General features: G+C 35.2%; 1 protein-coding gene across 2 annotated transcripts; it reads right to left on the bottom strand.

The window, feature by feature from the left end:
- Nucleotides 1-4,059: 4,059 nt before the first annotated feature.
- On the bottom strand, nt 4,060-111,059 carry LOC136026396 (GRAM domain-containing protein 4-like). Of its 2 annotated transcripts, XM_065702950.1 has the most exons (9): nt 110,831-111,059; nt 82,874-82,986; nt 70,034-70,320; nt 54,390-54,484; nt 44,557-44,712; nt 33,426-33,672; nt 26,462-26,634; nt 8,706-8,856; nt 4,060-4,252 (listed from the first exon to the last, which is right to left on the bottom strand). In XM_065702950.1, the coding sequence occupies exons 1-9, from the start codon at nt 110,920-110,922 to the stop codon at nt 4,109-4,111; spliced, it is 1,458 nt and encodes a 485-aa protein (XP_065559022.1). In that variant the 5' UTR covers nt 110,923-111,059; the 3' UTR covers nt 4,060-4,108. The 2 variants fall into 2 exon arrangements, with proteins under 2 accessions (XP_065559022.1, XP_065559023.1); XM_065702951.1 differs by lacking the exon at nt 8,706-8,856.
- Nucleotides 111,060-123,820: the final 12,761 nt, after the last annotated feature.

Below are 123,820 nucleotides of genomic sequence, written 5' to 3'. Positions count from 1 at the left end.
TTGAGAACTTCTTTGGAATGCGTTTTCCTTAAATATGCCTGTAGCATTTCCTTTTCCCAACGCCGTGTATATGGGAAGTGGTGTTGCAGTCAAGTAGTGCATGGCAGATAGGTCGGAAATTGCAGAGTTCAATTCCTAAACTAGTTTTCATCATGTGTATATCAACACTTATACCCCCTTGTTTGACTTCTGAAGAATAATATGTCTCGTTGGAACCGCAAATGGCATGAAAAAAAAAAGAACGAATAAGTCAGTATCAACTACCAAAGTATGAAGAATACTAGACTTCTCAACAGCAGTTGAGAGTCAACTGCTGTCTGTCTGTTGAGTCCTCAACAGACAGGAAAGTCAACTCTCCATGAATGACTTCGATCCACCTTTTCACATAACCTTTTACAGAGCTTTTGGATGAGCCTCGTTTTATTTTGTTGTTGGGTAGAAATTCGTCTTTGGGCATTTAAAGATAAATATCTGCAGTAAACAATCTTTCGTTAAATTTCGCACGTGTACTTTTTGTCTGAACTTTTGTTGCAGGTTCTCCATCGCATCCGCCAAAAACTACTTTAGGGTATGGGTCTCGAGTTTCACAAATGCCAACAAACGCTTCTAATGCTATTGAAAAGCTGCTTCTAATGAAGTCTATGAAGAAGATTTCCGCCATCCGAAACGTGAAGGTGGGACCCTAGCAGTTCTTTTTTATTTGAGCTCATGCAATCTACCTCTCAACAAGCTTCAAATAAAACTTTTGCAAGATAATGCTTTTTTGGTCTCCTCGTTAACCACTCTTCATCGAAGAGTGACGAAGTAAGAGCGTATAATTTGTGTTTGAAGCAGTCTCTTTCTGGTATGATTGAGCGTTTTGCAATAGCCAAGAGCCTCTGGAAGATTAGGCTGAAATATATGTGCTTCATATCCGGCGAGCCAGTTCTCTTGACTGTCATAAGGGTTACTTGTGATTTCTTTCTGAAAACACAGTCCTTCACTGACTTGTCGACCATACTATTAAGTAGACTAGGATTTGCCACTAATTCTAGACTTAGGGGCGCGAAATGCCTAGGGGTGCAATAAATATTCCTCTGTAAGATCTTTATCTCACCAAAAACCGGACTGGCGTGCCTCTGGAAGATTAGGCTAGTTTATATATGCTTCATGTCCGGTGAGTCAGTTCTCTTGGCTGTCATAAGGGTTACTTGTGATTATCTTCTGAAAACACAATCATTATTTTCTTGCCAAAAACTGGACTGGTGTGATTCATCGTCAAAGTGCCAGGTTCACTCCGTCGGCACGCTGCCCATTCAAAAAAAGTGATTTTAAAACAACACAGGAATTACGCATTCGATCCAGCCCTGCCATTAAGAATCGCTGTTTAGAGACTCTTCCGTGTTTGATTCCAAGAGAGCCGTTATTCCATTTACTAAATTCTCATTCCTTCACAATGTTTGAATAAGTTTGACTTTGAAGCATTTTTATGACACGGAATGTGTCTTCATGGTCCTTTTTTTGCCTTCAGAGCCCTGTCACCTCTTGTTCGCTAGTCCAGTTTTTTTTTTTTTTTTTTTTTTTTTTTTTTTTGTAAGTACCTTAATAAGATAATTCACTTGAAATGCAAGCAGCACACGACGCAACTCAAAGATTTCGCTGAAATTCTGTCGTTCCGCCAACATTAGTAAGGACTCTGGATATTTTAAGACTCCTCATAAATTTCTGTTCTGTGACCAGGTCAGCTGACAACCCAGCCCACCTTCTGAACGCTTTATCGTGTGAAGGCCATCATCATAAAATATCTGTATATTTCAGGGTGACTAGCGAAAAGCTTGTCCATTTTTTGAAGGAATCTTCTCACAGTCTTTGTATACTGGTTACGACCTGCTGTTGCGAGATAGGGAAGCAAGCTTTTTACTGGTATTGGCTGACATGATTTCAAAGGTCAGGAACCAATTACTGAGTTCAGTTGATACTGATAGAACATTATTTTTTTTATTCTTTATTTATTTTTTTGTACGCCACCAATAGCACCATAATTATTATTTCTTCCGACAAATTCTTATTATTTATAGTTTTCCACCCTCCACCTCGCACTTTGAGGGCAGACTTTACAAGTATGGCAAAAAAATCTGATACCTGTTACCAATCCTGGTACTCACAGAGAAGACGTTTTTTTTTAATTATTACGATTTCCAGTTTTTGCTTTTGCCACTCAATAGCATAGGTGTCAATTTGTGTCAATCTGTTGTCAATTTATCTTTTTTTTTGTTATCCAAGACCAAGAAAACTTTAGAAAGGATAGCTTACTCGCTAAAATAGGACATGTCATTGATTTTTGGAGATAACCACTGGAATTTCTGAAAATATCACTATTATACTGGTGATGGACCATTTTTAATTCCATTTCCTCATGCTACGACCCCGTTAACCCTATAGAAGACATCTTTTCCAATGTGTTATTGTGTAATGAACTTTGAGCCTTTTCCCCTCTCATCGGCACTTTAAGGGCAAATTTGACTCATTTTGCCTAGGAGCAGCGATGCCTATCTTGGATAACCTAATAAGCGTGTTTTTGTCTATCAAATGCTAAAAAAACCATTTTGCTGCAATTTGTTCAAGGTTCTCCCCTTTTTCTGTCGTATCTTCATTGCAGTAATATATTTCGCGTCGTTTTATTCAAACAAGAACTATATTTTCATTCACCGAATCTTCATTTACTATACAGAGAAAACAAAAAGATCTTGCAGAATTTTAAATTTTGTTAAGTCACACATCAACTACGAAGAATGATTTTACTAAGGTTAGGAAGATATATGATTTAAAAGATGCAAAAAAGAAAAAAACATAACAAATGCATATAAACTAATTGTTCATACATTTTAACAAAATTTTGGTACCCCCATCCCCCGAGCAGGAACTCTGGCTACGGCCTTGTTCACAGGCCTTAGAAATTCATAGTGGAATCACTGCTCTTCAGCAGTCATGATGGTTGTCTTAACCGCAAAGGATGTTATGTAGAACCGAGGGAATATTAGAACCGCAATGTGTCGACGCAAATCAGTAATAAAATCGGAAGAACCTTGTCATTTAGTGAACGGACTGTAATACATAAGCGCTGTAATTATATCTAAGATAAGTTTTTTTAGATATAATTATATTAGATATAATTAGATATAATAACCCCTTTTCTCAACGTGCTGTTATAAAAAATTTAAATGTAAAATGTAGGTGATCGTGGGATAAGCCTTATTTTTGTTATCGCCTTGAACATAGTATTTGAAATGAAAGTAAAGAACGACCGCAACAAAAAACTTGATTAACTTAATACCAATTGAAATTGGACCTTCCAAGAGTTTTACTGATGCTACAAACCCTACCTTTATGTAACTGGTACTAATTCTGTCAAGCGAATCGTAGACCTTTAGTTTAAAGAGCAAGTATTTTTTTTCATTTCGCCATAACATGAATGTCCCTGAAATAATAATTACTATGATAGTATTCCAAAGTTATGCCTTCCGCTTTGTGTGAACTTCCTGGTGATTCATATTTCCATCGAAAATATTCTATTGAGTATAAAGCCAGTACTCTCGCTTAATCTAAAATGTTGTTTAAAATTTTGTGCGAAATCTTCCCGATCAGTTACTGATCAATTGGAATTGCGTATCTTTAATCCTAATTTCCTTCATTCAAAGCCATGTGATTTGGCCTCAGCCATGATCGGTTGTTTTTTTTTTTCAGTCAAACTGCGATGGTTTGATCATCTCTTACGCTGCTACCTAGTTTTGCTGCAATAATACTATGCGGTTTTGATCCATCATTCACTGAGTGAAAGAGACAACTTTTTACTGTTAGTAGGTCTGGAGACAGATTCTTATAGAAAAGGTTAATGACCTCCCTCCTCTGCCAGCCAGCTGGCACAAGCATAAGTAAGTGGTTTTAATGGACTAGTGTCCTCCTGTGTCGCAAACCCAAATCATAAAGTGACTTTGCAGTATATAGATGCTATGAAGAACATTTAAATTATGATTAGGCTTATGCACTTTTTCCTTAGACAAGTAGTCTTTTAATTAAATGTAGCTAAATTTGTTTTTTTATTCTAAAACTGTCTATAAAATTGAGGATATTAAATAGTCTTCTTTGTCACTTTTACTGTGTGACCTTGATCTTTACCGACATTGGTTCCAGGTATTTCACCACTCTTGGATGTAGCTTTTTCGAGTTCTTGGTAGACTTCATCTCGATTTGAAATGCCACCGAATGTCAGTACCTGAAAATAATTAAATAAATTTTTGATCGAGGAGTAAGCTTGACACTTGCTCGTCAATAAAAAAATATACCCAGAATTTTTTTAGGGGGTGAGAGGTGGAGTTTACAGAACAAAGCTTAAAAAAACAGAAAAATTGTTTACAATCATTTTTCTATTTTACGAGTAGGATGAAACTTTGGAGTGTTAAAACCCCCATAAAAAACCCCCTCTTGGATACGACCTTAGTACGCGCAGAAAATTTTTCTGGTGGAATGTGCTCGGATAGGCGAAATTTTTCCAGGAGAGGGTATAAACGATTGTTGTTTGCAACTATGTTATATTTAAATCAGCATTTTGTTTGAAATGTTAATTCAGCTATTTGATCATAATTTTAGGCTTTCCTTTTCATGTGGATACCTTTAAAATTGCAATGGCCAATAGAATTTCAGCCAAATTTTTTAGGAAATTCTTGAAAATTTTGTTATGGAAATAACATTATTAATGCAAGGATACAAAAATTTTGCTTGTTTTGATTATCTAACAATTTCTGCCAATACTTTCTTCTCATTGGTTTCTGACAAATGCAAAAACCGAGGCGAAGAAGAAATAACTGGGAAATTCGAAGCGCGTAATACGAATTCTCACTTGAATTCACATACATCTACCACTATCAGCGGAACTGAAGTTATATACAGGTGCATCGACACTCAAAGACTTTAAGCTCTATAACTTCGAGTTGAATTTGCTCAATATATGCCAAAAGACAAAGTCATGGCACATGAGCTAGAAGTCACGTAATCTAATCGTTTAGGTTGTGAAACATCCTGTAATCTTGCCTCGGTATACTACGCAGCATGCACGAATTGATGTCTAAGCTTTATGTTTTCTTTATGCTCTATTCTTTGCGTAAGGGAGGGAGCAACTCGATTTTCTCCATGCATTTATTGGATCTTCAAAACGTTTCAACTGCACTTGAGATGGTATTTCTAGATGGTTAATTTTTAGCTGAAAGTATTGTGCTAAGAATGTATGTTGCTCTCAAAGGGCTTAAAAGTAAGTGACGTAAGGAGAGAAATAATTCATGGAAAACGAGATAAAAGCAACGAAAAGTTGTATGAAAAGGAATTCAATAATATTAATCTTTATCCCCTTTTTTCGGGTTTTATTTTTGAAAAGTACTTTGAGAAAAAGGGAACATTATCTAAGAAAAGACAAGGTAATTTGTCCTGGCTTTATATTCTCTGTCTTTATACTTTTATTCTTCTTATATTTTTAATGCATGTGATGGCAAGGAAACAAGCATTTATAATTTGTAAAAATTGAAAATAGTTTTTTGAAGGTTTGGTGACTGAACAATGAAAGAATAGAAAAATCAAGTGGTCAAGATGAACAACAACATGGACCTTAATGGATGTGTTTGTTTGTTTTTTTTCCTATAGAGGAACAGGAGTGTATATATTTCCCAGAGCATAATGGTCTCAAGGCGTTTTATTTGCCCCTTGTCCTCTCCTATGGGCACTCTTGGAGAGCAAAGAACATTGTTCAAAACAGTGCTCTGGCGGAAAATAAGATCGAAAATTGGATTAATGCTCCATTTTCTTTCTTTCTTTTTTCTCTCAGGCCGTGGATCCTTTTCACACTTCCTAAGGTATTGTATCCAATGATCTGTTTTTGTCGTGAAGATTTTCTTCACTTAGGAACATAGTTTCTATCCACGCTAAAGAGCAATTTAATGAGATGCTGTGAAAGCTTTATCAATTGCTAAGGGTTTTTTCTACTCTCAAACCAAAATGCTTCGTTTATATTTTCATTCTAACAGGTGTTATTGACTGACGTTGCATTTTTTCGAGCAGAAATTCATTCCATATATACAAAAATGAGCTTACAAAAGTGAGATAAGCTTAATTTTCTTGCGAAAAACAGTGATCAAACTGAAGGTCACAAACATTATTCTGGAAATCCTTATGTTCGCCCTTCAATTGGGGAATAAGGTGTACATTCCAAGTCCCCGTGACAGAAGGAACACATTTATGAAATATTGAATTTGATCAGTTCAGCTGTTCTTGAGATAGCCTCTTTAGCCCTATTGAAAGGGCAATATTTTTCGTTTTAATGCTTTGCTTTATCCTTTTTTTGCTAATGATAGCGAATACTTTCTTATGAAAAAGAGAAAAAAAATAGCTATCTGTGTTTTAGTTGTTGGAAAACAGTTGACTTACAAATATATTAAAAACCATATCTGCTAGGGAGTTTTTCCTTGAGAGTCTATGGATCTTTCGCATCTTGTGGAAGACGAGTAGTTTAGGGTTACATGCTTGTCATATTTTATTGTTTTACTGCAAAAAACTGCAAGCATTATATTTCCAGTTTTTTTATCTACCTTATTGTATCTAAAGCTAAAACAAAGAGACAGAGAAAGAAAAAAGGAAAACCTACTGCTGTTCGTATTAAGTGACAGAAATAGATGGCAGTAACGTGAAAGTGTTGTTGAAATTAATTAGAGGAATCATTGTTTTTTTTATCGCTGAATCCGTTTTATAAGTCATACCCTCTGTAGATCACCAGTTATCGTACAAACAGCATACGTCCTTGGGCATGGGAGTGCCAGTCTAGGAGAATTGTTTCTGTTAAAGGATGAAAAAATTCGCTTTTTTTGCAACTTCGACATAGATTATCCTTTCGTTTTCTTTTCGTATTTGCCAAACTTTACAATCCGTTTGTTCGAGAATTCATTGGCAATTTAAGTTTACTTGAGAATAATTATGGTTTCAAAAAGTGCGGTTGAAAAATAATAGTGCATAGAAGTGTTTCATTTAGGCCTATTTTTTTTTTCATAAAATTGTAACTCGATAACTATTTACATAAAGCAAAGTTTTCGTTATATTGAAATTATTGAAGTATTCTTAGACTCATAGCTTAGAATGTAGACATTATAAACTATATGAATGTCTATTAGAATGTATAAACATGGCTACTATAGAAATGGCACCAGCAATCAACTTAAATTCAGGCGTGCTTGAACATTTGGGGTATCCTTAAAGCATAATATTATGTTCAGTAGCAATTCTGCTTATTGCTATACTGCTGCCAGATCATAATTAATCCTGTTTTATATTTTGTTTGTTACTTATCGGTTATATAATAGACACTATAAAATTTCGACACAAGAAACTATAGCAATGGTTAGTTTACGCATATAATATATGCTATGCTTTACCCCCATCCCCCCGGCCCCTAGTGTGCCAATATATAGCCCAAATTTGTTTCTAAACTATTATAAATTCATCATATTTTATTTCATTTCATTAGCATTAATCGAACTTCACTTCCCGAGTGTCTATTATATAACCGATAAGTACCGTTTTATTTTTTGAATTTCAGAAAAAGAATGCTGCTTTCGAAGTTCTCAAAATGTCCTATTATATAGCTAAAAAAGAACCAGCTTAACTCTCTGTCGTACATTAGTCAGCAACAAGCGTTCACTTTTAGAACAGTTCACTTTTTCGCTTTTATACCCACTTTTATTAAGTATATGAACATATTAAGATTTAATCTTATATTATTAAAGGAGCAATAATTTTAAATATGTATATTTATCTTCATATTTTTTCTCAGAGACGGCACTATGATTTTTCTGAAAAAGGCATACAAACATTTTCTGTTGCAAAAGAATGATCTAGATAGGCCACAATTTTGGGATTTTTTTTTCTTTCTCTTAGCCCCCTAATATTTTCATAAATCGTCTGTTGACTGAAACTAGAAACCCCCTGAAGGTGGAGGGCCTTGAGAGTAGAAGGATTTTCAAGACGCAATTTGTTTTGCCGACAAATGAGTTGATTCCGAGCTTTTAGAGAAAGACATTGCTCGTTATTGTAAGATCGTTCGTTTTCTGGATTGAAAAAAAACAAACAAACAATTTAGATAGGTCACAACCTTAGGAAAATCTCTTTATGGACTTAATTCATTTTGGAAAAAGATTATTTCATAAGAATGATCATTAAAATACCCGGACGCCAATGCCGTAATGGTTTTACTTCCCATATTGAATAAAACAAAATGAAGTTAAGGTGTTTTATGAAAAATATTAAATAAAACTATCTTTCTTTTCACTGGGCAAAGTTTGGTTTCCTAAAACTAATAGCCAAAACACTTTGTTGTTTCTTATATTCAGGAAAATCAAATTACGTTACACTTGAAATAGTTATTGAACCGTGAATTGTAAAATATCATTAATCCTTTTTTGTATAACCCTGAATTTGCTAAGCCCCACTTTGGTATGAAAGTAAGCAAGATACTTTAATCAGTAACCAAAAGCCTCTGTTAGACTGAGTGACTTTTTAATTTAGCTAATGCTTCATTTGACATAAGAGTAAGATAACGCTAAACTACTACGTTATATTCTGACAGTTTGTTGTTGCGTAACCGTTTCGTTATCAATCCCACTTGCCACATATTCACCGATCAAGTTTCTTACTTTATTTGGTTCCTTTGTTGAAATTTCAATGACCATCCCTCCTCCAGGAATCCAAGGATACTGATTACCTTTCTCGAGTTGAAATATGGAAGATAATGGAATCACAATGTTCTTTTCAGGGTGAGATTTGCTTTTCTCGAAACAAAGATGCCTGGAAATAATCCATTAGGGAAAATTGAAAACACAATTACTTCTACACCAATATTACTTCTAAATCAAACGTTGAACTAACTGCCCACATTCAGCCCATATGCATATTTATTTTCGCTTCACACGTATATATATATATATATATATATATATATATATATATATATATATATAATATACTAGCTGTTGGGGTGGCGCTTCGCGCCACCCCAACACCTAGTTGGTGGGGGCGCTTCGCGCCCCCCCCCAAGCCCCCCCGCGCGCGTAAGTCGTTACGCGCCATAATAGTTACGCGCCATTGTAGTTGTGTCCCTATGTCCCACCTGTGAATATAGATATATATATATATATATATATATATATATATATATATATATATATATATATATATATATATATATATATATATATATATATATATATATATATATATATATATATATATATATATATATATATATATATATATATATATATATATATATGGTTTTAACTACGTAAAACTTGCGAATATACAACATTCTTTGCTGTCCCATTGTCTTTGCATATAAATAGATTGTCAGGTTTACCGACTCTTGAACATGCAACATATAATGGTCCATGGGAAAACAATCTGTATTCAGATCTATACCTCATGATTCTAATGATTGCCCTTGAGCTTTGTTGATGGTGATTGCTAATCGACCATTCCCTGTCCCGGTGTCCCGGTCGTCATTTATATCCCCCTGTTTCCCCCGGTGTCCCCGTTGTAGTTGTGTCCCTGTGTCCCGGTCGTCATTTATATTCCCTGTGTCCCGGTCGTCATTTGTATCCCGGTGTACCGGTCTGTATATACATTCGTTTTTTAATTTTGTTTTTCTCCTTTATTTTTTTCCTTTTTTTCTTTTTTAGTTTATTTAGATTTTTAGATTTTTTAGTTTTTTTATTAGTTTTTAGTTTTTTTTTCTTTTTTTTGTAGTTTTTACCTTCTTTTTAGTTTTGTTAGTTTTTTTTATTACTTATGTCCTGGTCGTCATTTATACTCCCTGTGTCCCGGTGCTTTGTTGATTGCTAATCGAACATTCCTTTTGTCCTGGTCGCTTTCTCTTTGAGTGTCGTCATTTATTTTTTTCTTTTTTAGTTCTTTTAGTTTTTACCTTTTTTAGTTTTTTTTAGTTTTTTCCTTTTTTTCTTTTTAGTTTTTTATTGGTTTTTACCTTTATTTTAGCTTATTTTTCAGTTTTTTCCTTTTTTTTAGTTTTTTTTTATTTTTTATTTTTTTTAGTTTTTTACCTTTTTTTAGTTTTTTTAGTTTTTTTAGTTTTTTTAGTTTTTTAGCTTTTTTACTTTTTTTATTATTTTTTAGTTTTTTTTTGTAGTTTTTGCCTTTTTTTAGTTTTTTCAGTTTTTTTTTTAGTTTTTTATTGGTTTTTACCTTTATTTTAGCTTATTTTTCAGTTTTTTCCTTTTTTTTAGTTTTTTTTTTAGTTTTTAGTTTTTTTAGCTTTTTACCTTTTTTTAGTTTTTTTAGTTTTTTTAGTTTTTTAGCTTTTTTATTTTTTTTATTAGTTTTTAGTTTTTTTGTAGTTTTTGCCTTTTTTTAGTTTTTTTAGTTTTTTAGCTTTTTTATTAGTTTTTAGTTTTTTTGTAGTTTTTGCCTTTTTTTAGTTTTTTTCTTTTTAGTTTTTTTGTAGTTTTTACCTTCTTTTTAGTTTTGTTAGTTTTTTTTTTTTACTTATGTCCTGGTCGTCATTTATACTCCCTGTGTCCCGGTGCTTTGTTGATTGCTAATCGAACATTCCTTTTGTCCTGGTCGCTTTCTCTTTGAGTGTCGTCATTTATTTTTTTCTTTTTTAGTTCTTTTAGTTTTCACCTTTTTTAGTTTTTTTTAGTTTTTTAGATGAAAATTTTTTTTAGTTTTTTCTTTTTTTCTTTTTAGTTTTTTATTGGTTTTTACCTTTATTTTAGCTTATTTTTCAGTTTTTTCCTTTTTTTTATTTTTTTTTTATTTTTTATTTTTTTTTAGTTTTTTACCTTTTTTTAGTTTTTTTAGTTTTTTTAGTTTTTTAGCTTTTTTACTTTTTTTATTAGTTTTCAGTTTTTTTTTGTAGTTTTTGCCTTTTTTTTAGTTTTTTCAGTTTTTTTTTTTAGTTTTTTATTGGTTTTTACCTTTATTTTAGCTTATTTTTCAGTTTTTCCTTTTTTTTAGTTTTTTTTAGTTTTTAGTTTTTTTAGTTTTTTACCTTTTTTTAGTTTTTTTAGTTTTTTTAGTTTTTTAGCTTTTTTATTTTTTTTATTAGTTTTTAGTTTTTTTGTAGTTTTTGCCTTTTTTTTATATATATATATATATATATATATATATATATATATATATATATATATATATATATATATATATATATATACATAGGACCCCTCAAAACGGTCCATTTTGGCCCACATCTATTCATTTCGATCTTACAGGAGAATGTTTATGGGTTTTCTACTTATTTAACCTTATACTAGAAGCATAAGAGCCTTAGAATTATTTCACAGACAGAATTGTTTCACAGACAGAATTTCTTGCAATAGGCAATATTCGTAAATTGCAGCACTGAGCAAACGGTCCAAAATGGACCGTTTTTGAGGGGTACTTTTTGTCTTGAATAAAATTTCAAAAACACAATAAGCTGCATTTTTAGTCCAATATATGTTAAATATATACATAAGTATTATACGTTATATATATATATATATATATATATATATATATATATATATATATATATATATATATATATATATATATATATATATATATATATATATATATATATATATATATATATATATATATATATATATATATATATATATATATATATATATATATATATATATATATATATATATATATATATATGTATATATATGTAACGTATAATACTTATGTATATATTTAACATATATTGGACTAAAAATGCAGCTTATTGTGTTTTTGAAATTTTATTCAAGACAAAAAGTAACACTCGAAGTGAAATTTGTGTAAAAAATAAGGATGCATGGTTTTATACTTAAGGAAGTTTAATGAAGTGGTCATAAAGGAAGTTGGCAATTTTTTCTTCCTCAGAGTTTAACTTGAGTATGCAGTGTTTAATGCTTTAGGAATTTTATCCAAAATAATAATCAATATTTGGTAAGAATTGTGCAAAAACGCAATTATATATAATGCAGTATTTCATAGTTTCAGGGGGATTCGTTCTATTTCTTGGATGGTGTCCAAATGCTTAACATCTCCCTACTAGAATATTGATTTTTATTGACCTCTGGGAATGTTTGCTAAGATGAATGAAACCCTTAGGAATGGAATCTACTTCTCAAATATGTGCCGAAAAAGATATTTCAGTCACATACTTCAACTTTCTCAACATATACTTGTAGAACATCATAAGATAACATGTCTCTGCATAACAAAAGCTCAAATTCGGTTTATAATCCCTTGCTCAAATTGTAGGAACATCCTTACTAGGACCAACTTTGTAAGTAAAGCACGGCCAAGTTGACATACATCAATTGTTTCGAAAATAAGACAGTTTTCACTTTAAAGCCTTACTAATAGGGAAGAAGTGCAGTTAAGAACTAGAAAATATCTTTCAAGACTATGGTTTTACCTCTCAAAGTTTCTTTAGCCTAATTTAACTACTTTTCAAAATAGGAAAAAAACAACTTCAAATAGAATTTTTTCGAATATCTCACTGAAGTTCTCACGTGAAAGAGAACTATTCGGGCTCCGAGGTGCACCACCATGGGCGTAACTCCAGTATTTTCCTAGGGGGTGGGGTAAGGGAGGTAGCTATTGAAGTAGGTGCTATTCAAGCAGTAGTGAAGAAAAGAAAGAATTTAACAAACACGCTAATTGGTGAATTTAAAAATCTTATGCAATACATTGAAAAAACTAACATACATTAAACAATCATAAATATAAGTGCTAGTGCTTGGCTTTTACTAAAATTGTCAGCAATAAGCTGCTGCAGATGGCAGTTGTATAGCTTAAACAAGCTTTCGGGTGGGCAAAGGTGAATGTCGTATACGCTCTGCTTTTTTCAGCCTGATTCGCCACTAATACTGCAGTACATATCCCACCTCGAGTTCCCACAACCTCACGCTCAGCACAGGACGCTCAAACGCATAATTGAACCAAGTTCTATACAAATAGCCTCGGGTATCACGTTATTCATTTGCTCGTAATTTTGAATGGATTGTTACTCTAACAGATTTAATTTGTTATCCTAAACTTTTAATATACTTGATTTCTTTAAATATAATTTATAATCTTTTACTAAATTGATTTGTTTAGGGGTTCCCTGATTTATATTAATAAACACCATTGACATCAGCGGGCCACATAAAGCTGAAATAAAAATCATAGGCAGAACAATAGTGCTGTCTTAGTAATAATACAGGAGATAAGTCGAACTATTACCACATATTATATAACAATATATTGTGGCATATTCCCCACATTTGAAATAGCGACCGTATTTCAATTTGAAAGTATTCGAAAAATAAAGTTATTAACTTAACCGTCGGGCATTGTTTGACAAAGAACATCAGAAAATGTCAACAATTCTTGGCATTATTGTGGCAGAAATCTTAATTGAATTAAAAATTGACAGGGATGCCAATTGAAATGGAAAATTGACCCATAGAATTTGAAAATCACCTTCCCTTTGTATCTTTGTTTAAAAAACCAAATTTTATAAAAATTACACAAAAGTTTTCTTCTGTAAATCAGGGTATGGGGGGCCTAAGTTTCCGTAGGGGGGTTATAATAGACATCGTTTTTATGTATATAATTCCCATCACAAGCAAACTCTCCTAGATCTGCGTGATAAAACTGATAACAATAGAAAAAGATAATATACTGGTACCGCTTATACGTGCACACAAACATTTCAAATTGTGAGAAAAATATACATATTTTGTTTAAATTTACTTTAATGTACTCTCATCAGAGATTTCTCGGCAGCATGCTGATGCAGAGATAATGCAGAGATGTCACAGAAATAATGCTGGCGTTGCATGAAATGCGACTAATTTCAGTCAAAATTCCTAGCACATTTATGGCAATTCTTTTTTTGGAGCTGGCTAAAGGAAATATTTATAAAAACGAAAATAGCAAGAAGTCAGCATGGTTTTATGCATATAGGCAGATTTTCATTTATGGCTTAGAAGGTGAGTCTGAAACGTAAGGAGTAGGACGTTATGAGCGCTAATTAGACATTTCAGTGACAAATAAGAAACACGAAATTTCAATTAAATCTGAAAATAAGAATTAAAACAATCAAATGATTCATAGAGTGGATCCCCCTCTACCAATCCTTGAACAAACTGCAACCGATTTGACGTGTCTAGTTATAGTGCGAATATCATTATAAAATTTACTAAGTCTTATTTTCTTCTTCAATGATTTCTTTTCCATTGACGAAATTTTATTCACTGTAAGTCTATCTTTTTATTCTTGAATGACGCTATTTCTGTCCTATTTTTAGAAGAATAGGGTGCATTCATTTCCATTTTTGGAAGTTTTAAAACAAGAGAATCTAATCTTGAACTGATAGATTTTAGGAAGTAAAAGCACATTAAATATCAAGGGAAAAAATTGACAAAAGTAAATGTGATGAAACACGAAGCGTATAACATTTTTCAACTTTGATATTAACTAGGCTCAAATTTTTAGTTGGTGATAAGGCTTCAAAGATAGTGTATTTGGAAAAATATTAATGTGGGATATATTATGAAGTGTAATGGATCCCTATTTTTCTTGTTTTTTTTAATGTTAAAAACAAGCAAGAACTAATTAAGAAAAAATTATCTGTTTAAAGTGAAGATCAAAACTTAACACCTTAAACAAGCAACAGTTTCAAACTTACTTAATAAAGTATAGTTTTTTTTCCAAATTATTGGAGGGTAGCAACTCCCCCGCTCTCAACGACTCCACTATGCAACGACAGTGATGGAAAGGCTGGAGAGAGGAAGATAGTGGGAACTTATCTTTGAGGCCTATGTCCCTTTGTCCTCAGATCTATTTCAAAACAAAAAAAGTTCATTTTATGAAATCCTTTCTGTCTTTGTCGAGCGCCGATGGTGTTGTGCTTGTCTTTTGATCTAACTCTAACAAAACTCTAAAAACGGAATTTTGACGCTAATAGATACATCAAACAAAATCAGATTTATGCTGATTTTAAATACATAAGTTTTATTGAATTTAGTCTTTACCATCAAAAGTTACGAGCCTAAGAAAATTTGCCTTATCTTGGAAAATAGGGCGAAACACTCCCTAAAAATCATAGAATCTTAACGAAAATCACATCGTTGTATTCAGCGTATCATAAAACCCCACTGTAGAAGTTTGAAGCTCCTATCTACAAAAATATAAATTTCGTATTTTTGCTAGAAAACCGATCTTGGGTGCGTGTTTATTTTTTTCTTTTCCCCAGGGGTGATCGTACCGACCCAGTGTTCCTAGACTGTCGGTTCTAGTGCCCTTTTCAAGTGACCAAAAAAATTGAAGGGCACCTAGGCCCCCGCCCACGCTCATTTTTTCCCAAAATCCACGGATCAAAATTTCGAGATAGCCATTTTGTTCAACATAGTCGAAAAACCTAATAGCTATGTCTTTGGGGACAACTTACTCCCTCACAGTCCTCGGAAAAGGGGCCACGAGTTACAAAGTTTAACCATTGTTTACACATAGTAGGCCTAATGGTTATTGGGAAGTGTACAGACATTTTCAGGGGGATTTTTTTGGTTGAGGGGGGGGGGGGTTGATGGGAGGGGCTTACGTTGGAGGATCGGTCCATGGAAGAATTTCTCATGGGGGAAGAAAATGTCCATGAAGGGAACACGGGATTTTCTAATATTAATTAAAACAAAAAACAATGAAAAAATAAATATGAAAAAGTTTTTTCAATTGAAAGTGAGGAGAAAAATTAAAACTTAAAACGAACAGAAATTATTAAGCATATAAGGGGTTCACCTCCTCTTAAATACCTCGGTCTTTACGCTAAAGTATTTTTAGTAATTTCAACTATTTATTCTGCGGCCTTTGTGATTCAGGGGTCATACTTAAAGAATTGGGATAAAATTTAAGCTATTGTGTAAAGAGTGAGGTATTAACAAGGGAGGAAACCCCCCTGATACACGTAATAATGGTATACGAATATAAAAGTTTGTTACGTAAGTTAACTCGTAAGTTACGTGTATTTTTGACTAATAAAAGCGTTCGTAAGAAATTATAAGTTCTAGCTACCTTTTTAAGTGACCAAACGATTGGAGGGCAACTAGGTCTCGTCCCCCACCTCATTTTTCTCAAAATCGTCCGATAAAACCAAGAGAGAGCCATTTAGCCAAAAAAAATATGCAAATTTCATTTTAATTATTCATGTGCGGAGGGCCAAAATAAAAATTAAATAAAATTCCTCGGCACGCTTTCTTTTCTTACTTTCTCTATTAGCCGCAAGCCTTTTGGCACTAGCTCTCTGAGCAGCTTCCTCGGCTGTTTCTTCTTAATGACGTCATATACAGTTGACAAACTTTGACGTCAGTCGACAAACAAATATGACGTCAGTCGACAGTCGACAAAAATGACGTCAGTACACAAACAACTTATATATATATATATATATATATATATATATATATATATATATATATATATATATATATATATATATATATATATATATATATATATATATATATATATATGTATATATATGTATATATATATATAGATATTTTCTTTTCCTGTTATTGCAGCATTGAAAATGACAATAAAATTACAGTGAAATAAAATCTTGAACTGATGATCTTTCAACAATTCATCAAACATTCAGTTTGATTTTAATTGTACTTTTTAAGACTGTTCAAGACACATGTAGTTTTCAGTAAAGCGCCAATGTCGCAGTAAGTTTTAGACTTTTACAGTGAAAGAAGGAGGCAAAACCCAAACTCTTCTTTGTAGAGATTTTTGTTCGTTTCAAGCTGGATTTGCATATTCAATTTAAGTTTCACTCGTTTTAAGATTTATTTACTCATTTATATTAGTAACTATTGTTTGTTTGTTTGCTATGACTGTTTATTGATTTTCTGTTCATTTTGGTTTCATTTTTCCTCAATAGCAAATATTTTTGTCCGTTTTAAGCTTGATTTGCATATGCAACATTTGCATATCAAGCTTTACTCGTTTTGAGAATTATTTATTAATTTATGTTAGTACCTGTTGAATGTTTTTCTGCTATGATTGTTTATTCAATTTCTGTTCATTTTGGGTTTCATATATTCTTTAATAGTAATTTCTGTTTGTTTTGAATTTGAGTTATTGTAGGTTTCTATTTCTTCTGATATTAAGTTTAATATGGCCTTTACTTTTCTGTAGGAAACTTCTTTTTAGGCAGTTTTTTTTTCAAAATTAATGTATTAAAAGGAGGGCACTTTGGTCTAAGAAATTATTAACCTTGGCTGGAAGACTGCCAATCCCAACATAGTTGAAAAAAAAACAAAGGAAGGTAAGAGAATTCCGTCCATAACAACTTTTTTCATCTTAGCCTCCTAGCCTTCCTCACTAGAGTTAATTTATGGATAGGCCCACTTCTTTTTACTGGCTTAATGCGGTACAAAGGTGGTAAGCGAAATAAACCAGGTCTGATGACTTCACTAAATACAAGAGCAAAATCATACATATTTATAATATACTAGCTGGGTCGCCGCCGAGCCCCAGCACGGCACGTGGCAGGCTTCTATATGTGGATTCTCATTGTCCCTTGTGTTCTATTGCAGTTTTTTCAAAGATAGTTGATTATTAAAGCAAGTCCAATTTCTAACAATTACATCTACTAAGCTTCATATCTTCATACTAGCTGGGTCGCCGCCGGGCCCCAGCACGGCACGTGGCAGGCTTCTATATGTGGATTCTCATTGTTCCTTGTGTTCTATTGCAGTTTTTTCAAAGATAGTTGATTATTAAAGCAAGTCCAATTTCTAACAATTATATCTACTAAGCTTCAAAGTTTTGGTTTTCTTATTTAAGGTTTTTGAATTCTTGTAATCCCTTGTTTTTTAGTTTAAATTTTTTTTTATTATTATTTTTCTTTTTTAGTTTTTTCTTTTTTTAGTTTTTTTAGTTTTTTTTCTTATTATTCTTACCTTATTAGTCTGTACCTTTTTTAGTTTTTATTTTTAGTTTTATCTTCTTTTTTTTTGTATTTTATTTTTCTTCTTTATTTTTTAGTTTTTTTTCGGAACGTACCCCAGCAACACATGTGCAAGGTGCTAATTTTTAACTTCGTAAAACTTGCGGATATACAACTGGTAATTCCTCTGGTATATTGTGGTAATTTCTCGACACGCTTTCTTTTTTTACTTTCTCTTTCAGCCGCAAGCCAGGTTTCGCTTTGCTCTTGTAATACATCGACACGCTTTCTTTTGGTAATTTATCTCTGAGTCGCAAGCCTACCCCTCCCCCCTAAAGCAACACGTATGCAAGGTGCTAATTTTCAACTGCTTAAGACTTGTGGATATTTACAACATTCTTCTCAGTCCCATTGTCTGTGCATATAAATAGATTATCCGGTTTACCGACTCTAGAACATGCAACATATAAGGGTGCATGGGAAAAACAACCGGTATTAAGATCTATACCGCTTTTTCTAATGATTACCCTTGAGCTTTGTTAATGGGGATTGCAAATCCTAATCGAATTGGGAATTGCAATCTTTTAAATTGAAAAGGCAGATCCGTTGGAATCATGGGAATGCGAGGAATAAGAACAGCCTCACCCTCAAAAGGCCCTTTCAAGATTGTTGCCTCTATTACGTTTTCCATTGTTGTTTTTACGGCAAGTCACGTGCCATTGCAAAGCTTTGGTGGTTTGATTTTTCGTAACAGTATTATTGGTACGCCTATTTTTAGTTGTAGCACGTGTGGTGGAAACCCTGGGAGATCCAGGGAATTTGAAAATTCAGATGGATAATTAACCGCTAAAATTTGGTTCCAGAACTGTGTCGACTGACTTGTAAACGACTGGCTGGTCTCGAATCTTGGTCAGAATAATATTGTTGATTTCGTGGATGTCTTTATTCTTGGCTGCCAGAATCGCTCGCTCACTTAGCCATTTATGATTTTTATAATTGGTTAGACTATTCAGAGATACCTTGTTAACCAAATAATTTTTTGACGTCACTAGATTACAGAATTCAGAAGGCAGTTGTATACGTCCTGAAATTGAGTCAACTGGGAACATTCCGTTTCCAATTGCCAGCCATTGATTCGAAAATGTTTTATCAGAGTGATCGTTTTGCAATCGGACACGCATATTTATAGTTAATTTTGATGTATTTTCGTGTGCTCATAAATAAGAATTTTCAGGCAAGCATTAATTTCATTCGCAGGTGTCGATCTAGAGGTAATGTTTGCCTGAAATCTCCCGCAAGCAATATTAATGTGCTGCCAAAGGGTTTAGAATTTCCTCGCAAATCTTGCAATGATCACTTGAGAGCCTCGAGCGATTTTTTTGCGCCATCGTGGACTCGTACCAAACAATAAGTTTGCATTGCCGCAATGCTTCACCCATCCCAGGTGATTAGGAAATTTTGCTCGTGAGAGTTTCTGTAGATTGCATATTCAGAGGCGATTTCAAAGAAGAATGAACAGTCCTCCCACCAGGCAGCAACGTTGCGGCTATTCTGGACGACGCAAGGGCCAGCGCTATGTCATTTTTGGATCGAATTGATGCCAGAAGCCATCTAATTAGAAACGTTTTGAGCCCTGTCGCGAAATTCTAGGACCACTGGGTCGGTACGATCACCCATGGAAAAAAAAACAAAAACAAATTAACACGCATCCGTGATTTGTCTTCTGGCAAAAATACAAATTCCACATTTTTGTAGATAGGAGCTTGAAACTTCTATACAGTAGGGTTCTCTGATACGCTAAAACTGATCGTGTGATTTTAATTAAGATTCTATAACTTTTAAAGGGTGTTTCCCCTATTTTCTAAAATAAGGCAAGTTTTCTCAGGTAACTCGTAACTTTTAATGGGTAAGACTAAATCTGGGTAAGAATTACTCCGTAAATGAAAGGGGCTGTTCCCTCCTAAACGCCCCGCTTTTTACACTAAAGTTTGGCCCTTTATCACAACTTTACTTTTTAAAACAATAAAAAACTTTAGCGTAAAGAGCGAGGCGTTAAGGAGGGAACAGCCCCTTTCATATACGTAGTAATTTTTGTTCATTTTAAGTTTTAATCTCGCTCCTTACTTTCAGTTGAAAAAACTGTTTTTGTATTTGATTTCTGAACGTTTTTGAATTAAGATATGGATTGGTTTTGGTTCTCCGCACATGAATAATTAAAACAAATTTGCATATTAATTTTTTTGTGGCTAAATGACTTTCTCATAGTTTTGATCGGACGATTTTGAGAAAAAGGGGTGGGGTAGGAGGCCTATTTTCCCTCCAATTTTTTGGTTACTTAAAAAAGGCAACTAGAACTTTTAATTTTTTACGAACGTTTTTCTTGGTAATAAATATACGTAACTTACGAATTAACTTACGTAACGAGCTTCTATATTTGTATATTTTTATTTCGTATATGAGAGGGTTCGCCCCTCGTCAATACTTTGCTCTTTACACTAAAGCTGAAATTTTATCCCAATTCTTTAAGAATGACCCCTGAATCACAAAGGTCGTAGAATAGATAGTTGAAATTACAAAAAAATACTTCAGTGTAAAGAGCGAGGTATTTAGGAGGAGATGAACCTCCTAATATGTGTAACAAACTTCAAGCGTTTTGCAAGATTTTAGGTCCCCCCCAACTCCCCCATACATCACCGGATCCAGAGCGGATCCGTTCCGTTTATATCAGTCACGTATCTTGGACTTGTTTTTATTCTTCCCACCAAGTTTCACCCTGATCTCTCCGCTTTAAGCGTTTTCCAAGATTTCCACCCCACCCCCACCCCCCAACCCCCCCTTAATGACTCTGGTTCCGGTCGGGATTTAAAGTAAGAGATCTGAGTTACGATGTCCTTCTAAATATGAAATTTCATTAAGATCTGATCAGTTACAAATACCTCATTTTTTCTGATTTTTCCGAATTACTCCCTCCCCCCACAACTCCACCAAAGAGGGTGGATCCAGTCCGGTTATGTCAGTCACGTATCTTGGACATGTTTTTATTCCTCCCACCAAGTTTCATCCTAATCTCTCCGCTTTAAGTGTTTTCCAGGATTTCTTGTCCCCCCCCCCAATGACGCTGGATCCGGTCGGAATTTAAAATGAGAGATCTGAGTTACGAAGTCCTTCTAAATAGGAAATTTCATAAAGATACGATCACTCCTTCGTAAATTAAAATACCTTATTTTTCCTAATTTTTCGTAATTAACCCTCGCCCCACTCCCTCAAATAGAGCGGATCTGTTCCGGTTTTGTCAATCACTTATCCAAGACTTTTGATTATTTTCCCCATCAATTGTCATCCCGATCCCTCCACTCTAAGCGTTTCCCAATATTTTAGGTCCCCTTCCCCCATCTCCCCCATATGTCACCGGATCCAGAGCGGATCCGTTCCGGTTATATCAGTCACGTATCTTGGACTTATTTTTATTCCTCCCACCAAGTTTTATCCTGACCTTTCCGCTTTAAGTGTTTTCCAAGATTTCTAGTTCCTCCCAACACCCCCACCCCCCTAATGACTCTGGATCAAGTCGGGATTTAAAGTAAGAGATCCGAGTTACGAGGTCCTTCTAAATGTGAAATTTCATTAAGTTCCGATCAGTTACAAATACCTCATTTTTTCTGATTTTTCCGAATTACTCCCTCCCCCCAACTCCACCAAAGAGGGTGGATCCAGTCTGGTTATGTCAGTCACGTATCTTGGACATGTTTTTATTCCTCCCACCAAGTTTCATCCTAATCTCTCCGCTTTAAGTGTTTTCCAAGATTTCTTGTCCCCCCCCCCAATGACACTGGATCCGGTCGGAATTTAAAATGAGAGATCTGAGTTACGAGGTCCTTCTAAATATGAAATTTTATTAAGATCCGATCACTCCTTCGTAAGTTAAAAATACCTCATTTTTTCTAATTTTTCAGAATTATATAAATAGAATTATATAAATATTTAGTTTGATTTTAGCAGTCCTTTCCAAAGCTGTTCAAGACAAATATAAGACATAGACAAATATAAGTTTGTTAGTGTAAAGAGTGAGGCGTTGAGGAGCAAACAGCCCCTTTCATATACGGAGTAATTTCTGTTCGTTTTAAGTTTTACTGTCACTCCTTACTTTAAGTTAAAAAAACTTGTTTTTTTATTTATTCCTTAGCAAGACCAACGGCTTAAGTAAACCAAACATGGTTTAAGTAGGCCAAATCAACCTGAAAGGTTTTTGTTTTTGTCAAAAATTAAGACAATTTTCCCTTTAAAGGCTTATTAATAGGGAAGGAGTGCAGTTAACAACAAGAAAATTCGGAAACCAAGAAAAAAGGTCATAGTGTAGTTGTATCATAGCGTATGGTGGATGTGTGCAGCATGATTTTTGTCTCGTGACCTTCGTTCGATTCCAAGTTGGTGCATTTTTTTTACATTTCTCTGCTGCCCTCCTATATATAATCAAGTGACTTTGAATAAGACGAAAGAAAAACACACGATAACAAACCTAATAGAATCTAAATTAACACCCATTTAAGTGTTTTTTTGTTTTTTTTTGCAGTTTCATTAGATACTTCTTTATTTTAAGGATTTTATCCATAAAAAAATCAATATCTGGAAATAATTCTGCAAAACTGCAATCGTGTATAAAGCATTTTTTCATAGTTTCAGGGGGATCAGTTCTATTTCTGGGAACCAAACCTAACCTAACGTGTCATCATCAAATCTGGCATTAAATTGAAAAAGTTTACTGGCAACGCTGACTAAATCTAAAGAGAAAAAAAGGTATTGTAGACATTCCCCGGTGAATATCCGAAATATCTTTTTTTTTCTCCTTGAATTTAGTCCGCGCTGCCAGGCAACTTTTTCAATTTAATGCAAGGTTTGATGATGACAGGCTAGGTTAGATTGAGTTTGGTTAGGCTGGTTTAGCTTAGGTTTTCAATCCATTTATGATATTTATAACCAAATTCAACCTAATCTAACCTAAAATAATCTAACTTAACCTACCTTTAACTTATACTATCATAGCTTGCACAAGACTGAAAAACCTGACTCGCAAAGTTAATTGAATCCAAGCAGAGAAAGAGGAAATTTGGACATTCACCGATGAATGTCGACATTAACCAGATTTAGGATATTCACGGTTACACACACACACATATATATATATATATATATATATATATATATATATATATATATATATATATATATATATATATATATATATATATATATATATATATATATATATATATATATATATATATCTATATATATAAAAATAAGTTGTCTGTGTGTGGATCTGTGGATGGATCAAACTAAAAAGAAAAAAAAAATAAAAAAGCTAAAAAACTAAAAAAAACTAAAAAAAGGTAAAAATCTAATAACTAAAAAAAAACTGAAAAAAATAAAAAAAGGCAAAAACTACAAAAAAATAAAAACTAATAAAAAAACTAAAAAAGCTAAAAAACTAAAAAAACTAAAAAAAACTAAAAAAAGGTAAAAAACTAAAAAAAACTAAAAACTAAAAAAGAAAAAAACTAAAAAAAAGGAAAAAACTGAAAAATAAAAGAGAAAAAGAAAACTAAAAAAATATGAATAAATATATATAAAAATAAGTTGTTTGTGGGTTATGTCTGTCTGTCTGTCTGTCGAGTGACGTCGTGTTTGTCCGCATATGACGTCTGAATTATTTCACACTAATACAAAAGAAGAAAAAAAACTAAAAAAGGTAAAAACTACAAAAAAAACTAAAAAGAAAAAAAACTAAAAAAGCTAAAAAACTAAAAAAACTAAAAAAAGGTAAAAAACTAAAAACTAAAAAAAACTGAAAAAACTAAAAAAAGGCAAAAACTAAAAAAAAACTAAAAACTAATAAAAAAACTAAAAAAGCTAAAAAACTAAAAAACTAAAAAAACTAAAAAAAGGTAAAAAACAAAAAAAAACTAAAAACTAAAAAAGAAAAAACTAAAAAAAGGAAAAAACTGAAAAATAAGAGAAAAAGAAAACTAAAAAAATATTAATAAATATAAAAAATTCTATATATATAAAAATAAGTTGTCTGTGTGTGGATCTGTGGATGGATCAGGTGACGTCATGTTTGTTCGCATATGACGTCTGAATTATTTCACACTAATACAAAAGAAGAAAAAAACTAAAAAAGGTAAAAACTACAAAAAAAACTAAAAAGAAAAAAAAACTAAAAAAGCTAAAAAACTAAAAAAAACTAAAAAAAGGTAAAAATCTAATAACTAAAAAAAACTGAAAAAAATAACAAAAGGCAAAAACTACAAAAAAATAAAAACTAATAAAAAAACTAAAAAAGCTAAAAAACTAAAAAAACTAAAAAAAACTAAAAAAAGGTAAAAAACTAAAAAAAACTAAAAACTAAAAAAGAAAAAAAAACTAAAAAAAAGGAAAAAACTGAAAAATAAAAGAGAAAAAGAAAACTAAAAAAATATGAATAAATATATATAAAAATAAGTTGTTTGTGGGATATGTCTGTCTGTCTGTCTGTCTGTCGAGTGACGTCGTGTTTGTCCGCATATGACGTCTGAATTATTTCACACTAATACAAAAGAAGAAAAAAAACTAAAAAAGGTAAAAACTACAAAAAAAACTAAAAAGAAAAAAAACTAAAAAAGCTAAAAAACTAAAAAAACTAAAAAAAGGTAAAAAACTAAAAACTAAAAAAAAACTGAAAAAACTAAAAAAAGGCAAAAACTAAAAAAAAACTAAAAACTAATAAAAAAACTAAAAAAGCTAAAAAACTAAAAAAACTAAAAAAACTAAAAAAAGGTAAAAAACAAAAAAAAACTAAAAACTAAAAAAGAAAAAACTAAAAAAAAGGAAAAAACTGAAAAATAAGAGAAAAAGAAAACTAAAAAAATATTAATAAATATAAAAAATATAAATATAAATATAATATAAATTAGCAATCAACAAAGCACCGAGACACAAATGACGACCGGGACACAGGGAGTATAAATGACGACCAGGACATAAGTAAAAAAAAAAACTAAAAAAACTAAAAAAATGGTAAAAACTACAAAAAAACTAAAAACTAATAAAAAAACTAAAAAATCTAAAAATCTAAATAAACTAAAAAAGAAAAAAAAGAAAAAAGGAAAAAAATAAAGAAGAAAAACAAAACTAAAAAACGAATGTATATACAGACCGGGACACCGGGATACAAATGACGACCGGGACACAGGGAATATAAATGACGACCGGGACACAGGGACACAACTACAATGGGGACGCCGGGGGGCACAGGGGGATATAAATGACGACCGGGACACAAGGAATATAAATGACACCCGGGACACTCAAAGAGAAATCACAGACTGGAACACCGGGACTCAAATGACGACCGGGACACAGGGAATATAAATGACGACCGGGACACAGGGACATAACTACAAAGGGGACGCCGGGGTGCACAGGGGGATATATAAATGACGATGGCGACTCAGGGAATGGTCGATTAGCAATCACCATCAACAAAGCTCAAGGGCAATCATTAGAATCATGAGGTATAGATCTGAATACGGATTGTTTTTCCCATGGACAATTATATGTTGCATGTTCAAGAGTCGGTAAACCTGACAATCTATTTATATGCACAGACAATGGGACAGCGAAGAATGTTGTATATTCGCAAGTTTTACGTAGTTAAAACATATATATATATATATATATATATATATATATATATATATATATATATATATATATATATATATATATATATATATATATATCTATACTCACAGGTGGGACACAGGGACATGGGACAGGTGGGACATCACAGGTGGGACATGGGACAGGGACACTCAAAGAGAGATTACAGACTGGGATACCGGGACACAAATGACGACCGGGACACAGGGAATATAAATGACGACCAGGACACAGGGACACAACTACAACGGGGACGCCGGGGGGCACAGGGGGATATATAAATGACGACAGGAACACAGGGAATGTTCGATTAGCAGTCACCATCAACAAAGCTCAAGGGCAATCGTTAGAAAAATGCTATATATATATATATATATATATATATATATATATATATATATATATATATATATATATATATATATATATATATATATATATATATCTATATTCACAGGTGGGACATAGGGACACAACTACAATGGCGCGTAACTAATATGGCGCGTAACGACTTACGCGCGCGGGGGGGCTTGGGGGGGGGGGGGCGCGAAGCGCCCCCACCAACTAGGTGTTGGGGTGGCGCGAAGCGCCACCCCAACAGCTAGTATATATATATATATATATACAGTACAATTTGGTGATAAATATCACTATAAAAATCAATGGTTCCCCTGGACACGGAGAAAATGTGTCGTGGCAAAAACATTTGGCAGAAGGTTTCTGAAGTCCGGTGACGTTATTACATGTCTTACTTACTGATTTGTGACGAACATACGGCCAGTTTTGAATGCGGACGTGACTGATCGATCTCTTCGAAGAAGACTACATCGAACTCCATTAGTCCAGTATTCCAGTGGCTTTTCGCATGGAGGTAATTTGAAAATTTGCCAAAATGTTCGGCTGCTCATTTCATTATTGTTCTGAGGACCCTTAAAAAATTCATTTCTATTTTAGAAAAAGTATGATTTTTAAATTAGATCTGAAGCTTTTTATATTTGGGCCATGAACGCCAAATAATGTAGATTTTTTTTGTGCTAGGGATTTCGCGCAAATTTGGAGTAAATAATCTGTTTATTCTGTCAACAAAAAGAGCCCGGTTTATTGGCTTCGTCCCTCGCAAACAAGGTTTTTGCTCCATTCCAATTTCGAAAATAAATTCCTTCTGCGATTGGTTACGTATCCAAGTTTTTCAACCTTGTAAATAGATGAATTGTAAATTGCCAAACATGCAGCTTTTACCGACATTTCTGATAACCAACCAAATACTCCAGTTCAAAAGCACGAACACGGACTAGAAGACAAACTTTAAATGACCTTGTACAAACGGTTGAATTGTGTATCATGAAAGTAAATGCAGCGCTGACCTGTACAAACAAATGTTAACACAAATTGTTTGATCGTGCGTGGGCCACATGCAATAAATTGTACGTGACCTGATTCCACTCAGCAACTCTACTAGTTAGATATTTTGGGGACAACAGCATACCTTTCCCATGTTGATCTTCTCGCTTTAAACATAGTTCTATTTGCTCGTATAGTCAAGATATTTTGGAGAAAGCGTGACGGAATAAGTTTCATTTAGTTTCGAAATCTATGAATGAGGGTTAGAAAAGGTTAGAGCAAGCTTGGGAAGGAATGCTTAATACCTGAAAAGATATCTAAGCGACACATTAACCTTGAACTTGCAAAATTGAAAAAAAAGCTATGCATAATATACGGAACTAAAAAGCTGCTCAAAATTGGATTTCGTTCGTGACCTCAAACTTCAGATAGATTAAAGACTGGCGATTTTTTGCTAACTTTTAGGAGCTGTTGCGCTATACGACTCAAACTTCAACCGTTGGATCTACACTCCAAATTTAGAAAAAAAAACTTCGAACAAATAAAAATTATGGCCACTGGCTGTGAATTGCTTCATTTTTTATTGTAAAGCTTCGAGGATTCTTTTTTTCATGTTGCTGTTTGCGCTGTACTGAAAACTACAATGCAACAAATACTCAGTTGATTTACCGACAAAATGCTTTTTCAATTTTCTAAAACATTTACGGCTTTTACTCACCTCACTATTGAAAATTAACACTACCTCCCTCCATTCACTTTGCTCATTACCATCGGAAGCTAGGGTTTTCAGCCGTCGCACCTTTACCATCATGGCCTTACATTTCCAGTTTTCTGACCGGCCGTCTCTGGCCTCATGCTGCTTGTCCACTCCCATTTATGGAGAATTCTATCCGGACTAACCTCTTGCTTGAGTTAATTTCTTTCTTTTTTTTAGGTTTTAATATCACTATTTGTAAACTTTGTTTTTAAAAACTAATTTCTCAAAGAATTTACGTTTAACGTTCGTTGTTGTAATATATCAAGATGCTGCATTATCTTAGAAGGGCGGGATTTCATCAGTAGGAGGCAAATACATAAAGTGCAAGGAATCTTTGCAGAGGGAACGTAATTAGCACTTCATGGCGGCCTGGTGGCCTAAGACCACATTTCATGGCGGCCTGAAATATATAAATGATGGTCCTGCACTGCCAGAAAAAAAGTAATTCTTTGTAATTGCGTTGTTTGCGTTTTTCATGTGTTGCGCTGTTTTAGGCCAATGTTACTTTTTAAGAGTTTTTTGATAGCATTGTAGTTACTAAATTTCAATTTCTTATTAGACTTCCTTTTTGTGCTTGATGGCGGATCTAAAGGCCATTTTGTATAGCGTCATGCCAGCGTGCATTGACAAGGTGATATCACAGCTAAAGCTCTTTCCAAAAATTGTTTATGCGAGGAGCTGTAAATACCCTAGATGTGTGACTTGCTAACAAATAAACAAAAAACAATGTTGTGATAATCAAAGCAATATAAAAAATGGAACTGTATTGACGGTAACTTGTAACTTTCCTTGGTTAGTAGAATTACTAAATTTTCCAAAAAAGACGGACATGTCAACTTTAGACATGTCGGAATTTATTTTTACTGCTACGAAATAATAACAACTTTAAGCCATATGAAGCTAATACTGCTAAGGACGCTCTTCCTCCGCCCACAATTCAGAATCATCTTCTCTCATACCTATTGCGTAGCTTCTGCTTCTTTAAAGCTTTTATTAAAGCTTTTTCCAGCCTCGCTCATGGATGTCCTGTATTTTTTTTTCCCAGCTGGATATACCTTCCTTCATCCACAAACCGCAGACTCTTGATTTTTTTAAAATTATAGAATAAGACTTTGAGATCGAGCGACACTCTAAAACAACCTTTTCTTATATGAAATGGCTCTAATCAGTGTATAAAATTATCTTCTAGACCTGTGGTTGGCATCCTGTGGCTTGCGAGGTGTATGCGGCTCTATTGCCATTTAAGTTTGGCTATTAAGATATTGTTTGTCATTCTGATTATGCGTGTTCTACAGCCAACATGAGCTGCAAAAACAGTATAAACATGTTAAAAGCTCTGTTCCGTAACCTATCAACTTAAATTTGGAAATTATATGGTATTGTAAAAAGGTATAAGGTATGAGTATTTGAAATATAAACTAATTTGGAATTCGAAAGGTGTCTCTCTTTTAGAGTGTTTTTCGTAAGAAGTTTGGTCTACGTAGTAAATACTGCATAAGTTTTCATTAATAATATTTTATACGTCATCTGCGGAAGTTTAATAGACTTGTTTAAGTCATAAAAAGGTTATTTGGATCTTTGTCAAACAGTTCGTGGTAACGAACTGTAATAAGGAGTGACCCGGCTCAATAGTAACCAAAACTCTAAAAAACGGAATGTTGATACCAATAGTTACATCAAAAGAATTGAATTTTAATGCTGATTTCAAATATATAAGTTTCATCAAGTTTAGTCCTACCCATCAGAAGTTACGAGCCTGAGAAAATTTGCCCTATTTTAGAAAATAGGGGGAAACACCCCCTAAAAGTCATAGAATCTTAACGAAAATCACACCATCAGAGGGAAAAGCCCCTCAAAAGGCCTTTCCTCTTCGACGCCCCGCTCTTTACGCTAAAGGTTTTTACTGGTTTAAGAGGTAGAGTTAAGAGAAAGAGTCAAACTTTAGCGTAAAGAGCGGGGCGTTGAAGAGGAAAAGCCCCTTTCATATACGGAGTAATCTAAATATATAAAAATAATCTATATATATATAAATAAGTTGTTTGTGTGTGTCTGCTGACTGACGTCATGTTTGTCGACTGTCAACTGACGTCATGTTTGTCGACTGACGTCATTATAAGGATTGAGGATTATGCCTTCGTGAAGTTGTTCGTCGACTGACAACATATTTATCGACTGACGAAATTACAGACCGGGACACCGGGACACATATGATGACCGGGACACCGGGACACAGGGAATATAAATGACGACCGGGACACTCAAAGAGAAATTACAGACTGGGACACCGGGACACAAATAACAACCGGGACACAGGGAATATAAATGACGACCGGGACAGAGGGACACAACTACAACGGGGACGCCGGGGGGCATAGGGAGGATATATAAATGACGACCGGGATGTTTAAGAGTCGGTAAACCTGACAATCCCGGGACACAAATGAAGACCGGGACACAGGGAATATAAATGACAACCGGGACACTCAAGGAGAAATTACAGACTGGGACACAGGGACACAAATGACGACCGGGACACAGGGAATATAAATGACAACCGGGAAACTCAAAGAAAAATTACAGACTGGGACACCGGGACACAAATGAAGACTGGGACACAGGGAATATAAATGATATAAATGACGACCGGGACACAAGGACAAAACTACAACGGGGACGCCGGGGGGCACAGGGGGGATATATAAATGACGACAGGGACACAGGGAATGTTCGATTAACAATCACCATCAACAAAGCTCAAGGGCAATCATTAGAATAATGAGGTATAGATCTGAATACGGATTGTTTTTCCCATGGACAATTATATGTTGCATGTTCAAGAGTCGGTAAACCTGACAATCTATTTATATGCACAGACAATGGGGCAGCGAAGAATGTTGTATATTCGCAAGTTTTACGTAGTTAAAAACATATATATATATATATATATACTAGCTGTTGGGGTGGCGCTTAGTTTTTACCTTTTTTAGTTTTTTTTCTTCTTTTGTATTAGTGTGAAATAATTCAGACGTCATATGCGGACAAACACGACGTCACTCGACAGACAGACAGACAGACATAACCCACAAACAACTTATTTTTATATATATTTATTCATATTTTTTAGTTTTCGCTTTCTCTTTTATTTTTCAGTTTTTTCCTTTTTTTTAGTTTTTTTCTTTTTTAGTTTTTAGTTTTTTTTAGTTTTTTACCTTTTTTTAGTTTTTTTTAGTTTTTTTAGTTTTTTAGCTTTTTTAGTTTTTTTATTAGTTTTTATTTTTTTTGTAGTTTTTGCCTTTTTTTTATTTTTTTCAGTTTTTTTGTAGTTATTAGATTTTTACCTTTTTTTAGTTTTTTTTAGTTTTTTAGCTTTTTTAGTTTTTTTTTCTTTTTAGTTTTTTTTGTAGTTTTTACCTTTTTTAGTTTTTTTCTTCTTTTGTATTAGTGTGAAATAATTCAGACGTCATATGCGAACAAACATGACGTCACCTGATCCATCCACAGATCCACAGACAACTTATTTTTATATATATATATATATATATATATATATATATATATATATATATATATATATATATATATATATATATATATATATATATATATATATATATATATATATATATATCTATACTCACAGGTGGGACACAGGGACATGGGACACGTGGGACATCACAGGTGGGACATGGGACAGGGACACTCAAAGAGAGATTACAGACTGGGATACCGGGACACAAATGACGACCGGGACACAGGGAATATAAATGACGACCAGGACACAGGGATACAACTACAACGGGGACGCCGGGGGCACAGGGGGATATATAAATGACGACGGGAACACAGGGAATGTTCGATTAGCAGTCACCATCAACAAAGCTCAAGGGCAATCGTTAGAAAAATGCAGTATAGATCTGAATACGGATTGTTTTCCCATGGACAATTATTATGAAACCTGACAATCTATTTATGTGAACAGACAATGGGACAGCAAAGAATGTTGTATATTTGCATGTTTTACGTAGTTAAATATATATATATATATATATATATATATATATATATATATATATATATATATATATATATATATATATATATATATATATATATATATATATATATATATATATATATATATATATATATATATACATATATATATATGAAACCTGACAATCTATTTATGTGGACAGACAATGGGACAGCAAAGAATGTTGTATATTTGCATGTTTTACGTAGTTAAATATATATATATATATATATATATATATATATATATATATATATATATATATATATATATATATATATATATATATATATATATATTCAAAGGTGGGACACAGGGACACAACTACAATGGCGTGTAACTAATATGGCGCGTAACGACTTAAGCGCGCGGGGGGCCTGGGGGGGGCGTGAAGCGCCCCCACCAACTAGGTGTTTCATATAAGGAGGTATGCGCATATTGCCTTTTCGTCACTTGTACATCCCCCTCATCAAGTCCTGAAAGGTTCCACTTAATATTCTTAAGCCATTCATAAAATTAAAAATCTTTATTTCGATCTGAATGTTTCTATTTCTCATAATATCAGAAAAAAAAACTTTATAACCCAGATTACCGAAAAAAATGAATTTAATTCAAAGAAGATGCCTACAGTATACTGAAATGCTGCAGTATTGAACTAGCTGTCAAAGGGATTACACCTGTTTGAACTTTTGAAATGTTTGAACTTGATTCCTTAGCCATGAATTAATTCAGTGACTACAGAAATTGTGCAATCTGATACTTGGATTTATCACACAACCAGATTTTTGGAGTTTTGAATTGAGAAAATTAGATACGATGGCCAAGTGTGGTGTGTATAGAAAATTGGATATAATTTGCCTGCGCGTTAATTACACTTTTTAGTGTAGAGAAGGATTAGCAGTTGGGCCGACCTCGCACAGTTTGGACTGATTGTTCACTTGGATACATTAGTGAGGCTCGGCCCTCACGGAAAGATAAGTTTCTTTCACTTTATAATCTTTCATTTACTAGGCATGAATCCTGCGAACATTAAAATCGGTGATTTATTCCTAGCCAAATTTGCGGGCTATCCCCTCTGGCCAATTCGAATCCTAGAGGTAATGACGACGAATACCGGAGACTGCAAATTTGCTGTTTTTTGCTACGGCAAAAAAAGAGACTGTTCCCTCTTCAACGCCCTGCTCCTTGTGCTAAAGTTTGACTCTTTCTCTCAACTCTAATTTTTAAAACATTAAAAACTTTAGCGTAAAGAGTAGGACGTTGAAGAGGGAACAGCCCCTTTCATATACGGGGTAATTTCTGTTAGTTTTAAGTTTTAATGTTGCTTCTTACTTTCAGTTAAAAAAACTTGTTTTTTTATTTAATAACGACAAGGCTACGAATCAGTGTTTTAAACAGTTTCGCAAAAAATTTGGCATATAAGCATATGCCAAAAAAACTTTTCAGTTATGGATATAATGAAAAATTGGCTTATTTTTTCTCAATTAGTCTAGCAGTTATTGTTTAAAAACGAATATTGCTTTTGAGTAAGACATGTGGCATTTTAATGATTAAATAAATATGATGAGATTTCTTTTCCTCCGTCTTACCTCCTTGCGCTCCTTTGACAAGTCAGCATCAGTTGGCAAGGAATTCCAAAATTGGTTGGATGTATCAAATCTAGCTCTCAGTTTGGGGAAGCGTGTAAACAAATAATCCACTAGGAACACTTTTAAACTGACGCACACTGCTAATGACTTGAGAATAAATATTGATGAAATCATGGAACTTAACACAAGGATACCGAGGGATGTTAAAAAGACTTGCTTTGTTGATGAATGGTTCCAAAGTAACAAACTGAAAAAAAAAGTTGTAAATAGCTTATTACAAGGAAATTATTGTAAAATATTTGGAAACACTAAAATTTCCAACGAAAATTTTCTAAAAATTTTAAAATAGATTATTTTAGACTATTGTAAAAAAGAAACGGTACTTATGTATTATTCAGAACACACTCAGTAAGTGAAGTTAGGCTCTTGGGTGAAACAAACAACAGCCAGTGTAACAATAGGCACTGTTTGAAAAAAGTCAATTTGCGTTTAAATACGTAGTTTGCTGATAGTAGATTACTATTTATATGGTAATTTTACAATTTTCCAAACAAATTATTATATTTTCATTATATTTTGTTTTATTTCATTAGCTTTATCAAAAGTTTGGCCTATGTATTTAGACATTAGGTGTGGTGGTGGTGTGCGTTATATCAAATACCTAACTTAACCTAACCTAACCACCTCTGTGTATAAAATATTTAATTGAAATGTACCTGCATCGTAGTTCGTTTAACAAAAGAACCTAACTTCACTTATTGAGTGTGTTCTGAATAATACACAAGTACCAAAGAAACACTCGAAAATATTTTTGCTGACAGTTTTTGTAAACTGCTATTTTTATCAGTAGTCGGTCGAATATTATGACTTTTGGTTGGGAAAAATCCTAAGATGTTCTATGCTCTATCACCCCATCCTTGTAGCATAGGGATAAGTGATCAAAAATTAAATAAGGTATTTAATTTCATGCATTTTACGAATCACATATTCGCAAAATCTAAGATATATTATTAATTGTCAATCATTATTTAATCAATGCATATAATTCACAAAAAGTTTGAGAGGAGAAGGGCAAAAATTTATTTTTAAAATATAGGAAAGGGGAAATTTGTCATATTTTTCAATTCATCCAATGAAAATGTCAAAAATAGCATTCTTAAGTAAAAAAAACCCAAAGATATATTTTTTTCAAAATCTAAGGGTATATGCCCGCTGTTTTTCCTCCGATTCACACCACTGTGTATCTCCTGTCTTTTGCTAGTTTTTATTTTCATTTTATTAACGTATCGCAATGACCTTTAGAAAAAGAATTTTGAACTCTTTTAAACTCATGCTGATGCTCATTATGAACGTAATTAAAAATAAGTACACAATTTTTCTTTCTCACACTCTTGTAAAACTTTATAAATTTGCCCCTATTGCAAATAAGCTGCAATACCATTTTTGGTTAAAAGAAAAAAAGCTTTGAAGTTGAAAATAATACTAAATAACACAATACACAGTATTTCAAGGGTCTATTGAAAAAGAAAGGCAGAACATAACCCTAAGTTTCTCTCTAAGTAACAAAAAAAAAAAAATCTTTTCTGTCTCAAATTACTTGTGTTTGCATTTTATCAAAACGTGTTAAGTTAAAAAGTAAAATTCTACACGAGAAGAAGGAGAAACAAGCTCAGAAACAAGAAAACATGGCATTTAGGCTATTTGAAAGCTGACATCAACCCATTTTTCTTCTTTTTGTGGTTTTCTAGGAAGGAATTCCTTGAGGATATTATAAACCAGGTAATGCTTCATATTGCAAACATTTTTTGATCCAAGGAAAGAAATAAAAATCAGAGGCGGTGCTTTAGCCTTGCCCGTAGAAAAGATCTAGAAGCCTTCAATGAATTGTTCACTTCCCCCCCACACCCCACCCGCAGATCCACGTTGTATAGAATATGGAAAGGATGGTCTTGAAAACATCGGAGGGGGGCTCATTCAATTGGAAATTGAATATTCTAGTGTATTTTTTAAGAGTCAAAAGTGATTCGAAAGTCGTCTGATCAAATTTTGAAATGGCAATTTTTTCAAGATAGTTTTAAGGCCAAACAACTAAACCTCAGGGGATTCCATGACCCTGGAAGCCCCTAGGGTAAGGGCTGTAAGTTATGCAAGTTACATTGATTTACACATCACTTCCCATTGATCAAACAGTTCGTGGTAACGAACTGTAGTAAGGAGCGACCCGGCTCAATAGTAACCAAAACTCTAAAAAATGGAATTTTGATACCAATAGCTACATCAAAAGAATCGCATTTTAATGCTGGTTTTAAATATATAAGTTTCATCAAGTTTAGTCTTACCCATCAAAAGTTACGAGCCTGAGAAAATTTGCGTTATTTTAGAAAATAGGGGGAAACGCCCCCTAAAAGTCATAGAATCTTAACGAAAATCACACCATCTGATTCAGCGTATCAGAGAACCCTACTGTAGAAGTTTCGAGCTCCTATCTACAAAAATGTGGAATTTTGCATTTTTTGCCAGAAGGCAGATCACGGATGCGTGTTTATTTGTTTTTTTGTTTTTTTGTTTTTTTGTTTTTTTTTTCTTTTCCCCAGGGGTGATCGTATCGACCCAGTTGTCCTAGAATGTTGCAAGAGGGCTCATTCTAACGGAAATGAAAAGTTCTAGTGCCCTTTTTAAGTGACCAAAAAAATTGGAGGGCACCTAGGCCCCCTCCCACGCTAATTATTTTCCCAAAGTCAACGGATCAAAATTCTGAGATAGCCATTTTATTCAGCGGAGTCAAAAAACCTTATAACTATGTCTTTGGGGACGACTTACTCCCCCACAGTCCCCGTGGGAGGGGCAACAAGTTACAAACTTTGACCTGTGCTTACATATAGTAATGGTTATTGGGAAGTATACAGGCGTTTTCAGGAGGATTTTTTTGGTTTGGGGGAGGGGTTGAGAAGAGGGGGATATGCTGGGGGAACTTTCCTTCGAGAATTTGTAATGGGAGAAGAAAATTTCCATGAAGGGAGAGCAGGATTTACTAGCATTATTAAAAAAAAAACAATTAAAAAATAAAAGTGAAAAAGCTTTTTCAGCTGGAAGTAAGGAACAGCAATAAAACTTAAAACAAACAGAAATTATTACCCATATGAGGGGCTCACCTCCTTCTAATACCTCGCTCTTTACGCTAAAGTATTTTCGGTAATTTCAACTACTTATTCTACGGCTTTTGTGATTCAGGGGGTCATTCTTAATGAATTGGGATAAAATTTAAGCTTTCGTGTAAAGAGCGAGGTACTGACGATGGGGCGAATCCCCTCATATATGTAATAAAAACATGAGAATACAAAAGTTCTTTACGTAAGCTAATTTATAAGTTACGTAAATCTTTTACCAATAAAAAGATTCGTAAAAAATTAAAAGTTCTAGTTGCCTTTTTAATTAACCAAAAAATCGGGGGGCAACTAGGCTTCGTCCCCCGCTCTTTTTTTCTCAAAATCATTCGATCAAAATTATGAGAAAGCCATTGAGCCAAAAAAAAAATATGCAAATTTCGTTTTGATCATTCCTCTGCGGAGAGCCAAAATCAAAACATGCATTGATTCAAAAACGTTCAGAAATTAAATAAAAAAAACAAGTTTTTTCAACTGAAAGTAAGGAGTGACATCAAAACTTAAAACGCACAGAAATTACTTCGTATATGAAAGAGGCTGCTTCCTCATCAACGCTTCGCTCTTTACGCTAAAGTTTTTTACTGTTTTAGAAAGAAGAATTGAGAGAAAGAGTCAAACTTTAGCGTAAAGAGCGGGGCGTTGATGAGGAAGCAGCCTCTTTCATATACGAAGTAATTTCTGTGCGTTTTAAGTTTTGATGTCACTCCTTACTTTCAGTTGAAAAAACTTGTTTTTTTTATTTAATTACATATAGGATTTATCATCGGGAAAGGAGAGAAGTCTGATCCTGGGTTTCCAAAAATGGTGAAGGTATTAAAGTGTACCTTCAGAAACTTTTGAGGGGATGTTTGACTAAATCAAAAGACACAACCTGTATTAAGGCTATCAAAAGGGCGTATCTGGAATATCATAGGAACGGCTAACGGTATTAACTTAAAATCCTCAGGACGGCTTATACCGTTCCGACTATTTGCAGCCGAGAATGTTTACGACTGCAAATGCTTGTGACTGGGACTGCCTATGACTACTGCTCCTTGAGTCTGAGACTGTAACTCCTTGCGACTATCATTACAACAGCCACTGCGAATGATGCACTCCTCCGATTGTGACTACGACTTCTTTTGTTAGTTCTAACGCTACTACTTCTACTACTACTACTACTACAACTACTACTCCTGTTACTGCTTCTACTATTACTACTGCTACTACTGCTACTACAACAACCCAAAGGTTTCTTTTTTTGTTCTGCACGCTGTTGGTAGGCAAAGCTCAATATCTTACAAACTAAACTTTGAATTTGAAAATTGGAAAGATGCGAGGGAAGTTTTCCGACACGATGAAAAGAAAAAATACTATACTGATTCCATGCAAAGGGCAAGTATATTTGTGGCCACATGCACTCAGAAGAGATTACAAGCGTTGATAAGCTTTTCGATAGAGGATACGTGCTTCAAGTCAATGAAAGCACCAGCTTCTTCAAAGTGCAATCGAAAATTTGACTCTCTAGTGAGTATGTTTGTAATCGAGTATGCCTTTTCCCTGACTTTGTCATTAAATCTCTACTTGCAGAGAAAAATTTTAACCTGACACCGTAAAGTATGCAGTAATTGTAAAATGAAGCTAAAAGAGTGCAGAAATGAGTCAGATGTCAGATTTACACAACATTCCAGCCGTCTCTGTTGAGGAATACTTCAGGAGGTCCTCTCCTCGAAACTATTTAATCCTCTTTGAGCTTTTCCTTTAACTGTTTAATCTATTTAATCCTCTCCTCGAAAACACTATTTAGACTTTTGTAACGAGCCATTCTAGAAGAAAGTGAGAATCAAAATAATTCTCGAATTACCAATCTTACGCAATTTTACGATCTTGAGGCTTGAGAGGCTATTCTGTTGCAAACAAAATTGAATGAAAAAGAAAAAAAAATCGATGCCATTGAAACTTTGCAGCTTCTCAATGCTGACTTCTTACCCATGGTAAATGCATCACTTTGTACTTTATCAGCAATCCCAGTCTCAAGTTTTACGCTTGAAATGTCACTTTCTTCGTTGAAACTGTTAAAGACCTACTTGAGAATCACAACTGAATTTGAAATTGGTCTGACAATTGCATGCACACATGAACGGATCCAGGCCACTAATGAAGCAGTACTCGACGAAATTTCTAAGAAGTTATGATTTTTTTGATTCAACGTTTAGTTTGTAAAAAAAAAAAAAATACCTAGAAACTACCCTTTCCCAATTTGTTGCACATTGAAATTACATGCAAAATTCAAGCTTCTTCTACTTTTGAATATGGCGTAGAGTCCAAATAATACCTCTGTTGAGCAAAAGACATTCGTTGAGCAATACACACACATTAAGCCCAGGCAGGTTGTCTCTGCCCACACTAAAAATAGTCTGGCTGCAACCCTGATAAACTACTGGTACTATCACTACTATTACTGCAACTACTACTACTAAGGCTAAGGTTATAAGTGTGAAACTTTCAGGAAATGTGGAAGAGGACATTGAAAAAAAATCAAAACACACTATGTGCATCCAGGTTACCAAAAAGCAGTATCATCAGTAGTTCAGGAGATGGCTAGGGTATTAAGTTTAAACTTTCAGCGCATATTCAGGGGAATATTGAACTAAGCCAAAGACACTATATGGTTACAAAAACTGCTGCTACAACAACTACTACTACTACTTCTATTACTGCTTCTATTACTGCAACTGCTACTAGTACTGCTACTCATACTGCTACTGCTAATTATAAAGCTAAATGTAGTAACGTGAAACTTATGTGAAATTCGGGGGGGGGGGGAGTTGAAATAAATTAAAACACTATATTGCTGAAGGTTTTCAAAAGATTGCAACATAAATATTTCAGGACGGCTTACAACGATAGCTTGAAACTTTTAGAACATGTTGTCCTACTTCCAGAGCTTCAATTATTACTTGACTTTGTTTTCGGTCTTAGATTTAATGTTGACAGGAAAAGTAATGTTGACAGGTTAGGTGACTGGTGGAAGGTAAATAAAAATTTAAAAGTATGAATCTGATGATGTATGTTGTCTTTTACAGCTCCCCCTTCCCTACCCCCCCACGAGCAGCAATATGCTAACTAAGCGTGCATAATATAGCCAAAAATTGACAATACTATTTGATAAAGGGGTGCTGACAAGGCTGTTAGAAAATCATAATATATACACCCTTTGTTTGGGTTTGTTTTGTATATTTTTGATCTAACAGGAGGGTATTGACATCAGAAGACTGTATTAAGTACAGAAGGCCGCTGATGGATTTACGAGTGTTACCCTAGGTTTAAACAAAAAATTGCTTTGCTACGCATTATTCGTGATTTATATCAATGAGGGGTTTTAATTACTATAATTTTCACACACGATTTTTACTTCATCCGAGACTTTACCCTTAACACTCTTCTATGATTGACGCTGTTCATTAGAAAAAAAACAAGCAAATATTTGCAAAACACTAATTTTTGTGTCTAAATGAATTAGGAAAAATTGCAGTTTTGCCTAATAAAATTTGATTTTTTCCAGCTTAATTAAATATTCCACCAAGTAACTAAAACTCACCAATTAATTTGTCAAGATTATCAAAAATTGCTCCTGTGTCCATCGAGAATTACAAGTTTTAAATTAATCAGACTGCATTTCATGTAACTCAAAATTGAATTTTACCCCCTAATTGTGACGAGCATTTTGGAATATTCAAATATAAGCCAAGTATTAATTCAGCACAGTGAGATTTAATTAAATTCAGTTTTATAAAGATTAATGCTGCCCATCTTAAATGATTGCCTCTTAAAGTCTACGTGCAGACATTTAACGACTTTTGGATAGTTCTTTTGGGTCTTCAAAAATTTAAGGCATGGGGCTCGTAATTATTGAACAAAGCAGAAAAATATAGAAATGTTCTTTGTTTTAGTGCTTTAAAGCTTGAAAAGAGTTCGTATTTATTTTTATTATGCTCTGAATGTTAGACGCTTGCAAGCAATAAAGTTTATTACATACTTCACAGCAAAGATGATATTTTGTTTCAGCGAAAAAAATTTTACACGAACTAAGGAAGAGGTTAAGGTTGAAAACAAAAACGTCGAATCGTTTGGATAAAAAATATAAACAAAAATTCACATGGATGTTACATAGATTTATTAACTGTATAGATAGTGTCAAACATAAAAAAAAACACAAGTAGACCTAACGAATCTTCTTCTTACCTTATACTGTCTTTCGGTCTGTAGGGGGAGGTTGATAATATGGGAAACGCATAGCTTCTCAATAAGTCAATGATAGCCTCTGATTGGTGCACTAACGGACATCTAGCTCCTTTATTTAATTGGGGTAACGTGATTTGGAATTAAATACTCGAACAAATTTTATTCCCCCTTCTAATAACATATTTTAGTTTTCTGGTAAAGCTATGGTATAAAAAACTACATTTTCTTCGATGAAGGTATTACCAAATAAATAAACCGTATTACAACAATTTTAAGTAGTCTCGGGATGCAAGCAAGGAGAGACTTGTGTTAATAGCAACCAAAACTGTAAAAGGATTTCTGACAACAGCATTCAACTTAAAACAATATGGTTTTTCATGCCACTGCCATTTATATAAAATTCACTAAGTTTAAAACTGCTAACCAAAGTAAACCCCCTGAAAAAATTTACCAAATTGCAAAGAAAAGGGGAAAACACCCCCAAGAAGGAGAGGGATATTGGTGAAAAAAACTTTAAATTCAGCATATCGGAGGCCGTGTGAATAGTTTTGCATCTATGGAAAATACGAAATTTTATATTTTTCTGAGAAAGTAAATCATGGACACGTATTTATTTGTTTCCAGGGCCGATCCCATCGAAACAGGGATCCTAGAATACTGGCCAAGGGCTCAACTGAAAGTAAATCGAAAGTTCTAGCGCATTTCTTAAATAACAGCATAGAACACGCCGCAGGAAAGTATTATTGTCTGCCATTTCGTGGAGCAAAACAATAATTGTGGCCCTAAAGCTCCAATATGCAGTTCAAAGAAAATTATGAAACTAACAATCGATTCAAAATTATAGACACACTATATGTTTCAGCTTATCAGCTTGTGAAGTCGTAAATCCATACTCTGGCGCATCTGTTCCTAGAGCTACACACAGTCTATACAAAAAAAAACAGTCAATGTAAAAAATTATTTTTTAGTTTCATTTAACTGATTATTTTCAAATAAGATTTAATGAAATTTGGTTAAAGTGTTGTGTAGTCTTGCGTCAGCAACAGGAGAGGATGGTCGATGGACCTTACTTTGAGTGGAGGGAGAGGCGTCTGAAGCCTCAAAAGGCTTATTTTAGACCCAAAACATTTAACGTATATTGAGTATTCAGATAAATAGAGAAAAGTAGGGCGGAAATATCATCATTTCCACCTTGTCTCTCTACATTCTGAGGTTTATTTTTCGATTAAGCCTGTAATAGGGATGATATAGCCTATTGTGAAAGCCTGACTATAATTTCAGGATTATTTCAGTTATAACATAGAAGATTACATACCTAAAAGGAAGGGGAAGGGTAGGGGGCTCCGCTTTTTTAGAGGCATCCCCTTGATATCTATAGAAATGATGAAATAACAGTTCTTTTTTTAAATTTGATTGCCCCCTCCCCTCCGAAAAGATTTAAAAAAATGCACTTTTTGGGAATGATCATTATTCAGGGAATATCTAAGCATTATTTTTACAAATGTGAAACTGACATAGCAAAAACAGAATTTGAGTAGGGGTAGAGGAGTGCAGCCCTCCTCAAATTTAGAGAGTCCTTGATCAGACAAATTTTAATGAAAAAATAGTGCTTGTCAATCAGAACCAGAATTCCAATAAAAAGAAAGCTTCGGCCACAGTATTTGTTTCAACAAAATCCATTATGCATGGCTATTTTCAGCTTGTAAAGTTTCTTCATTTAAATCTCCTCATCAATAGCTGTTAGTGCATGAAACTTTGCATGGTTTTGTAAAAGAGGCTGAAGCAATCCCAAAAGTAAAACATTTTGATGCAAATTATAGTGCTTTCAAAATCTATGAAAATCCCAAAGCTACTATCCCAAAGTAAAACTTTGCACCACGTTTACTTTCAAAATTACTCAAGTTTTGAACCGTGTTTATGAGAATATTGGTGAAGCGAGAAGTTTTAGTTCCCTACCACACTTGCTTACTGGATGTTAAAGTCACTGGACGTGAGAAGAAGCTTGTGATTGGGTATTTACAGAGTTAATCAAGATAAACTCTTCATCGAAATCAAACAGCTCACGGTATTCATCATCGAAGAACTAAAATGTCTTCCCATTGCATATATTACAAGCCGATTTTTTTACTCTAAACAAGATTAAAAGGCGTCACAATAGTTTGTACAAGTATATTTTATGTGCAGTGTTTTGCGCTGCTATGCATATAACGTTCAATTGCAGTCAACAGAGGTGATGAAGTTGATAGAGCCCTTGAATCTATCTTTTAACAAGATTGTTATAGGAAAATTCACACAGATCGAGGTGGTGATTTGTTAATCCACATACAAAAAAAGGTTTTATTAAAATATAATTTAATACTGTATCACATGTCATAGTCCAATAAAGGTGACATTGACTGAACTATCTACAAAAATGCGAAAAAAAGCAAATTCGACCTGCATAGTGCCAAAATACTACGAAGCACAAATTTGAAAGGGTGTTGTGGTAGCCTACGATTCTCAGAATCCATACTGACACTCGATAGAAGGTCTATTTATAATTTTATATGTAGTCTATACAAGAGTATACCATTATTATAGGTCGTATATCAGAGGAAAAAGGGACAAAGGAGGCTACCCCGACGTGGCCAATTCACGAAAAGAAATTAAATTCAAATATTTTTTTAAATGAAAGTAAAGAGCGATACTGATACTTCTACATACAGAAATGATTCTATATATGGGGAGGCTCCTCCCCCTCCCCTTTCTTAACCTCCCACTCTACACCGTTAGATTTGATTTGTTTCTTTTGCGCTTCAATAGCAAATGCTGTAAAAGAATAGTAATGAGTATGACATAAAGTCTAACTATCTCAAGAATGGAGGGGGTTCTTGATGCACATTTACTTTTAACAATAAGACTTTCACTTGAAATGTTGTGAAAGTCTGACGGTAAATATAAGACTTCCAAATACTGGCTTTCTACATTAGTCACACTTAAATTTTTTCAGAAAACTTCAGCCTACGAAGTGGAATTTGAGGAAAGAAATACCCTACAATTTGTATTCGTTTTACTTTCTAATATTGCATTTTACTTTTAGCTGGAAAAAATCATATTTTTAAGGATTGAATGGGCCTCTTATCAAATTGCTTACTTGATTGCTAGCCAATTAAATCTAAGAAAGAACTTGATTTAGTTTCAAAGATGAGATTTGGTTGTTTTTTTTCTTAAATCGTCATTGCCAATGGACAATCCTGATTGTTATGGGACTGTTATTTGCACACAGGAAAAAAAATGAAAGTATGATATGGCTACTTTTTTAGCTTAAGTTTAAGGCATAATTTGACTTGTGTATATTTAGTGGGTGGAGGGAAAAGGGTTAGAGCATAAGCGTAAAAACAGAAAAGCCATTGAAAGTATTAGAATTTATGCTACATTTATGAAAAAATTGATCTATGAGGGTTGTAGACTTCGGTAAGGAAGTCGGTTTTGCGTTCGAAAAAATGCACACAATAGGTGTATTGAATGAAAAAAAATATTATTTCAAAAATAATTGAATGAAAAAAATCCCTCCATTTCTCCATGTCTATTTGATGAGACAGTGAATCTGTCTAGGAGGTAAATTTACAATAAAAAATAAGTCTATCATATAAGAAAGCTCTGAGGCACCACTCAGCTGTCCACTCCTGTAATGATAATGTTCAATTCCACTATATCTATTCTAGGAAAAATATATTGGCAGTAAAGCTAATAGAAATACTTACTTCTTTATTTTTTCTAATGTATCACAAATCGAGCCAAGTGCATTCTGAACTTTTCTTGCGATGTTGATAATAACAGTAACTTTATCAGTAACTTTTTGACTCTTATCCCGATCCTTCTCCTCATAAGTCTGACTGTAGCTTTTTTGACATAATTTCCTAAACATAGAGAATATTTTGAGGTAGATGCTTATAAGCTCTAATTTAACATAAAACAATATCAAATCCCATAAAAAGCATAATTGACCGAAAAATCATTATTATTGCCTTGTCAGCTTTACAGTTGCTTGACAGACAAAATTATGGCATAAAAAATGTAAAAGAATTCCGTAATTTATTTAATAGGTAATAGTCAAAAATAAATAGTTTACTTTTAATTAAAAAATACTGAAAAGCTTGTTAATAGTTATAAGCAATGTGGATTCGACAGGTAGAGTGTCCCCTGACTACTATCCAGACTTTCCAGATTGTTATAAGATGTAACAAGACTGTTTTTCAATCAATTAGGAAAATCCCACTACATGTTTCCATCTTATTGGAATTCCAGGAAAAATCTATAGTATTTATGCCTACTATGAAGTATTAAGTGAGTAGTGGTGGCCCAATTACTCTGGCCGCAGCCTTATCCCTTCCAATCTTGGTCCCGGCATATTTTTTTAACTTCATCAAGACGCAGGTACACATTATGTAATAGGAGTTGCTTGTTACGTAATAAGAGACGTTTTTCTATTGTCATTATGTTAATTCTTTAAAACCTAAGGATGTAGAAAAAAAACCCAGGGTCCACCATTCAAGTGGGACCTCCAGTTGTAAATATTGTTCTTAGTCTAATATTTACATGTTTTTTTATGGTTTACACCCTGGCATTTACTATTTTCTTTGTTGGTAAGAGACAAAGGGGTTCTGGTTATGTATTGATTTTCAACAAGAACACAGGTCAGCTGCTATTATGGTCTAGACATCTATTGATTTTCCAGTTTGAACAAGATATTCCCGTTATGGAACAATCAGTATTATGCAAGAGAATTTTATTCTCGTAGCAGGTAATCAGCAATGGAGAAGAAACAGAACACAGAAGAAGGTGGACCGGGGGGTTTAAGTGCGGGGATGAACCCTATTAATGCAGTTCCCCCCATTTTTGATCTAGACGCGTTTATGGTCGATCTCGGCCTCGACAAAGACTCTGAATAGGTAGATAATGAGCTACCACCCAGTGAAGCCGAGAAAGGGCCCACTCCACTCACTGACCTTGAAGAAGGGGGGAGCTGGACAAAGTGAAGGTGGTTCTCCCCATGCATTGCCTGAATTTCATTTATGCGATTCTACTTTGCGCAATCTTAATGTTTTTAGAGCTGAGTTTGGGGACGACTTCAACACTCTTATAGGTGGTAGCATTCATTCGGATCCAATTGATATAGTCAACTCATATGCAAGCGAAGATTCGAGCATTACATACAAAGGGAGATGCAGATACTTTATCCAGAATTACAGAATTATGAGGATGTTTTTCAGAATGGGTGGGCAGTATTTTCAATCAAGTAAATAATTACAATAACAAGAATGCGGTTAAGTCGAATTATTTATAGAAAGATTAGAATTAAAAGCAACAAATTTAAAAAGAAATTCGTTTTAAGAGGAGGGGAAGTCTAAAATTTGAAATATACTTCAGATTTGAGGAGTTGTCAAGGTGTTCTACAAATTCATTTTGAGACGGGTTTATAGTGCTTCAAGTTCTTTTTGCAGCTCATAAACCTTCCAAAAGGATGTCAGTAAGAGACTATTGGACGATTTAGCAATAAAGGTGGGTGGAGAGAGGGCAGAGTTCCTTAAAATAGATTTTAACTGTTAAAGATGCAATATCCTGTAACACATAAGGGGATAAACATTTTTGAGAGGGATAATAAACGTTTCAAGATTGGTGTTCAAATTTTACAATATGATATGAAATTGGAGGAGGTTATCTTAAAGATAAAAGGGGTAACATATTCAGTGAGGATTCCACCCATTGAATTGGTAAAATGTTGGGTATGACTTCTCTGCGAGCATGCCAAAGATCCCAACTCAAATGGAAATGTCTGAGCAACTACAGATATCAGTAGGGTTTTAAGTGACGGTCAAAAGGTGCGTTAGGGTACTTGCTTTTATTGTCTAATGTGTCTTTCTAGATTTTGTACCAAATTAAAATTAAAGCCTCACCGGAGGCCCTCTAAGCTTCTTGAGTACGGCTTCGGGTGACAATGGCATCTTGCGCTTCAAAAATTTCCAGAATTCACTCTTACAGAGTGACAAGATGGCTCAGATATCGAAGGTTAAAATCACTGACGTGTACGATCCATTGAATTCGAATCTTGTTAAAGATCATGAAGCCATTGCAATCTCTTATGCCCATGCGCAGAGAAATGCTAGTAATACGATGCGATTTTTAGAGGTATTTGAGACACTGGGTGGAGAAGATTGTGTAGGGATGGCTATGGTTGTACTTAATAAAAGTACCAATACGTCAATTTCATGGCTGTGCACTACAAATTACCCAATTACTTTCATCAGAGGTGGGGTTGGCAATTAAAAATAAATAAATTTGTTAGTTATGTAAGAGAAAATTCGTTGAGTGTAGTGGGTAAGCGTCAGTTTGCGACCACGACCCTTTAAGTAATCCTATATAATCGGGGGGGGGGGCGGGGGGGAAGGCCCAAAAATCATGTAATTTGAATCTTAAGCAGCAATACTTTCTACCGGTTTACATTCAAAATTCCAACTATGATTTGAAATCTATGTTACCAGCGTTAGCAAGTTTGCAGAAAGGTGAGGTTGTAGATGACGCATGGATAGATGGTTCTTTTTCATATTTATCTAATACACATCATATTCATCATACCCAAATCATCCAAGAAGCGGCTGCTTTTAGAATTCAAATGAAAATCAATTGAAAATGGTAACACATACTTGAACAAAATCCATTTGTTAGATTCGTCTAATTCTGTCCCAAATTATTAAGCAATTAATTCAAGTGCAAAAAAGTGACAATTTTAATAGTTTCCCTCTCCTATAACAGTGCTTCCCAGATGGTGAAATTTTAAGATTTATTAACGTTTAAGGAAATATGCCAGTATGAGTAGTAAAGCTCTGCCTCGAGGCTACGTAAGGAAAAACTACCAACCATCGAAGCATTTTATAATTCACTTCATGATCGTTAATACACTACTGTCAACTATGAATATGCTAAAAAAGTTTGGGCAAAAGGAGTTTGTAAGACAGGGGAGGATTATTGTAAAATGTAACTGGCAAGTGATAATTTGGCGTTTTTGGATATTGTATGTGAAAATACGGACTAACTTTGCAAGGAATTAGGGTGGGATTAGGGGTGTCATTTTTCAACTCCTCATCTGGTGATGGATTTAATTCTTGATTTCAGTAAAGAAAAAAGAGGGTTGATCACCGACGTGGATAAGCATTTATTTGTAGAGGAATCCATTTGGAAGGGTAAGTTTTCCCCGGGGATCGTACTCCGGGAACCCACCCGACTGAACAAAGCACCGGTGGAAAGTCGGATGTGGTTTTTCTGGATATGAACTCCCTTTATCCGTCGAAAATATTTCACTACTGTTTTCCGTGTGGGAGTTACAAATGGCTAGATAATCCTTGCGATCCAAATTTTTTCGACATTGTCACTGTTGAGGTGAATGGTACACATGGATGGTTTTTTGAAATTGATGGTGAAATATGAGTGGAACTTCATGACTCGGTAAAGGATTTTTTCCGTGCATAAACAGACCGGTGTCCAAGGAATCACTGAGTCTCTTTGATAAATCTTTGGTAGATGATGGGGCTATGCATTCGAAGCAGAATATTGCTGTACACCACGTTGTGCAGTTGTTGTTAGCCAGTGGTTTTAAGGTCACAAAGATTCAAAGAGCAAATTAGTTCAGAAGCTATATATGAAGACATTCATTGACAAAATTGTCAGTAAACGCTCTGAGGCAAAACAAAGGTTGAAAAAGAAAGCTCATTTTAAATCCAGCCTTCAGTAAGATGTGCGAGAGTTTGCGCCACAGGAGTCATTGTGACGTTGTAACCGACCCAAAAGAATGTGCTCGTATCATTACCAATAACGAATTTCACATCGTTCACGATCATAGACTCCAATACGGTCCTTTTACATAGAAAAAAGAAGCGTAGTATGGAATAAAATATTGCCGATGGCAATGCCATATTAGAAATTTAAAAAAAGCTCAAACGGTCGGGGAAGGGACAGTTTCAAGTTTATTACGGGGATACAGACTCACTTTTGTTAAAAGTTAAAACTGGAAATTTATTAGAAGATTTGGAAAATGGTGAGCACATTAGCTCTCGAATAAACTACACTAACCGAGACAAGTCCATTTATCCAGAGCTAGTGAAGCGCCAGGCCCCAAATAAATTATTATTTGGAAATCTGAAATGGGGAACAGCTTGCTTTTCCACGGTGTGCTTGCAGGTCTGAAGGTGTACTGTGTGCATGCGCACAACGGTGAAATTAAAAAAGTCTACAAGGGGCTTCCTACACACTATGTAAAGGAAACTTTCCGCAGGAGTATTTATTGAAATTAAGTAAAAAATAATTTAGCTCCAAGGACGAAAGGCATGGAGATTCGCACTTTCAAGTTGGAAAACTACATAGTTATAGTTGAGAAAAATGCCATGTCAGCCATATCAGACAAAATCTCTGTATGCGTGGAAGGTGTGAATGTACTATAACACGGCCATTACTTAACTTAAGATCGAGATTAATGTGTTAAACATAGACATTGTTTCGGTTTGGAGAAAACTCAATAGTTGGTGGAAGAAAGGTCCGATCAGTCTCCAACTCAGCAGTGTGTTTTTTGAAGTGTTTTTGTAGTTTTATTCTGTATGTCTTGCGCAAAACGGAATTGTTGTTGCATTGAAAAGTGTTTAATATTATACTATTCTTTGTTTCTTTAAGACCACCAGCCTGGCCAAAGGCACCCTCTCTTTAGGCTATAACCCCGTCCCCAGGCTTTGACTGTCACATTGGCCACCACACCTTCCAGGGGTTTGGGTTGGGAGGCACCCCTATCTTTCCTAAGCGTTTTTGATGTTTTGGTGTTTTAAGCGCCTATTTAAATATCTTTTAAGTGCTTTAAAAAAAGTGTTTTCAATGTTGTTTAATACTAATTATGTAAATATGTTTTAAAAATATTTGTAGTACATTTATTATCATTAAAGAAATCACATATTTAATTCTGTGTTTTTGAACCTAGATGCATTCATCAAACATATTCAACAGATTGAGAATAGGTTCATATAGTTGTATTTTGACAGTGAAAAGAGTAATTTGTATTAATTTAACCTCCTTTCTGATCATTTATTTTCGGACCATCAGTGTCAAAATTCCGAAATTATGAAACCACCAAAACAAGAAGGAGATTTATCTAAATCCTTAGCAAGTGTTGTAGACTTATTACCTCAATCATGATCAGTGTAAAAGACTCTTCACCTATCTTGCTGAAAATTAACAAGAACAAATTGATGACAAAAAGAATAAAGTTAGAAACAACGGCAAGATATTCGATCTAGTTGATTTGGTATCATATTTGATTAAAAATTGTAAAATATTTGAATTACTTGATAAGCTTTTAAAGTCATCAAAGTTCCCAAAAAGTCTTATTGGGAATAAACATGTTTTAAATCGATAAAAGGAGTATGGTTAAATATCAAAAGATGATTTTAAGTCATTTTCGGAAATCTAGCACGCCGAGGGGGGGGAGTGATGATTTAAAAGATACCAAGCAAAGGCGTCTTAATATCAGTGCATTACCTGTTAGTATGCAAAAGGTTAGTGGACACTTCATACTGTGTTTACGTTCAAAATGGCTCAAGTTTTGAAACATGATTATCAGAATATTGGTCAAGCGGGAAGTTTTAGTTCCCCACCGCGCTTGATCGACGTGAAAAGAAGCTAGTGACAGAGTATTTACAAAGTGAATCAAGTTACACTCTCCATCGAAATCCTAGAGCTCCTGGTATTCATCATCGAAAAACTAAAGCCTGTCCCGGTCGTCATTTGTGTCCCGGTCTGTAATTTCTCTTTGAGTGTTTTTTCTTTTTAGTTTTTTTTAGTTTTTTACCTTTTTTCTTTTTTCAGTTTTCTTTTTCTTCTTTATTTTTCAGCGTCACTATGAAATACATATCGCCGAACCTTTGTTTTTTAACTAAAATCTGGTGGGCATTGATGACCTTATCCAAGTCAAAATCCCAAACCCAATCATCATCGCTATCATATTCAGTTTTGATATGTTTTGACTCTCGCTGTCCAGGTCGATTTTCATCTAACTGCGCGGTTTTGCGTTCTTTAGCCGCAAGCCTGTTTTCTTGCTGTTCTTCTGATTCCTCGGCACGCTTTCTTTTCTTACTTTCTCTATCAGCCGCAAGTTTTTTGGCATAGACTCTTTGAGCAGCTTCCTCGGCTGTTGCCATTGTAGGTTCTTCAGTCATTTTACAATTAAACATTTTTCCGTCCACGATCTTCTTAAAATTAAAAATTTGTCTTTGAACGATTTTCTTAAATACTTTTAATGACGTTATTGTCATAACAAACATGACGACAACTAACTTCATGACGACACGATGACATGACGTCACTCGACAGACCCACAGACAAACAACTTATTTTTATATATATAGATATAACAATGCTCTATCATGGTCATAGTCTATTAATGGCAGAAATGGTTGAACGTTTTATAAGGACTATTCGACTTTAATATCGAGATATTGTAAATTGAAGAATACTGGTGTCTTCATTTGTAATTTCGATTAAACCATGTTGATTTATAATAAACGGCCTCATTGATCCCTGTCCCATCTTATTTCTCTAGAGTATTTTACGGTGAAAATACACTTGACATTTTTCTTAAACAATATTCTGATGAAGGAAGGCAAGAGAAAAATAAGAAATTCAATATTGGTGATACAGTTTGAATCAATCGAACGAGTAATATTTTTGTAAAGCGGAATTACTTGTGGTCCCCTAAGCTTTTTAAAGTGTCAAAAGTCATAGACACTAAACCTCTAGCTGATAGTCTACGTTCCATGAAAGATGAAGAGATTTTAAGCGGTTTTTACAAACGTAAATTACAAAAAGTTAAAGACAATGGAATGTATTACATTGCGTTTTGTGAAAAAACCACCTAGTGAGAAAAAATGGCAATCTGACCTTTATTAAGGAATGATAAGTATTATTTTGGTTCATTTTAGAAGAAAAAGTTTACTGCGAAAATACATTTATGATAATTTTGAAAAAGAGCCTGAAACTCCTAGAAAATTGTGTCAGATAAAAATAAGAGTTGCAATAAATAGGGTCAGTATGGTCAATAGCCACGTATAGTGTAATTAGAGTCCCCTACCTGGAACAACAAGGAAACTTCCTTTTTTGCATGGGTAGCACTAATGTGTCCTTTTTTCTTTTCTTTCGTTACTAGGGCTGCTATGTCACCATAACACCGTATAGAGATTTTTAATGGCTCATTCAAACGAAATTTAAAATTTCTAGTCCCCTGTTTAAGTGACCAAAAAGATTGGAGGCAGCTAGCCACCCTCCCAAAAAGTTCTCCTTCCTCTGAAGTCACCTGATCAAAATTTTGAGATAACTATTTTTTGAGATAATCATAATTTTGAGATAACCATAGTTGAAAAGCTCAATAACCATACTTTTGTGGTGATGTAGCCCCCCATAATCCTTGGGAAAAGGGCTGTAAGTTATGCAATTATGGTTCTACAAATTCAATGTAGGCCCATAATTGAATCATGTATTGAATCAGGATATCAAGGGTTCAATTCCTTATTGGGCTTTTTTTATTCCAGAAGAAATTTTGCAAGGAGGAAGGGGAATTCGTTATAGATCAAATAAAAAAAATCAACTAGAAGTAAGGAGTAACATTAAAACTTAGAACGAACAGAAATCATTCTGTATATGAGGGGAGGGGGGCTTCTACTTTCCTCCAGAAAAAAATAAAATAGATCATTGCAGTGTTTGTTCTAAATTAAATTTAAATTAAAACGGACAAAGATTAATTTTTAAGAAATCTTTTTTCTGAGGGATGTAAAGAGCGAAGCTGAAACTTAGAACGAACAAAAATTATTACTTCACAGCTTATCTTACATAAATCGATAAAACTAGTGCAAATAAACCAACTGATAATATCTCCCTACATTTGTATGATTGTAGAAACTAGCCAAAGGTGAGTATAAAAACAAGAATATTGATTTTTAAGAATCAAAAGTGAGTACGTAGCCAGACTACAAAAAAGCTAATTTATTATATTTATGGTGCATGGGCAACATGAGGTATTGCCGCAACCTTTGTTTGGCTTCGCCGACTAAAATGTTGCGTAAGCAACACTTCGGTTTTGTTTCCTCACTTTGATTAAACGCTGAAGTTGTTAACCTGTAAGGATCTTAAAACAAATACTAGGTACACCAACTTGCAAAAGTTGCGAACCCCTCAGTTTAACTAGCAAAAGCTGCAAACCCCTCATCGCTGAAGAAGATTGTAGCCTAACAGCCGAATATTACTCACAAGTCCCCTACATGTCTTCCCACCGGAAACAAATCGGTCTTACCATCAAATACACCGGAAACAAATAATAGGTACACCAACTAACAAAAGTTGCAAACCCCTCATTGCCGAAGATTATTATGAACTAACAGCTGACCGTTGATTAAAACTCCCCTATATGTCTTACAATTGGTATTGGCCTATCTTTGGTTTCAGTGTGTAGTGTACTACTGAAGTTATCAACCCCTTTAAACTTTCAAACTGGTATATCTCATGAAGGAATTTCTACCAAAAAATGGATGACACATACTTTGATCAGCTCATCAAGAGCTATCAACTGCCGTCTTTATTCACAAGATGACTTTTTTACCGTAGGCGAAGTTTCTAACGTTATCACTTAGAAAGGAGCGTGGCCTTTATCACTTAGAAGTTTTCACTTAGAAAGGAGCGTGGCCTAAATTAAACAGAAATCTTTTTGCACGGTTTATTGTGTATGTTTAAGTAACCGAGTCAAAAGTTATTTTAATGTAGAGACAAACCTGAAACTTAAAACGAACAAAAATTATTGCTTCCTATATTGTGCAAGTTATAGCAATAACACTAACTTGAATAAACTGACTCGTCATGTCTTCCAATATCCACATGATTATAAAAGCTAAGGTTTTACTTAAAACTAAGCCTACTTGAGTTTTTTTTTTGAAAGTTGCAATCGTATAGTAAAAGTTGTCGATACTTTAGCTGGCGAAAGACTATTTAGAGACTTTTAAATTGATGTTTTATTTTCTGCTGGCTGCTTACGCAATTTTCTGATACTAAGGGAATTTACCATTGTTAGGTCAGTTTTGTTTTTTAAGTAATGCGTTAGTTATTGGAATTCTACAAATGTTAGAAAATAGCGACGATGTATTTGTATGTTGAAAAATATAATCAGTCACTTTATTTAAGTTGGTTTTGTCTTTTGTAATCTCCGAAGTTGTAATTTTTTTTCATTTTTAGTTTAAATTTCATTCTTTACTTCCATAAAAAAAATCTTCGTCGTTTCTTTTAATTAATTGTATATTGTGCCTTGTTTTTTTTCTAAAGTTCCATATCAAAATAGTTAATATAGATCCTTGGAAAATTTCATAAACAATGTTTTTATTTTTCATACTGTACTGCTCGAAACATATTAGATTTGTTCTAAAATTGACTTGCATAACATCTGCTCTAATTTCTTTTAAGTTCTTACTTAAGTAAGTATTAAGTAAAATCAGAAAAACAAAAATAAGGTATTTATTCTCACCTTTTGTGAATACAATATGTGATTAAGAATGTGATGCTTGTTGTTACCAATAATATTTGTATGAGCCAGCCATGTACTAGTACGTAAAGAACGACCTGAAATGTATCATGGTTAATTTAGCGTGTAGCAAGTCATCTGAATACACAGTTATCTTAATTGGGGTACATGGGGTGGAGGTATCTCCCCTTAGATCTTCTTTTTAGATTTCGGAAAATGTTTTTTTTTTTTTTTGGTATTTTCGAAGAAAAAAAATTTCTGGGTATTTTGGCTGAAGAAACCAAGAAAAACAAAATTGTCCCCTCTAGATTATGAAAAAGGCATTTTTGCGAATTGGCCCGACTGAAAGAATACCAAAAGTACCTATTCTCTCTAAAATTTATATTTTTTAAGAGGGAGAGAAGAGACAAATTTGACAAAACACTTAGAATTTTCTTAGTAGCGACATAGAATTGGGTGTATTAATTTTTATGTCAATTTAAATTGCATAAACAGACAAAAATACGTAAACGTTTAATTTTTGCTTTTGTGGTACGCTACATACAGATATTCACAGTTAATTATTGAAAGTCATCGACTTATAAACCAGGAAATGGAATAAAAGGGAAGGGGTAACATCAAAACTTTAGGTTTCAACTCCTATAAAATGCTTTTGCTGGAGTTTGTTGTTTTGTTTCGGAAACTTGATTTTTGTAGAGTGCTCTTGTGAATAGATCTGAGTGTTAAAGGTATATGCGGGTTACATACTTTTTTTTAAATTAAAAAACATAATATTAATACTTAAAACAACCAGAATTAAAGTCATATCGTAAGTGAAATTTGAGAGAATAGAAATTATATTACTTTATATCAATAATCTATGATCCTTATCATCTCCTACAGCATTCTGTATACGTTAGTGAGAGAAATAAGGAGATTTATGAATGTTATGTTCGTATTATTTCTTGTATGAAATTCGCAGAGGAATCAAATGTTCCGGAATCTATCGTTTAAGGCCAAAACTCAGAAACTCTTCTAGTTCTTGATCCTCGATTTATATAACATAAAAAATAAGGTTGGATTTTAGCTCCGGGTTTGAGTCTGTTGTGGCAGTCCTAAAAGACGTTTTTTTTTGTTTTGTTTTTTAATTAAGCACCAAACTACGATTCAGCATGAAAAACTTCTTCGTGCTCTGCGGTATAAGGAATTTAACTTCCCCTCTACACGAAAATAATGAATAGAAGACAGTATCTGCGATAAGGTTGACAATGATTCATCTTCCTATATCCTCCCTTAAACATGGGGGTAATATTATTCTTCAGTTTTTCCCACAGTAAATTTATTTATCCACTCCAGTTATTGCCGTCTTGTATTATCATATCTTCAATCCAAACAGTCGCAATTTCAGGGGATTAAGGTGTCTCTGTCCTCTGTTTACAAACACTATAAAAAGACTGAAGTCTTCCTCGATCGATCTTGATGGTATTTCAGCTAAATATCTTTGGCCTGAATGCAAACCGTTAATGTGGCATCTTCAATTATGTGCCTTTGTTCTTCCATTATACCTGACAGCTTTTTGTCCTGTACTTTAGCTACAACACTTAAAATAGATATATATCCTATTGGTTGTTAATCTTATCATCCTATTATGGTATCTCGTAAACGAGGCCGTATCCAGGGGGAATGGGGCAATATGATATGTTTCACCCGAAATTTTTGTCCGACTCTTAAAAAACATAACAAAAATTAATATAAAAAAGTTTTGATGCGTTTTTTAAAGTTTTTTGTATCCCCTCACTAAACAAAATTCTTTGTAAATCCCCCCGAACAAAATCCTGGATACTGCCCTGTTCGTAACCTTAGTAAGGTATTACAATATAATTTTTCTTCTTCATCTCACTTACGGTACCGATTGTTGAGAGAATCAGCTTGGACTCCAACCTGGTGTTGGATCCACCCATGCCCACTGTATTCTGTCTTCTATCCTCAATAATGCTCCTCGCAATGAATATGACATTCAGTTCTGTGCACTTAATATTCTAAGGCCTTTGATTATGTATGCCATTATTGCCTTTTTCATCCCTTATCCTCTAATCGTAGTCATATTTCCAACATTTCCCAACTGAAATGGTGAGATTCAGTAGTATCCCCTCAATTCCTTTAAAGGTGCCCATAAGGTGTATACAAATGGAGGCACTAGCTCTTCAAGACGTTATTACGCACACCTGGACCTTAAGCAATACTACAGCATACCTGTAACGGTATAGTACACCTGTATAATACACAATAGGTAATGTTTTCTAAGAGACGCAGGGGGTTATTACTTAATAGGGAGTGTTTTTCTTTGCTTGTTTAAAAACATCAGAGGGCCAGGCTTGTTTACTAAAGGATTTCTTTAGATGCTATGTAATAGGGTTTGTTTACTTTTGGTTGTTACGTAATAGGACTTGTTAGGGTCCGCTAGTCAGGCAGGGGAGCCTATGCAATAGGGAATATTTACTTATGTTGAGAGTGATACAATCTTACATGACTTGATAGAATTATAGGGGGGATGACTTAATCTTTTGTGACTTGGTAAATTTGTTTGGAATGACAAAATCTTGCGTGACATCCTACATTTCAGGAGCCCCATATGAGATCCCCGCTTGTAACTGAACACAGCACATACGTGAGTGTTACCTAATGGCTGTGCACACGTGAATGTTACATAATGACGAGGCACACGTGGTGTATTAGGTAATGAGGCACACAAGTGGGTCTTACGTAATGCCAGGGTACACGTGGGATGTTACGTAATGACTATGCACACATGAATGTCACATGATACTTTAAGAGACTTCATTTTCTTTCAATGTGTTTTTATCCGGGAACCTTTATAACCTAGGGATTTTTGTCCGTATTAGGATTTGATAGATATTTCCCCACAATGGAATGAAGCACTAAACAGCTGGACTATGAAATTCTTTCTAATATCATTAATTGGCGAATAATTTCTACGTTACAACCTATTCCATGCAAGGAGAATTCTTGTCCTACTTACTAGAATGATTAAATGGATCACATCTCTCCAAAACTTTCCACATGAGAGCGCACAAGCATAACAATGCTATTGATTTTTTGATATATTAGATGCACCTGCCTGTTAAAATCAATTAATTAAAATCTTGATACTACCAAAATCACATGTTGGAAAATGAAACGCGAAAACGATGAAAAAAGAGACACATTTTGCATTCGGTTATTTCTGAAAGGTTTAATGACAGTACCACATTTTTTGAGTCAAGACTATGCATATTTATGTCACCGTGACAATGTGTGGCTGGACCACCCTAGCAAGCAATTCCAGAGGAGAAGGGCTGTTATTAGGGGTAAATTTAAGCCACATTAAGATATATTTTTGAGGGGGGTTAATGAAAGTGCCTCGTTTTTATTGCTCTATTAGATGCAGCAGTCTGTTAAATTCAATCAATTTAAGTCCTGATACTAGAAAAATCAAATTTTGAAAAATATAACACGCAAACGAAAAAAGGAGACGATTTAAATTCAGTCATTTCTAAGAGATTCTAATCAAAATGCCAAGTTTCTTTGAGCTGACCCACCCTAGCAAGCAATTCCAGAGGGGGGGTTGTTATTAGAGATAGATCTATGTCATATTCAAAGATATTTTTAAGAGGTCTTAAGAAAAATGTCTCATTTTATTGCTCTATTAGATACACCTGCCAGTTATTTTCCATTAATTTAAATCCTGATACTAGCCAAATCACATTTGAACAATGTAACACGGAAGACCATGAAAAAAGAGACACATTTTTGCATTCGGTTATTTCTGAGAGCTTTTAACGAAAATGACACGTTCCTTTGAGTCAAGACTATGCATATTCCCGCCACCGTGACAATATGTGGCGGGCACACCCAAGCAAGTAGTTCAAGAGAGGCAGGGTTGTTATTGGAGGTAATTTAAGCCATATTAAGAGATATTTCTGAGGGGTCTTAATGAAAATATCTCGTTTCTACTGCTCTATTAGATATACCTTCCTGTTACATTCCATTAGTTCAAATCTTGATACTAGAAAAATCAAATTTTGAAAAATGAAACAGACAAACGATGAAAAATCCACATTTTTACATTTGATTATTTCTAAGAGCTTTTAATGGATATGCCACATTAATTTGAGCCAAGACTCTGCATATTCACGCTACCGTGACAATATTTTGCTGGCACAGCCAAGCAATCTATTCCAGAGGGGGTTGTTGTTATTAGAGGTAAATCTCTGCCATATTAAGGGATATTTCTGAGAGGTCTTGATGAAAATGTCTTGTCTATATTGCTCTATTTGATTCATCTGCCTGTCATGTTTCATTAATTTAAGTATTGATGCTAGCTAAATCAGATTTTGAAAAATGAAATACGCAAACGATTAAAAAAGAGACACATTTTAGCATTTGACTATTTCTGAGTGGATTTTATGAAAATGTCACGTTTCTTTGAGCCAAAACTATGCATATTCACGCCAACAAGACAACATGTGAATGGCCCACCCTAAAACAGGACTCCAGAGGGGGAGGGTTGTTATTAGAGGAAAATTTAAGCCATAGTAAGAAATATTTCTGAGAGGTCTTAATTAAAATACCTGCTATTGCTCTATGAGACACACCAGCTTATTAAAATCAATTAATTAAGATCTTTATGCTAGAAAAATCAAATTTTGAAAAATGAAACACGCAAACGATAAAAAAGAGACACATTTTTGAATTCATTTATTTCTCAGAGGTTTTAAAAAATGCCACGTTTCTTTGCGTCAAGACCATGAATAATTGTGCCATCGTGAAAAAATCGGGCTGCCCATCCTAGTAAGAAATTCATGAGGGACAGGGTTGTAATTGGAGGTAAATTTATGTCATATTCAGGGATATTTTTGAGAGATCTTAAGAAATTGCCTCGTTTTTATTGCTCCATTAGATGCATTACATTCCAGTAATTTAAATCTTGATTATAGCGAAATTACATTTTGAAAAATGAAATTTTATTGAAATTTCGATTGCTCTATTGAATGCACCAGCCTGTTAAATTCATGCAATTTAAATTTTGATACCAGAAAAATTCAAATTTTGAAAAGTATAACACGCAATCGATAGAAAAGAGAAACATTTTTGAATTCTGTTATTTCCGAAAGGTTTTAATTAAAATACCACTGTTCCTTGAGGCAAGGCTTTGCATATTCGTACCACCATGACAATATGTGACTGGCCCAGCAAGGCCCTAGCAAGTAATTTCAGAGGGGAAGGGTTGTTATTAGAGGTAGATCTATGCCATGTTAAAAGATGTTTATGAGAAGTCTTCATAAAAATGCCTCGTTTTCATTACTATATTAGTTCAAGCTGCCTGTTATATTCCAATAATTCAAATCTTGATACTAGCAAAATCACATTTTGAAAATGAAACACGCAAAACGATGAAAAAAGAGACGCATTTTCGCATTCGGTTTTTTCGGTCATTCGCATTTTCGCATTTCTGAGAGCCTTTAATAAAATGCCACTTTCTTTTGAGTCAAGACTATGCTTAATCACGCCAGCTTGAAAATATGTGGCTGGCACAACCAAGCAAGCAATGTCAGAGTGGGTGGGTTGTTATTAGAGGTAAAGCCTTATTGAAAGATATTTCTGAGAGGTCTTAATAAAAATGCCTGCTGTCTATTGCTCTACTAGATACAGCTGCCTGTTACATTCCATTAAATAAAATTTTGATACTAGTAAAATCACATTTGGAAAAACGAAACACGTAAAAGATGAAAAAAGAAACACATTTTTGCTTTCGGTAATTTCTGAGAGGCTTAATTTGAGGTTAAAAAAAAACGTTTCTTTGAGTCAAGACCAAAGAAGACCAAAGAAAATGCCACTTTCTTTTGAGTCAAGACTATGCTTAATCACGCCAGCTTGAAAATATGTGGCTGGCACAACCAAGCAAGCAATGTCAGAGTGGGTGGGTTGTTATTAGAGGTAAAGCCTTATTGAAAGATATTTCTGAGAGGTCTTAATAAAAATGCCTGCTGTCTATTGCTCTACTAGATACAGCTGCCTGTTACATTCCATTAAATAAAATCTTGATACTACTAAAATCACATTTGGAAAAACGAAACACGTAAAAGATGAAAAAAGAAACACATTTTTGCTTTCGGTAATTTCCGAGAGGCTTAAAAAAAACGTTTCTTTGAGTCAAGACCATATATATTCACGTCAACGTGACAATATGTAGCTGACCCACCCTAGAAAGCAATTCCAGACTAAGTTGGTTTTTTTTAGAGGTAAATTTCAGCGATACTAAGAGATATTTTTGAGAGGTCTTAATGAGTATGCCTCGTTTCTATTGCTCTATTAGATACACCAGCCTGTTAAATTCAATGAATTTAAATTTTTATGCTACCAAAACCAAATTTTTAATAATGGAACACGCAAAAGATAAAAAAGGGACGCATTTTTGAATTCAGTTATTTCTGAAAGGTTTTAATTAAATTGCCATGGTTCTTTGAGACAAGACTTTGAATATTCGTACCACCGTGACAATTTGCGGCAGGCCAATCCTTGCAAGCAATTTCAGAGGGAGAGGGTTGTTATTAGAGGTATATTTATGCCATATTAAAAGATATTTCTGAGATGTATTGATGAAAATGCCTCGTTTTTATTACTATATTAGATGCAGCTGCCAGTTATATTTCATTATTTTAAATCTTAATACTAGCAAAGTCACATTTTGAAAATGAAAGACTTAAAACGACAAAAAAGGCATTTTTGTGTTCGGTTATTTCTGGGAGATTTCAATGAAAATGCCACGTTCCTTTGAGCCAAGGCTATGCATATTTACGCCACCGTGACAATATTAAGAGCTATTTCTGAGAACTTTTAATGAAAATGCCGCGTCCCTTTGAACCACAACTGTGCCTATTCACGCCAACATGACAATATGTGGCTGGCATACCCTTGCAAGCTATTCAAGAGGGGTTGTTGTTATTAGAGGTGAATTTATGCCATATTAAGGGATATTTCTGAGAGGTCTTAATGAAAATGCCTCGTCTCGATTGGGCTATTTGATTCACCAGCCTGTCACATTCCATTTTTTTAATTCTTGATGCTAACACAATCACATTTTGAAAATGCAAAACCCAAACGATGAAAAAAGACAAACATTTTTGCATTCGGTTTTTTCTGAGAGGTTTTTATGAAAATGCCATGCTTTTCTGAGCCAAGACTATTTATACTTATAATACCATGAAAACATGTGGCTAGCCCCCTCCCCCTAAAAAGCGATTCCAGAGGGGGTGGGTGTTGTTAGAGGTATATTTAAGTCGTATTAAGAGATATTTCTGAGTGGTTTTAATGAAAATGTCACGTTTCTACGTCTCTATTATACGCACCAGCCTATTAAATTCAATTAATTTAAACTTGACACTAGAAAAACCAAATTTTGAAAAATGAAACAAGCAAACCATAAAAGAGAGAACATTTTTAATGAAAATGCCACTTTCTTTGTGCCAAGACTATGGTTATTCATGCCACCATAAAAAAATGTGGCTGGCCTATATTGGCAAGTAATTTATGAGGGAGAAAGTTGTAATTAGAGGTTAATTTATGCCGTAATAAACTATATTTTTATGATGCTTTAATGAAACTGCCTCGTTTTTATTGCTCTATTAGACGCACCTGCCTCTTATATTTCATTAATTAAAAATCTTGATATTAGCAAAATCATATTTTAAAAATGAAACACCCAAAACGATGAAAAAAGAGATATATTTTTGCATTCGGTTATTCCTAAGAGCTTTTAATGAAAATGCCAGGTTTCTTGGAGCTAAGACGATACATACTTACGCCACCGTACCATTATGTAGCTGGCTGACCCTAGCGTAGTACCCTGGCCTCAATCGCCAGGTGGCATCAGAAAAAATATTATCGAGGATTTTTCATCAATTTTTAAACGATTGATTGCAGTATAAGTTACATTTTAGGATAAAAAGTTTGAAAATGCCATATGCATGATAAAGTTGCCAGAGGGTACCAGAGGGCCAGTCTTGATGTGGCACGGTGGTTTGAATTGACATGGTGTATCACGTTGAGGATGGGTTTTGAAAACACGGTCCAATGGATTTAAAGGATATCTCTAACAGAAAAAAAACACCTGAAAATGTCTTAGGAATGATGAAGGGTGCCAGAGGGTATAGCTTGTCATCCAAAGTTTACCATGATTACCATGAATTGCATTGAAATAACACGTTCTACAGCTTAAAGTTAATATGGGAGGTGTTAAAAGAATTTCAAAATGTGAAATTTTTCACATTTTGAAAAATAAAACAAAAAAAAAATGAAAAAAGTGACACATTTTTACATTCGGTTATTTCGGTTAAAAATTCGGTTCCAAGGTAATCTCTCTCTGACTGCACCAATCTACATTTTTCCACATTTAAAGTTAATCCTGATTTCCTGAGCCTGGTCAACACTTGTTTCATATGGGTTATAGGTTCATTAAACGAGCTTGAAAAAACTACTATCTACTAGTCTTTGACACGTTGCTGGTGCCCCTTTTAGTCCAAAATACATATAGTAGGGGAAAGATACGGAAAAAAAATGGTCGCACCAGGAAAAAATTGGTACAGAAATTATTTTTACACCACTGTGTTCAGAAAAGAGAGCTCTACAACATATCAAAAATCTAAATCTCCATCCCGTTGCGAAATTCCCTTTTTTTCACGTTTTTTGCGCCTATTTTTTAGATATTTCCAGAATCCGAGAATGAGGAACCGTGAAAAGAAAAGTAGTTTATTGATGGTTTCCCTTTTAAGAAACGATTCTTTTTTTGCTCTTTTATTAGACAGAAACATCACGTTTAATCATTTAATTCTTTTTTATGTTTTGTTTTTGTTTTTGTATGAAGTAAAAAAAAAAATAAATAAAAATCAAGCGACACACGATCACGGGGTATTTTTCGAAGAGGAGCACGAATTTTTCGGTTCAGAATGAGGGTTTTCGTTGTAACATTCACCGACAGCTCACTTATTCCCAGTTCTCTTTTTTAGATGGCTGAGACCGCAGTTTTATGTCCCCTTTGTGAACGTTCAATAAACACCTCAGAATCGTCGGTACTGGCAGAAAAAGGAGCTACGGCGATCAATGAAGCTAGCAAAACGAGAGGTACCAGCATCTCTGTCGAGGCAGGGAACCAAGTCCATGTTGCTTGCAGAAAGACTTTCACAAACAAAATATACCTGTCGAAAATTGAGAATGAGAGACGACGAACCTTGCAAGAAATGACGGAAGCAGAAAAAGTGGTACTCCGATCACGGACTCCAAGTTTCAACTTCCAAGAGTGTTGCTTTTTCTGCACTACAAGGATAAATCTCCACACTACCCACAGAAAAGGACATGAGTGGTACAAGGTTCGGACTAAAGACTTTGAAGAGAGCATAAAGGCAGTGTGCAAAAGCCGTGATGATGATTGGTCAAATAACGTTTTCCGCCGAATATGTGCAGTGTCAGACCTGCACGCAGTTGACGCCATTTATCACGCAGCCTGTTCTTCTATGTTTCGATTAAATAAGAGGCTTCCAGCCAGATTTGCGACGCAAGAACTTTTTGGAATACTAGAAGATACTGAGCCAGATAAAAACGTCCAAAAAGGGGGAGGCCAGGTCACGATGAAAGATATCAGGCGTTTTTGAAGCTGGCTACTTTTTTCGAAGAAAATGACGAAGAACAGTATACAGTCAGTGAACTTGTTGTTAAAATGGGAGAGCTTTTGAATGGGACAGACCTTGAACCGTACTGTAACAAGTACTTGAAGAGCAAGCTTCTGGAATATTTCAGTGACCAGCTAGTATTTGCAACTATTGACGGAAAGGCTGACGTGGTGACATTCAAAGAAAAAGCATCAGCGATACTCCAGAATTTTTATTACTTGGACAAAACCGATAACGAAGAGAGTGAGAAAATCAAGCTTATTAGAGCAGCAGCAAAGATTATCAAAAGTGATATCAAAGGACTGCCAGCACAGAAGGAATCATATATGACCGCAAAGCAGATTTCTTCTGGAGAACAGCTGGAAGGCTCTCTACCTGATTGCCTAATGGTGTTCTTAGATGAAATATTCGTTGGAACCGATATTTCCTTCAAAATGCTTGCCATTGGCAATTCCATCGTTCAAGCAGCTCGCCCGCGTGCCCTCATTTGTCCACTGCAACTAGGCTTAGCAGTGCAACTGGATCACCGTTTCAAGTCCAGATTTCTTATTGACACTTTACACAACCATGGATTCTGCTCCTCCTATGCTGAAGTCCAGAAATTTAAACGCTTTGCATCAGTCCATGATGAATCTAGCCTTGGAGGAGTTACCTCCGCACTTGCTGTGCAGCATGTAGCTGATAATGCAGATCACAATGTTTGCACGATGGACGGAAGAAACACTTTCCATGGGATGGCTCTGCTAGCAACAGTCACGGCTCCTCTCATTAAGAGCCGATCGCCCATTCCGAGAGTTGATGTTCCATTAGATGAAGTAGCCCAAAAAGGAAAAATTGCCATCTACCCTTACCACTTAAGTGAGACAGTGCTTTCAAAGGTGCAATATGAGAAGATCCCTGGCAAAAATGTCAACGACCCGTATGCTTCACTCGATCAGCTCTGGTTAGCTACCGGGTTCCTGAATGTCCCAAGGCCGAGCTGGAATGGATTCATGCAGTCAGTTTTCTCTAACCAAATACATCATGAAACGGGAAACCTTCGCAGCAAGGCAAGCGTCTTGTTTTTGCCCATGATTGACCTCCCGTCTAGCAACGAATCCTGCCTTTACTCAACCTTGCGCTTTGTAGCTTCGCAAGGCAGAACCTACGGATTCACACCTGTTCTCACATTTGACCAGCCGCTCTGGTGGAAGTCTATGAAGATCCTCAAGTCCGACACAACGAATGAGCTGAGTAGTATTGTTCTCAAGTTAGGCGGTTTTCATTTGATGATGAGTTTCGTCGGATGCATAGGACACCTCATGGAAGGTTCTGGTCTGAAAGAGGTTCTGGAATTGGTATACGCGACTGGTGCAGTGCCGCACATTCTTTCTGGAAAAGCGATTTCTAGAGCTGTTCGAGCTCAAATTCTCGTGAGCTCGGCCATATATGCTCATCTCCTCGAAGAAGAGCAAGCGACGTTGACGTCTCTAGACGTGTCTACTGTCTTCGCTAACGTACTGGATGGATACCTCCCACCCGAAGATCTCAGTCATGATCCCCAGCTCAAGCAACTTGAAAACTTTCTCAAGCAGAGACGCCAAGACCTGCTGACTCAGAGAACTGCGAAGCTCTGGTTTCAGTATCTTGACATGGTTGGGATACTGCTTAAGTTCATACATGCCGAGAGACTAGGCCTGTGGGATTTGCACCTACAATCTGCAGTAGAGATGCTTCAGTTTCTAGCAGCATCTGGACATAACCTCTATGTCAAGTTGGTCTGGATGTACCAGCAAGAGATGGCTAAGCTTCAAACTAGTCACCCACCAATCTTCGAAGCATTTGAACAGGGAGGTCACACCATTAGAAGATCAGAGCGACGCTGGGCTGGGCTCTCGGCAGATCTTGTCATCGAGCAGGAGTATATGAGAAGTCTGAAAACATCGGGCGGTCTTACAACTGGAGGTGGGATGACAGAACAGCAGAGAGCCATTTGGGTTCTGTCAAGACCAGCATGCCTGGAGATCAACCTCTTGATGCAAAATTTGACAAAAATTGGTTACTCGACAAGTGAGCAGCACCGCGACATGAGTTCCAGTAGAAAGGAGCGTGACTTCGACGATACCCAGAAGCTCGTTGGATACTTCGCAGAATCTTCTCCGTTCAGAGGTGACAATCAGCTTAGAAACATTGCCAACGGCATAACTTCTTCCCAAGATGTTAATGTTGACGAGGTCGATGTGGCTGGAAAGTTGATTCTAAGTAAGATGACGGGAAAAACCTTGAAGGAGCAAGTCTTCAATAAAAAGACCAAGTGCACCTAATGAATGCCAAAAAGGCGGGGTCCTCTGTAGTAGCGCACATTGATCCGGCGCTCCTTTTCCAGCGGTTTATAATAGTAGCCCAACGAACTGACCTCCGAGAAGAATACTTCAAATACGAATTTTGTACGATTCCTCCTTATCTTTTCGAAAGCGATGGCCTTATGAGAAAAGCAAATAAGCCAGAGCTTGCAAAAGCGATCTTTCTGGCTTGCGGGATTGAGACTCAGTCACCCTCAAGACCTGCTTCTGCGTGTAACATCGTCTTGGATGGTGGTTTTCTTCTACATCGAGTTCCATGGAAGGTAGGGTCGACCTTCAAGGTCATCTTTGCTTCATACGTCCATTACGTACAAGCAAGGTACCCTAGTGCTATCGTTGTGTTTGATGGATATGAAGGTGGTCCAGCAATCAAAGATGCTACCCATTTACGTCGAGCAAGGATGGTTGGCCGCCAAGTCTTTTTCACCGAAGAGATGACCCTCTGCATGAAGAAAGAAGAGTTTCTTTCATGTAAGACAAACAAAGGACGTTTCCTGAAGCTGCTCGGCAACCATTTGGAAGCCGTTGGTTTCCGAATTTTCCACTCGGAAGGAGACGCCGACGTTCTGATTGTAGAAAAAGCCGTAGAAGCTGCTAGTCTTACAGACACAATCGTGGTTGCTGATGATACTGACATCTTGGTTCTTCTGATCAGTCGATCAGATTCACGTTCCGGGCGTTTATATTTCTCACCTGAAGCTAAGTTTGGCGGTAAGTTCAGCTTGGGATATAAGTGAGATGAAGCAGAAGCTAGGAACAGATGTCAGCAATCTGATACCGTTCTGTCATACCGTGCAGGGTTGTGACACAACCTCTCTCCTTTACGGAATAGGAAAGGGCAAAGCCGTTCAGCTGCTACTTTCCAACAAGTTTCAGGGACAGCGCTGCTATATTTGGCGACAATCTCGCATTGCTTGACGATATTGTGGCAGCAGGAGAGCGAGCATTGTTGATACTGTACGGTTGCCCTGATGTTTCGAACCTGGACACTGCCAGAAAGCTAATCTTTCACAGAAAAGTGAGCACTGCCACCACTTTCGTGCATCCACAAGAACTGCCACCAACTCAGGCAGCAGCGAATTACCACTCGCTACGTGTCTACTGCCAAGTTCAAATCTGGCTCGGGAACCCAGTAGACCCTTTACGCCTGGGATGGAAACTGCAGGATAACGAAGTTTTTGCGCCAATAAAAACAGATCTCCCTGCCGCTCCGTCTCAGCTGCTGAAAATTATCAAATGCTCGTGTCGTATTGACGGCTGTGATAGTGAAAAGTGTACCTGTAAGAAAAACGGGCTTGAGTGTACTATAGCCTGCCGTACCTGTAAGGGAAGCTCGTGCAACAATTCGAAGTTTCAAGAAGAAGAACTTAGTGAAGAAGAATAACAGTTAACTGTGATGATGAAAAATCTAGTTCCTATATTTTGATGATGTGCATTTTTTATATATTTGAAAAATAAGATAAAAGCTTTTCTCTGAACACATTAAGTTAGAACCTACCTTGTCTCATGGTGTTTGGCGCTGAGGTGTTTCGTCATTCCTGTTTATTGTTGTTTAGTCTTTTTTTTCTAAGCCTTTCGTTTACATAGCCAAATAGACTACAACGCTGGTAAGAGTTTTTTTCCCCAAAGACACAGTTTTTTTCCCCATTTTTTTTTTGCTGATAAATATTTTTCTATTGGTCAGGTAACGAAATGAGTATCAGAAATGAATTCAGAGCCAAAAGCTGATCTAAAAAGATGTGTAAAACATTATAGTTTACGTTTTTAGTTTTTTTTCCCGGTTTTTGAGAAAATAAATAAGAAAACATTAAAAAAAAACAATTTCGCATCGAGCTAGAGATTTAGATTTTTGATATGTTGTTAAGCATTTTTTTCCGGTCCGGATGGTGAAGAAACCATTTCGGGACTAATACGACTTGCCCTGCATATTCTGAGTTTGATGGTTCTATAGCCCCCTAAATCAAGAATTCGGTCTATTTCTTTTTTCATTTCCTTCCTTTTAGCTTCTGGTACTCGGTGAGGGTATTGTTTTGTTGGTTTGTTTCTTTTTAACGATATTTTGAGTACCAAAACCTCCGTTTTTTCGATTCAGTCTGTTAATACGTCCGTAAACTATGTGAATAACTTATTTAATTGGTATTTCTGAGTTTGGCTCAGATAGGTTTCTGACGAAATTCTTTCAATAACCTTTATATGTGTTTCCACTGGGTCTATTGTGCCCAAGGGGGCACTTTCCTCGTCATTTTCTGCGTTAGAAATTATGAGGTAGCGCTTCTGCGGATCTTTGTGGCTTCCTTTTCATTCTCTTTATTAAATATCCTCAGTAAATTCACGTGGTAAATTTCTTCCTTTTTTCTTGCTCCATCTAATTCTCTCATATAATTTACATCATTTACTTCTAAAAGACGCTATTGAATCAAATCGGAGTTCTAACAGCGATTTCTACTAAACTTCAAACTTCAAACTATATATATATATATATATATATATATATATATATATATATATATAAATAAGTTGTCTGTCTGTCTGTCGAGTGACGTCATGTTTGTCCACATATGAATTATTTCATCATATACAAATTCAAAAACGAATGTATTCAAGCCGATGTAGCTGAGTTGGTAACGCGTTATGTTCCAGGTTCTAGGTTCGAGAGGTTCCAGGTTCGAACCTTGGCTTTATTATTAATACAAAAGAAGAAAAAATCTAAAAAAAAGGTAAAACTACAAAAAAACTAAAAAGGAAAAAACTAAAAAAACTAAAAAAGCTAAAAAAAGGTAAAAAACTAAAAACTAAAAAAGAAAAAAAACTAAAAAAAAACAAAAAAAGGTAAAAACTAAAAAAACTAAAAAGAAAAAAAAAACTAATAAAAAAACTAAAAAAGGGTAAAAAAGGCTAAAAAACTAAAAAAACTAAAAAAAAATAAAAAAGGTAAAAACTAAAAAAACTAAAAACTAAAAAAGGAAAAAAACTGAAAAATAGAGGAGAAAAAGAAAACCAAAAAAAAACTAAACTAGGGTAAAAACTACAAAAAAAACTAAAAAGAAAAAAACTACAAAGAAAAAAGGAAAAAAACAAAAAATTTATTTCAAAACTAAAAAAGAAAAAAAAACTTAAAAAGGAAAAAAACTGAAATATAAAGGAGAAAAAGAAAACTAAAAATAATAAAAATAAAAATAAAAACAAACTAAAAAAGGTAAAAACTACAAAAAAAACTAAAAAGAAAAAAAGGAAAAAAAAACAGAAAATTTATTTCATCATATACCAATTCAAAAACGAATGTTCGTTTTTAGAAAAAAATCTATTGTCAAAATATTTCGAAATATTTATGCAATTCCCAGTTTTTACATTTTAGTTTGTTTTCTTTTTCTTCTTTAGTTTTCAGACGTCATATGCAAACCCTCAACACAAAAATACATACAACTTATTTTTATATATATAGAAGATATAATCTGGCGTAACAGACATAGTTTAACAGACATATCACACAAACAACTTATTTATATATATATATATATATATATATATATATATATATATATATATAAAGCAAACTGAAAGCAAAATTAATGGTAGAAGAGAGAAAAAAAAAAAGGCTTGCCAAAAGAAATACGAATGTCACGACAGGATTTTTCCAACTTTGTAGCCAGTTAAGCCAATCAAAAACTGTGCAAAATGGATCAATGACAATGTTGTTAAATCTCAATATGTTGTTCTTCAAAGTCTTTATTTTTAGACTGTCTGTTTCATCTTCATTATTTGGTTGGGAAGTGCCAACATCACAAAATATTTCTGTTACATCATCAAACCATTGAGAGATAGAGTTTCTGATAGGCTTTGCTTCAATGAGTTCGGAATCGGATGTTTCTTCTAATGTATTGACTAGTCCTGAAATTCAAAAGAGCATTCTAAAAATTCAGAGCTTAATGAAGCGTTAAGATAAAGCAAGAACTCTTTCTAAATCCAGTTTCTTCGTTTATTGCATCATATTGGCTTCAAAAATAGATCTCGCAGGTAACAAGTGGCACCAAAAAATCTTCAGGCATGGTATGTGCCACTTGACTATTACTTCTTCTTAATAATAATACTATAACTACTGCTAACAACTCACCGCAGCACCAAGCTGCTTCAAGCCAACACAGTTACGCACACTCCTCCTCATCCCATTTTATTCAAAGCCTCCCTCGTTTTCCTTTAAACATTTCTTTGTGGCACCCTGATTGAGCTAGATTCTCAATCAGATACCAGATTCCTCATTTTGTAAATAAACTTAACTTAGTAGAACTGTCTCGAAGTTTCAAAAGTCGATATTCTTTGAAAAAACATATTTCAAAAATAGTTCTTTCCCTGGATGTTGGGATTGATTAATAATAGATTTTAGTATGTATTTTGCTGTGGCGTCCTCACGCGGGGGTGGCCTCCTCTATTATCTCCTACCTTGTATGTTTTTTTGTCGGTTGGCTGAAAAGGACAATCTTCGGCAATCTGTCATCCTTCAACAGCAGATCGTGCCCTAGCCATCTCAACCTTCTATCATTATATCCCTAGAAAGTGGGATTGCCCCACATTTTCCTTAGAGCTTATTGTTTGAAATACGGTCAATCACCCAGGTACCCAGAACAATCCGAAGAAAATTTATATGAAAACCATCTAGCAAATCTTCACCTGCTTTTCGGAGCGCCTATGCTTCAGAGCCATATTTAACCACTGTCATCAGTGTACCTTCCAATATTCTAACCAGGGTTTGCAGACTTATCTTCCTATTCTTCGAAACATTTTTAACTGTGAAGAAGTACCTTAAGTCTTGGCTATTCTACTTTTAACATCTTCACTGCTCCCATCGTCATTACTAATAATACTACCAAGGCAAGCAAAGCTGCCCTAGTGATCAATCTTTTCGTTATCCAGTGTCATCTTTTCATCTTCACTTATTCCTAGCCTTAATGAGTTAGTCTTCTTAACAGTAATTGTCAAAACCAACCTAGAACCCTGAACGCACAAAACCTCTAAAAGTTCATTCATTTTACTCATACTTTCATCTAGGATGCTTAAATCATCAGCATAATCTAAGTCCAGGAAATTATTTCCTCCCATTTGATTCTGCAGTCTCCCATTGCCTTTCCTGTGCTCTTTAAGACAAAGTCCAACAAAATGATCCATATAAAGGGAGACATAACACAACCCTGCTTAACTCCTGATTTAATAAAAAACCAGCTGCTAACCTCATTTCTATCCTTAACCGTAGCAGTGTTATCCTCGTACATAGCACTAATCATTTTAATGTGATTAGTGCTATTTACCATATAAGGATAATACCTTTGCTAAAGCTCTTCTATCAACAGAATGGACATCTACTTATAATCTATAAAATTGAGAACCGAAGGTGTTTGGCAACTCAAACACTTCTCAATTATTAACCAAAGAGTGAAAATGTGTGCGACACATCCTCTATTTTTTCTAAAAACACATTCTTCTCTCAAAACTTTGTCTACAGTATCTCTCAGTCTACAAAGTATCACATTATTAAGTAATTTGCTACCTGCAGAGAACAGACTCATGCATCGATAATTATGACACTCACTCGTATCACCTTTCTTATACAGTGGCTTAATTAAGGTTTTCCTAAAATCGTTAGCAATTCCCCTTTTTCAAAATCATATTCATGATCTTCAGCAACTTATTTCTAACCTCAGAGCCACCATATTTAAGAAACTCATCTACCACAATATCAGAACCTGGAGCCTTATTATTTTATCTTTTTTTAGCATTTTTGCTAAATCTTCCTCGCAAAACAAATCCTCCTTCACATACAAGGCAGAACCAACTTTTTCATTTTCCTCTGTATCTTTTCCTGCAACTGTATCTCGGTTTAGCACATTCTCAAAATGTTCTGCCCATCTCTTCCTTATTCCTCAACTCTTTCCTTATTACTAATTTTGACCCCGTTCCTATCTTTAACTGGGGCAAGTCTGGAATGACTATTCCCTCTCAGTTTATTAACATGCCAATACAATGTTTTAATATTATGCCGTGTAGCTGCATCTTCCAGATTCTCGGCAATTTTATCCAAGTCCTCCACATCACAACACCTTAGTTTATATTTTCATGCTTTCTTCACTTTCTTTACATTCCTTTTGTTTTCATAGAACCTATCATTAAGATAATTCTTTTACAAGCCCTTTCTCTCTACTAAACATAAAGCTTTTTCACTAATATTTCTAGCTGCAATCTTAACTTTCTTCCCTAAGACACCATCAGCAACTTCAAAAATTGTTTTGCTAGAATTATTCTTACCATCTTCCACTTTTTCAAAATTTAAACTCTCAAGTTTGGTATTCAACTATTCTTGGAAATATTTCTCTCAAATTCTCATCTTAGAGTCTACCAACATCATAGCTTCCTGGTAAGTAGTTACCCTTCCGAAATTTCAGCTTTAAATTGACCCTAGACACTACTAGACGGTGATCTTTACTTTTTGATATCAATAACTGCACTTCTATATACCATAGTATCTTGTATTCATCCTATCAGTCTTCGGTTTACTTTCACATAAACAATAAGGTTTTCTGTCTTACCAACACGAGAATGCCATGTCAACTTATGGGCCATTTTATGACCAAACACCGCATTAGTTATAACTAGATTGTTATACCTACAAAATTGCAAAAGTTTGTAGCCATTACTGTTTTCTTTCCTACACCAGATTTACCTAGGCTAGGATATCATCTATCTCTATTTCTACCGACTTTGGCGTTAAAATATCCTACTAAAAACACCATATTTCTACCTGGAACCCTGTCTATTCGCTCCTGTAACTGTAAGTAAAATTTATACCTGGGACCCTGTTTATTCGCTCCTGTAACTGTAAGTAAAATTCATCTGAATCATTAGTATCTGTGGCAGTCGGTTCAACAGGGGAATATACCACTATAACTGATGCCCTGAACTTTTTAGTCATGAAGTGAGCAATTAGTATTCTATTATTAATATCTTCCCAACCTTAAAAAGTACTTAGCAGCTTCCTTATTCACCATGAGCCCTAGTCCTTGTCTATGTACCCCATCCTTCTTGCCCGAGTAAACAAATTCTATGTCACCTAATTCCATACTCCCTACCCCTGGGATATGAGTTTCTTAATCTCCTAAGAACTCCAGTTCGAATCATCTGATTTCATCAGTCAAAATTACGATAGTCATTTTTTAACATCGTAACATTCCAAGTTCCAATTTTCATACTCTTTAATTTATTGAGTTTATTTTGGACTCAGGAAAAGCAATAATCCCGGATAGAAGTGCAAGACAGGGATAAACATATTTTCTCAAGTCTGCACCGAAGCGTTTAAGCCGGCCTAGAACCGGACAGCAAAATGTCCCTGGGACCTCCAGTATGAATTGTGATTTTGCGTAATGCTGGACCCATCTTGGTCACAACATGATTTTCAGCTCTTTGCAATGCTCTTCTATCAACAAGAGTTGCAATCCTGCACAGGCAGCCCCAAGCCTTTTACCTCAGACTCATTATATATTCATTCCTACAAATATTATGCTACTACGGGGAGGCAACTCTTAGTAGATAAATTAGCTAGGAAGAGGTTTTTCAGCCCAATAAAGCCCACCAAAACAAACCAAACCCAAAAGATTTATCCATTAATCAGAATTCCATGAGAATGCTGTGTCTTTTACTAGGCTATAATTTCCTCGAGGGGGGTCACTCCTCAAGTGGAAATAGAGTTGACCGCAAGGTCGCCAGTCTTGCAGATACCCTGAAAGAGTCGAGACATTTCTTTGCAGAGATCGTTGTCTATAGATATGATTCTTAAGTCCTGCCAAAGCTGACCTTCTATAGCTATCCTCCCATGATGGTGTTCTGCGTCACCATCCAATTTAATCCATTGCTGGGAGAAGTTTTCTAACTCATGGGACTTGTGGACACGCCGGTGGTTCCTGTCGAGTGTACATTTGAGGGGCCTTCTTCCTTCTCCATCTGAATTTATTGCCCCAGGCGAGGTTGTTCCAGTTTCTATTATGACCCCCCCCCCCAGACACAAGGCCCCCCTTGTTCCGTACTTCCTATGGAGGTACACAACATATCCCAAGGGTGTTCTCCTATCGCCATCTAGGTACAAGCCGAGTGGCCCAGGGGAGACCCCTAAAGAGCAGTAAACTAATAATTATGGTACTTGGTATTTAGCAAGTGGCATATAGCGAACACAAATTCTGTCAGTCTGTCGGTCTATCGGTCTGTCCCGATTTCGCTAGTTTGGGCACTTCCAGGTAGGCTAGGACGATGAGATTTTGCAGGCGTATCAGGAACAAAACCAGATTAAAACAAAAATGGTCGTTTCCCTGATTCGACCATCTGGAGGGGGGAAAGAAGGGACGGTTGATTCGGAAAAATTAGAAAAAATGAGGTATTTTTAACTTACGAACGGATGATCGGAACTTAATGAAATTTTAATATTCAGAAGGATATCATGTCTTAATGCTCTAATTTTAAATTCTGACTGGATCCAGTGACACTGGCGGGAGTTGGAGGGGGAAACCCGAAATCTTGGAAAACGCTTAGAGTGGAGGGATCGGGATGAAACTTGGTGACAAAAATAAGCACAAGTCCTAGATACGTGATTGACATGACCGGAACGGATCCGATCTCTTTGAAGGAGTTGTGGGGGGGGGTAATTCGGAAAAATTAGGAAAAATTGGGTATGTTAACTTACGAACAAGTGATCGGATCTTAATGAAATTTGATATTTAGAAGGACTTCATAACTCAGACCTCTTATTTTAAATCCCGACCGGATCCGGATTGGGAGGAGTCGGGGGGGGGGGAACAGGAAATCTTGGAAAACATTTAGAATGGAGGGATCGGGATGAAGCTTGGTGGGAAAAACAAACACATGTCCTAGATACGTTATTGACATAACCGGACCGGATCCACTCTCTTTGGGAGATCTGGGGGGGGGCACCTAATTCGGTAATTCGGAAAAATTAGAGAAAATGAGATATTTTTAACTTACGAACGGGTGAATGGATCTTAATGAAATTTAATATTTAGAAGGCCCTCGTATCTCAGAGCTCTTATTTTAAATCCTGGCCGGATACGGTGACAATGGTGAGAGTTTGAGAAGGAAACTGGAAATCTTGGAAAACGCTTAGAGTGGGGAGATCGTGATGATACTTGGTGGAAAGAATAAAAACCAAGTCCTAGATACGTGGTTGACATACCAAACCGGATTGAATTTCTTTGGGGGAGCTGTAGGGGGGTTTAATTCGGAAAAATTAGAAAAAATGATGTATTTTTATCTTACGAATGGATAATCTGATGTTAATTAGATTTAATATTTAGAAGGACCTCGTGTCTCAGAGTTCTTATTTTAAATCAGACAGGATCCGGTGACCTTGGGGAGTTGGAGGGGGAAACTGGAAATCTTGGAAAACGTTTAGAGTGTAGAGACCGGGAAGAATAAGCACATGTCCTAGATACGTTATTGACATAACCTGACCGGATCCGCTTTCTTTGGGGTAGTTGGGGGGATTTACTTGTTTGGACACTTCTAGATAAGTTAGTATGATGAAAGTTGGCAGGCGTATCAGGGGCCAGACTATATTAAATTAGAAATAGTCTTTCTTCGATTTGACCATCAAGGGAGGGAGGGAGCGAACAAGATAGCTGAGAAGGATTTTATTTGTCTATAAAACAAATTATTGCTCTTCTTGAGTATGGCTTGTGGTCTTTGGTCATGATTCTTGCTTAGGGTACGAGAGGTCTCAGGTTCGAATCTCTGATAATCCCAATTTTTACATGAAGAAGATCTGAGACTAGATACGTGATCAATATAGCGATCACTGAAAGTTGGCAGGCGTATCAGGGACCCGACCAGATTAAATTAGAAATAGTCACTTCCCCGATGTGAACATCTTGGGGGAGAGAAATGACGGTAATTCGGAAAAATTTGAAAAAATTAGGTATTTTTAACTTACGAACGGGTTATCACATCTTATTGAAATTTAATATTTAGAAAGACCTTGTGTCTCAGAGCTCTTATTTTAAATCCCGACGGAGTCTTGTGACATTGAGGAGAGTTGGAGGGGGAAACTAGAAATCTTGGAAAACGCTTAGGGTGGAGAGGTCGTAATGGAGCTGAGTGGGAAGAAGCTCTTGGCTCTTGGCTCTTCCGACCTCGTCAGATGTGCCACATGAGCTCTTGGCTCTTGTTTTTTTTTGCCAATACTTGAACTATTCGATGAAAAACCAAGCCTTGCTTGAAAAAAAAAAAACAAAAAAATATACTTATGGATGGACAACTATTTTTTTGATCCAACTTTCAAAACTAGCTTGCATAAAACAGCTATAACCTTATACCTAGTCTTCTTTTGTCTACGGACATCACTATTTTGTCAGAAGCTTTCATTGTCCTCTATAATGTGGCAGGCTTCTACTTAGAATGGGTTTTGAGATGGCAATTTAGATTTGATTGAAATGAATGCGTTCTCTCACATGCACCACACTTAAATGGACTTTTTCATGGTTATTTCAGTAACCAGCTTAAGCCAAAGTCTTCTGATATATATTACAATTAAGTGATTTAACACCTCTATGCAATCTTTTATGCCTACTCAAAGAGCTAATCCGAGAAAATTTATTTTCCCATATATCACATTTAAACACTTTCTGATCTGTATCCATTATTGGGTACCTCTTCAAATCCCATGATAAAGAAACGCTTTTGTTTCATACAGTACATTTATATGATCTTACACCCGTATGTACTCTTAAATGGGTTTTCACAGAGCTAATTATGGAAAAGCTCTGGTTACATACATGACAACTAAACGGTATCTGACCTGTATGCACTATTTGGTGCCTATTCACATTGCCTATATTAGAAAAGCTCTTCGTACATTTACAACACTTAACGTGGTGCGCCACACTTGGTGAATCTAAATGAGCCTAACTTGAATGGAGTTATTCGAAAAAAAGGTGGGGGTTGTAGGTTGGCTGCAGGTACCCAGGTTCAGGTAGGAATTGACTGGCTGTTTATTTGTCTCTTTCACTGTGCCTTTGTCTCTGAGCAGATGTATGCTTGCTTTCAGTGTCTGTCGTTGTCATTTCTTATGTCTGAAACTGTGTGTTTGTATGTGTTTTTACCACTCTCGCTCTCTGTACCTCTGTGTCTGGGCGGGTGTTTTGTTGTCCCAGTGACTCTTTTCTTCTGTTTGTATGTCTGAATCTGTGTGTTTGTATGTGTTTTTGTCTCTTTTATTTTCTGTGCCTATGTGTCTGGGTGGGTGTTTGCTTGTCCCAGTGTAATATGTTTTTGTCTCTTTTACTCTCTGTGTCTGTGTGTCTGGGCGGTTGTTTGCTAGTCCCCGTGCTTGTGTTTTTTTCTGCTTGTATGTCTGAATCTGTGTATTTGTTTGTGTTTTTGTTTCCCTCACTCTCTGTGCCTGTGGGTCTGGGCGGGTTTTCACTTGTCCCAGTGTTTGTCTTTGTATGTTTTATGTCTGAATCTGTGCATTTGTATGTGTTTTTGTCTCTCTCACTCTCGTGCCAGTGTGTCTGGGTGGCTTTTTTGTTGTTCCAGTTTCATGTGTTTTTGTATCTCTCTGTGCCAATGTGTCTGGGTGGGTGTTCGCTTGTCCCAGTGACCGTCTTTGTCCATTTGTATGTCGGAATATGTGTGTTTTTATGTATTTCGTCTCTCTTGCTCTCTGTACCTATGCGTCTGGGTGGTTGTTTAGTCGTCCCAGTGTATGTCTTTGTCTTTCTGTATGTCTGAATATGTGTGTTTGTATGTATTTTTGTGTCTCTCACTCGTCGTGCCTCTGTTTCTGGGTGGCTGTTTCTTTGTCCCAGTGTCATGTGTTTTATCTCTCTCACTCCCTATGCCTGAATGTCTGGGTGGGTGTTTGCTCGTCCCAGTGTCTGTCTTTTGTCTGTTTGTATGTCTGAATATGTGTGTTTTTATGTGTTTTTGTTCCTCTTTCTCTCTGAGCCTGTGTGTTGGGGTGGATAATGGCTTGTCCCAGTGTCTGTCTTTGTCTGTTTGTATATCTGTATATGTGAGTTTTTATTTGTTTTTGTGTCTCTCATTTTCTGTGCCTGTGTGTCCGGGCGGGTTTTCGCTTGTCCCAGTGTCTGTGTTTTTCTGTTTTTATGTCTAAATCTGTGTGTTTGTATGTGTTTTTGTTTCCCTCACTCTTTGTGCCTGTGTGTCTGGGAGGGTTTTCGTCTGTCCCAGTGTCTGTCTTTGTCTGTTAGTGTTTCTCAATCTGTGCGTTTGTATGTGTTTTTGTCGCTCTCACTCTCGTGCCTGTGTGTCTGGGTGGCTGTTTCCTTGTCCCACTGTCACATGTTTCTCTCTCTCTCATTCTCTTTGCCAGTGCGTCTGGGTGGGTGTTTTCTTGTCCCAGTTTCTGTCTTTGTCTATTTGTATTTCTAAATATGTGTGCTTGTATGTGTTGTTGTCTCTCTCACTCTCTGCACCTGTGTGTCTGGGTGGTTGTTTGCGCGTCCCAGTGTCTGTCTTTATGGCTGATTATGTGTGTTTGTATTTGTTTTTGTCCCTCTCACTCTCGCGCCTGTGTGTTTGAACGGTTGTTTCCTTGTCCCAGTGTCATGTGTTTTTGTCTCTCTCACTCTCTATGCCTCTGTGTCTGGGCGGGTGTTTGCTTGTCACAGTGTCTGTCTTTGTCTGTTTGTATATCTGTCATGTGTTTTTGTCTCTCTCGCTTTCTATGCCTGTGTGTCTAGGCGGGTGTTTGCTTGTCACAGTGTCTGTCTTTGTCTGTTTGTATGTCTGAATCTGTGTGTTTGTATATGTTTTGTTTCTCTTACTCTCTGTGTCTATGTGTCGGGGCGGATGTTAGCTTGTCCCAGAGTCTGTCTTTGTCTGTTTTATGTCTGATTCTGTGATTTTGTATGTGTTTTTATTTTTCTCACTCTCTGGGCCTGTGTGTCTGGGTGGGTGTTTTCCTGTCCCAGTGTCTGTCTTTGTTGTTTGTATGTCTGAATCTGTGTGTGTTTTTGCCTCTCACACTCACTGTGCCTGTGTGTCTGGGCGGGTGTTTGATTGTACCAAGTGTCCGCCTTTGTCTTTTTGTATGTCTGAATCTGTGGGTTTGCATGTGTTTTATCTCTCTCATTATCTGTGCCTGTGTCTCTGGGCGGTGTTAAGATAGATCTAATTTACAAAAACTATTTAATCATTTAAGAAACTTGGGTTTTAGTTTTGAAAAATAAAAAGACAGACGTTTAAAATATATCAGATTTAATAAAAACATTTGCTCATTTAAGAAACTTGGGTTGAAAATAAGAATATACACGGTTAAGATACATCTGATTTATTAAAAATATTTGGTCGTTTAAGAAACTTGGGTTTTAACATAGACAAATAAGAACAAATACGGTTGAGTACATCTGATTTATCAAAAATATAGTCCAAAAATTCTGAGTTCAAGAAATTCTAAGTCAAAATAACAATTCCAGCAATTCTACAATTCTAAGTCAAATTTCACTTCATTGTCCTAGTTCTGACAAATAAGAATAAACAAGATCAAGATACGTCTGATTTATTAAAATATTTTATCATTTAAGAAACATGGGTTTTAGTTTTGACCATTAAGAATATACACGGTTAAGATTCATCTGATTTATTAAACATATTTGGTCACTTAAGAAACTTGGGTTTTAGTTTTGACAAATAAGAAATAAGAAAGTAATTTGACGAATAGGAGTCAAAACAAAGAAGTAAAGAGAAAAAAACGTTAGTACAAACGTTATTTTTCTAATAGGAAAAATAACAACTAACATATCGATATCATTTTCATTCCATGTTTCGAAAATACCGCAAGTTATTTTTTGTTTTAAGTGTATTTTATGTCATTTTAAGCCAAAGTTGAAAAAAATTCTAAGGAAAAAAAATTTTAAAGCTAAGAAAATTAAAGTAAAAAAAAATTAAGTACAAAAAAGGGCGGCAAAATGCTAGGAGATGTGGGCATTGGGCCCCTTGGAGGTTGGGACATGGTTGAACAAGGGCTGTCGTATCACTGCTTAGAATATATACAGCTTTATTCATTTCAAGTTTACGCATACCCCAGTAGTAAACGTTATTTTCAAAAGACGAAACATTTATTCATGCACTTGTCTTGACTTGAATATTAAGCATTATATTAACTGAACATTGTTTTTATTCAATAAAGATCGAATATTTGCTAATCATGTCCTGACAGGAATACGCATGTCCATTCACTCAAAAGGGTCAAATACCTGTCTGGGCATTTGGTTATGTATGTAGGTCAATGCTCTGGTTTAGTATAGGGAAGATTTAGTCCAAATTATCTGTCCTCTCTGTCATATACCAACATCATAACTTCCTGAGAGGTAATTACCCTTCCGAAATTTCAGCTTTAAATTTCTACCCTTTACTTTTTAACCCTTGATCTTTAATTAATCTTTACGTTAACCTTTATCTTTACTTAATCTTTATATTAACCCTTTAACTTTACTTTTAAAATCAATAACAACGCTCCTATATACCCAAATGTCTTGTATTGATCCTGTCAGTCTTCTGTATACTATTACGCGATCAATAAGGTTTGCTGTCATACCATTACGTGAATACCATTTCAACTTATGGGCCATTTATGTAGAAAACCGTATTGGTTATAACTAGATTGCTATACCTACAAAATTGCAGAAGTCTGTAGCAATTACAGTTTTCTACACCAAATTTACCTAGGCTAGGATCTATCCCCATTTCTACCGACCTGTGCGCTAGAATATCCTAGTAAAAACCCCATATTTCTACCTGGCAGCCTTTCTATTTGCTCCTGTAACTGTAAGTAACATTCATCTGAGTCACTAGTACCTCCGTCAGTCGGTTCAACAGGGGTATATACTACTGTAACTGATTCCCTGAACTTTTTAGTGACAAAATGAGCAATTAGTATTCTATTATTAATACCTTCCGAACCTAAACAAGACTTAGCAGCTTTCTTATTCATCCTGAGCCTCACATATGTACCCTATCCTTCTTGCCTGAGTAAACAAATCCTATATCGCCTAATTTCATGTTTCCTACCCCTGGGATATCGACTTTTGGAACTCCTAATAAATCCAGTTTGAATCGTCTGAATTCGTCAATCAAAATGTCAATACGATAGTAATTTTTTAACGTCGTAACATTCCAAGTTTCAATTTTTCTGTTCTTTAAAAAACCAAAATTATTTTGGACTCAGGAAAAGACATAATCTCGGATACTAGTGCAGGACGGGATCAACATATGGTCTCAAGTCTACACCCAAGTGCTTGAGCCGGCTTAGAACTGGACAGCAAGAAGGCCCTGGGACCTTCAGTATGAATGGAGGCTTTGTGTAATCTTGGGCCCATTTTAGTCACAACATAGTTTTCAGCACTAAGTGAGGTTCTTCTACGGTGGTCACAACATGGTTTTCAGCACTTGGCGATCCTCTTCTAACATCTCTCGCGATGTTGTTCTGCGTCACCGAACAATTTTATCCATTTCTGGGAGAAGGTTTGTAACTCATAGGACGTATGGGCACGCCGGTGGGCCCTGTTGAATGTACATTTGAGGGCCTTCTTTGGACCCTGTTGAGTGTACATTTGAGGGCCTTCTTCCTCCTCCACCTGCATTTATGTCACCGGGCAAGGGTACCTCAGTCTCTATTATGGACCCCTAGGGACAAGGTGCCTTCTTGGTCCGTACTTCTATTGAGGTACCCTACATATCTGTAGGGTGTTCCCCTATGGCCACCTGGGGATATGTTAAGGGGCATGGGGAAGGCCCCTAAAGAGGAGTAGACTCATAAAGTTTTTTTTTTTGTTGTGAATGGAGGAAACTACAAACACATCGATGACATTATATTTAGCTTTTTGTCTTTATGTTTATTATTCTCTATTTTTTTATGGAGTATTTCTTGTCCATGGGGAAGGATACAGTGTTTGAAAAAAACGCCACAAAATTTACAGACAAACGAACTTTTGATGCGTTTTTTAGTTTCCTTGTACCCCTTCCCCCAAACTTAAAATCTTTGTATAGCTGATTAATATTAATAGCTAATAGCTAACCGATTAAAGGGCACCCATTTTTCAAGCATAGTAATAAAAAAAAGAATGTAGTAGATAATCGAAAGTTACGGTTCAATGCTCCACTAGGGGGTTGCATTGTTAAAATGTCAGGTACAGCCTACTATTCCCTGTACTTTAGCACTGTTTGAAAAACTACAGCAGATTTGAGTAGCAAATTTTTGTTTAAAGATGTTAAATCACGTATATATTGTGATAATTTAGGGGCAATATCAAATAAACTTCAAGAAAATTAAAAAATTTAAACAAACTCCAGAAACATTAAATGAAACGAACTTCAAGAAACTATATTAAGATGAAGGTAAACTAATAAGTAAACAAATATTAACGTATACCTTGTTTTTCTGTAGACGCCGTTGGACAGTTTCTCCTCCGTAGGAATGATGTACGGTCCAGCGACTTTGATCTACTCGTCTCCTTCTTCTCTCTATTTCTAAATCTTTCAATGCTAAAAAGAGAAAATTTTGAGCAAAAAACATGTATAAATTTAAGGCAGACAGTCACGAGTCAATAATTGTTCTGATCCATTTCAGCTGACTCAGTTTTCAGCTAGGTCTTGCAAAGCTTGAGCCTCATGTTTGTATGACCCGACTACCAGTCTGACTCAAGTTTCAAATCAAATAGAGGGATATCGAACTAAAATGTCATCTTTAGTGGCCCCAAAATATGGTAGCAGAAATTTATATCCACTTTATTGGGTATCTACGTGCACCATATTTTAGGGTTCCCAAATCTCAGTATAACAAAAAAACTAACACACGGGCTCCAATTTAATAAAAGCGTAAAAAATAGAAATTGTGACATGAAAAGCATAGAAATTTGTATGAAAAGCTTAGATAATTCACAGAAGGCCAAAATCTAGGCTTTTGAATGCGTACCAGCTTACATTTTTGATTACAATAAAATGCACCACACTATTTATTAGCCATTGTAGTAAGAGAGCTATACATGAAAAAGTTAATTTTCAAGATTGAATATATCATAATGAAATGGGTGGTGAAGAGCGAAATGGGCTCTCTGCATCATTTTTTCACAAAGGCACTTCGTGCGGAAAGAGTTGTCGTAGAAACTTCTGAGAGTGCTCATTCGATTTAAAATTAAAAGTTCTAGTACCCTATTTGAGAGTCAAAAGTGGTTGGGTGGCAAGCAGCCTCTCACCCTTACCATCCCTCTTTATTCCCTCAAAGACATTCGATAAAATATTGAAACTGCTGTTTTGTTTACCATAGTTAAAAGTTCCAATAACTATGCCTTTGGGGGGGGGGGGAATTACCCACTCTCCCAAAATCTCTTGCGACAAGGGGTGTAAGCTATGCGTTTTGCATTATCCAAGAGTGGATGTCATTGAGCTGCTTAAATTGAGGGTCTCATTTATTAAAAGCAGATATGGCAGGTAAAATACTTAGTTTATTTCACTAGCAGACTTCTTGCATAAAAGGTCATTAAAAGTGTCATTAAAAGGTCAACTTAATTTGCCTTCTAGTGCAGTAGTTTCTCAGTACAGCATACAACTTATGGGAAACCAGGAGAATTGGAACTGGACGCGTGATAAAAGTGTAAGTGAGATGCCGCTCTGTGAACCAATAATGTTTTTGTGAGATTTCACTTATTTTACATGTCATAGTATTATGACACAGCATCACTAATACTAGCAGTTTCACACATTTTGCAAATCACAAATTTCGGAATAAATTTATTTCCTTTGACCCCCCTAACCAATATTAAAATTAATTTATATAAATTCTTGTCAGGTTTACGCAGGATATCAGCCAGGTTGTTGTACCAAGGTACAAGGTACCAAGCTCACTGAATAAGGTCCAGATTTAAAAAATCAAGATTTCATATATTTTGATTTAACACACACAGCTTCGATATTGACCATGATGTAGCAACAACCTTTCTAATTTTTCCCCTTGTTCAAGTCATATCTGATTATAAATTTCCTGATCATCTACCACTAGCGATTTTTCTTTTCCTGGCTTCAACTTTATACGGATCTTCTCCCCATCAGTTAAGGATTAGAAACACATCGATCACCTGTCAAAATGCTGCATCATCTTTACATCATCATTAACGAATCGTGATCGAAAAATCTGACTATTTGCAATAAGGAGCTATTCATTCAAATTCCATTTGTTGGCAACTATTTGAGACAGTTTAGAACAACATTTAAAATCCTCTGTTCGGCAATACCTTTATTGACCAAATCTTTAAATTCAAAGTGCAGGAATGCTGCTGAACCAATGGAAGTTCAGGAATGAAAATAATCACTCCCTTGCTAATAATTAGCAGTTTAACTATTGGTTCCTGCTCACCTGACCCCTACAGTATCAAGACCTATCTTGAAAGTTGTCTGATTCTGCTAGAAAACGTGCTATGTTAGATTAAACAAAAAAAAAACAAGTTTTCTTAACTGAAAATAAGGAGCCACATGAAAACTTAAAAGGAAAAGAAATTATTCCGTATGTGAAAGAGACTGTCCCCTCCTCAACGCCCCACTCTTTACGCTAAAGTTTTTTACTATTTTAAAAAGTAAAAATGTGACAAAGAGTCAAACTTCAGCGCAAAAAGCGAGGTGTTGAGGAGGGGACACCCCCTTTCATATACGGAACAATTTCTCCTCGTTTTAAGTTTTAATGTCATTCCTTACTTTCAGTTGAAAACCTTGTTTTCTATTTAATTTCTGAATGTTTTCGAATTAATACAGGTTTTGTTTTTGGCTCATCGTACATGAACAATTAAAATTAAATTTGCACATTAATTTTTGCTTTTTTGGCTGAATGGCTTTCTCGAAGTTTAGTTCGAACGATTTTGCGAAAAAACGGGGGAGGAGGGCCTAGCTACCCTCCTACTCTTTTGGTTATTTGAAAAGACCACCAGAACTACGAATTTTATTTACGAACGTTTTCATTAGTAATAAATATACGTAACTTACAAATTAACTTACCTAACAAACTTCAATATTCGTATATTTTATTACGTATATATGAGGGGGTTTGCCCCCTCGTCAATACCTCGCTCTTTATAATAAAGTTCAAATTTCGTTCTGATTCTTTAAGAAAGACTCCTGAATCACAAAGGCCGTTTAATTAAAAGAAATACTTCTTTTGAACTTACTAAAAGACTTTAGCGTAAAGAGCGAGGTAATGAGGAAGGGACGAACCCCCTTATATGCGTAATAGTTTCTGCTCGTTTTAAGTTTAAATGTTGCTCCAAGCTTTCAGTTGAAAAAACTTGTTCTTTTTTATTTAAGTTCTCATTGTTTTTTAAATATTGCTGAAAAATCCAGCGCCCCTTTCATGAGAATTCTCCTCCCCCATGATAAATTCCTCCATGGAAATATCCTCTCACGTAAACACCTTCCCCGACCCCTCCCCCTCACCATCAGAAAACTTTTCCATGAAAACGCCTGTATGCTACCCAATAACCAATACTAAATGTAAGTAATTGGAAAGTGCATAGCTTGCAGCCCTTCCCCTGGGGACTTTGGCAGATCAAGTCCTCCTCAAAGACACAGTTATTAGATTTTTCGACCATGCTGAACAAAATAGGTATCTCAAAATTTTAATTTGAGGACTTCGGGAAAAAATGATTGTGGGAGGGGGCCTAATTGCCCTCAAATTTTTTGGTCACTTAAAAAGGGTGCTAGAACTTTTAATTTTCGTTACAATGAGGCCTCTCACGACATAATAGGACCACTGGGTCGATACGATCAACCCTGGAAAAAGAAAGACAATTAAACACGCATCCGTGATTTTTTCTTCTGGCAAAGAATATAAAATTCTACATTTTTGCAGATAGGAGCCTCAAATTTCTAGAAAAGGGTTCTTTGATACGCTGAATCTGATAGTGGGATTTTCATTAAGATTCTATGACTTTTAGGGGGCTTCCCACTTTTTCAAAAATAAGGCACATTTTCTAAGGCTGATGGGTAAAACTAAACTTGATGAAACTTATATATTTAAAATCAGCATAAAAAATCAATTCTTTTGATGTGTATAATGGTATCAAGTTTCCGTTGTTTAGAGTTTTGGTTACTATTGAGCCGGGTCGCTCCTTACTACAGTTCGTTAGCACGAACTTTTTGATCAAGATTAACTTAGCATTAATTGAGCAGCATGTCTGAGCAGGAGTTGGAGACAATATTTTATACTCGTACACAAGGGCTTTGAAATGCTATACAATAGTTTTAAAGTACCTTTTGGTGTACGTTTTGTGTTGGTTTAAAGGTCCTGAAATAGAAATTCACTTTTTCACGGATTAACTTGTAAAAAATGCAGCGATGCAACACAGTTATAAATCATATTTTTTTTTAAATTTAGCTTACATACTGTAGGTAGGGTAAATTTGACTTTAGGAAGGTGTTTGGGGTCTGCAATCAGTCAAACTTTACTCAATTTGGCAAGGAAGCTTAATTTCGGTGTGTGACTCTGAAACATATTTCTTCTCTTGGTAAAATAGTCCATTTTTCAGAGTTTAATTTTATCTGAAGTTTCAAAGAAGGCGATAGCATTAGAGGTGAAATTCAAATGCTTCAGCGAAAATTATCAGAAACTGCAGGTGTAATTCAGTTTTGATTAATGACAATAGAATATTTTTATAACATGATTTTTCAACTTTATAATTCTGATATTCAAAACAGTTGTATTGTTTTCTTCTTGAAAGTCTTCTTTTCAGTTTCATTTAAACTCAAGATATGGAAAAAGGTTTCTTTTTTTCAACGTATAAAGTTAATTCAAAACAGTTCACGCAGAACGAATTTGCTCTTTTGCTTTCAGGAGAACAACCAGTTCTCAACCAGTTGCCACCAAGGGTGGCAAGGGGGCAGACGCCCACTCAATAATTTTGAAAAAAACTATAGTTTATTAAAAAACTTTAAAACTGTTTCAAAGCTCGTTTTCAGTGTTAAAGTTGCTATTTACTTTGAACAGATGTTATGTTAACTTTTTAACATAAGAAAAACGAGAAAAATAGGGATCCATTACACTTCATAATATCTTCCACGTTAATATTTTTCCAAACATACTGCCTTGGAAACCCTTTCAACAAGCAAAAATGTGAGCCTAGTTAATGGCAAAATTGGAAATTTTTCCATGCTTCCTGTTTCACCACATTTGCTCAGATCAAGGTTTTCCCTGATATTTAAGGTTCTTTTACTTCCTAAAATCTATCAGTTCAAGATTAAATTCTCTTGTTTTAAAACTTTCAGAAGTGGAAATTAATACATCCTCTACGTCTGCAAAATTTCATTGAAGAAAAAAAAGGTATATATACAGTGAGTATAATTTCCTGACTGAAAAAAGAAACCATTGAAAAAGAAAATAAGATTCAGTACTTTTGTAAGTATATGACAGGGATTACTATTTGTTCATCATTCTAACTTTATAAGTATATTCGTACTATAACTAGATAGGTCAAATCAATTGAAGTTTGGTCATAGATTTTGGTAAAGGGAGGTGCACTCCAGGAATCACTTAATTGTTTTAATTTGTATTTCCAATATTTAATTGAGACTCTGATTCTCTTATTTGTCATTGAAATACCTAATAAGCGCAAATAATGTCCTATTACTTATTTTTTGGATTCACATACTAACCCAAATATGTAGAACTAAATATGTGCATAATATCATACTGACTTCTTGCTGTTTTGATTTTCTAAATAATTCTTTTAACCAGCTCATGAAAAATTGACATAAATGTCCTAAGAATTACGACTTAAATTAGTCGCATTTCACACAACGCCAGCACTACTTGTGGAACATTTATTTATCCATCAGCATACTCTACGAAATGTCTGCTGAGAATAAAATAACGTGAACTTAACAAAATATGTATATTTTTCTCACAATTTATAAATTTTGTGTGCACGTATATGCGGTACCAATCCGCTCTCTATTTCTATTGTTATCAGTTTTGTCATGCAGCACTAGGAGACCGAGCTTTGCTTGTGAAGGGAATTCTATACATAAAAATGATATTTAATGTAATCTTCGTCTGGAAATGTATACCCCCCATACCCTGATTTACACAAGAAAACTTCTGTAATTTTATAGAATATTTTTTAAAAACAAAGATACAAAGGGGAAGGTATACAAAATGCAAAGTGTTTTGATTTTCTGGTTATTCTTTGTCAAACAATACCCAACAGATAAGTTAATAATTCTAACTTTATCTTTTGAATATTTTAGAACTTGAAATACGGTTGCCATTTAAATATGATGAATATTTCGCAATATAATGCTACTCAATCTGTGGTAATACTTTGACTTATGCTCTACCTTTACTTAGGCAGCGGTATTGCGCTGCCTATTATTTTTGTTTTGGCTTTGCGTGGCCTGCTGACATCAATGCTATTTCTCAATATCAATCGGTGAAGCCACAAAAAAATCAAGTTAATAAAAATCATAAATAATATTTCAATAAATCATGTGTGTTAAAATTTTAGTAAAACGAATTTTACATAGTCAAAATTCTATTCAAAATTACGAACAAATGATTAGCACGATAATTGGGGCAATCAGAATAGAATTTGGTTCAATTATGAAACCGAGCATCCTGTGCTGGGCGAGGGGCTTGGGAGAGAGGATATGTAGTGCAGCATTAGTGGTGAATCTGGCTCGAAAAAGCAGAGTGTATACGACATTCACCTTCACCCACCCGAAAGCTTGTTTGCGCTATACTATTGTCGTCTGCAGCAGCTCATTGCTGACAAAAAGCCAAGCATCAGCACTTATATTTGTGATTGTTTAATATGTGTTTATTGTTTATAGCGTATTGCCTAATGTTTTTTTTTCAAATTCACCAAGTAGTGTGTTTGCTAAAGAGTTATTATTCTTCACTATAACTTGAACAGCACCTTGTTTAATAGCACTCCCGCTTGTCCCCCTCTCCAATAAAATACCGTATCTACGCTACTGAGTACAACGGCCTAAAAAGCTGAGCATCCAGGCAATATACTTATCAAGACAATGAGATAGATTTTGAAATTTCAAAAAAGAAGGAAAAAATTACATGCAGCCAATCTTCATGGTTTCTTTTGCATTAACGAGTTTTTCAATCAAAATTGGGGAAGTCATGTTTCCTGAGTTATCTATCATTTTTACATTCCCCACTTGAGACAAGCCAACATCTCTCCTCGGACAGCATTTGAAGGGAAATAGAAAATCACAAAAATTAAATAAAAAACAAGTTTTTTTTAACTGAGTAAGGAGCGACATTAAAACTTAAAACGAACAGAAATTACTTTGTATATGAAACGGACTGCTCCTTCCCCAACGCCCCGCTCTTAAGCTAAAGTTTGACACTTTCTCTCAACTGTACTTTTTTAAAACAGTAAGATATTAAAGTTGTCTCTTCAAAAAGAACTAAATGGTCAGGATCTTCGTATATATGCTGGGCCAGAGCTGAATCCAAGTTGTCATTTTTATCTTCAAACCTCAGGGACTTATCTGTTGAAATTATGTGTTCATGCAATCGTTCCCCTAGTTATTGATGGGTCCTACCAATGTACAATTTTCCACATGAACACGGGACTCTGTAGACACCACTACCTAGTATAGGGTCAGTTCTATCCTTTCCCGAGTTGAAAAAATCTTCAACTTTTTTGTCCAGTTTTGAAAGAAACAGAGAGATTATGTTTTGTTTTTTTTTTCAAGTTTGTCGCTGAGTTTTGAGACGTATGGTAATGTGGTGAAAATTGTGTTCTCAATTGCCAGTGTAGCTGAATCAAGGGGACGGGTTCCCTATTTTCCTGTTTTATCTTTTCTAATCGTCTATCTATTATGTTTTCAATGAGGTTGATTGGGTAGCCATTGCAGAATAGAAATATCTTTAACATAATCTAACTCAGATTTTATATGATTACACGAACATACTTTTAGAACCCTGTCGACTAAAGAAATTACTACCCCTCTTTTCACAGAAGGAGGGTGATTTGACGAGAAATTTAAATACCGATTATTATGGGTTGGCTTTCTATATATAGAAAGCTCAAGGCTTGGAGTATTTTTTATAATTGAAACATTCAAGAAGGGGAGCTTCCCTGAATCTTCCAGTTCTATTGTGAATTGAAGATTCGAATCAAAAGAATTTAAATGTGCCAAAAAATCTTTTAGAGAGTCCTGACCATGTTCCCAAACAGCAAGAATATCATCAACAAAACGAAACCAGAGAGAGTGCTTTAAGGGAAATCATTCAAAGCAGATTGTCTTATGAAATCCATGTAAACATTTGCCAAAAAAGTAGACAAAACAGTGCCCATGGGTAGGCCTTTGACCTGAAGGAAAAATTTGTCTCGAAACATAACATTCAAAGAGAACTTGTTGCAAAGACGTAAAAGCGTCATTATTGTGTCAGTTTAATTACGACCAAGCAGAATTTTTCTCTAATTTTCTCTGCAAGGCCTGTTCACATTTATGGACATCGCATGAAGTGTACATGGAAACTGCATCAAAACTAGATAAGATAGTTTTTTCTGTTATACTTTGATTTTTTAGCTTCTCAACAAGATCAATGGATTTTTTTATATAAGATTTCTGTGTGATTAGAACAGGCTTAAAAAAAGTGGCTACATGAAAATTGTACATTGAAAATTGTAGGAAGGCGACACCTGTAGCTGGAGAACTATAACATGCTGCGATAGGACGTAAAGGAGTATCCTTCTTATGGAATTTGGGTAGACCCTAAAATTTTGGGGCTGAACAACCTTTGGTATAAAATTTTTTGCATATTTGAGGGGTGATTAGTCTATTGTCTTTTAAAATTTATAATTCTTTCTTCAACTGATGGGTGTATTTATTTGTGGAATCAGTTTTTATTTCTTTGTAAGTATTTTTATCCAAAAAAAGGGTATTTATTTTATTTTGATAATCTGCAAAATCCATATACACAACTGTGTTTCCTTTGTCCGCTCTTGTAATTACTATATTTTTATCTTTTTTCAAATTCGGAAGATTTTATTTCTTCCTTTGATTGAGTTGAAAGCGACCATGACGGCTTATAATCAAGAATACTCCTTACTGTTTCTCCTCTTAGTAGGAAGGGATTTTCAACTTCACCACGGGAGCTAAAAATACCGATTTCAATACTCGTAATATTTTTGATATTTTAACATGTGTCTGAGCCATTGCAAATTTAGGTCCTTTTGATAGAATACTTAGCTCCTTGGTTGTGAAAGCCTTGGAGGATAGATTTCCCAAAGAAGGACCATGACAAAATCTAGGGAGGAAAATCCGTGTTTGTTGAAAATGTTGACATTCTAGTTTTGCAAATTTTTCTGACAAGCGAGTTTTCTCTGAATTGAAAACGCGTTGGAAAGACCTTTGTGAGATATTTAAAATTTGGAAAAAATCTGGAACGGATAAAGTCTGATGTAGTAAAGATTTGAAATTAGATATTTTATTGCTAAGGACATATTTTTTGAGTCTATGGTCTTTTAAAATATGTGCTAGACTTTTGAAACCCATTCTCTGGATAAACAGGCCTTCAGATAGTGTACCTAAGTGTAAATTGTAACGTAAAGAAGGGGGTAGAATTTGATTTGCTTTGCAAGTTTCTAAGAAATTGAATTGACAAATAAGATTTGCGTGTTTTTTAACACAATTTAAAAAATCATATATATATATATATATATATATATATATATATATATATATATATATATATATATATATATATATATATATATATATGATTTTATATATATATATATATATATACATTTTATATATAAATATATGATTATATATATATATATATATATATATATATATATATATATATATATATATATATATATATATATATATATATATATATATATATATATATTATTCTACTTTACGTTGTTGAATAATTCAGTAGCAAACGAGAAGTACAACTTCAGAATCGCCATGACCCAGGGATCTTCCTAAACATAAGCCCCCTTTCCTAATCAAGGAAAATCGCTTTTTTCATGGGTGGCACTGACCTGCCCTCTTTCTTTTCTCCTTTTCTCTCCTGCTAGCAGGGAATTTAGTTTTGTGGGGACTATAAGGTTTTTACTTCTCAGATATAAGAAAAGTGGGCATCCCTTTCTGAAGGAGGTCTTCTTTTTTTATGCAACTTTTAAAATATTTTGAAGATTAGGTTATCAGTGATGCCTTTGGAATTAGAACATGTTTTTTTTTTGCCTTGTTAAATTTACTAAATCCCAAGATTATTCCATGCCTTGAAGAATAAATAAAAAAAAAACTAGTTTTTTAAACTGAAAGTAAGAAGCGATATTAAAACTTAAAACGGACAGAAATTACTCCGTATATGAAATGGGTTGTCCCCTCCAAAATCCCTTGCTCTTTACGCTAAAGTTTGATTCTTTGCCACAATTCTACTTTTTAAAACAATTAAAAACTTTAGCGTAAAGAGCGAGGGATTGCGGAGGGGACAACCCATTTCATATACGGAGTAATTTCTGTCCGTTTTAAGTTTTAATATCGCTCCTTACTTTCAGTTTAAAAAACTAGTTTTTTTATTTAATTTCTGAACGTTTTTGAATTAATTCATTTTTCATTTTGGCCCTCCGCACATTAATTAGTAAAATGAAATTTGCATATTAATTTTTTTTTTATTAAACGGCTTTCTCTTAGTTTTGATCAGACGATTTTGAGAAATAAGGGGTGGGGAAGGAGGCCTAGCTGCCCTCCAATTTTTCGGTTACTTAAAAAGGCAACTAGAACTTTTAATTTTTAACGAAAGTTTTATTAGTAAAAAATATACGTAACTTAAAAATTAACTTACGTAACAAACTTCTATGCTCTTATATTTTTTATTATGTATATGAGGGGGTTTGTCCCCTCGTTAATACCTCGCCTTTTACACTAAATCTTAAGTTTTGTCCCAATTCTTTAAGAATGACCCCTGAATCAGAAAGGCCGTGAAATAAATAGTTGAAATTACTAAAAACACTTAGCATAAAGAGCAAGGTATTTATCTCCTCCTAAATACCTCGCTCTTTATGCTAAAGTATTTTTTGAACCCCTCATATGCGTAATAATCTCTGTTAGTTTTAAGTTTTAATGCTACTCTTTACTTTCAGTTGAAAAACTTTTTCGTGTTTACATTTTCATTGTTTTTTTCTATAGTAATGCTAGAAAATCCCGCGCCCTTTTCATTGAATATCTCTTCCCCCATGACATGTTCCTCCAAGAGAAGCTCCTCCCACATAGCCTCCTCCCCTCAACCACGCCCCAAACCAAAAAACCCCCCTGAATCGTCCGTACACTTCCCAATAACCATTACTGTATGTAAACACTGGACAAAATTTGTAACTTGCAGCCCCTCCCCCAGAAGACTGTGGGGGAGTGAGTCATTCCGAAGACATAGTTAATATGGTTTTTGACTATGAGGAACAAAATGGCTATCTCAAAATTCGGATCCGTTGACTTTGGGAAAAAAATCAGCGTGGGAGGGGGCCTGGGTGCCCTCCAATTTTTTTGGTCACTTAAAAAGGGCACTAGAACTTTTCATTTCCGTTAGAATGAGCCCTCTTGCGAGGTTCTAGGACCACTTGGTCGATACGATGACCCCTGGGAAAAAAAACAACAAATAAACACGCACCCGTGATCTGTCTTCTGGCAAAAAATACAAAATTCCACATTTTTGTAGATAGGCGATTGAAATTTTTGCTATAGGGTTCTCTTATACGCTGAACACGATGGTGTGATTTTTGTTAAGATTTTATGACTTTTAGGGGGTGTTACCCCCTATTTTTCAAAATAAGGCACATTTTCTCAGGCTCGTAACTTTTGATTACAAAGATTAAATTTGACGAAACATATATATCTAGAATCAGCATGAAAATTTGATTCTTTTGATTTATCTCTTAGCATCAAAATTCCGTTTTTTAGAGTTTCGTTTACTATTGAGCCGGGTCGCTCCTTACTACAGTTCATTACCACGAACTGTTTGAAAAGAAAATAATTCGGTATTTTGGGGCTTCTGACATTATTACTCCTTTGCGGAAGTTAGGCTCAAAATTGGAAAAGGATTATATTTTTTCTCTGGGCCCCTTCCACCTCTTAGTTCGTTTATTTTCCCATTAGTTTTCACCTGTTTTCGCTTTATAGTTGTGTTATCTCTTAGCAGTTCTTTCGTTAGTTGAGAAACCCCCAAAACCAAAAATATCCCCCTGAAAACGTCTGTACACTTCCCAATAACCATTATTATATGTAAACATTGATCGAAGTGTGTAACTTACAGCCCCTCCCCCAGGGACTGTGGGGGAGTAAGTCATCCCCAAAGACATAGTTATTATGGTTTTCGACTATGCTGAACAAAATGGCTATCTCAAAATTTTGATCCGTTGACTTTGGGAAAAAATGAGCGTGGGAGGGGGCCTAGATGCCCTCCAATTTTTTGATCACTTAAAAAGGGCACTAGAACTTTTCATTTCCGTTAGAATGAGCCCTCTTGCGACATTCTAGGACCACTTGGTCGATACGATGACCCCTGGGGAAAAGAAAAAAAAACAAATAAACACCCACCCGTGATTTGTCTTCTGGCAAAAAATACAAAATTCCACATTTTTGTATATAGGAGCTTGAAACTTCTACAGTAGGGTTCTCTAATACGCTGAATCTGACGGTGTCATTTTCGTTAAGATCCTACAACTTTTAGGGGGTGTTCATCCTATTTTCCTAAATAAGGCAAATTTTCTCAGGCTCGTAACTTTTGATGGGTAAGACTAAACTTGATGAAACTTATATATTTAAAATCAGCATTAAAATGCGATTCTTTTGATGTAGCTATTGATATCAAAATTCAATTTTTTAGAGTTTTGGTTACTATTGAGCCGGATCGCTCCTTACTACAGTTCGCTACCACGAACTGTTTGACTGGTTATACAGTTTGATTTTTCGACTTACTATTTAATTTATTTCAAAAATGGACCAATGTGAATAGATTTACAACGGTCTGTAGACAAGAGCATAATATAAATAAATAATGATGATTTAATTCCAAAAAAGCAGAGAGAAGTGATACCACAGAAAAAAAATTTAAAGGCAAAATAGCTTATATTTTCGGCAAATTATAGAAACATCTTTAGAAGTTAAAAAAGAAAAGAAAATGTTCAAATTCTTAAATTATTTAGAGTTGGAAAGTAAGATGTCACCCTCTTTTGTTCTATTTCTAAATTAGTCAACAGACAAGAATCAAGCTTTGTTCCACATTGAATTGATTTGCAAATTTTCAGATTAATTTATATTTTAATATGATGAGTTCCGTATTTATTAGATTGGGATTTTTTAATTAAATTATTTTTCAAAAAATTAAAAGTGGTCCTTCATGGTAATTTTCCTCAGGATTATTAATTCAACAGTATATCTTTACAGGTAATAAATAGTAGTACTTTTTGACAAGGTAATAATATCCTGAAGTATACACAAGTGTTTACATAAAATTCAGACACAGATAATACACAGGAATACTCATAAACACGGAGTAAACGTAAGACAACTCAGGGCAAATTTTGATGCATCGGAGCCATTTTAATATAAATTCCGACTATCCATTTTCGATATTTGCTTTTTTCTTTTTTTGTTTTGTTGTTTCGCTGGTCGTACAACCTCGCCAAACTCAAGTAAAGAGCAAGGGGTCCTCAAATAGAATGGGAGGAGGTTTTAAATAGGATTTAAATAAAGTGGGATTGTCAGGTTTATTGTCATAGGCGGTTTAATATAGCAATGAGTTTTGTGCCAAGATGGTAATCCTTCTTTGCCTTTCTTATTATTTATTGTAGATCTTATATTTATTGTATATTTGTTAGTATTGTAGATTATTTATTGTAGGTTTTCTTATTATAGATTTATTATTATAAATCCGCCTCTAAAAACCACATTATTTCTTTTGAAGAAGTATGCAATGGACATTTTTCAATACTGTGAATTTTTCTTTCTTGGTGTCTGTGGCTCCCTTTCACAATGTCATATGGAAATCCGATTTGTAATTGAGCAATTCCATAAGGTTGGTAATAAAAGAAAAGATCAAATAAAAATTGCAATTTATTTTTGAAACTTGCAACGTGAAGGTAATTTTCAAATTAAAGAGGCAATCAAATTTTTTTTGCAGTTTTAATTTTCATGTTTTTTTTTTTCTAAGTAAATTAGAGAAGACAAAAGAGATTCAAGAAAGTATTTTAGAGTATTTTTGTATGACATATCCCTGACAAAATCTATGGCGTGATGTTTTACTGAACTATTGTATATTTTTCAGTGGCTAATGGATATTAGCTTGCTTCTGGTAAAATATGACACAATCTACTTGATTTAAACCAGAAGCTATCAATCTGATTGTTTATTTTAGGCTATTAATCAATTCCGACTGATTTTTGGATCTAGAAGAACGAGATGTGTCGTAGATTTAAAGTATAACAACGCTATTTGGAGCACAGTACAATATTCAACACTATTAATAATTGAGTAAATAAACGATGTTAATTATCCTTTACATGAAACGTAGGTCACACAGTTTGATTTTTTTGAAATTGTCAGTTTATAGTCAAACAGTTGGTGGTAACGAACTGTAAATAAGGAGCGATCCGGCTCAATAGTAACCGAAACTCTAAAAACATAATTTTGATACCAATAAGTATATCAAACGAATTGGCCTATTATGCTGGTTTCAAATATATAAGTTTCATGAAGTTTAGTCTTACCCATCAAATGCTACGAGCCTGAGAAAATGTTTCTGATTTTCCAAAAAGGAGGAAACTGGTTTTAGAAGTCATAGAATCTTAATGAGAATCACACCATCAGATTCATCGTATCAAAGAATCCTACTGAAGAGGTTTCAAGCGCATATCTCCAAAAATGTGGTATTTCGGTGTTTCTGGCCAGAAGAAACATCACGGATGCGTGTTTGTTTGTTTTTCAGGGGTGATCGTCTCAACCCAGTGATCCTAGAATATCAAAAGAGGGCTCGTTCAAAAGGAAATTAAGAGCTCTAGTGACCTTTTTAAGTTGGAGGGAAAATAGCCACCTCCCACGCGCCTTTTTTCTCAAAATCGTCCGATCCAAATTTTGAGATAGCCATTTTGTTCAGCATAGTAAAAAGGCCGAATAACTACGCCTTTGGAGATAATACGACTCTTCTTAACACGATTCTTCTTAAGTCTTGTTTCTCTTCGAAAACTCAATTTTACACGTGGGGATATTAAGGGTAATTGTTCGTGGTAAATTTTCACTAGAATTGAATTCTCTTGAGAATATATCCGTGAGGAGGAGGGATTTTCCCGTGGAGGTGAGACCAGTTTTCCTGGTATTATTTAAAAAAGATCACAAAATAAATAAAAAAAACTGAAAGCAGGGAGCAACATTAAAACTTAAAACGGACAGAAACTATTACGTATATGAAGGGCATTGTCCCTCTTCAACACCTAGCTCTTCACGCTAAAATTCGAATTTCGTCCCAATTCTTTAGAACGACTCCTGGAACACAAGCCTCATTTCATGAGAAAAATAAGAAGCTTTTTTAAATGTACTACAAAACTTTAGTGTAAAGACCGAGGTGTGGTGAGGAGGCAGCAACCCCCATGATATATGTCGTAATTTCTGTTTGTTTTAAGTTTTAATATTGCTCCTTACTTTCAATTGAAGAAACTTGTTTTTTTTTTATTTAATCTGAATTCAAAAGCTGAAGTCCCCTCCAGAGTTAACTGTTTTCCAGAGAGATATTTCTCTTTCTTTTACTATCTTGGTAAAACAGCCTGTGACACACAAGACATATAGATATATATGTGAACTATATGAAAAGCGAAAACAGTCTGTCCTTAGTCGAAATTAGAAAGGAGTAATAAAGTTGCTTTGGAATTTATTGCTTCTCCGTTTATTCGTCTAAAGTTTTAAATTCTACAATGGATTTAGTAAACAAGTTCTCCGTTAGTTCACTTTCAAAATTGAATGAACTAGAACAAAATAATCACTTAGCGGTTTCAATATGTTCAATATTATTCAAACTCGATAGATAGCCCCTGAAATTTACACTACATTTAAAACAAGAGCTAAGAGCTCATATGGCACTTGTGACGAGGCCAGAAGAGCCAAGAGTTCATATGGTATGAGCTCTAACAAAATTCTAAGAATCAATAGATCGATTTAAAAGGAAAACCAGAGGCTTAATGCCGGTCGGGATCTAAAATAAAAGCTCTGAGTCACGATGTCCTTCTAGTATCAAACTTCATTAAGATCCGATCACCCACTCTTAAGTTATAAATACCTCATTTTTTCTAATTTTTCCCTCTCCCTTTAGCCCCCAAGATGGTTGAATCAGGGAAAACGACTTTATCAAATCAATTTGTGCAGCTCCCAGACACGCCTACCAATTTTCATCGTCCTAGCACGTCCAGAAGCACCAAACTCGCCAAAGCACTTAACCCGACCCCCCACCTCCCCCAAAGAGAGCAAATACAGTACGGTTATGTCAATATCATATCTATGACATTTTCTTATTCTACCCACCAAGCTTCATCCCGATTCCTCCACTCTAAGCGTTTTCCAAGATTTCCGATTTCCCCTCCAACTCCTCCCAGTGTCAACAGATCTGGTCTGTATTTAAGCTCTGAGACATGAATTCCTTCTAAATATCAAATTTCATTAAGATCCGGTAACCCATTCTTAAGTTAAAAATACCTCAATTTTTCTAATTTTTCCAAATCAACATCCCCCAGCTCCTCCAAAAAGAACGGGACTGTTCCAATTATGTCAATCACGTATCTAAAACTTGTGCTTATTCTTCCCATCAAGTTTAATCCCGATCTCTCCAGTCCAAGTGCTTTCCAAGATTTCTGTTTCCCCCCTCCAACCCCCTATGTTCCCGGATCCAATTCGAGTCGAAAATGGAGCATCTGAGACATAAGATCCTTCTATATATCAATTTTCATTAAGATCCGATCACCTATTCGTAAGATAAAAATACCCCAATTTTCACGTTATCCAAGAATTCTGGGCTACCCCTTCAACTCCCCCCCAATGTCACAGGATCTGGTCGGAATTTCAAACAAGAGCTCTAAAGCACAAGATCCTTCTAAATATCAAATTTCATTAAGATCTGATCATCCGTTCGAAAGTTACAAATACCTCATTTTTCCGAATTACTCCCCCCCCCAACTCCACCAAAGAGAGTGGATCCGGTCCGGTTGTGTCAGTCACGCATCTTAGACTTCTTTTTATTCTTCCCACCTGGTTTCATCCTGATCTCTCCTAGTATTTTCCAAGATTTCTGGTCCCCCCCCCCCAACTGCCCCCCAATGACCCTAGATCCGGTTGAGATTTAAAATAAGAGATCTTATTTCTAAATATGAAGTTTCATGAAGATCCTATCACTTCTTCTTAAGTTAAAAATGCGTCATTTTTTCTAATTTTTCAGAGTTAACCCCCCCCCCCCCAATTCTCCCAAATAGAGCAGATCCATTCCGATTATGTCAATCACGTATCTAAGACTTCTGCTTATTTTCCAAGATTTTAGGTCCCCCAAAACTCCCGCCAATGTCACCAGATCCGGTCGGAATTTATAATAAGAGCTTTGAGACACAATATCCATCTAAATATCAAATTTCACTGAGATCCGATCACCCGTTCGTAAGTTAAAAATACTTCATTTTTTCTAGTTTTTCAGAATTAACTCTCCCCCCCCCCAGCTACCACAAAGAGAGCGGATCCCTTCCGGTTATGTCAATCACGTATCTAGAACTTGAGCTTATTTTTCCCACCAGGTTTCATCCCGATCCCTCCACTCTAAGTGTTTTCCAAGATTTTAGGTCACCCCCAACTCCCCAATGTCACCAGATCCGGTCGGGATTTAAAATAAGAGCTCTGAGACACGATATCCTTCCAAACATCAAATTTCATTAATATCCCATCACCCGTTCGTAAGTTAAAAATACTTCATTTTTTATATTTTTTCGAATTAACCAGCCGCCCACTCCCCCCAGATAGTCAAATAGAGAAAACGACTATTTCTAATTTAATCTGGTCCGGCCCGGAGTAATCTGGATACGCCTGCCAAATTTCATCGTCCTAGCTTACCCGGAAGTGCTGAAAGTAGCAAAACCGGGACAGACCGACAGACCGACAGAATTTGCGATCGCTATATGTCACTTGGTTAATACCAAGTGCCATAAAAATTTGCACAGGAATGCTACGACCGTTTTCAAATATCTACCTCTCGTACTGTTGTTAAATAGTTCATTAACGACAGTTTTGTAACTTAAGATATCAAAAGATATTCGACATCTCTACAACCAAGTTAAAATTTTATTTTTTAAAATCTCTCGAAAATACCTAAAATGATTACGTTATGGAGGCATACAAGTAAGCCTTCTATGACTTCCCCTTGCTTCTGATTCCTATGGAGAAAGACAGAAAGTTTTTTCTCTCTCTCGTATACTTTAAACTAATAGGGCAAACCACATGGGTCCCTGACCTAACTTTCTCTGGCTTTATCACATAAGCACTTGGACCGCTTATAACTTACTGAGAAAATAGCTTAGGTCAGGAAATAAAGGGGACGGACTTTTTAGAGGTACATTGAGTTTTGCTAGTCACACTTAATGTAGCCATGACACCATGGCTAAAATCAAGGAGAAATTTTCTTTTTGGAAAAAGAAATAAATTAAACACTTGCTCTTCCCAACTGAGGCGCTAGCAAGCTTCGATGTTCGAAAGTCAGGACTTCCCCAAAGAACTAAAATTTGAAGCTTATAGCCTCTGGACTGAAAAGGTCAGCCGTCTAAAACGTCTTGGGAAAGTCTGCTTGGACGTAGAAACCTACCGTTCAAATTTCAAGGGTACGTTTGAATGTTTTTCACTTAGACGGTAAGCTACCATATAAGTTACCTATCTTAGGTGATAAATTCCAGGTGAAACAGCCAAAATATTTCAAAGTCCCAGCTTTCAGGCATCAGGTAAAACCTTAAATGTTAACAACGGCAACTAATAAAAGTAGACAGCCCCCTGGGGCTGGGGGGAGGTTGTCGACCCCGGAGGCATAGTCATATTGCCTTTGGAATATTTTGAACAGAATGCCGATTTCAAATTTTGATTAGATTCATTTAGGGGAAAATGGGTGTGAGGGGGGACCATCGCCCTCCGATCCCTTTTGACTCTTAAAAAGGGACTAGAGCTTTGATTTCCGATCAAATTGAGCCTCTTCCAAAGTTTATACGATCACCTCTTCCATAAAAATCTCTAGGTATAGTTACTTAACCTTTGGAGTATTTTGAAGAAAATGGTAATCTTAAAGTTTTGATCAAACCGGTCACAAGTTGACACTCTAGCTATGAAGGTTCTGATTGGGTGATAGCCTCACTATGTTTCGGGTAATTTCTGTTTGTTTAAGTTTAACTTGATCATTGAGTTTAACTTTTGTTCGTTCTAGGTTTCATTTAATTATGTTGCGAGAGCAACACTTTGGTTTTGTCCCGTTTTTTTTCCTATGCCGTCGATCTCAGCTTATTCCTGGAAACTGGTAAGGGTCTAACCTGTGCGGTTTTTACGGAAAGTGTGGACCTCAGGCCAGATTGATGAATATGACTTTACACTTTGGAAAGCTCCGCAAAACTCTTGCCTGGGGCTAAAAAGGATGGTTTTTGCTTGTCCACGAGCCAGAGCCTATGGTGTGCGAAGTGAAGTAGAGTTATATAGCCTATGTCTGAGAGGAGTATCTGAAGTTGTGCAGCCAAGCTTTTGTTTCATCAAACCATGTTTCTGCTTTCGAGTGGAAAGCTCCGTTCTAGCAGGCAAGCAGGCAGGCTCCACTTTCAAATTGAAGATGGACTAAAATCTATAAATTTTAAATATATGCCGCAGTTACCCGGCCCCACAGCCAATATATATTCTTTGAGTGATAAACAAAAAATTTACAGAAGCAAAAATGTGGCATTTTCCCACGGATTCGTAAGTGCTGTCATCTATTGTTTCTACCCATTTCTGTTCGTGATTGCAGCTAAGTTTATCATTCGGTTTTGTGGACTTGGGATTGCGGTAGAGAAATGGTATCAGATGTGCCTAATAAACTGTAAAAGTTCTCTCATTACTAAAGAAAGCTGGCCTACGGCAAAAAAAAATCAACTTTTGATCTAAGACAGATAGAATTTTTTTCGAAGGCAATCGATAGCTCTTGATGAGCTGATTAAAGCATATAACTTCCATTTTTTGGTACAAAAATTCCCTCATAAGGTATACCAGTTTGAAAGTTTCAAGGGGTTGACAACTTCAGTAGTAAGGTACACACTGAAACGAAATCTAGGCCGATACAAATTGTGAGACATATAGAGGACTTGTAAGCAACAGTCGGCTGTTAGGTAACAATCATCTTCGGCAATGAGGGGCTAGCAACTTCTGCTAGTTTGGTGTATCTATTATTTATTTCCAGTGTATTTGATGGTAAAACCAATTTGGTTCCAGTGGTAAGACATGTATGGGACTTGTAAGTAATGATCTGCTGTTAGGCTACAGTCAACTTCAGCGATGAGGGGTTTGCAACTATGCTAGTTGGTGTACCCATTTATTTGTTTCTGGTGAACTTGATGCCTATCACGAGAGAGGGACTTATAAGTAAGAATCGGTTCACTATGGGCGAGAAACGGCTGTTAGCTCATAATCATCTTTGGCAATGAGGGGTTTGCCACTTTTGCTAGTTGGTGTACCTATTATTTGTTTCCGGTGTATTTGATGGTTAAACCAATTTGTTTCCAGTGGCAAGACATGTAGGGGCCTTGTAAGTCCCCAACAGTCTCCTTGTAAGTAATAATCGGCTGTTGGGCTACAATCATCTTCAGTTTTGAGGGGTTTGCAACTTTTGCTAGTTGGTGTACCCATTTATTTGTTTCCGGTGATAGTGATGTCTATCACGGGAGAGGGACTTGTAAATAAGAATATGTTCACTTTGGGCTAGAAATTCGTGCAAAATTGGTTCACATTGTATTTGATCTCTTTAAGTCTGACAGAATTAAGTGTTTACGCAACGATTGCAAACGATAACATAAAACATAAAGTAGTTTGGTAATAATTAGTGTCACTAATGGTATTTTAATCCTGAAAAGTTACGGAAAGCTTTATAATACCAACTAGATTATATAAGATATTGTTCCAAGTTTTCATCCGTCACGATGTCTACGACTGAAAAGGAAAGTTCAACTGGCTGCAAAGTCAATTTAGTCCCTTCTTTCAATATTATTTTGTAGTTGTTTTTTTTTTCAACGCTGAGGAATAGACTTTGGTCATGTGATAACTGATTGCGTTCTTGTTTGAACATACCGTTTTAAAATCTTCGATAGGCTGACAACTTCATTATTTAACCGATAGTGAAGAAACAAGCACAAATGAGAATGTAAAACAATGAGATAGTTTCGTAACAATTAATAGAATGTCGTCTACGGTATTTTGATCCTGAAAAGTTAGGGATATCTTTATAATACCAACTAGATTATATAAGATATTGTTCCAAGTTTTCATCCGTCACGATGTCTACGATTGAAAAGGATAAAGTTCAACTGGCTGCAAAGTCAATCTAGTCCCTTCTTTCGATATAATTTTGCTGTTGTTTTTTCAACGATGAGGAATAGCCTTTACTCATGTGATTACAGATCGATAGCGAAGAAACAAAACCAAAGCGTTGCTCTCGCAACACTTTAGTCTCGAAGCCGGACAAAGGTTGCCGCAACACTTTACGTTGCCCGGGCAACGTAGGTCTAGTTATTGATTGTAATTACCGTTTATTTTAAGTTTGACTTGATTGTTTGTTTTAATTTTTTGTTCGTTCTAGGTTTCGTTTTCCTTATTCTATATAACTTCTCTTCGTTTTAAGTTTGGCTTATAATTTGAATTAATATTCACTTGACATGGGATTCAGCATTGCTCATTAATTTTCTTCGAAAAATGTTCGTTTAACGTGTGAAATTAAACAAAGAATCTACGTCTAATAAAGTGACAGTTCCAAACTTGAAAAGAGCGGAATTTACTATGAAGGATGAAATGTAATCGTAAACGATCTGAAATTAGAATTAATAATCGAGCGAAACTTAAAAAGAACAGAAACTGCCACCTCAAGAGCCCTCAAAATTTGTGATTGTGATTTTACTACTATAAAATCTAGAAAGATGCTCAAATTGAGTTTTATTTAGTCAAAAAAAAAGAGAGAGTTCTGTGATTTCAGAATGTATACGAAGGAAAAACAGTAGAATATTATGTCAGCTAGATTTTGGAAAGATACTTTTATGGATATTTTTACCAAAAAGTGCCATTTTTGTGGTGTTTTCATTCAAAAGTTGATAAAAAAGAGCGGGATTGACCTCGATCCCCCGGGTTTGGAAAAATACATCTTCCTGCTTAGTTTTTTTAGATTGACACTACTGCAATAAGGCCACCTTTCATTGGTGTGAATGGAGTTTGCATATCATTGAAAACTATAGCTTAAGTTGATAGTTTTGTTCAGCCAAATAACTTCTTTTTACACTTTCAAGGGATGGATTTTGAAGGAATAAATCACTGATGGCAGCTAATTTATTTTTAACTTGTAGGGCTTAATTTACCGTTTCAAAAGAACTAATATCAAAAGGAGTTTCTGGGAAAAACAAGAAGTGTCCAAAATATTTTCGGTTCCGTTTTTGAGTTTTTTCCGCATTTCTAACATAAACTAAACCGATATCTATGCTTTTGGTTCTGTAAGTTATATCTCCAAGTGGTAATGTGGACTCGTGAGAGTTATATTTCGAAAAGAGATCTAGTTATATTTTAAAAACGAATACGTTTTACAGGTTATCCTCTAGGCCTTCTTGAAAAAAAAAGAAATAAATCGAGCATTGACATCTTAATAAGAAGGATTGCTGATCTTTTTTGTTGGCGAGTAAATGGACAACCAATTCTTCGACATTTCGGAAAGCATAACTTAAAAAAAAAGTTACGATAATGTTTTCCATGAAGGGTCACGCACTTTCTGCCACCTGATGCCCATCTCGGAGCGCCACGTGTACCGCGGAGCTCCTCCACAGGTGGCACGGTTCTACCACGGATACCACAGTTTCTGCAACTCTTTGTACAGTTGTTTCCTACATGTCATTCTTTCGCCACGCTTAGCACGTGCCATCTGGTGCACTTGATTTCTGAAAGTCGGCACCCCCCTGTTTTTTATACTTTTACTAGCTTACCAAGCTCCATTTTAAACTTCATAAATTTAAGACATCACGTATCTGAGTCTAATTATAGTACTGTAAAAATCCAATTATAGCTGGCACATCAATCAGTGATGCACACTACATTAACATCTTTAGGTTTGCGTGTGCAAATACTATAGATGATTTATCCCAAAGGAAGTAGAATTTATAGTCTTTGAATGAGTGACGTAATCACTCCTTAATAACACCTTTGCCATTTAGCCTTTTATGCTGGTTCCTTTCGAGAATTAAATAATAAAAAAACGAGTTTTTTAACTGAAAGTAAGGAGCGACATTAAAACTTAAAACGAGCAGAAATTACTCCGTATATTAAAGAAGCTGTTTCCTCCTAAAAGACCCGCTCTTTGTGCTAAAGTTTGAGTCTTTCTCCCAAATCTACTTTTCAAAACAGTGAAAAACTTTAGCGTAAAGAGCGGGTCGTTGAGGAGGGAACAGCTTCTTTCATATACAGAGTAATTTCCACTCGTTTTAAGTTTTAATGTCGCTCCTTACTTTCCGTTAAAAAAATTCATTTTTTTAATTTAATTTCTGAACGTTTTTGAATTAATGCATGTTTTGATTTTGGCTCTCCGCACATGAATACTTAGAACGAAATTTGCATATTTTTTTTTGGCTAGATGGCTTTTTCCTAGTTTTGATCTTGCGATTTTGAGAAAAAAGGAGTGGGGGAGGAGGCTTAGTTGCCCTTCAATCTTTTGGCTACCTAAAAATGCAACTAGAACTTTTAATTTCTTACCAACGTTTTTATTAATAAAAAATACACGGAACTTCCGAATTAACTTTCGTAACGAACTTCTATATTCGTGTATTTTTATTACGTATATGAGGGGGTTTGCCCCCTCTTTAATACCTTGCTCTTTACGCTAAAAATTAAATTTTGTCCCAGTTCTTTAAGAATGACCCCTGAATCACAAAGGCCGTAGAAGAAATAATTGGAATTACTAAAACACTTTAGCGTAAAGAGCAGGTATTTTGGAGGAGATGAACCCCTCATATGCATAATAATTTCTGTTCGTTTAGTTTTAATGCTGCTCCTTTCTTTCAGTTGAAAAAAGTTTTTCATATTTATCTTTTCATTGTTTTTGTTTTAAATAATATTAGAAAATCCTGCTCCCCCTTCATGGAAATTCTCTCCTCCCTTGACAAATTCCTCCATGGAAAGATCCTCCCATGTAACCCCCTCCCCTCAACCCCCTCCCTATCCAAGAAAATAATTCCCCTGAAAACGTCTGTACATTTCCCAATAACCATTACTATATGTAAACACCGGTCAAAGTTTGTACCTTGTAGTCCCTCCCCCGGGAACTGTGAGGGAGTAAGTCGTCCCCAAAGACATAGTTATTAAGTTTTTCGACTATGCTGAAGAAAATCGCTATCTCAGAATTTTGACCCGTTGAATTTGGGAAAAAATGAGCGTGGGAGGGGGTCTAGGTGCTCTCCAATATTTTTGGTCACTTGAAAAGGGCACTAGAAATTTTAATTTCCGTTAGAATGAGCCCTCTCGCAACATTCTAGTGCCTCCCGTTAAGATTCTCTCGTTAAGATTCTAGGACTTTTAGGGGGTGTTTCGCCCTATTTTCCAAAATAAGGCAAATTTTTCTCAGGCTCGTAACTTCTGATAAGTAAGACTAAACTTGATAAAACTTATATATCTTATATCAGCATAAAAATCCGATTCTTTTGATGTATCTATTAGTATCAAAATCCCATTTTTTAAAGTTTCGTTTACTATTGATCCGGATCGCTTCTTACTACAGTTCGTCACCAGATACTATTACTTACGTTACTGTTTGACAGTTAAAAGAAAAAAGTAGATCAAGGAGTGATGTTCGAGCTTGTGAGTTGAATTAAATATAAAAAAAAGTTTTTTTTAACGGAAGGTAAGGAGCGACATTAAAACTTAAAACGAACAGAAATTACTTCGTATGTGAAACGGACTACTTCCTCATCAATGCCCTGCTCTTTACGCTAAGTTTGACTCTTTCTCTTAACTCTACTTTTTAAAACAATAAAAAACTTTAGCGTAAAGAGTGGGGAGTTGATGAGGAAGCAGCCCCTTTAACATACGAAGTAATTTCTGTTCGTTTTAAGTTTTGATGTCGCTCCTTACTTTTCTTTTTATTTTTATTTAAATATTTTTTTATTTAATTTCTGAACATTTTTGAATCAATGCATGTTTTGATTTTGGCTCTCTGCAGATGAATAATTAAAACGAAATTTGCATATTTATTTGTTTGGCTAAATGGTGTTCTCATAGTTTTGATCGAATGATTTTGAGAAAAAAGGAACGGGGGAGGAGGCCTAGTTGTCCTCCGATTTTTTGGTTACTTATTAAGGTAACTAGAACTTTTATTTTTGGATTTTGTAGAGTTATCCCTTTATATTTTAGAATTTATTTTGAAAAAACGCTGACTTGCGCAACTTCCGGTATAGGTGAAAGTCAAAGCCCTCGCATATTTGCTAGAAATTAAGCTAAGGTTGACATGATTTTTGAAATCTGACTCACATTCATTTTGAGTAAATTACTGGGAAACTGATTCAACAAGGCTTCCTTGGGTTATGGGCGTGTTTGAAATTCAAATTGCACAAGAAGCTCAGCCGACTTTTTCATATAAAACAGTTTTTTGTTGTTGTGATTTTGCCGAGTAATGCGGCAGAGCGCGTTGGGCTATTGACAGAGGCTGGGCTATTTGTCTGTTGCCGAGTACCAAACAATTCGTGGTAACGAACTGTAAGGGAGGAGTGACTCGGCTCAATAGCAACCAAAACTCTAAAAGACAAAAATTTTGTTAATGATAGATATACCAAAAGAACTGGCTTTATATGCTGATTCCACATATATAAAATTCATTAAGATTGATGTTACCCACCAAAAACTACGAGGCTGAGAAAATCTGCCTGATTTTTGAAAATTGGAGGAAACGCCCCAAAATAGTCAAGCAATCTTAATGAAGATCACGCCACCAGACTCATAATATCAGAAAACTCTACTGTAGAGGTTTCAAACTCTTATCTATAAAAATGTGGATTTTTTTTTGTCAGAAGAAAGAGTATGAATGCATATTTTTTCGTTATTTTTTTCCCAGGGGTGATCATATCGAACCAATTGTTCTAGAAGATCGATAGAGGGCTCATTAAAATGGAAGTAAGAATTCTAGTGCATTTTTTAAGTGACTAAAAGATTGGAGGACAACTAGCCCCCTTTCCACGTCCCCTGTTCCCGAAAGAGATCAAGTCAAAATTATGAGCTAGCCATTTCATCCAGTATAGTCGAAAAACACGGTAGAAATGTTTTTGGGGGCGATATAACTCCCTATAGTCTCTGGGGAAAGGGCCGTAAGTTACGAAATTTACCCATTGTTTAATTATAGTATTTTTTATTGGGAAACATTTGGTATATTTTTTGGGAGGGGGTTGCGGAATGAGCCTCCATTGGGGCAATTTTCTATGGTGAGGAGAGTCTCTGGGGAAATTTTCCAGGATAAATCATACACATAGGGAGGAGGGGATTTCCTGTTATGATTTTAAAAAATGGCCAGAAATTAAATAAAAATACAGTTTTTCAACTAATAATAAGGATCAATAGTAAAACTTTAAATTAAAAGAAAATATTCCATATGTGAGGGGGGCTGCCTTTTCCTCAGCCTTCGCTATTTACACTAAAGTGTTTGAATTTTGTCACGATCCTGTTCAAACAAATGAGATGTGGAATTTGAATGAAAATTATTTTAAAGAACTTTAATACTTCAGCGTAAAGACCGTGGTTTGATGTCCCCCATGTATGGAATAAATTACTTTCGTTTGAAGTTTCAATATTCCTCCTTGTAATCAGTTGTAAAAAAAAAAAAAAAACATTTTTAGTTTAATTTAAGGAAGAAGTGAGTGAATTAGCATCCGAAAATGGTAGTTTGTAATCTAGCTTAGACTTTGTTCACATAACAATCAGTAATACATCTCTAGAATCAGAAACTGATTATATAAAAAACAAAAAGCTCAGAATCGTGTCAGAAAAAATTATTCTGGAATAAAACAATCAAAACCGCGTTTAGGTAACTGGAAACCGTGTTAAGTATTCTTTAATAATAAGTTATATAGATTACTGAGAAAATTTTAATTCCTAGAAATTATAGATATTACTATGAAAAGCTCACATTGGATGAAATTTTGCACCAAAACTGCATATTTTTCAAAATAAGAGAAGGAAGGAAAATATTTATGAGGACATAACCAAACTCAACGGCTGTATCTGCTATTTCTTTTGGAAATAAGTCAAATGGCTCACGGAAATTGCTCAATAGATGCTTACCCCGAAACAAAATTATGTTTAGCACTTAATGCAAGTAATTTGTCCTTAAAAACAAATTGAGAATTTTCCCAATAAGCCCCTGGGTTTTGAGCACGAATATAATTTGAATTGTAATTTTCGTCTAATTAATTACCAGACCATTTTTGGTGAGAGAGAGAAAGATGGGTTTATTAATATAAATAAACAAAACAAACCAAGTAAACGGCCCGAAGCAAAGCTTGTTTGGGCTAAAAACCCCAGTACGCATACAAATAAAAATCATGTTTCAGATCATGGTGATTCAGATCATATAGAAAAATAAATCATGTTTCAATAAAAATTAACCATATTACCTATCAGTTCAATGGAATATGAGAATGGAATTAGATTGTAATGCCTAGTTCTTACTATGGGTAACAACTATTACCGGTTGGTTTTCTTACTTTTGGATAACGGATCATTCCTATTTTCAGAAACAATATATGAATAACAACTAAAAACAAAAGTCTAATGATTTTTTAAAACTACTGTTAGGAGATGTTTCTTGTTTTCGGCTTTGCTCGATTTGTATGATATTTTTTTTATGTTTTAACAACCGGTATAGAGATTGCCATAGTTATATTCGACAGGGATTTTAGTTCTAGATTATGAGAAATATACCAGACACAATTGGTTTTGAATTGCTTTTGCCGTGCTGAATTTGATTTTCGATATGTACTCCGTCTCGAACTACGCTACAAGTTTATGGCTAAACTCCTTAAAAAATAATGCAGCTCCAGTTCATGCTAGTTTAATCACCTACCGTGTTGGCCTTAGTTTCGCATCTTGTTTCTGGTCTTCTGTAGATTCATTAGTTGAATCAGAAGAGCTTCCGAGCCTTTCTTCAATCGTCATTTTATCACCCAATGACCACAAGAAACCATACGACTTTCTTTAATCCATTTAACACTTTTACAACTTTGTCTACCGTTTCCAAGACAGAAACCTTGTACTGGTCCTTACGTTTTAATTATCAAAACGTTACTAGGTTACTCCAGCATTGGAGAAAGTTTTATTTTTACTTGGAGTATTGCCTTTGGCTATGAAGTACGTCCAACAGTGTCCAAAATATTAGATTGAGTTCTTCAAATTAATATAACATTGACAGCTCAGGGATTAGTAGGTTTAAGGCATGATATATTTCAGAAGCTCAGAAATAGCAACATTCTGTTTGTCAAATTAACTGGAAGGAGTGTTTTCGTTTGAAAGAAAAAATAAAAACAAAAAACTTTCTTTTAGTATTAAAGAGCGTAGTTGGAACAAAATAAATTCCTTCAGATTTTATGCAATATACATTTACAAAACTAGCTCTAGTCAGCTGACTCATGGTATTTCCAATATTTGTGGAATTCTGAAGAGCTAGCGCTTATCTGAAAACACAAAACTAAAAAAAAAGTATGTTTTCTTAGAAGTAAACTAGTCCTTAACTATCCTACAGAAAATAAAAGGCTAATTTAAATGGCTCTCAATAGTATTTCACCGTTCATTATATTGATAACTACAATGTTAATTCTCTATACACAAAACTCAAGCAAACTCAGTCTTCAGTTAAGTATTATTTTGAGCATTTGACAAACATAGGGAAATATCATGAATCAGTTTTTTGTAGCCAGAATTGTAGACTTGTTGCGAAGCAATAATTTTTGTTTGTTCTAAGTTTCAGCTTTGCTTTTGATTCCATTTGGAAACTTTGTTTTTGTTAAGAAATTTTTGCTCGCTTTTAGTTTTCTTAAATATGCAAAATAAAGCTTTAAAATCGATTTTTCTCTAACTTGGGCGAAAGAGCTAATCAAGTCAACACGAATTTTTGCTGAAATCGGTCACCAAAGATAGGTTTGACATCTTCTCTCTCTTAAACTTTACCACGTATGACGTATGTGTAACTGTCATATCATAGATTTGTCACATGTAACATTCATGCAACACATGCCATGAAACAGTGTCTCACAGTGTCGGAAAAACCTACAAGTTTGTCTGACACTGTAATATTTCGAGAAAAACTAAATGCTACAGCATAAGTCATATTTGTGTTAGTATTCCCAAAATTTTTATACACATTTTCATCAAAATGATGCACTCTAGTTCTTTGAAAAAATACATTATTTTACTCTTATGTTCAATGAAATAAGCCCTTTATCAAACACAAATACATTCGGTAATGTTTCAATGCGGTGAAAAACAGGTATCTAAACCACAAAAGAGAAAAAATAAATATTTCCCTCCTCGAGCTTGCAGCACCTGTTTTTTATTTAAACAATGGTTCTTCATCTAAACTTTTTTCAAGGGCTATGGAGTCGGAGTTGGGGTTTTAGTAATTTTTTGCTGAATAGAGTTGGAGTCGGTACATTGAAAATGTCTGGAGTCGGAGTCGATTTTAACTTTAAAATCTTTCTAAATAATTTAAAAAGTCATAAACACTTGAAAACAGGGCTGTAGAGTCAGAGTTGGACTTTTAGTAAATTTTTGCTGAGTGGAGTCGGAGATCGAATATTGAAATGTCCGGAGTCTGAGTTTGAGTCGGTTATAACTTATAACCAACTCCACAGCTCTGCTTTCTTCTACCTTTTAAGGAACATTGTAGAGCCAGGTGAACAAAACATTCAAATGTCTGCTCCTGAAAATCTCTGAGAATCGAATTCACCGTGCTAAACAACTTTCCTTAAAATACTTCAAAAACTTGTCGAGAAAGTGATTTTGTTTACCTATTTATTTTTGTTTACCTTAGTTTGTTTACCTACAAAGGGACCTATTATTGATAAATAATGTTTCTATGCATTTTACCAGAGACCACATTTTTTTTTATCTGTCTTATGTATTGATACTTGCAAAACCAATGGTTTTTATATTTGAACAGAGTTTTGAATAGCGAATCAGAGGAAGCTGACTGCGTATTTTTTGGCTCGCTGTTTAATCACAATTACATTCTTATACCCCATTCCCAGCCCCAAGAGTCAACTGTACACTTGTGTTAATGCGAAAACAAATAAAATGACGAAATTGTAATATCTAAAAAAAAGAAAACGTTTCTCCGAGTTTACCAAACCTCAGTACCCTGCCCAATCATGAATATCTATGACCTTTGATTCATTTATACGACCCCCGATAATTACAATTTTTATAGATTTTCAATATGGTCAGCTTTAAGCCTACAAATAAAGGTATAAGACTGTAAAAAACCGGTTGCATATATTCAAATATGCATTCCTATCCTATATGGCCTACTTTGACCAAAAATGTTTTTTGTGGTGCAAAATGACCATTTGCTGTGACACAATCTCTTTTCATACCTAAAATTAGCAGTGGAAGTTCTGGCCTCTCTTGCACCCGTGGTAAAATCGTGATTAGCCCCCTCCTTGTCGCCCAAAAATTTTCAGGCCAAATTTTACAAATTTTCATTTATCAACAAAATGTTCACTTATGAAAAAAAATTGTTTATCCAAATCTGTCTTTTCTTACTTTAGCCTCTGCATGATTGTTATCTATATTGTCCCAATTGATTGCTTTTAATTCTTAGCGTTTATTTCAATTAACTCTAAATCATTTAGTCACTCATGACCCATAGCCGATCTCATAACCGCATTGCACAATTAATTCTAACACATCTATAGGCTCTTTAAGGAAATTTGTCTGCGTTCAATTATTGTTTCATATCTTGGAGTTCGTGAAACAACTGAATGGGGTTAAATTAGGGCAATATGTTTTGCCAAGATAGGGGCAATTTGCCTTAACATCATCAATATTCGTGCCATCTTGAAATACCTCTTCAGCATTAAGCAAAAACCCAAAATTTATGTTCAAATTTAAAAGTCTTCGGAAACGATAATTGGTTCCTACAATTTTTTGGTTAACACTGATCAAACAGTTCGTGGTAACGAACTGTAGTAAGGAGCTACCCGGCTCAATAGTAACCGAAACTCTAAAAAATAGAATTTTGATATTGATAAAAATGGAATTTTGATCAATAGTTACATCAAAAGAATTACATTTTAATGCTGATTTTAAATATATAAGTTTCATCACGATTAGTTTTACCCATCAAAAGGTACGAGCCTGAGAAAATTTGCCTCATTTTAGAAGATAGGGGGATACACCCCCCTAAAATTCATACGATCTTAACGAAAATCACACCATTCAGCGTATCAGAAAACCCTATTGTAGAGGTTTCAAGCCCCTATCTACAAAAATGTGGAATTTCGCATTTTGATTTGAAGACAAATCACGGATGCGTGTTTATTTGTTTTTTTTTTTTTTTGTTTTTTTTTTTTTCCCCAGGGGTAATCTTATCGACTCAGTGGTCCTAGAATGTCGCGAAAGGGCTCATTCTAACGGAAATTAAAAGTTCTAGTGCCCTTTTTAAGCGACCAAAAAATTGGAGGGCACCTAGGCCCCCTACCACGCTCCTTTTTCTCCAAAGTCACCGGATGAAAAACCATATGAGAGGTTTACCTCCTTGTAATACCTAGCTCTTTACGCTAAAGTATTTTAGTAGTTACAACTACTTATTCTACGGCCTATGTGATTCAGGGGTCATTCTTAAGAAATTGGGACAAAATTTAAGCTTTAGTGTAAAGAGCGAGGTATTGACGAGGGGTGAGCCCCCTCATATACGCAATAAAAACATACGAATACAGAAGTTTGCTGCGTAAGTTAATTCGTAAGTTCCGTATATTTTGTACTTATGAAAACCTTCGTAAAAAGTTAAAAGTTATAGTTGCCTTTTTAAGTAATCAAAAAATTGGAGGGCACCTAGGCCCCCTACCACGCTCCTTTTTCTCCTAAGTCACCGGATTAAAATTCTGACATAGCCATTTACTCACCATAGTTGAAAAACCTAGTAACTATGTCTTTGGGGACGACTTACTCCCCTGAAGTCCCCGTGGGAGGGAGTGCAAGTTACAAACTTTGACCTGTGTTTGCATATAGTAATGGTTACTAGGAAGTGCACAGACGTTTTCAGGGGGATTTTTTGGTTTAAGGGGGAGAGTTGAGGGGAGGGGTTACGTGGGAGGATCTTTCCATGGAGGAATTTCTCATGGGGGAAGGGACTTTCAATGGAGGGGGCGTAGGTTTTTCTAGCATTATTTAAAAAACAATGAAAAAATAAATATGAAAAGTTTCTTCTACTGAAACTGAGGAGCAGCATTAACACTGAAAACGAACAGACATTATAGCCATATGAGAGGTTTACCTCCTTGTAATACCTAGCTCTTTACGCTAAAGTATTTTAGTAGTTACAACTACATATTCTACGGCCTATGTGATTCAGAGGTCATTCTTAAGAAATTGGGACAAAATTTAAGCTTTAGTGTAAAGAGCGAGGTATTGACGAGGGGTGAGCCCCCTCATATACGCAATAAAAACATACGAATACAGAAGTTTGCTACGTAAGTTAATTCGTAAGTTCCATATATTTTGTACTTATGAAAACCTTCGTAAAAAGTTAAAAGCTATAGTTGCCTTTTTAAGTAATCAAAAAATTGGATGGCAACTAGGCCTCCTCCCTCGCTCCTTTTTTCTCAAAATCTTCCGATTAAAACTATGAAAAAGCCATTTAGCCAAAAAAGAGTAATATGCAAATTTCGTTTTAATTATTTATGTACGGAGAGCCAAAATCAAAACATGCATTAATTCAAAAACGTCCAAAAATTAAACAAAAAAAAACAAGTAAGTTTTTTTAAATGAAAGTAAGGAGCGACATTAAAACTTAAAACGAACAGAAATTACTCCGTATATGAAAGGGGCTTTTCCGCCTCAACGCCTCGCTCTTTACGCTAAAGTTTTTTTTACTGTTTTAAAAAGTAAAGTTAAGAGAAAGAGTCAAACTTTAGCGTAAAGAGCGGGGCGTTGAGGAGGAAAAGCCCCTTTCATATACGGAGTAATTTCTGTTCGTTTTAAGTTTTAATGTTGCTCCTTACTTTAATTTAAAAAAAACTTTTTTTTTGTTTAATCTCTATAGAGGCCTGCCTGTTGGATTGATTTCTCTTGCACGACCCGATCTACTTTTAGTACATCGGTCTACTTACTTTTATTTTCAAGGAATGGTGATGAAGGTATGGGAAAAATTAAAATTTAGGATTTAGTTTGTTTATACTTACTGCCAACTGCCCCCTCTATTTTATTTAATAAGAATATAATTTCAAGTTAAAAAAAATTACAATCGTTAGTTTCCTTTTTTAAATTTTTGCGACCCTCACGTTTCTGAGCCCGGGGCAAATGCTCCCTTTGTCTGCCCTAAAACCTTCTCTGAAAACACGGTACTAGATATTGCAGTTTCATTTCCAATGAGTCCTGTCCCGATATTGTACGACCAACAGTCTGATAAGATCACCCTGAAGAATAACAAACAAGAAAAAATTTATGCATCAATGCAACCCCTGCAAAAATACAGATTATTCTTGTTGTTCAAAAAGAGAGACTACAAGTTTCCAGTATAATAGCAATTTCAATGGTATACTTTCTTTTCCTTTTTGACGTTATTTTCAAAGGGTTTCAGGCTCGTTTTTAAAGTTCTTAAGAGTTTGTTTCAATTACAACAAGTTATCATTCTGTTGAATCTGACTTAAAGATTCTTATTTCTGACGAAGCATTGATTCAAAAATGTTTCTCACTGGACAGTTTTTTAGAAAGCGTACTTTTAAGATTTCATTTGCTAATGGCCATGGTTTACTTTTGACAAGGTTGCAGCTACTACTGCAGCCTTTAGATGGCCAGCCTTCGTTTTGAAGTGCTCCCAGACTTGTAATGCAGGAATTCTGAGTTTTCACGAAGTTTTTTTTTTAATATTTCAAAACCAAATTGGAAATTGTTTTTTTCAATATCAAAAGACCCCTCCAACCGTTACAAAGTGTAAATTGAATGAGCAGCGGAAAAAAATTCCTCCATTGTTTCAAAATGATTACTGTTCAATTATTTTAGGATGTGCGAATCTTTAGGAGACTTGTCTCGAGCCGCGTTTTAAAAAATACTGGTGTTATAGACATTATCTCATTTGGCAGCATTGAAAATCATATGTTGAGCTTCTTGTGGGCAAAACAAATTGAGTAAGATATGAACATTCTCAATACATGCATCTAAGAAGTATTATAAAGTCCTGTGCCCTAACCTCTTGCTCTTGCAGTCTTTTTACAGAATGACTAGAGCATATCCGCTCTGTCTGCACCTCCAACAAATGTATTATGTTCTGTGATAGCTTATAGCAAGGTACATACACAACAGTTTTTTTCATTTTCCTCCCTACTGATATCTAGAGCGTCTTCCTTTCCAGTTTGAGCCTGGAAATTGCAAATATATCCATGCTTGTCTGCTCACAACCAAATGTCTTACCGTTCCCTCGTGGGTTTCATTGGCATATACTTATTAGACACGATTCTTCTCTTAAATTTCACTATACTTTCTTTGATAGTCTCTTGGCATGTAGGGCAGTAGCACAGTTTAAAATTTGAGTGGAGATGGTCAGTAAAAAGTCTTTGCTTGTAGAGTTTATGTCACTCAGTACTTCCTTTCTTCTTGAGTTGTGAATCGGTGTTGATGTGGATAAGGACCCACAGCCAGTTAAATCAATGTAAGCTAATTAGATCAGCAGTATAATGGTCTCTTAGCTCTGAGAGGCTGGATCAAAAGTCTCGGCATGATGGCTAATATTCATTGCTAGGTTCTACACTAGGTACAGCTAAGAAGACTTTCTTATCCTGAAGATAGAGCGAATGAAAGCTTTTTTGGTTCTAGCCTGTTCTTGGGTAGCATACATCTTTGGTTTAAGTGTAAGATGGTCCAATAGCTCGTTATCAACCAACAAAAGAAAGAAGTCAACTGGGCTCTTTGTTTCATGGATAACAAAAGGACTAGTATTTTCTGCGGAATCAGATGGATCTTTCACTTTGTATTTCCTAGCAAAGTTTATTAGTAGGACCTGCTGATTCGGGTCGCTTCTTCGTTTTTATCTGCAGCCTCCTTGCCACCCAAATCACTTGAAATCGAGTCCGTGCCCAAGAACTAGGTTTTGGTTGTGTTAGAAGCCAGAGCCATTTCTAGGGTCGATTGTACCCGGGAAAAATTAATCACAGTGTCCCCTTCCGACTCTAGTATAAGTGAAAAGAGCCGAATTTAACTGAGAAGTTTCATCAAAGTGGCAACCCCAGCCATGGCACCACTATCCATAGCCACGGTGTCCAGAGCCACTGCCTCGGTTGCCACTCCCTTTGAGCGGCTCTCTAAGCAACTCCTAACACTATAGCCTTATCTGGCAGTTATTGGTCTCAATCAATCAATTAATCAATTTATTCAACCAATAAATTTTACAACAAAAATACTTCAGCATAGTAAGGCTCTATGGTCAGGAAAAAACAGGGGATAAACAAAATGAAACAGATACTAAAAAAAGATATTTTCAATATTATACGTTTCAACTGTTCAAAAACTCAACCCCCCCCCCAAAAAAAAAAACAAACAAAACAACAATAATTAAAAGACCCGAACATTAAGGAATTGTAAGAGACCCCTTCCTCCCCCACTATATATATATATATATATATATATATATATATATATATATATATATATATATATATATATATATATATATATATATATATATATATATATATATATATATATATATATATATATATATATATATATATATATATAAGAAAACTCCAAATACGTATTTGAAACCAAACAACAAGAAATATTAGACAAACTCAACACACCTCACAACAAACAATTCTGACCCAAGCTAGGGTCACCTGTCACCCTCTCCCATCAAAAATAAAAATAAATAAATAAAAAATATAAATATAAACATCAGGATATCTAAAAAAATTTAATTCTTTTGAATATACCAAACGGGTGACATTCTTGAGCTGACTCAGGTAGGCTATTCCAAACGATATGACAAGAAATTAATGGATTAAAGTAAGACCTCCCCAATGGAGCAAATAAAATATTAATATCCTTGTATTTTAAAGATGACGCGTAGACCTATGTGGGGAGTCAAATAATGGGCTAGTTGGCTTAGTTGTAGAACAATTTGTTTCCTGTATAAGCCTTCTTGCTTTATCACATAACTTAGATAGTGTTTTCAAAAAATAAAAAAAAATTGACATCCATAGAGTAGGGTAATAAGAGGCGTAGGACTGAACTAAGCAATGGAACAGAATTTTTAAAACTGATCCAGGAAAAATGAGTTTTAGCTTCCTCAAAATTCAACTACTCCTTGAGGTCTTCTTGCTAATCAGTTGAATATGATGCTTGAATGTAAGGTTTTCATCGAGAATAAATACCGAAAAATCGGACTTACCGATCCTTAGGTCTGCTGAGAGAGACCATTGAAAGCTGGATATCAGTTAACTCAGGGCACACCAGAGAAATACGTAAAGAAATTATAAGACTTGACTTGGCAATATTTAGTGCGAGGACATCCAGAACGACTTTCTCAAAAAGGTCTACTAATTTGGGAAATATCTCAGACTCAGTTCCTACTATAGTACCAGTGGTACTATCATCAGCAAAAGCAACGAGATTGTCCTCATCTTGTGAAAGCGACGGTTTTTTTAGCATTGGAAGATTCAGGATGACACAGGCGACAGATGACTGTAGGTTTCAGTTTCTTAACCGCAATTATAACCGCAATCATTAACATGAATCAAAAATAGAAACAGTCCAAGAATAGAGCCTTGAGGAACACCAAACTCAACTTCAGACGAAAAGCAGGAAAGGGAATCTACGGAGATAGTTTCTACCTGACAAATAAGAATCAAACCAAGCATGAGCCAGTCCTCTTACACCTTTATGTGATAGCTTGTAGAGCAGAATCTCGTGCATTAAAGAATCAAAAGCCTTACGGACATCCAGGAATATAGCAGCAGGAATCAAGTCATCACGGTGAGAGAAAATTGGAAATAGTTATAAACACATGCTCAGTAGAATATTTAGCACGGAATTCAGACTGAAAATCATAAAAAAATATTTTAGCCTCTAGAAAAGCAAGTAAACGGGATACCATGGTCTTTTCAAAAATTTTGTTAAAAACAGACTGCAAAGGTATAGGGCAATAATTGGCTGGATCATTTCGTGGTCCACTTTTGTATCAAAAAATTACTCTAGCTCGCTTAAGAGAACTGGGGAAAATCCCATTTCTAGAGAAAGATTTACTAGCTTCTTCAATGGAGAAATAATTGAAGGAAAAATGAAATTAACTACCATAGTTGGAATGCAGTCAGGGCCAGACGACAAAGAACCTTCCAAGCTATTTACAACTCAGGCTGCTTTGACATCAGAAGCAAGACCATCGATTTGAGACAAGGCGGCCCAAGATAAAATTTGTAATTTGGTTGTGACTGTAAAGACCCGACTGAAGAAGCAGTAGTTTTCCCAATATTGGTAAAATATGATATAAATGGTTCTTGAATAGATGGAACGCCCTCAACAACCACATCACCGACTACAAGACTTGGAGGAATAGAAGTAGCCGGAGAAGAACGTTTGAGGGTGGAATTGATCACTTGCCAAATTTTTCTAATATCCTTCAGACAATCTGAGAATCTTTTGGAATAATAAGGGAATTTGGCCTTCCGGCACAAAGAGTTAAAAACATTCCTTTAGAGTTTAGATTGCTGAAATCGTGCAGCATCCAAAGATAGCTTTTCTGACGTAAACGTTTTCCTAAGATCTATTTTTTTCTCCTATTCTTTAGAAGGCCAGGGGTCAGCCATGGTTTAAGAGGAATACATCTTTTTGACCTTGAATTAGAGGGGAACAGAGCAAATACGTCATAAATAGACTCTTTCACTGACTCATAAAAGGAATCAAACTTTGAACAACAATCATTACAATCACTAAAAAAGTTCCATGTCTTCTCAGTTAAATGGGATCTGAGGTGGATCAATTCATTCAAACCAAACCTAAAAGAAACTGAAGGAGACAATGAAGTACTCCTACTCAATGTTTTTCAAGGTTACAACTGGAAAGTACAGGAAAATGGTTTGAAATATCGCTCACTATGACAGAATTCCGAACCATATTAAGTGACGAAAAAATATTATCATTTAAAGTCACTAACGTATAATTGATTGACTGAATGATTGATGATAGAAACAAAATCACTTTCTTGACAAGTTTTTTTTTTTAAGTATTTTAAGGAAATCTGTTTAGGAAGGCAAATTTAATATTCAGAGATTTTCATGAGCAGACATTGGGATGTTTCTTTTCTCTTGTCTTTTAAGATGCATCCTCTGAATCCTGATAGGAGTGTAGGTCCTCGAATATTGAGAGTATATGAACCGAGCAAAATTTTCTTTTTAATATATTAAACCTGAAGAAGACACTTTTACTAGGCAATATATCACATGATTCTTTTCCTTTTTTTACACGGTCATTTGATTGGCTTTGTGTAGCAGCCAACGTTATTTTGAGTTTTGAACAACAGGGGACTAACAGCATTATCAGATAACTTATTAGATAAAGTTTAGCACCCATTGGCACCCCTAGAAGCTCTCTTAGGTAGAGCAGGCCCGCAAAAGAGTTTATGGAAGAGCAAAGGGGGAATTTTTCTTTCGCAAAGGAAGAGACCCCCACCCCTCTATTTGTATTTATACCTTCAAACACGCTTTACAATGTCTCGTGTCACCAACTTCTTGGATAACAAGCTTGTAATCTTAAAATTCAAATACAAATACGTTCTTGGTGCTTTTTAAGGTTGTAGTGTTTGATTTCTCGACTTCCGGGCATGAGCACTTATTCAATTCAAGAACACAATAAATACAATTCCGTGCCATTTCACTTCACCCATATTTAACAACACGCAGAGTGTCATGTGTAAACAATAAATGAAACTACCAAACTCCCCTTTCATAAACTTTAAAAGTGGTGTTCAAAGTCAAAGCCGATTTTGGAATTATAACCTGCGAGTCATGGTGGTCCAAAGCGGCTATTAAAGAAAATCAACTTCCGGAAGAGGATTGGCACTATTTATGTATCAGTTGAACGTTTATTATACTTTAATCCTCATTAGAATGCACTCAGTTTCTTGTGTACATAGAATAGCTTTGGGTAATTGCTGACTTATCTTTTTCCTGTTATCTGCCGACTCTCTGTTTGAAAATTATAACATGCACCCATTTACAGTTTTAAGATGTTTTGCATGTTTATACCTCTTCATTAGTTTTTCATGGATTGAGTTTTTATTAGATTATTGGAGCTAGGGACAGTGTTGTCGAAGACTCTGTAAAACAGTTAGAATGGTATTCGCGTGGAAGTATGACACAAGAGCTCTGTCTCAACAAAGAGAGGGCATATTCATTGGAGACAAAGGCTTAAACGCGACTTAAGTGAAGCAAAGACAAATTTACAAGGGACACTAGGGAGAGCTGAAGACCCTGGCCTGTAGCTGTTGCGAAGGGGAGGGCATAACTAAAATTTCACCAAGCAGACCTTTAGCTCAAAAAGAACAAGCTAGGCCTCTTTTGCAAGCTTTGATATACCGGGCGACTGGTAATTATGTTAGCACGGCTACGTGGCAGGCTTGCATATAATGATTCCCATTGTCGCTTGTCTTCTAACCACAGCCTCTTCTCGATATCATGGTATCACCATAGGTTCGAAAATCGATACAACCACCCTGGAAAAAAATACCGATCCCTTCTTAAATTTTTGACCTATTTAGGTCGTTAGTGGCCAGCAATATAAAAATGCCAGTTTTAATAAAACAGCAACAATGTAGCCGATTTTGAGACTGGACTCGGCACGGCTACATGGGAGGCATGTTTATATTGATTCTCGTTGTTGCTTATCTCCTAATCACACACAGTGTGAGTCTCTTCTTGATGTCATAGTGTCATCATAGGTTCGATGCAGCCACGCTGGGAAAAATACGAATTCTTCCTTGAAGTTGCTTCCTATTGCCAGTTTTAAGAAAAAACTATGCAGCTCATTTCGAGTCCAGGCCCCGGCATTTGACAAGCAAAATACTTTTATATATTGATTCTTGTTGTAAGTATCGACCTAAAAAAAAGATGACCTTTGTGTTGCCACTCTTTCTTTGTTTCTTTATTTCTCTTATTTCTTTGTTCTCTGCTTTCATTTCTAATTTGTTCGGCCTTTATTTAACACACTCATTATAGTTGGTATTTTATACTTGGCTATGTTCCTTTTGTAATGTTACATGTATCATAGATATAAACACGATACCATCACCTTTGGAAGGTAAATGCTGTAATCTATTCTTATGAAATCTGCTCATTAATGTGACGTCGCTGACGGTTTTTTTTTTCTCCAAAAGCAACAAAGTAACGAAATTTTCTTAAACCTGTGACCTATATGCCAATATTCCAGAAAGAATAAGGATCAGTTTTCGAGAAAAAATACATGCATACAATTATTGCTCGTTATATATATATATATATATATATATATATATATATATATATATATATATATATATATATATATATATATATATATATATATATATATATATATATATATATATATATATATATATATATATATATATATATCGTGCCTTGGAAAACTGTAAAACATACTGACCATCAAATTTAACAGAATAAACAGTGAAATCAAAAAAGGGCAATCAAGTCCTGATGAAAAAGTAGTGAATATCAGAGGTGACAAATTTTCAAGGTGACAAGAACTTTGTGAGGTGGAAAAAAAACTGATTAAAAAAGAGATTAAAAGAGGTTAACAGATGCCAATTCTGATCAAAAACCGAGGATCAGAGATACTAGATGAGGTAGCA

Source organism: Artemia franciscana, chromosome 4 (genome assembly GCF_032884065.1).
Source record: "Artemia franciscana chromosome 4, ASM3288406v1, whole genome shotgun sequence".
NCBI classification, from domain to species: Eukaryota; Metazoa; Arthropoda; class Branchiopoda; order Anostraca; family Artemiidae; genus Artemia; species Artemia franciscana.
Note: the sequence above shows the minus strand (reverse complement) of the source record. Positions and strands in the feature narration are given on the sequence as shown.

Excerpts from the sequence above, each read along its gene's own strand:
- LOC136026396 (XM_065702950.1), bottom strand. The coding sequence starts at position 110,922 with ATGACGATTGAAGAAAGGCTCGGAAGCTCTTCTGATTCAACTAATGAA. Across the intron at positions 44,713-54,389 it reads ACATATTGTATTCACAAAAG|GAAATTATGTCAAAAAAGCT; the intron begins GTGAGAATAAAT and ends CTCTATGTTTAG. Across the intron at positions 8,857-26,461 it reads CGTATGTTCGTCACAAATCA|GCATCTTTGTTTCGAGAAAA; the intron begins GTAAGTAAGACA and ends GATTATTTCCAG.